Source organism: Macrobrachium nipponense, chromosome 2 (assembly GCF_015104395.2).
Source record: "Macrobrachium nipponense isolate FS-2020 chromosome 2, ASM1510439v2, whole genome shotgun sequence".
Taxonomy (NCBI): Eukaryota; Metazoa; Arthropoda; class Malacostraca; order Decapoda; family Palaemonidae; genus Macrobrachium; species Macrobrachium nipponense.
In genome coordinates, this window is record NC_087201.1 from 97,931,254 (window position 1) to 98,075,432 (window position 144,179).

Here is a 144,179-nt window from a genome sequence, read left to right on the forward strand (position 1 = left end):
AGTTTCTAAACAACAGTCGTAGGCCCGATGCTCACATTTAACCGAAGTTTAATTCATGATACAAAAAACAAAATCAAAACTTAACTAAAAGATACGTTTTGTACCTCACTCAACATATGTAATAGAAATGTGAAATACACGTGTCAGAACGATGTCACTTGTGGGTAAAAGTAAAGGATATACAAAATGTGCTGTTCATGGATATAATAGTTCAAATCGATATGATGCACACTAATCGCGGCAGAAGTCAAACGCGCACCCAAAGAAAACTTTAAAACATTTTATATGTTAAACTAAATAAATATCTTAAAGCATACTACAAATCATTCAACAGAAAGCTAATGCACATAATGAATGAAAGAATTGATCGGAAGGCATCATAAATAATAACGACGAATCGTCTGAATGAATGTACATGTCAATAGCCCACATCTATCCAGTCCATTGGTCACATTAGTACTTCAGTTGGTGAATCATGCATGAAGTTTTAGTGTAGAAAACTTATACAAAATAGTTGCTACATTATTGATAATGACCATCTGCAGTGCACCACACTCGCTGCACATACTGCAACATTTGCCTCTACTGTTACACTTACTGAATATAACACCCTTTCTGTTCAGTCCTCTTCCACATCATATATCAAGTGACTTTTAAATCTGCTTCTCATACTTTCTTATCTCTTCAGATTTATACTATTTATGCATGGCTCCCATTCCTTCCACAACCATATGATCATTAAACACTTGATCAATCTTTGAACCTTCACCTATAGACTTACTTTTTATTATATCTTATACATATTTTATTTTGTCATGCTCACCCTGTCTATTCTTACAGTATGTACAATAAAAAAAAAATAAAAAACATCACCTTAACCTCTTAATTTCATATATAGTCAAAGCCAACTTTTTCATTAGAGCTACTTGCACAGTACCTTCTCACCCTTGCTTCTCATACATTCTAAGACTGTTTCCAATCTCTTGTACACTGTTTCTCCTATTCTGTGACACCTCTATTCTCATCCTACCATTATCAGGTGTGTTAACTCTCAATTATTTACTCAACTAATCACTGCTCTTATAACAATCATCATGACATCTGGGTTTCTGTTTACCTCTCATAATTTTATTCTTGCAGATATTTACTTTCAACTTATTGCTCTTTCAAATACTTCCAAAATCACTAGAAACTACAATGGTTTCCTTCAATATTCCCAGTGATCAATTACCATCTGCAAGCTCAAATCTTATCATACTAAATTCATGACTTATTTTCTTACCCCATAACTTTGCACCTTCATCTAATTTTCTCACCAAATTATTCTATCAGTCCTTTAAAGATAATGAACTGCTTGAGACACACTTTTAACCCAAATAAGTCACTCTTCCACATAAACATTCTAACGCATGTGAACGAAACAGAATATAAAATTTAGGCCAAAGGCCAAGTGCTGTGACCTATGTCATTCAGTGCTGAAAGCAAAATTGAGAGTAAAAGGATACATAAGTGTAACAGGAAGAACATCTTCCAGATGCACTATGAAAAACTGCTATAAGAGGGTGGGAAGTAAGATGAAAGAAAGAATATGAATGGATAAACAGGAAGGGACACTCAAAGAACCTTGAGTACTGTAATGCCTACAGTGCACTGTGGATCTAATGCATGTGTTGCTTCCTTTTTGAAAAAACTTACTTGCATTTTAACCCTACTTCAAAATTTCTCACATAGCTCATAATAAACACCTGACATATACAACCCAATCCTTGACTAAATCTCTACTGCTCTTGGCCTGTCTAACCATTTAAGAGTCTACCATGCACCTATGTCTATAGCAAGTAACATTTGATAACTAAGATTCTTGGTTACATCAGCTGGAACCTTTCCTAAACATTCTATCCCGACACAAATCAACTATATTTTTCTATCTTGTGTACAATGTCTACACATTAAAAAAACCAAAGTTCATTCTTCTTTCTTTTGTTTTTTTTCAGTATAATTTCAAGGTATGGTACTACACCACAATACCCCTGGCTCTTTGGTGACTTTTACACCACACTGAGCTGTAACAACGTTATTTTCTGGCATTCCATCACAATGAAAATTGAGGTTATCATTGTCATTAGCTATGGCTCATTCATCATTCAGGGGTCTGCAGCATTTTACTAGGTGCTCTCCTTCCTTGATATATATTACATCTTGAAAGGCACACTAAGCAAAAAACATAAAATTTCAAATACGCACAGTAATCTCAATATGAGCAATGATACAAATTACATCCAAGTACAGAACACTGTACGTACTATAATTGACAAGTACCTAATAGGCCTACCGTAGATATTAACTTTTTTATTCAATCATTTATGTCACCTGTTGCAAATCATGTACTTATTTCTGTTTTCACTATCACAAATGTCATCCATTGAAATTGCTAAATTTTCTTTTATTTTACTGGTGTAGAGAAGGAAAAATAACTTCGGTACTTTGCTGTATGAATCTTCTGGACTATTGTATTAAATACCTTACAAAGTAAAAAAAAAAAAAAAAATTACACAGTTGTGTATGTATATGTGGCCAAGATGTGTCCAATTAAATGGCAGTCTACCTCTCTACCAGGGTGACAAGAGGCTTGCCTTTGTTGATCCTTTCGACTACTGTATTCATATCGCACCATTTCACCTGATTTCAGTGATGATTGACATACATAAGGAAGTGAGAAAACTATGTTATGCAGGGATTTCACTGAGAATATCAAAATTTTGCAATGAAGATGGAAAATGTATTCTGTTACTCAGGGAATTCACTGAGGAGGATATCAAAATTTTGCAGTGGAGATGGAAAATGTACTCTAAATTTGGTTGAATTTCACAAGGGAGACCTATTATATACTATGGGTATATTAAAACGATCCCGCAAGAAATGCATTGGGTTCTACCCCACAGCAGGGCCTCATGAATGACCTCATAAGGAGAACTTATTTTAGTTCTATGAAATGGGTAGATGGATGCTCCAACTCATTATTTATAGCGCTGGAGTCATATGACACTTAAATCCACAATTACAATATGATGGTAGTTTATTGTTTGTCTCACATATCCTGGATAGGTCCTTTACAAATATCATATTTAAGTGTGCATATCTACCTGTTAAATTGAGAATATTTTTTTTCATTTTTAGCTTGTTTGTGTGCTTGTGTATGTGGGCATAATATGTCATGTCAATAAATATGTGTATTATGATCAATTTTATTGTCTTTGTCCTGCCAAGTCCATATCTATTAAGATTATTAATATGATAATCATTATTATTCATAATGTATAATGAGCATAAATATAGTAGTATGTATTCATTTGGAAAATGCAAAAAGGCCAAAAATTGCCTAGCAAACTCACACCTAATTGAATGGTCATAATAAAATAAAACTAAAAGAAAATCAAAATAAACAAATGCTGTAAAGAAGTATAACAATCACTGTAGTGTATAATTAGCTATTAACAGAAATATGAAAGCAAAGGGTATATAAACATTCAAGGTAAATGAACATGTCTGAGAGCAACCTTAAGCAGCAACACTGTACAGCAAGAATGTTAAGGGCCATGATATAGACTTTGGCACAGGTCAAGACCTGAGGACAATGAATATGCACATTTAGTACAGTATGGTCATCATGTGTACAGCTGAATGTGACACGTAATATAGTTGCAACAAAGTCAAAACAAAGTGAAAGGATGTGACATTAAGCACTCCCCTGACAATTTTATTTTTAAATACAGGTAAATAAAAATAAATTCTGTATATTTCTAAGCTATCATTATTCCTAGAACTTTAAAGACATTCTCTTTCCATTGTCTCAATGTTTTTACCTGCAAAATTAGTTATTTACTGAAATATTTGTGGTCTACAATTTCAAAGACGGATAATTCTACGATTCCCAGTTACACGTCTTAAATTACTGGCACGAACCTAGTTCAGCTGATTTCAGTCACACAGTTTTTATTCGGCTTCCAAAGTAAGTTACCTCTGAATTTCCTTTATATAAATTATAATTTATCATTGAGCATCATCAAAACAAAATTGATACTTCATTAGATCATATAACATATTGTCCAGTGAAATACGTAATGGAGAAAGCCATGTGTGCTGCTTTATAAACAGATTATATTTTTTTTATTTTATCATCACAACATTACAGTATAAAAATTAAATCAAAATAAAACCATGATGAGTTTAGAAGAAATAATTCAAAAACTAAAGTGAAAACTTGTTGGCTTGTTAGGTTCAAGTTCATAGTTGGATATCTTAATGGCTTCAATAATTTAACAACTGAAATAAAGGAGAAAACAATTAATTTTTGCATACAAAACCAGATGTCCATCATTTTGAACTCTTTCTATAATAATAGAGACAGCCACAAATGGACGTGGTACCGGTGGAACTCAAGAGCATAAACTAAAAAATCAAAGATTGATTTAGCAATAACAAAAACAAAAATATGGTCAGAGATGTAAAAAGTATCCCCTCTGCCATTCGATTCAGATCACAGGCTCCTCTTAATTAAATTAAAGATGATGAAACCCACACCAATCAAAAGCCAAGTGAGAGAAAGATTTATTCTAGAGAATATGAGAGAGAAGGAATGCTTAGTTAGATATCAAAACAAAATAAGTAGAGCTAGACAAATGCAACAGGCGAGCAATGACCCAAATGAAAAATGGAGACACTTTGAAATGGCTGTAGTGGGTGCTGCTAATAATACAGTGCAGAAAAAAAAACGAGTTCGAGGTAGGAGGAAAAAACATAGTGTTTGGTAGACACCCTCACTAAAGTCTGCTGTTGCAAACAAAATGAAACTTTTCAGAAAATGAATGAAAACTTTGAACTTGAAAGATCACAATAACTATAACAAGCCTCAAGAGAAACTATAAGAATAAAAGCTCAAACAAAAAGAGAAACCTGGGAAAGAATAGAAGATCTGGGAAATGATCTCCAAGGTACCAGAAAACTTTATATATAGCACTGCCAAGAACTATAGAAAGGGAAGCCAACCACCCACTTATGTAATCAAAGACCCTATGGATGGGACAATTTTAGCCGAACCCCAAGAAATTGAATTAGGATGGAAACATCATTTTGAAACACTACTAAACAATGAAAACAATGACCTTGACGAGCATGTAGAATTTGATGTGGTTGGGGATGCAGAACCTGACATTACAACACTGGAAGTACAAAATGCCCTCAAGATGAGAAATTGTAAGGCCTTGGAGTGGATACAATACCTGCAGAGCTCCTTAAAAACACGGGGGAGATGGAGTCACCTGGCTACTAGAACTAATCAAGATACTCTGGAATGAACAAATACCACCTGAAGACTGGAGGAGAGATCTAATATGCCCAGTCTATAAAAAAGGTGACAAGACTTACTGCAGCAATTATAGAAGAATATCACTAATGTCACACACTTTTAAAGTATATGAAAGAATACTTGAAACAAGGTTGAAAGGATATGTTGAATGGCAAAATGGTTTTTGACCAGGAAGAGGGATAACTGATATGATTTTCTCCCTCAAGATGATATTTGAGAAGAGCTGGGAATGGAACAGGGACATATATTTTTATAGATCTAGAAAAAGCTTTTAATAGAGTACTAAGCATTAAAATATGGGATGCCCTAAAACTCTTACTATGGAATCCCTGAGAAACTTATAAGACCAATTTATAACACCTATCAAAATGTCAGATCCAGAGTAAGAACAAATCAAGAGAATGACTATTGGTTTGAAATTAAATCAGGAGTAAGACAAGGCAGCATCCTTTCTCCACTTCTTTTCATATTGTTCCTAGATAAATGTATGAGAGAACAAGGTGAGGACGAAGCTGAAGATATGATCATCAACCTTATGTATGCAATGACCATGCAATGATAGCCCCTGGCGCAGAATCTCTCCAAGAAAACGTCAACAACTGGAATGTGATCTTAACAGCTAATGGAATGCATATCAACAAGGATGAGACAGAGATCATGCACCTATCACGAACACCAGGCAACATAGATGTAGAATTAGGTCAGACACTGAAGCAGTATAATTTCAAATGCTTAGAAGTGGAGTTAAGTGACCAAAACGATTCGAAACTGGAAATAACTACCGGAATACATTAATTCAGTAACAATCTGTATCTGCTCTACCCACTAATGAAAGACAGAAATATACCTCGCAAAGTGAAAACCATAATATACCTCACTATTTTAAGACCAATATTGACTTATGGCCATGAATCATGGACATTAGCATCAAGAACTAGAGGCCAACTTCAAGCAGCTGAAATGAAAGCCCTAAGACTTATAAAAGGTGTAACAAGACTGGATAGGCTACAAAATGAAGACATTAGAAGAGAACTGGGAGTGGAGGGGATTTAAGATTTTGTGGAGAGAGGACAGTTTAGATGGTTTGGACATACCAAAATAATGGAGGAGGAGTGATATTCTAAAGGTTTTTGGAATGGACACCAGAAGGAAGGAGACAGGTAGGAAGACCAAAAATGAGATGGCTATAAAACATAGAGAGGAGTAGAAAGGAGAGGTTCCAGTTTAAGCGAGGTTGATGATATGAGGCTCTATGATCGCCGAGAATGGAGAGTTCCTGAAGCAGGACAGCTGACAGGCCTGGAGGTCTACCTGGTGTCTGGTGAGAAATTATGACTGCAAAACTCCCCAGGTACAACATAAATACTTTATGTTACTTCCAGCTACCTTATTGACAACTAAGATGTAAAGGTTAATTCATTTTATGTAATACATTTCACTTTATGGATTATGATAATCTATTTGATGGATACAGCACAGTTGTGTAATGATTCCCAAAACTACCCATGAATGCTTGTTTTCCAGTTTTTATTGTACAGTACAAGCAAACATTTGCTTTAGCACTATATCATGCTGCTTGGTCATCATCATCATCATTTATATATATTATTTACCTTTTTTTCTATTACAGATTTACAGGTAAAAAAAAAAGTTCTTTTTAATCTTCAATTTTGTTTATTATTAGCCTGAATCCCCATCTGGTCTAGGTCTACCTTTGATTTAGGGGACTTGTTGGTTCTTGTCCTACAACTTTTCTGGTTACCTGTTCCACTCTCACTTGACCTCTGAAATATTAATATCATTGTCTAGTTCATTAAATTTTTCTATACTGCGCCCAATAAAAGTTTTTTATGCTTTTCAGAGATATACATCACTTTCTTTTCTGCCTCATCCATATAACACACTGTTAGAACAACCTAACTGTATGTACTTGCTTAGTATATCATTAATCATGATCTTGCAAATTATGCAGTATGTACTCTGTACATCAACTTTATTTTAGCCAACTCAGCAGAAAAAGCTTAGTGGTCTGGTTTGATTACATGATAAAAATCCAACCAATCATTACAGGTTTGCTTAAAACTATTTGGCAGTGTAGGCAGTAATGCTTTACAGGGATAAAAGTTTCAAAAACAGAATTCCTTAAATGTCAAAATAAATGTAATTACAGACAGTTCCTGGTTATTGGGGGTTGGTTCCATTCCCAATGGCGTGACGATAATCAAAAATCGCCAATAATAGCACAGAGTCCAAGTTATCGGCACCAATAACAAAGGCTCAGCGTTGCTGATAAGCAGGGATCAACACTGAAAATTCAGTCATCATTCATCGCTAGACAAGCCCCATAAACTCAGATCACTGATAACCGAGGCCGCCAATAACCAGGGGCTGCTTGTATCACTGACATAATTTACTCCATTTCAAATCCCTGGGAAATTAAAACTAAATTAAATATTTCAACTCTTTTTACTGTAATAGTCTTTGTAAACACCACAGAAAACTGGAGACTGCTCTCAACTACTCAATGTTTTCTATGGAAAAACGACAACAGTCAAAGAAAAAGGAAACTGTATAAAAATAGACTCCATAACAAAAATGGGAATTTCTATAAGAAAAAACTTCATCCTTCTTCAAGAAGTGTTATTACTGTTATCTGACTCATATTTCCAGTATCAAAAGTCACATCAAATTTAAAGCTGAACATAATGCCATGTCTTGAGATCTTGAGTCTGTCTACTGGATATATTGCAATCGACAACAATGAGCAGTCAAATCCCTCTAAACTTAATAATGAAATCATTCTGTACTGCAATATAAAACAGAAAAACAGTGGACTTTGGTTTGTTAATCACTTTTGGTCACTAAATCATACTGTTTTTAATACTTAATATTCAATGGTGCATGGCAAGTCTAATGCATACATTCAATGCAGATATTCACTAACCAGGATATAATTTGAACTTAAATTATACATTTCTGAATAATTAAAAAATTTCTGATACCCTGAGAACACAAAGATTTCATATGTCTTCTGCATCATCAAACTGTCCTGTTTCCATTGCTTCACCATCATCATTTTCTAAATCTGCAAATGAAAATATTCTTTAATCAAAATGAAGATAAACTGTAAAGCATAGCAGGTTACGTAGAAAGGGCAAGAGGTAAGCTTGCCATAAATTAATTGTTTTAAACAAGTCAACTCTTGATTGTAAAGAACTTTGTTCAGAATTTAACAATACGTATCTTTATTTCACAACATCTGGTAGCCACTGAAAATATAAAAATCTCCACCCAACCACAAAACTCATAAATTTCTTAAGGGATACAAGAGTTATTTGCCCTCTTATTTTCCTCTTATCTCTACATGATATAGGTTCCAGTAGTTCATTATTTATGTAAGCTTCCTACCATTCATGTAAGGTGTACTTCATCTGCTGGACAATTATATTCCAATTCCATAAGTTATGCCTAGAAATATGACTTGCATAACAAGCGAACATCTGGTGTTGGTTCAGAGTTTACTATTGTAATAAGAGTAACAGGAATTATTCTCTTTAACTTATCTTACAGCAGTGTCTGTGGCTGTAAGATTTTCAACAGATTTATTCACTAGTATGAATGAAATAAGTAAAATGACAATTTGTCCAAAATTGCATTTTTCCTAACTATACAAACCTGAGGTCCTTTTACAATAGGAAGGTACTAGCGGCAGCTGGATAGGTCGTAGCTTTCGAACAAGGGTTCGGTAGTTAACTGCTTGTCCGACAGGCGCGCGCAGGCGCGCGACTGGTAGGTAAACAAATCACTTTTGCTTTTGGCCCAAGCAAAAACTGCAGAGTGAGGGGGTGGCATGAGGTGGGGCTATGTGTAAAAGGACCTCAGGTTTGTATAGTTAGGAAAAAATGCAATTTTGGACAAATTGTCATTTGTTCCGACACGGCATACAAACCTTCGGTCCTTTTACAATAGGAAGACTCACTTCTTGGTGGGGTGGAATCTGAGTCTTTTGTGAACAGACTGGTGTTCGCCCAACCTTGGAAAGCCTCCCTGGTCGTAAGAGCGAGGGAGGGATCCAAGCCTCTGTCCGATTGATCGGGGTGTGCACCGCAGGATCAATGGTCAGACCTCTGGACCAAGTACTAAGAGAGAGGCAAGCGTATCTCTTCGTACCAGCAAACAAGAACAAGTTCCTATTTGCAAGAGGCAACAACGTTATGGTTTTGTCTCTTGTTGGCATCCACTTCCCCCCCTTGTAGGAGGAAGTGGTGGATATTCGCTCCCATCCCTAGTGAAAGGGATAGGATGGGGCTCTGTCGAGTAGCTCACGGCAATCTCGTCCTTATCCAGCAAGGTGATGACCGTATCCCTCTACCCACGGTAGAGGGGTAGAAAAAGATAGGAAGAGAAGCCAGTCACTCTCTCATTCACTTATCTATTCTTACAGTCACAGGACTCGATGCTGTTCAGCCTGCTAGGGTCTGGGTTAGCTAGACAACGTGTTGAGCAGCCACCACGGGTCCTAAGGAAAACGAATCCAAGGACCTGTGGGCAATATCCAAAAGGTAGAAGGAGGTGCCAGTGGTCTGGTTGTACCAGACCCCTCCTTCAGTACCTGCGCCAAGGAGAAGTTCTTGTGTAACTCGAGGGAGTGTACTTCTAGGTCATCTTGGTGCTGACGAAGAGTCTTCAACACTCAGCCTGGGATGTCGAGTTTCTTCAGAAAGCGCGGTCGCGCTTTCACAGGACAAAGCAGCATCTCCTTCGCATCGAAGGCGGTGAAGTCCATTAGGGAGGGGATTGTGAAGGACTCTAACCGATCGTCAGGAACCGAAGGGTCAGAGTCTTCGCTACGAATTCGTACGAAATCGAGCGTCACGAATCCCATCCCCTGGATGCTTGACTTCGCAGTTAAAGTCATGCAATTACCTCAGAGGAAAAGAAGGGAATTGTCGATGACCTATCCTCTCTCGACTTCGGTGATGTCCTGTACCCATACTGTCTATCCGTCTGCAGCGAAGTTGTTGTTCTCGTAGTGGATAGGACACCGACACTCAATGGTGGGTGTCGATGGTATGGTACTGTGACAAGCCGTTAGGACGAAAAGAATTATGTTATGGAACAACCGAACTAAGTCCACAGCGAAGTTCGTAACAGACTTGGGCGCTCTGACAGCTGCCTACTGACTGCGTTCGGCAGGAGGCAAGTTGTCCAGCACCCGAGCAAGTCACGTGACCTTCGCCTTAACTAGGGTTATGCCAAGAGACTAAACAAATAATTTGTTCGTCACCGATGCCAGAAGGCAAGGTGATGACTCTCTTAAGGCATGTGCCCAACAGGCGAAAGTCAATTTGCCTTCTAGAGACCGAGGTCCTTGATGGCAAGTTATCTCATAGTATAGCTGATTCTCGGGTAAGGAGAAACAACACTATGTGACGTTGAAGACGAAGGTGTACATAAAATGCAACTACGTCTTCACAGCTGAACCGAGAGAAGGATTCTCAAGATTCCTGAACCTGTGCTACCAAGACTGAGAACGCTAAACCGCTATTGATTGCTGTCCGGTGGAGGATCGTAGTTGCAATAAAAGCGGAGCGCTTCGAGTAATGAAGACAGGGAACTACTGCCTGAAGAACTGCTTCTCATGGGGCTGAACATTTGGAAGTAGAGCTGTCAGGTCGGAGAGTAGGCGATGTCTTCTGCACATTCTGTTAATTCGGGGGGCGAGCAAGTGAAATTGCACACCTACGGAATACAAGATATTTTTGAAGACAAACTCAGATGTCTGCAAAAATCATTCGCATTATCGCAGTGCGATGCAGCGGTTGAACTAGTACAGACTTCTGTTACCGTGCGGTAAACAGAAAGATGAAAGAGTCCAAGAGATATCTCTGTTGAAAATTCTCGCAATGTCGCCGGCGATGAAATCGAGCGTCACAGCAGCAGACGGTCCTTCATTATTGCGAGAATCCCCGTTAATCAGAGACCTAAGTCCATGATTGTTGGGCAGAGATACGGTTCGGTAGTCAATCCAACCAGGGGAGAGAGAGACGTAACCGACCGTGTATCTCCAGACCTAGCTGATACTGAGCCGCTATCAGGCAGTTTCAATACGCAGTAGCTCTCGGTGACTCGTCATCCTGAGTTGCCAGGTAATCCATTATTCCACAAGGAATGCGTTCGGCTAGAACCATCGAGCATAAAAGAATACGCTCGAGCAATTATATTTAACCGAAACGGATTTCGGTAAATACAAAAGCTGAATTGGTGTTGTCATGACAATACCAAGTATCTAAAAATCGAAACTGATAACTGCTGGGAGGTTGCAGGCAAACCCCGAGTTTGCAGTTCAATTAGATACAATTCGTCTCGGTCACAAACCGTAGAGTTAACTACGGTATGCGCCTACCCCACGGACAATTCAACTGTTAAAGAATCATGTCGCGAGGGTAATATACGTAGTATATTTGTAGGTTCTGTACCACGACCTCCATCCTAAAATCTTTTCCCCTATAGGAATGAGAATAAGGATTGGAGATCGACCGCCTTCGTTCTCTAGTCAAGAGAGTGAAGGAGAAGTCTTTCCCAAAGGAAGCTTCAATGGTGAACAGAAATACCGGAAGACGATAGTTCAAGCCAAACTGGAAGTTCCCGTCCGTTCTCTCTATTCCAGGTTAAGCGCCTACTGTGATATACTCTTCTTTCAGCAGCAGTCTTCTTCCAAATGCTAGAAATTACAGGAATTCGAGCATAAGCGAGGTTCCCGATTATCGTGTAACAATTATCGGGGATTCTCGCTCACTCTGGACCGTGGTCTCGCCTAAGTGTTTGGAGATCGTAAAAAACTCGAACACTCTGAGTGCGCTAGAAATTCCGTAGACTTCTAAGCACTCTGCGAAACCCCCACCGAATCGTCAGACGATATCGGCTGGTGGTCCTCTCGATTCCCGTAGAAATCGAGAAAGGGGCAGGATCCCTCCTCAATGACCGGGGCGGGCTTACGTCAGGTAGGACCCGAAGGTCCCCCCGGTAGCGCAGCCCCTAACGTGGGATCTTACAGAGAAATCTCTGTAGGATCCCTCCCCTTTCCCTCGTAGCCGTAAGGAGAGAGGGAATGGGGGAGGAATTGGATACTGGCTCGCCTTCCCAGCGGATCTAGCAGTTGGAGAAGAAAAGGAGCAGCCATCGCCTTACGGCGATGGCCTCTCAGAGCCTGGGAAAACGTATCGTCAGGAGAACGCGTTTTCCGAGGAGGGTTACGAACTCATACTGTAGGTAAGTGTCTGCCGCCACTGTGAACGTCGTCTGGGTGGGGCTGATCGACACCTGACAGGAGAGAGCCGATACCGCTCCGACTCATTCCAGTCCTCGTCGAGGTCGAAACTCAGGAGGACCGAAGGGGTATTTAAATACGGTGTCCGAAGACACGTAGAAACGCCTCTGTCGCAGTAGAGGAGGTGAAGTAGCTTGTTCGACCGTCCAGAACTGAGAGAGCCTTCTTGTCCGGAGACGAGAGACTACCTGGTTCAACACAGTCGGCAAGCTCCGATCGCAGCAGACCCACCGTCGATTTGGGTTCCCTCTCGGGCCCCAAAACGACTCGAGCCGAGACGTGCTCTGCTGGTGGGAGCGGCGATCTTCCCCAATGAGTCATTGTGCTGACGAATCAGCGCCGTAACCTCGGCAAAGTTCCTCTGGATCTCGGAAGTCACAGCATCTTGCAGAGTGGGACCGTTAAGCCCTTCGAACAAGAGCATATTCCGAGAACCTTCCTCCTAAGAAGGGGGAACAGCGACAGCCCTCTCGGTCTTCCCCCATCCACTTGCGCATACGTCCTGGCCTCGGTCCAAGAACCGTGCCTGGCACGTAGGGCGTTGTGGTGGGATCATGAGGGGCGCACCCCCTCACGATCACTCCTCAATACCTCGCTCCTCCCGGTTTGTAACCCGAGGAGTTGAAGGTACGGGAGAGGCAGACTGACGCTCCCTCGTTGCTCGCTGGCAGAACCAGCAGGCTTGGAGGGCTGCAGGCGATCGTCAACCCGCGGTGGCGATCGAGCTGCAGGCCTGGTCGAACCGTCTCGCTGTGGAGAACGGCTGGACTGAGCACAGCGGCCCCGCTCTCGAGTGTCAGAAGAGCTGGTGCTGGTTGCCGTACCCGGTCGCTTTCTGTGAGGGCGACGGTCAGTCGACCTGCAGGCTCCACTGTCACAGTGAGACCGTGCTTGTCCTCACGGCACGTCACGTCGCTGGTTCAGCCGTGGCTGCAGCGGCGAACGGGAGGACCTCTTCCCAGCCTCAGTCCGTGGTCGGTCGTGGACCGTCACGTCCCTGGGTAGCCAGCTGTTCGCCGCGAGAGTGAGAGCTGGTCTGGTGAGAGTCGCCTGAGCGGCTGTCACCAGTCTTCCGCCCCGTGCCGTGAACCTGACGCTGAGCGGACTCAGAGGTCTGGTTCCTGGCTGCACGGTCGCTGGTAGGCGACCGTACACTCGGTACCTCCCGCGAACGAGAGGCCGAGACGGACCCTGATGCAGTGGCAGAACCACTGACACCAGGCGAGGAAGTACCGGTGTTAGCCGGTACCCCTCTGGTCCCCGTAGTCTTCTCCTTGCGGAAGAAGAGACGGGCCCCGCTCCCGAAGGAGCAGGAGGACCAGCGGAAGGAACCCTCCCGTCCCACCGAGGTGAGACGGGTCCCGAGAATCTCCCGAGGGAGACTTCTTAGGAGGGAGGAGGCAACCTTCTTCTTCCTCGGCTGTGAAGCCTTAGAAGTCGAAGGGGAAGAGGCGGCAGCCGACGACGATGAGAAGATGAAGACGACGACGCGACACACCTTCCTCCTCTTCTTCGTCAGCTTCCTCAGGACAGACGTAAGATCTGCTATCCAGGGCGGAGCCGGGGCTGCTGTAGCCGAAGCCACAGGGCCCGGACGCACCTGTACAGACAGACCAAAGTCTGGGGTAGTACCACCACGAACAGGGACGACATCAGCAGGTATGGGCATCTCAGGAACCAGCAGGCACAGCCAGCACAGCATCGGTAGGGACAGCCAGCGCAGCAACGGCAGGGACAGCCAGCGCAGCAACGACAGGGACAGCCAGCGCAGCAACTGCATGGACAGTCAGCCCAGAATCGGCAGGTACGGCAGGCAGCACCGGAAAACACAGGAAGTGGAGCAGCAGTCAGCAACATCCTGGTACCGGCGGCAGGTCCAGGGGGAGAGCTCTAGGCAGCGGAAGTGTGGTCGCTGCAGCGCGGCAACCACGAGCGGCGGCGGCACGCCCCCCTCTCGGTACGGCGAACGGCACTTCACAGCGGCTGTAGGCAAGACTGTTACCACGTGAGGCGAGTACACCAGGTGAGGAGGGACGTCGTCACCTGGTTGCGTGGTCACCACTCCATGGGTGACCGCAGTAGGCCCAGACATAGAACCGCAGCCCCTGGACACTAGCACGCCCTGCAAATGGAAGGACGCCCATACCTCAACCAAGGTCCACCCTCGTGGCAGTAGCACCTGCGGAAATAACAGTAGTACGATTAGTGGGGGGGAAGTCCCCTCGCGCGGGGGGGAGGGGGGCGAGCCCTCTCCGAACGAGTGGAAGACCCCTAATACAATTGTACATCGGGCACCGAGCGCCCTCCCCCGCGCTCGACGGATCGGGCGAGGAGAAGAACGCCGATAACCTCCCCCCCCCAGGGGAAGGGCCATCTGTGGGAGCTGAGCGGGGGGGGGGGGGGGGGGGGTGGGGGGGGGGGGGGGGGGGGGTTTTTCTCGTTCCCCCCCCCACCCCAGCAACATACCCATGTACCCAACAACAATATAAGAGCCCGAGAGCAATCGTGCCATCGGCCCGAATGCAAGGGCATAAGGATCAATTCCCTGACTGAGCGGAACTTGAACCAAATAAATATTGATGCAATCAAATCAATAAGGAACAAACATGAAAATGCATCTTGCATACGATTCACTTCACAATGAATAAGGGCTCGGATCGAGCGCATTTGCGCCCTAGGTACCGAGCGCAAGGGTGAAAGGATCAATTCCTTACCTTTATGGATCAAGGTTTCTGGAAACCTTGATCCATAATGAATTGATGCAATCAAAAATATATGAAAATGAAAAGACTACTGCGCTTGCGATTTCACTTCATACAAAAAAAAGGGGAAGGATCAATCCCCGGGAATCGCGGAAACATTGATCCCAGTAAACAATGCAATCTCAATAAAAAATGAAAATGAAAAAGAACTGCACTTGCAATTTCACTTCATTCAAAAATAAAAAGGGGGAAGGGTCAATTCCGGGTAAGCTCGGAACTGATCCAAAATGAGTATTGCTACAATCAAAATAATATATGAAAAATGAAAAAGAATACTGTACTTGCGATTCCACTTCCATACTAAATAAGTTTCCGTGCCGAGCGCATTCGTTCGGCAACGGCATACAGGTCAAAAAAATATAATGAAAAGAGCACTTACTTACGATTTCATCTACACATTTCCAAACCCAATATACGCTCTGAGCGAGTGCTCCCGCCCTCGGCACCGAGCATACGCAATAGAGGATCATCTTGGGAAAAATGAATTCCCGCACTTACGGCCCTCAGTCCCGGCACTCGGGTAATCGGTTTAATCGGAGGGCGTGGTGACACCAAGATCCTTTAATTCACAATTGAATTCAATGAAATGATTGTACTTACAATTCAGTTTCACTAGATAATTAGAAAAAGAAAAACACAATCATGCGAAAGCAAACGACGATGAAGCGGGCAGAGAGCGGATGATACACGTCCACACGCCAGCAGGCCGAAAGCAAAAGTGATTGTTTACCTACCAGTCGCGCGCGCGCGCCTGTCGGACAAGCAGTTAACTACCGAACCCCTTGTTCGAAAGCTTACGACCTATCCATCTGCCGCTAGTAACCTTCCTATTGTAAAAGGACCGAAGGTTTGTATGCCGTGTCGGAACAAATACAATTTAAGATGTTACTATAGAGTACAGGCAGTCCCCAGTTATCGGCTTTTTGGTTCTATGAAGCTTGTCCAATATTTTCATGACTGGGGTTTACCCACCGTAGGGTTTACAGCGCCGTTGTCTGATTATCGACGGCTTAGTCTAAGACCTGTGAGACCCTCATAAAATATAAACATAATGGACATGCATCTTTTCTTGGATCTTTTAAAAAATTATGTTTTATTTCACTGTATCCAATAATAGTATAAGTAGTCTCCCATTACGATTTGTATTAGAAAGTATACAAACAAAGTGATCAATGGTTTGGTTTGGAAAAATCAGCTGTGGGTGGAGGGAAGTTTATTTTGCCGTATTTAAATAAATTCAGAGCAATTTTCTTGCTTCTAGTTTAAAGTAAATAAATCTCTTGAAACCTCATTTATATGGGACAAGGTTATTTTTTGTTATATGAAGTGTTTACAAGTTGAAATATGACAAATACATTTTGTTGTTAACAAGATTTAGATGTTTTTTTTTTTCGTTAATAGATGGTGCCATTGTCAGTTTATCGGCAGCTTAGCCCAAGAGCCATGAGACCCTCATAAAATTCAAACATAATGAATACGTATGCATCTTTTCCTTGGATCTTTTAAAAAGTTATGCTTTACTTTACTGTATCCAGTAATTCTGTATGTAGTCTCATATTACTATTGTATACTATAAATACAAAGAAAGAGACCAACGGAGAAACAAATCCACATTTATGTGGATTTGTTTCTCCATTTGAAGAATCGTGCTACTATGAGGATTTTTAAATTAACCCTCTTACCCCGATTGAACGTATTAAACGTCGAGATAAATTGTCTCCCGGGTGCCGATTGGATGTTTTAAACGTAGACATAAAAAAAGTTTGTTTAAAAATTCGCGGAAAAATACTTATAGGCCTACCAGCCGAAAAATTTTGAATCACGCGCCTTGGGGGATGCTGGGAGCTCACAGATCAAGGCGTTGTTTTGTTTACAACGCTACGCAGGCGCGCAAGCACGAATTTCTTTCTTATCACACTAAAAAGTATCAGAGACACATCTCAGAAATTATTTTGTCACTTTGACATAATTTTGCACCATTTTAAATATATTCTAGTAATATTCAATCATTTACCTTCATTTTTGCAACAAATTGGAAGTCTCTAGCACAATATTTTGATATCTGGTGAATTTATAAAAAAAAAAAAAAAAAAAAAAAAAAAAAAAACAAAAAAATAAATAAATCCTTACGTTCGCCGGTAACTCTTCCGAAAAAATCATACGTGCAATTGTCGTAATGTTTGCACCATTTTAAAATGATATTGTTATGATACAATAAAGTTTCATACATACTTACCTGGCAGATATATACATAGCTAAGACTCCGTCGTCCCAGACAGAAATTCAATTTCGCGGCACACGCTGCAGGTAGGTCAGGTGATCTACCGTCCTGCCCTGGGTGGCAGGATTAGGAACCATTCCTGTTTTCTATCATATTTTTTCTCTTCCACCTGTCTCCTGCGGGGAGGCTGGGTGGGCCCTAATCGTATATATCTGCCAGGTAAGTATGTATGAAACTTTATTTGTATCATAACAATATCATTTTCATACAATCAACTTACCTGTCAGATATATACATAGCTGATTGGCACCTTCGGTGGAGGGTAAGAGACAGCTACTATATGGAATAGACAGGTAAACAACATATGTTGTAGGTATAAATAAAACCTTGGTTCCTACCTGATAGGTGGTAGACTTCGTGGGTGTTTGCCCAGTAGTCTGCATCACCTCAAGAAACTTTAGCGAGATATGTGATCTATGGCCAAGTTAGTTCTTGTGGGTCTCGCCGAAGGGGTCTTATCCACTTACTCGGCAGAGCCTGAAAGGACTTTGTCAATGGGTGCTGATCCACTTATATGACAATACACCTTATGAAGGAGCGCAACACCGATCCCGATCACCTGATCCTAAACACGAGGGTTCGCGCTCAAATTGGAAAGAGTTATCCCACACTCCTTTCAAAAACCCCAATAATTTCACTAAGTTAAAAAACTTTAACTCAAAGTTAAGGATCAGTGTCGGCTCCCTTATCCCAGTAACGTATCCGCAGAAAACGTATAAACCAAAAGAGAAGGATCTCTCGTAGGTTAACTTGACATCCTTTGTGTAATGAGAAGTCAACACAGAGTTGCCTCTACCGTACAACACAGCTAATATGTCTTATATGACATATTGTTATGTAAAGAACAAGAATTTGCAAAAGCGCGCACTTCCTGCGCTTTTAATTCTCAGCGTGTTTGAAGGAATCAAGTCACTAATGAAGTGCTTAGGAGATCTCCATGTTTCAAAGAAGACCAGGGCTTTCTTGAAATGGATACTCACCCGACTGAAGCCTGAAGCCTGGCAGGAACCTCGCGCCATGGGCTGGTGCGTTCGCTCATTGGTTGGCGCCTAGCGCTTGTTTCTTGGTACCTTTCGCTTGACTGGCGCCTCGCAATCTGGATGGACGCTTCCGCGTCTTATCTGGAGATTCGCGCCTAGAGCCTGGCTTGCGCCTGGCTGGCTGCTCGCAGCCTGGCTGGCGCCTCGCGCCTCGCCTGCTGGTCGCTTTGGCTGCGGCCTGGTTTCTGCCTGGCGCCTTGCGCCTGGGCTGGCGTCTAGCTCCCTGGTTGGAGTGGCGCCTTGGCGCCTGCCTGGAGCTTCGCGGCTGGCTGGCACCTCGCGGCTGGCTGGCACCACCCTCGCGCCTGGCTGGCGTCTCGCGCCAGGTTGGCGCTTTGTGCCTGCCTGGCGCCTCGCGCCTGGCTGGCGTTTCGCGCCAGGTTGGCGCTTTGTGCCTGCCTGGAGCTTCGCGCCTGGCTGGCGTCTCGCGCCCGGAGTGGCGCCTTGCGCCTGCCTGGAGCTTCGCCGCTGGCTGGTACCTCGCGCCTGCCTGGCGCCTCGCGCCTGGGTGGCTCCTCCCCACTTGCCGGAGCTTCGAGCTTGTAGAGTCTCGAGGATGTCTGGCAATGTCCACATCGGACACTCTTATCTGTCCCTATAGTTCGCATCCTAGCGCATCTGTGTCAGGTTGTAGGCCGGTCTTTCTCCTCATCAGACAATGACAGTGTTCTTGGGGCTGTCTGCAGGTTTCTTCTTCCTTACTGACTGTGTCAGAAGGTCTTGAGTCGCCTTCTCAGTTAATGAACGAGAAAATGTCCTTCACTACTGAGAAGGGAACAAAAAGTCAGACAAAGGCGAGTACAGAAGCGCTGCCCTCTGAGCGTTGGAGACCGCTTTGGTTAAAAAGACACTATATAAGTGTCTTTTTAAGAAGACCTGCTCCAAACAAAGAGGAGATCTCAACCGAGCCATCCTGATCCGCTTTGTCTATACAAGACAAAATACAGAAGGACTTCTGGTTCGAGTCCTTCAGAATCATGGGCTTTCTTGGACATCACCCCAAGGGACCAATCTAAGAAGTTGAAAACTTCCAATACATGAAAGAGTCCCTTGAGGAGATGGTCCAGTTCTGAAATGCCCCAAGTTATACGGGCAGAGTTCAAACCTTGTCTACGTGAAGCGTTCAACTAAGGTCGAAAAGTCCGCTTCTGACGTAGACGGAAGAGAAATACCCCTATTCTCTCCCGTCTGATATCAAATGCCTCTTTTACCAGCTAGTCTCGCTGGAGGCATGCAGAAGACCGTTCTAACTAACACCTTCTTCAAATGGCGGGCTTCATTCTAAGAAAAAACGAAGATTTCTTCGTCTTTGCACTCGAGAAAAGAGAGCGCGGAGAAGGAGGAGAGGCAGGAGTCAAGTCGTCTCCATACTCCTCTAGAAGCAAGGCTGTCAAAACATAGTTCGACAGTCCTTCTCTTCCTTGAAACTCCTCCTCCGAGTTTACTTCTAACTCGGGGTCTAGATGAGTCTCCGTTGCTAATTCGTACGTCTTTCCTCTGGAGGAGACAAACTCCTAAAAGGAGAGGGGCTAAGGGAATGATATTCCTTCCTCTTCCCCGCTTTAATAGTCCTGGAAGGCGCCAACAGCCCAGGCTTCTCTCCATAAATGGATGACCGCTTCCCGCTTGGATGACGCTCTAGTCAGCCAAGCGTCCTGGCTGGACGCCTCCCGTTTGTGTGGCTGCTGACGTCTGGATGACGCCTCGCGCCTGGAAGAGGGGCGCTTCGCTCTCAAAAGGCGTCCTAACTGCGCCAAAAATTTTGGTTGGAGCCTCGCGTCTAAAAGAACAGCTTTAAAATGACTATTTCATGTCTTGACGACGTCTACGTCTCTCTGCGTTACGTGTCTTCCGTAAGATTCTCCCCGATCTCGCTCTCGAAACCGCCAAGCCTCTGCGATATGTTTGGAAGCTTCACGTCTGCATGACGCCTCTCGCTTCGCAGGGGAGAGAGGACGAGACTTCTTTTGATTGGAAGCGCAACGTCCTTCCTACGAGGCGCTAACACTCACCACGAGGCCAGTTGCTCTTGTACTGGCAAGATAATCTTCCTTGAAGCTTTTCCCACGTCATCTTCAATCGGGGGCGAAGTAGGAAAAGGAAGCAGTCTATAGGAAGCCTGTTCGTCTTCTCACAAACTCTTCCCAATAAATGTTAAACATGTTAACAGTTATTATCGTCGATCGAGAAGGATCTCTTTGTTAACGCGAATAGGAGCGAAAAAAGAGATTCTCGATGCTCTATGCGATATGAGAGTGTCGTGGAAATGGCCTAAGTGATTAAATGGGTAACGAAATCAGGAACGAATCTTGCGTTACCGAGCTTGGTGTCCGAGAGTCTACTGGACTCCTAGGTTAATAACTCGCTAAAACGAGAAAATCTTGGATGGTGCTCTTGGCTCACTGCGCCAGGCTGGCGCTTCTGGAGCATTGCGCCAGGTTGGTACTTCTGGCGCGTTGCGCCAGACTGGCGCTTTCTTCTATTCTTTTGTGTTGGATGTGCCAGAACAGCTGTGCCTTTATGGTACCCACATCCTTTCACATGTTAATTCCGTTCTTAGTAGGAAAAAACTTTATATACGTATATAGGTTCATTCAGGGAAACAAGTTCTGTCCCAAAGAGAATGTTTCCCATCCGACTCATCCATCTTCTTCTGAGCAGGTACTCTAATAAGCTATGCTTTCGTAAGCCTGAGAGCATTACATAATATAATGTTCTGCTGCGATAGAATCCTTTAATAATGTTACCTACGGTAAACCGCATTGAAAGGTTGTACTATCTCTCTATTGAAAGCTTCTTAGCAAAAGGCATACAATATTTATTTATGTTAGCTTAATTATCCCTCATCCGAGGTTAAGACCGCGATTGTAGGGGAGAGATACGGAAGTTATTCCCTCCCGCAGGAGAGAGAGAGATTCGCCCGACCGCTCATGACTGACACCTACATGGTACTGACAGTAACTGGCATAGGCGTACTGCGTTGGTCTCAGGCTCTCAGCGAAAGCAGTCCCCGCTTACTCTTCCAGAGTTGCCAGCTACTCCAATTAATAAAGGAATTTAATAAAATTATTATCGAACTTCAGGAAGTTCTTATTAAAGCAATATTTAAGCGAAACAAGACTTCGATAAATCTAGAAGCTAAGTAGGTGTAGTCTTAACAATCCCTTTAAGCGTAGTCCTTCCTAGGAAAGACGTAGGAAGGATACTTGTAATTGAGTTGCCAGAAAAAGAAGTAACTACGGTATGTGTTTATGAATTGACCGTATCGTATTCTCATACAGCAGAAACTCTACTACCTTCTACTATCTTCGTTCTTTTCGTTAATAGAACGATAGAAAGAGTATATATATATATATATATATATATATATATATATATATATATATATATATATATATATATATATATATATACATATATATCCTTAAAGAACGAAGTTAATCAAGGAACTCTTTAAAATCTTCGTGATTTCTTCATAAATCGCGGAAGAGACAGAATTCCTGTTCATCACTAGGGTTTACGGAAGGAAGTAGATATTTTCTATCCACCATCATACCCAAACATCGATGAGATCTTATTAAGAAAAACTCCCAAAAGCTCTTGCCCTCCTCATCAAAACGAGGGAAGAGCATGGATGAAGGAGAGAGTCCGCATTGAGAGGAACTGCTAACAAAGGAGTCTTCTGAATAATGAAAAGGGGCTTCTCTTAGTATCAGAATCCTTCTGACAAAAGCAACGGCCGCCTGTGCGACATCTTGCACATTTGCCAGGGGAAAGTTGTTCAAGTTAAAAATTCAAAGAGGAGTCTCGCGACTGACCTCTCTCTCTAATCGAAGATTTTTGAAATCTTCTGACGCCTGGCGTCTGGATCCTTGCTCTAGCGCCTAGCGGCTGATAGTTTTTCCGCGCGCCTGGAATGTTCCGCACGCTAGAGAGACTCGCTCCTGGAACGTTCCGCTTGCGTGGAAGGTCCCGTGCGCCCTAATAGATCCGAGCGCCTCTAGTCTTGTTATACGAGCCTCTTGCCAGAAAAACGTTCAATGGAAGCATCCTTCTGATTGCCATTCTACTATAAGGCTCCTTAGTTAAGCCGCCTGTTTCTCTTTGAAGGCGCCTTGCGCCAAGAAAAAGTTCTGGAACCGGCTCTCACTCAGTTGCTGGAACGCGGCTCGCGTTTATCTGTATGAACGAGGCTCGCGCTAGTCTGATGGAACGCGGCTCGCGCTAGTCTGTTGGAACGCGGCTCGCTGCTGGCTGTTGGAACGTGGCTCGACGCTAGCTTGCTGGCTGGCTCTCAGCCTCTCGCTCAGTGAGTCAGTGTTCTTCTTAGAGAACGAGCCAGATCGTCCGAACTTCTAACATGTACATTCTTCGTCTTTTCGGATGTAAGATGAAGAAAACGGAAGAACAGACGCACTTTTTTAAAGGCTGCCTTTGCAATGGCTATCCCTGGCAGTCTGGGACGTATTACAGATCCCGCCGAGGGAAACGCCCGATCGGTTGGGGATTCTCCAGAACCTCCGTAAGGCTTTCGACTTTCCTTCTCCTCTGGGCTTGTGAGTTTGGAAGAGGTCTAGGCCTGAGAGCGAGACAGAGCCGATCGAACGAACACCCTCTACTAATTAGGACGCCTTTCCAATGGCGAACTTGGCAGTCTGGGACGATCTACAGATCCTGCCGAGGGGACGCCTGATCGGTGGGGATTCTCCATAACCTCCGTAAGGCTTTCGACTTTCCTTCTCCTCTGGGTATGTGAGCTTGGAAGAGGTCTAGGCCTGGGAGCGAAACAGAGCCGAACAGAACGCACCCTCCACTGCACTAACGTAAAATACTTCTTACCTTTCAATAGCTCGTATTTAGAGCTACCTTCCTTTGTCTTCAAATTGCAATATGAATTTGAAGATTCTGTGAAGTAAGAAGGAGATGAGGATACCACACTACTAGTAATGTTAATGCTCTAACTGCTCGTTAGTACGAGAGCTATATAAACTTCTAAAGGAAGCGTAACTATTCTTTCCTTACATCGTCAAGAAGGAAGTTAGCTCAATCAATTCTAACATTTACTACACGTTATTATGAATAAATATTAAAATTTTCCTTCTTGCAAACTATGTGATTGTCTACCGAAAAGTTCGGTAGTTACACGTAAACAATTCTTCGAAATTTCGAAGCAAAGTTATCAAAACAAATTAATATGCGTATGCCGAACCAAAGATCCAGTACTTCCCTGCAAAAGATAGCCCAGAAGATCGATGGCGATGAAATCCAAAAATCAAGTCAGGAGGAACTGCAAAAACGTTGTTTACATTCCAAGCGACAGAAAAAATATGATAGAAACAGGAATGGTTCCTAATCCTGCCACCAGGGCAGGACGGTAGATCACCTGACCTACCTGCAGCGTGTGCCGCGAAATTTGAATTTCTGTCGGGGACGACGGAGTCTTAGCTATGTATATATCTGACAGGTAGTTGATTGTATGAAATTAGCCGTTACATAAAGTTTTATATATGAAAATGTGCGCAATTTCATGTAGAATACAACAAAAAAATAATTGAAGGTTGTAGCTTTTCTCATTTTCGAAACATTTGCATATAAATCACGATAAATAGAAAAAAAAAACACGTTCGGTCAACTTTGACTCTACCGAAATGGTCAAAAAACGCAATTGTAAGCTAAAACTCTTACAGTCTAGTAATATTCAGTCATTTATCTTCATTTTGAAACAAATTTGAAGTCTTAGCACAATATTTAGATTTATGTTGAACTTTTAAAAAACTTTCCTTCCCTCAGCGCGTGGATTCTCCGCCGCAAATCTCCCGAAATGCGTACGTCGCATTCTTGGAATATTTGCTCCGTTTCATAGAGTTTTATATTTGAAAATGTGTGCAATTCCATGTAGAATACAACAAAAAATAATTGAAGGTTGTAGCTTTTCTCATTTTTGGAATATTTGCATATAAAAAAATATATATAAAAAATTAGACATTTGGTCAATTTTAACTCGTCCGAAATGGTTGAAAACTGCAATTGTAAGCTGAAACTCTTACAGTATAGCAATATTCAATCATTTATCTTCATTTTGAAACAAATTGGAAGTCTATAGCACAATATTTAGATTTGAAGGTGAATTTTTGCCCCCCAAAAAAAAAAAAAAAAAAAAAAAAAAATGTTTACGTCCGCGCGTTACAAATTCATGCATCATTTTGTGATAATATTTTCTCTGTGTTGCTTTGATCATTTTACAATGTGTTATATACCAAAATGATTGCAATTTAGTGTTCAATACAACAACAAAAAATTAACTCGTTAGCTTTAACCGTTTTGCTCACAGCGCGATTTGAATACAATTATATAGGAAATTTTGTTTTTGTGCTATCATATATCACATTATTTATATATGATAATGATATTTTTTTTCATTTCTGATGGTTGCATACTAAACTTCAGGCAATGACAAAAAAAGGAGCCAAAAATGAACTCTTAATCTTGAAAACTAAGCGCGCTGTGATTTTTTTAAACATATATTTTTTCCGTTTCGGCGCTCACTCCGAGACCCCCTCGGCATACGGGAGACAATTTTCATTATACCCCTTTGGCGTTTAAGGGTTAAACAGGCTAGTAGAGTGCCTTTAGAGGTCATGGTCAAATACAGGGTCAAAATAGGTGTATAGAATTGAACTTTACAGATAAACTATGATACCATAGTCATGAAAGTCATTAATGATTTTCTCTCTCTCTCTCTCTCTTAAAGCGAGCTTTCGTCTGGAGCTGCCAGACATCCTCGGGCTGGGAAGCTGAGGGTGAACTGATCTTGGTGTGGTGTCTGTCCTCGTTGTATCTGTGGGTGACAGCAGGGGGTCTGCCCCATGCTTGTCTCCTATTGGCTGGTGGCAGTGAGTCTTTGTTTTCATTGGTTGCCTGAGCCAGGTCTCAAGCCACTTTCTTCGAGCCGATGGTTGCGTTGCAGCATATCCTACAGCCGCCTGGACCTCCTGAGCGGCGCTGTAACGTTGATGGGCGGTGCGCTACACTGTGGGACGTCACGGCAAATTTGATTTCCATCGGCTGCAGGAGTACCTCGTTTGGGGGCGTTATCTTCCGTAGAGTTGTCATGATCAGTGGTGTCATTGTTGGTGGCAGCTCTTCTCATACTCGTAGGGAGAAGAAATTCTTCCTGCATCGTATTCAGTGTAAGTTTTATTTGCTGGATGAGGAGCGCCTCCAGCAGGCGCAACCAACGGGCGTCAGGGGCCTTCCCGATGATTTTCATGTTCTGTATGATGACATCCTGGGAGATGGCCTCCTGATGTTTGGTGCGGGCGTGATTCTTGATAGCCCCCTCTTGGGCGTGGCACGAGTCTCTTCGACAGTCGCTGGGAAGTCATACCTACGTAGGCGCCGCTGCATTCGCAGACTGGGCATGTATACTGGTACACTACATGCGTCTGCTTCAGGGGTTCTCGTACTTGTGGAGAAGGGTTATTTTTCATAATAAGGTTGCGCGTCCTCCGATTCTGGTAATATACGATTAAGTCAAGTATGAGAAGACCTGCCACCAACAATGACAACTCTACGGAAGACAACGGCCCCGAATGAGGTACTCCTGCAGCTGATGGAAATCAAATTAGCCGTGATGTCCCACAGCGTAGCGCAACGCCCATCAATGTTAGAGCGCCCCTCAGGAGGTCCAGGCGGCTGCAGGATATGCTGCAACGCAACCATCGGCTCGAAGAAAGTGGCTTGAGACCTGGCTCAGGCAAACAATGAAAACAAAGACTCACCGCCACCAGCCAATAGGAGACAAGCATGGGGCAGACCCCCCTGCTGTCACCCACAGATATAACGAGGACGGACACCGCACCAAGATCAGTCCACCCTCAGCTTCCCAGCCCGAGGATGTCTGGCAGCTCCAGACGAGAGAGAGAGAGAGAGATGAGAGAGAGAGAGAGAGAGATGAGAGGAGAGAGAGAGAGAGAGAGAGAGAGAGAGGAAATCGTTAATGACTTTCATGACTATGGTATCATAGTTCATCTGTAAAATTCAAATATATACACCTATTTTGACCCTGTATTTGACCATGACCTCTATAGGCGCTCTACTAGCCTGTTAAGTAGCACAGAAAAAGCCGCTATTCGCAAAACTAGAGAATCTCTACTAGTGTAACGCTGCTGAAGTAGCCATTACTTTTAATAAAGTATGCTTGAGAGAGGGTCTGCTTCCTAAGTTCAATAATAATAATAATAATGATAATGATAATAATAATAATAATAATAATAATAATAACAATAATAATAATAACAATAATAATGTGGAAGTTACTAACAGGTATCATCACCGAAAGGCTATACAACTACCTAGGATACAAACACCATCCCTCACCAACAGAAAGGCTGCAGAAGGAAGTGTAGAAGCACAAAAGACCAGCTCCTGATAGACAAAATGGTAATGAAGAACAGTAAGAGACGGAAAACCAACCTAAGCACGGCATGGATAGACTATAAGAAAGCCTTCGACATGGTACCACACACATGGCTAATAGAATGCCTGAAAATATATGGGGCAGAGGAAAAAACCATCAGCTTCCTCAAAAATACAATGCGCAACTGGAATACAATACCTACAAGCTCTAGAATAAGACTAGCAGAGGTTAATATCAGGAGAGGGATCTTCCAGGGCGACTCACTGTCCCCACTACTCTTCGTAGTAGCCATGATTCCCAAGACAAAAGTACTGCAGAAGACGGATGCTGGGTACCAACTCAAGAAAGGAGGCAACAGAATTAACCATCTGATGTTCATGGACGACATCAAGCTGTATGGTAAGAGCATCAAGGAAACAGATACCCTAACCCAGACTTCAAGGACTGTATCTGGAGACATCAGGATGGAGTTTGGAATAGAAAAATGTGCCTTAGTCAATATACAAAAGGGCAAAGTAACAAGGACCGAAGGGATAAAGCTACTAGATGGGAACAACATCAAACACATAGATGAGACAGGATACAAATACCTGGGAATAATGGAAGGAGAGGATATAAAACATCAAGAGATGAAGGACACGACCAGGAAAGAATATATGCAGAGACTCAAGGCGATACTCAAGTCAAAACTCAACGCTGGAAATATGATAAAAGCCATAAACACATGGACAGTGCCAGTAATCAGATACAGCGCAGAAATAGCGGAATGGACAAAGGCAGAACTTCACAGCATAAGACCAGAAAATGAGGAAACATATGACAATACACAAAGCACTACACCCAAGAGCAAATGCGGACAGACTATACATAACACGAAAGGAAGGAGGGAGGGACTACTAGGCATAGAGGACTGCGTCAACATCGAGAACAGAACGCTGGGGCAATATATGAAGACCAGTGAAGATGAGTGGCTCAAGAGTGCATGGGAAGAAGGACTGATAAAAGTAGATGAAGACCCAGAAATATACAGACAGGAGAAAGACAAGCAGAACAGAGGAATGGCATAACAAACCAATGCACGGACAATAAATGAGACAGACTAAAGAACTAGCTGGCGATGACATGTGGCAATGGCTACTGAGGGGAGAGCTCAAGAAGGAAACTGAAGGAATGATAACAGCGGCACAAGATCAGGTCCTAAGACCCAGGTATGTTCAAAGAACGATAGATGGAAATAACATCTCTCCCATATGTAGGAAGTGCAATACGAAAAATGAGACCATAAACCACATAGCAAGCACAGAACCAGTACAAAAAGAGGCATGATTCAGTAGCAAAAGCCCTCCACTGGAGCCTGTGCAAGAAACACCAGCTACCTTGCAGTAATAAGTGGTATGAACACCATCCTGAAGGAGTGATAGAAAACGATCCAGCAAAGATCCTCTGGGACTATGGTATCAGAACAGATAGGGTGATCCGTGCAAATAAACCAGACGTGACGTTGATTGAGAAAATCAAGAAGAAAGTATCACTCATTGATGTCGCAATACCATGGGACACCAGAGTTGAAGAGAAAGAAAGGGAAAAAATGGATAAGTATAAAGACCTGAAAATAGAAATAAGAAGGATATGGGATATGCCAGTGGGAATTGTACCCATAATTATAGGAACAGTAGGCACGATCCCAAGATCCCTGAAAAGGAATCTGGAAAAACTAGAGGCTGAAGTAGCTCCAGGACTCATGCAGAAGTGTGTGATCCTAGAAACGGCGCACATAGTAAGAAAAGTGATGGACTCCTAAGGAGGCAGGATGCAACCTGGAACCCCACACTAAATATACCACCCAGTCGAATTAGAGGATTGTGATAGAGCAAAAAAAAAAAAAACAAAAAAAAAAACAAAAAAAAAAAAAAATATATATATATATATATATATATAAATATATATATATATATATATATATATATATATATATAATATATAATATATATATATATATATATATATATATATATATATATATAATAATAATAATAATAATAATCCTCAGTTGAATAAAAATTCATATTATGTAGTATGAAATTCAACAAGTACCATAAGATTACGATTTTCATAGGGTATATTTGCTATTATGCCTAATCCCGGGATTTCCCTGGCTGGCGGTCACCGGCAAGTAGTTCACATGCCACTAAGTGTGCAAAGACATGCATTGAACATGATGGTCCACTGGCCACGGTGTGACTGCACCCATCTGCATCGATGGTGGTACCTCACACGTTATGCGGCAATGCAGGCCGCAGCGGTTATTATTAATAGGGGTTAGTTTTTTCAGACCTCTGAGTCTCAAGTAGACTCTTCTCGGGCTGGTTGGGGTCGCAGCGGTAATTTCACGCACAGGAAAGATGTGAACAACCACATAAGATACACAAGTTGATTGCTGTCTGTGTCACCGCAGCAAAACACAGTGTGAAAGGGCCCTAAGGTGTTGTTAACCAGTCTAGGGCACTGTAAGGCGGATTGCAGCGCCTGTAGACTTTCAAATTTCAGTTATCAGCAATTTTCAGTTACCGTCAAGCAACCAGGAACGGAACCCTGCTGGTAACCTGGACTACCTGTAATATCTAATAAGCTTTCTATATTATTTAAATAATCTATTTTGCATCTAGCTCCTTTGACTTCTATTACGTAAATGAATTATGAAATTTAGGCTATACTAAACATAAATCAAAGTAATAAAGACTTTCATCCATTCATATATATATATATATATATATATATATATATATATATATATATAGATATATATATATATAGATAGATAGATAGATAGATAGATATTAATAATTCAAGAAAGTTGTGTCAAAGTACAATTAAAAGGCATAATTTCAACTTACTACCTTCCATGTTGTCTTCATAAGTTCCTGACATATGGAAGCCATTTTGTCCAGGGTCACTTACAATGTAATCACCTTCATCATCATTTTCTTCACCTATTTCTGAAAGGGAAATCTATTATAAATTTGGTCTGTATGACAATAAAAACAAGAAAACTCTTTTAAAGAAAAAAAAAAAATTATTCTGATATTTACTTTTACTAATTACTGTGGAGATCAAACATGAATCCTAAATAGCATAATGATATTAAAATGATATTGTTATGATACAATAGAGTTTCATAAATACTTACCTGGCAGATATATACATAGCTATCGACTCCGTCGTCCCCGACAGAAATTCAAATTTCGCGGCACTCACTACAGGTAGGTCAGGTGATCTACCGCCCTGCTCTGGGTGGCAGGACTAGGAAACCATTCCCGTTTCTAATCAGATTCTCTCTTCACCTGTCTCCTGCGGGGAGGCTGGGTGGGTCTTCAATCGTATATATCTGCCAGGTAACTATGTATGAAACTTTATTGTATCATAACAATATCATTTTCATACATTCAACTTACCTGTCAGATATATACATAGCTGATTGACACCCTTTGGTGGAGGGCAAGAGACAGCTAACTACTGACTAGACAGGTAAACAACATATGTTGTAGGTATTTATAGACCTTGGTTCCTACCTTATCAGGTGGAAGACTTCGTGGCTACTGCCCAGGAGTCTGCTTCACCTCAAGAGCCTTAGCGAGATAGTGATCTGCGGCCAAGAGTTCTTGTGGGTCTGTCGATGGGGTATCATCCGCTTACTCGGCAGAGCCTAACTGGCATTTGTCAATGGGTGCTAATCCGCTTATATGACAACACGCCTTCTTTAAGGAGCACACAACCGATCCTGATCACCCGATCCTAACACCCGTGTTAGTTCTAAGATTGCCAAGAGTCATCCCTGAACTCTTAGCAAACAACCAAAAACTCGATAATCACACATACAAAAGTACAAAAAAAAAAAAATTTTTGTACCCCTCTAAAAGTCAGTTGCCACTCGATCTTCTAGTGAAGAGAAGTGAAGGTCGCCTGTGCGACATCTGACACTTCCATGCACAGGAAATTCAAGAACACATCCGACAAGAGGGTTACGTACACTTATTTAAGGATCGGTGCTCGCTCCATTACCCAGAACCGTCTGTGCTGACACAAACGGACCTAGAGAATAACATTTCTCATACGTAACGCGAACATCCTTTAAGTAATGAGATGCAAACACTGAGTTGCTTCTCCAATAAGTTGCATCCAAAATATTTTTAAGCGACATATTTCTTTGGAACGCAATAGACGTCGCGATTGCCCTTACTTCATGAGCTCTTACTCTTAATAGATTAAAAGAGTCATCTGGGCAGTTCTTATGAGCCTTGGTAATGACACTTCTAACAAAGAAGGCTAGGGCATTCTTAGACATTGGTCTCTTGGGGTCCTTTACTGAGCACCATAGACCGTGTTGCGAACCCCCCAACTGCTTCTTTCTGTCCAGATAGAATTTAAGTGCTCTAACTGGGCAAAGGGATCTTTCTGCCTCTCTGCCTACCAGACTAGTAAGTCCTTTTACCTCAAAGCTCCTGGGCCAGGGATTCGAAGGATTCTCATTCTTTGCAAGAAAGAGTCTGGAATGAACAAATCGCAGAGTCTCCCTTGAAGCCAACTCGTGACTCAAGGGCGTGCAACTCGCCGACTCTTTTTGCCGTAGCGAGAGACAGCAGAAATAAACACTTTCTAGTTATATCTCGAACGGAAGCCGTGTGTGGTGGTTCGAACTTTTCGGAGGACAGAAATTTCAGGACCACATCCAAGTTCCAGCTTGGAACTCTGGGTTCTACTGACTTTGATGTTTCAAAGGAATGAATGAGATCGTGTAAATCCTTATCATTTGTCAAATCTAATCCTCTGTTTCTGAATACTGCAGAAAGCATGCTCCTGTACCCCTTAATAGTCGGCACAGAGAGATGGGATTTTTCCCTCAGGAAAAGAAGGAAATCCGCAATTTCGGTCACAGAGGTATTGGAAGAGGACAGCTTCTTCGACCTGCACCAACTTCTGAAAACTTCCCACTTCGATTGGTACACTCGCCTAGTAGATGATCTGCGGGCTCTGGCAATTGCGCTTGCCGCCTTGCGAGAAAACCCTCTCGCTCTGACAAGTCTTTCGATAGTCGAAAGGCAGTCAGAGCAAGAGCGGGTAGGTTTTGATGGTACCTCTCAAAGTGGGGTTGTTTGAGCAGATCTATCCTGTTTGGAAGAGATCTGGGGAAGTCCACTGTCCACTCCATTACCTCTGTGAACCAAATTCGGGATAGCCAATATGGGGCTATCAGAGTCATTTTGGTTCCCTTCGAGGCCACGAACTTTCTGACTACTTCCCCCAGTATCTTGAATGGGGGATAAGCGTACACATCTAGCCCTGACCAATCCAGGAGAGAGGCGTCTATTGCATAAGCCCTGGGATCTTCTACTAGGGCGCAAAATGTGTCTATCCTTCTGGAGAGGAACGTGGCGAACAGATCTATTTGAGGCTTCCCCCAAAGATACCAAAGGCTCTGACAGACTTCCGAGTGGAGGGTCCATTCTGTAGGAAGGACCTGGAACCTCCTGCTCAGTCTGTCCGCTCTCACGTTCCTCTCTTCCCCTTTTTGGACAAATCTTGTTAGGAGAACTACATTCCTTTGATTCGCCCAAATCAGCAGATCTCTTGCTAGTTCGTATAGGGCGAGAGAGTGAGTTCCTCCTTGTTTTTTGACATAAGCCAGAGCGGTAGTATTGTCGGAGTTTATCTGTACCACTTTGTCTCTGACTATGTGCTCGAAGCTCTTTAGCGCAAGGTGAATTGCTAATAGCTCCTTGCAATTTATGTGCCATGACACCCGTTCTTCCGACCAGGTGCCTGACACTTCTTTGGATCCTAAGGTTGCACCCCAACCTGTCTCCGACGCGTCTGAGAACAATGTCAGGTTTGGGTTCCGTACCTCCAGGGATACTCCTTTGTTCTCTTCTAGGGGGTCAACCACCACCTTAATTGATCTTTTATTTCTGCTGAGGTTGGAAACGTGTTCGAGAGTTGTCCTGTCTTCCAACTCCAACTCCTTCTCAGGAAGAACTGAAGCGGACGCGGACGGAGATGCAGTCTTCCTAGAGGAAAGAACTGTTCGAGCAAGGAAAGGGTCCCCAGAAGGCTCAACCATTCCCTCGCTGAAGTGCGCTCTTTCTCTAAGAAGCTCGATACTGTGGTACAACCTTTCCTTATTCTCTCTTGAGAAGGAAATACTCGAAAACCCCGAGAATCCATCTGAATCCCCAGATAAACCATGTTCTGGCTGGGGACCATCTGAGATTTCTCGAGGTTTACGATCAATCCTAATGATTTCGTCAGTTCCAAAGTTGTTGACAGATCCTCAACACTGCTTTTTGAGACCTGGCCCTGATGAGCCAGTCGTCCAGGTATAGGGAGACGTTTATCCCTTTCATATGTAGGTGTCTTGACACATTTTTCATCAAGTCTGTGAAGACTTGGGGAGCCGTGGACAGGCCTAAACACAGGGCCCTGAACTGATAGATCCTTCCCTCGAACATGAAACGAAGGTACTTCCTCGACGATTGGTGAATCGGGATGTGGAAATATGCGTCTTGAAGGTCTAGGGACGCCATCCAATCTCCTTGACAGAGTGCTACAAGGACTGAAGCAGACGTTTCCATGCTGAACTTCTGTTGTTCTACGAATTTGTTCAGCGCACTTACATCCAGTACTGGTCTCCATCCCCCTGAAGCTTTCGCTACAAGAAACAAGCGATTGTAAAACCCCGGGGAGCTGTGATCCAGTACAGGCGGCCCGCGGCGAATCGGTTTTACGGCGGTCGTCAAAAATATTCATTAAAAAAATAAGGCATTTTAAAGGTATCTTTACGGCGCAAATTTCAGTTAACAGCGCCGCTAGCGCCGTTGCCTAACGAGTCCATACATTTGTAGAAATGCCGTTAGACCATAAAGGTTATGCAAATTATATTAACAAATTTTATGGAGAGTTATTACGTAGGTATTAGGGTAAAATATATGCCTCTGACGCTGTTCTATGCCGAAAATATCGAGTTACATAAGTGCAAATTTAGCTATGGATGTGTCGATTCATAAATGTTCATGCTTTTGTTTAAAATGTGTATGAAAATGTATTACGTGAAAGGCATTTTTATTTCTGTACAGAACTATGATACTAAGGCAGCTTTTGAAACTGCCCTTCACGTTATCAAATACGATATTTTTTCATGTTCTTTCTTGTAAGCCGCCGCCTGCCGCTCTTCCGAAAATATCGATTTAAAAAAAAGTGCAAATTAGCGATCGATGTGTCGATTTTATAAAATGTTTATGCTTTTATGTTTTTAAAAATGTGTATGAAAATGTATTACGAATAGGGTATTTTTCATTTCTGTGCAGAAATATAATAAACAGGCAGCTTTTGAAACTCCCCTTTAAGTTATCAACTACGTTGTGTTTTTTTTTTTCAAGTTCGTTCTTGTATGCCGCCGTCTGCCGCTCTTCCGAAAATATCGAGTTACATAAGTGCAAATTTAGCTATGGATGTGTCGATTCATAAATGTTCATGCTTTTGTTTAAAATGTGTATGAAAATGTATTACGTGAAAGGCATTTTTATTTCTGTACAGAACTATGATACTAAGGCAGCTTTTGAAACTGCCCTTCACGTTATCAAATACGATATTTTTTCATGTTCTTTCTTGTAAGCCGCCGCCTGCCGCTCTTCCGAAAATATAGATTTAAAAAAAGTGCAAATTAGCGATCGATGTGTCGATTTTATAAATGTTTATGCTTTTATGTTTAAAATGTGTATGAAAATGTATTACGAATAGGGTATTTTTATTTCTGTGCAGAAATATAATAAACAGGCAGCTTTTGAAACTCCCCTTCAAGTTATCAACTACGTTGTTTTTTTTCAAGTTCTCAACTACGTTGTTTTTTTTCAAGTTCGTTCTTGTATGCCGCCGTCTGCCGCTCTTTCGAAAATATCGAGTTACATAAGTGCAAATTTAGCTATGGATGTGTCGATTCATAAATGTTCATGCTTTTGTTTAAAATGTGTATGAAAATGTATTACGTGAAAGGCATTTTTATTTCTGTACAGAAATATGATACAAAGGCAGCTTTTGAAACTGCCCTTCACGTTATCAAATACGATATTTTTTCATGTTCTTTCTTGTAAGCCGCCGCCTGCCGCTCTTCCGAAAAATATAGATTAAAAAAAAAAAAAAAAAAAAAAAAAAAAAAAAACAAAAAAAAAAAAAAAAAAAAAAAAAAAAAAAAAAAAAGTGCAAATAGCGATCGATGTGTCAATTTTATAAATGTTTATGCTTTATGTTTAAAATGTGTATGAAAATGTATTACGAATAGGGTATTTTTTATTTCTGTGCTGAAATATGATAAACAGGCAGCTTTTGAAACTCCCCTTCAAGTTATTAACTACGTTGTTTTTTTTTTCAAGTTTGTTCTTGTATGCCGCCGTCTGCCGCTCTTCCGCAAATACCGAGATAAAAAAAAAAAAAAAAAAGAGTGCAAATTTAGCGATCGATGTGTCAATTTTTCAAATGTTTATGCTTTTATGTTTAAAATGTGTATGAAAATATATTACGTAAAGGTATTTTCATTTTTGTACAGAAATAAGATACAAATTAAGGCAGCCTTTGTAACCGCTCCACGTTGTTAGGGGATGGTTTTTCATGTTCGTTCTTGTCCGCCAGTTCTGAAAAATGCATTGTGTTATTTTATTAATTATGCATCTTTTCCATAAATCCTTTAAAAAGTTATACATTATTTCACTGTATCCAAGAATATTGTATGTATTCTCATATTATTGTATTTAAAAATACTACGGCAAACTTAAGCCCGTATTCCGCGGAGCGGCCAATGTTGTGGTTTGAAATCAGCTGATGAATACGAGTTTGTTTCACCATAACGCAATTCTGAGCGAATGCTCTTGCTTCTAGTTAGCATAAACGAATATCTATATACTTGACTTATATGAGACAAAGTTATTTTTCCTTATACAGCGTGTTTTTAGGTGGAAATATTTTATTGAATATGTCTCGTTGTGAATGTGAACTACTATTTTTTTCGTTAACAGATTACGTTGGCGGCATGTTTATTGCGTAAAAAATTACGTGATTCCGTTCGCAATAATCCTTATATCATCGTAATACGAACTTTACGTTATTTATCGTATATCGGCGTGAAACCAACAATAAAATGTGTTATTTCAAGCACAGTAGTTTTGATTAAAATTATTTTATCCCAATTTTATCTACAGTTGTGTGTGATGGCAGACGTTTACTGCAGTTTTATCCTTGTTGCCGATGTACGATAATAGTCATTAGCAGCTTGAACAGTTTTCTCAGCTTCAGTTATAACTAGGTTTAAATTTAACGGTATATTTCCCGGTTGATCTTTAATCTATATTGATCTCTGATCTATAGCGAATAAAGTTATTACATTTAGATATCTCAGTTCTATTCTATACATAACGCCATTTATAACAAATACGGCAATGTTGCACTGTAGTACGATGATCGAAATACAAGCCAAACAGATGTTATCCAGTTCGGTTGTACTTAGAAAAAAAAAAGTCGTTTCTCGTTCTGTTGTTCATGGCTGTACACGTTCACGCAACGAGTATAACGTTAAAACCACACTTTCATCATTCTCTTTTGCTGTTATTGAACTTATGTAACTAGAAGATGGATAAAGTTAGGCCATTGTAATTTGATCTCTCATAAAATCGGACTATCGTAAGACTAATGATCATAAACTGAACACTACAGCTACCTGTACACTGTATAAACTTTATTATATCTTTACATACTCTAGACACCCACATGTACTGTACAGTAAATTCTATAGTACTATACTGCATAAATATAATTTTACTTATTGCGCCGTTGTAGGATTATGGCGCCTTTGACTGGTCTAGAGTTTCGAAAGGTGTGCGGCGGCCGTAGGCTTTAAAATCGCTCAACGTCGAAAATCGCTTGGCGTCGGTGGCCAGGAACGGAACCCCTGCCGCTAACCGAGGGCCGACTGTACCAGTTCTATTGCTCTTTTGTCCCACATCTGCTCCACCATTTGACGAAGAGTATCCATCAGAACAGGGTCCCTGTATTTGGCGGACAGTTCCCTCGGTGATGTTATCAAGGGAGGGCTGTCCTTGAATGGGATATAATAACCCTTCTTGATGATCGACTTCGACCAAGGATCGGACCCTATGTCTTCCCAGGCTCCCGTAAAGAAAAGTAACCTAGCTCCTACAGGTGTCTGGAGGATAGTTTTCTCATTTTCCCTTCTTAAAGGGACGGAAGGAAGATCTTCCCCTTCTCTCTGTTGTCTTCCTTCTGGCGATAGATCTAGCCGGAGGGCCTCCTCGAAAGGGACGGCCTTAGTGAGAAAAGCACTGTGAACCGCCCTCTTCTTTAGTATTCCCGCACCAAAGAGGGAGCAGACTTCTGCCGATCCATCTTGAACAGCCTTATCAATACATGTGAGGATACTATGTAAGGCTTCGGGGCTTAGTCGTTCCTTTTCCTGGGACTTCTTAGCCAGAACCCCAAGGGACCAATCCCGGACGTTAAAAACTTCTAAAGTGTGGAAAAGTCCCTTGAGGAGGTGGTCCATCTCCGAAAAACCCCATGTTGCTCTGGCCGAATTTAAGGCGTGTCTCCTCGAGGAGTCTACGAGACTCGAGAAGTCTGACTCGGCTGAAACGGGCAGAGACAATCCCATATTCTCCCCCGTCTCATACCATATGCCTCTTCTACCCGTTAGTTTAGCAGGAGGCATACAAAAAACTGTCCTTCCTAACTCCTTTTTTGTCTTGATCCAGGAGTCAAGAGATTGTAGGGCCCTCTTCATGGAAATGGCAGGCTTCATTTTCAGGAAGGAGGAAGACTTGTGAGCTTTCGTACTTGAAAAGAGAGAGCGTGGAGAAGGAGGAGCAGCTGGAGTCAACAAATCTCCATACTCTTCTAAAAGGAGAGAAGAAAGAACTTTATAATTTGAAAGTCCTTCTTTATTAGTAATCTTGTCCTCCGAGACGTCCCCTAAGTTAATAGACTCGGAAGGAGAAGGCTCCCTTCTTTCGTCTGTCTCCTCCCTTGATCTCTTCCTTTCCGAAGAAGAAGCACTTCTAATAGGAGAGGGACTAAGAGTTACTCTCTCTCTACGCCTATCCTTAGGAGAGTCATGAATAATTTTAGATTGATGCCTGGAGGACTCCTGGCGGTTGTCAGGCTCTTCATGTAGAGAATGCGCCTGGCGCTTAGCAGGAGTATCTCGCTCAGAATACTCCTGGCGCCTGGGAGGAGTATCATGTTCGGAATACTCCTGGCGCCTGGCAGGCGCAACGCGCTTCGAATACTCCTGGCGCTTGATAGGCGCCTGGGAGGAGTATTAAGCTCAGAATACTCCTGGCGCCTGGGAGGAGTATCGAGATCGGAATACTCCTGGCGCCTGGCAGGCGTATCGCGTTCCGAATACTCCTGGCCCTTGAAAGGCGCATCTAGTACCGAATACTCCTGGAGCTTGGCAGGAGTATCGATCATGGTAGGCGCATTTCGCTTGGCAGGCGCATTGCGCTTAGCAGACGCTTCACTCCTATCAGGAGCTTCCTCTTCTCCAGCTGGATCTCGGCGCTTGGTTGGAGTTCTAGGTCTTGAACGATGTACAGGAAACTCAGGCTCTTTGCGCCTACTTGGCGCCTGGCTCCTAGCTGTCGCCAGGCGCTTGGCAGGAGTTACTTTCCTTTTCCACTTCTCGCCTGTCTAACGCTCCGCTCCCCCCAGAGATGGCCGCCTGTGCGACAACTCCCCTGGAAGGCTCGTTGCGCCTGACAGGAGATCGGTATTTGGATCTTTTAATCGGAAGCCTATCATCCTTCTTACGAGTAGGCTCCTTGGAAAGTACTCCTACCAAAGACGCTAATTGCTCCTGTATATTTAGCAAAATTTTCCTGGTCGAGGACTCGTTCGAATCAGGAGAGGGAGATCTGGAAGGCGCTCGAAGATCTCTTACAGTCCAAGGATCTAACTCCTTCCTAGCCTTCTTTATTACCGAAGCATATCTTCTTCAGAGAAGTGCTCGAGGCTAGAATTGAGTTCAGGTTCTTTCCAATTCCTTTTTCCTATAGCGGTCCCTGGCAGTCTGAGATGTAACAGATTCTGCCGAAGGGACGCCTGATCATTGGGGATTCTCCACAACCTCCGTAAGGCTTTCGACTTTCCTTCTCCTCTGGGCCAGGGAGCTTGGAAGCGGTCTAGACCTGGGAGCGTCGCAGAGACGACCAGACGCCCCCTCCACCAGACAGGGGACACTAAAATCACTTGAAAAACCACATTCACTTTTCTTACCTTCCAATGCTGCCATTTTTTCCTGCATTTTCTGAAGGGAAGCTCTGAGTTCCGGAATTTCCGAAGCAGAATCAGAGGGGTTAGCAACCTGTGAACGGGCTGAAACAAAATGCGAATAATTATCAGAAGAAGAAGCTACAGAACTAGATAGAAGTTCACGAGATTTCCTGCGGCTTTCGTAAACCGCCTTCCTCTCTCTATCATTCTCTGACTTCTTCAAGTAAGAAGTTAGATTCTTCCATTCTTGCGCACTCAATCTCTCGCACTCGTTACACGTGTTCTCAATTGAACACTCAACCATTCTACATCCACTGCATGTAGTGTGAGGATCTACCGAAGCTTTTGGAATCCTCACCTTACAGCCCTCATTCACACACACTCTGAAACTAACACTAAAGTCAGACATATTTAAGAAAATCCAAAGCCAAGTCCAAAAAACAATCCACGATAGCAAATGCCAAACAACGATCCAAGTACGTCACCAAAAATCAGTCGAAAGATGATCAAAAAGCGTTGAAAAAAGAATTCCAGTCAGGAGGTAGTAACAACAATGTTGACACTACCGGCGACAGAGAGAATCTGATTAGAAAACGGGAATGGTTCCTAGTCCTGCCACCCAGAGCAGGGCGGTAGATCACCTGACCTACCTGTAGCGAGTGCCGCGAAATTTGAATTTCTGTCGGGGACGACAGAGTCGATAGCTATGTATATATCTGACAGTAAGTTGAATGTATGAAAACATTGATTATACAGTTAATGCGATTCATTTTTATTCTCAAGAGTTGGCATAAAAATTCTCTTAAATGAAAGAAAAGCTGGAAAAAGTGAAAGATGGACACAGAATACTAAAAACAATTCAGAAAGACAGGAACATATGGAAGCCATATAGAAAGTGCAAAATACTGTAGCTTCAAAACATTTAAGGAGTTCTGCCACAGCACATAAAAAAATAGTATCCCACTTTAGCAGCCCACTCTGGTACTTCTTGCATCAGCTTTCCTTCTCCCTTGTGACTGTGGCCCATCCTCTTCTATCTGAACAGTCTCACTTACTGATCAACGGATATTACTTCTTTTATCCTCTTGTTGGGTTGGTTACTCTACCCACCACTCAATATTTCATACTATTTTGAGGACCATTTTCATATCCTATGTCAATGTCAAAACCAGTGGCTCTCAACCTTTATATGACCATGTCCCCTCTAAGAGTCGGTCCTTCCTTCCACGGCCCCCTTGCATATGTGAGTAAAATTCCCTCCCAAACTTGAAAAAAAAAAAGTAAAGGTGTTCCTTGACCATTTTTTGTGGCAGCGTTATTGTAAACACCAATCAGCGCCCGCCAAACAAACGTCTCATAGGCATAGGGCTGACCCAAGAATCTACCTTAGTGAACCAGCTATAGTGTAGTAGACTTGAGGAAAGTAACGTTATAAGGCGATACTTTTGCATTTTTTGGTAAACTTCTGAATATTAGTTCCTCACTTTTGTTAAGAGAATAACGAATATAATTAGATAATTTTGTATTCATTTTTCCCTAGGGCTCGCGCCTCCCCTGGAAATTGCTGACGCCCCCCAGGTTGAGAACCACTGCACTAAAGTCTATCCAACTTTATTTCTTGTGTGTTTTTTTAATATTTAAATTAGTAAATGAGTTTCAGATTGAGAAAAAGTAAGAGAGCACAGTGAACTGTAAAAAAATTAATAAACAAAATAAAATAAAAAAATAAAAATGAAAAAAAATCTACAGGGGCAAATGTTTCCTAGGTAATTCTCCTTTTAACTGACCACCCTAATGGCAATTTAGATTCAGTCTAAAATGCAAAGGTATTCAAGACTAACCATCCTCAGATTGTACATCTTCTGGATTAGGGTGAAGTGCCTGACAATCGCTGAGATTTTTGTACATGGGTTCTAATGCCATGTGATCTGCTGGTACAAATCTAATTTCAGTCATTCCAGCCTCATCTTCATCATCTGATTCTCTATCTTCGTCTTCTTCTGCAAGAAATTGAAATTCTATTAATGAAACCCAATCAAGACAATAAAAAAAGGGACAAATAACCAAATTTTGAAGTAATTCGTATTTTTCATAGGAATACAAACCAGACCCTTTTCTCAAAATCCCACCTCTACCACCCAACATAGTCTGGGAGGTTGAAAGAAAAGATGCTCAGGAATGGCAGGGAAGTGGGGGTTTCCCCCTACCCACCCATCTACTATTGGTTAACTACCTTCTTACCAAGTTTCAAAAACTGATTCCACTCATCCTGAGGAATACTCCTTCGTTAAAGGAGATGGTGTGTATTCCTCTATACAAAGATGTAGTCATTACTTTGCTTTATATATACTGCATAAAGCAGATAATTAATATATTGGGTCACATACAGTTTTAGAAAAAACTTGTGAAGTAACGTACAGTCAACCAATCCTCTAAAAAAAGATTATAACTGGCTATTCAGATACGTAGTTCAAATACCAAAGACCCCATCCAAAAAAATTCACAAGTGCTTAGTATTTTAATAGTTCAAACACCAAATGTGTACCCTAAACTATCATCTACACAAAATATAAATTTTCATAATAAAATTGGTTATTTGGATACTTACCTACTGTTAAAGTTAGCTATATCTCCCTGCCTATTAGGCAAGTCGGCATTCAAACTAAACATCAAAAAGCTGTCTGGATGACTGTCTAGTTTACCTGTTCTCCACCAGGTATGTTTAAAATGTTTTAGCTCTTGTCAGAAATCTCCTTGATAGCCCACTAAGTTGTGGGGAGGCTGGGTGGGTCTACTTCAACAGTATGCAAGTATCCAAATAATAAATCTTATTATGAAAAATTATATTTGTGATGAATCATACCTACTGTTAAAGTTAGCTGATTCCCACATTAGGAAGAGGACGGTGGGTAGTGCGGCTAGACATAAATCCACTCAGCTTTTCGTGCTAAAGGTTTCTTGCATGAAACCCAAAACATTCTCACCTGATCTGGAATCCTTGCTGGAGTTTACCACCACCAGAAGTTAGATTCCATTCAGGGAGCAAGGCTCTCATACATATGCAGCAAAGAACAGCCTTGTGGAGAAAACCGCTTTGATTCAGCCAGAATGAAACACAAGCGTTATGAGGGACCCCTGTGCCTGGGTCCAAAAGCCCTATAAAGTGACAATCACTTAAAATAAATACCTTTACGACATAAAAGTATACACTCCTATACAAAATTTGTACTTTCATGCTCCCCAAAATATTAAAATCCGGGATTTAAAAAGAGCCCAAAGAATTGCTCTTTTTTTGGTTCAGGAAAAGACTACCCACTACTAGTAGTGGATTAAGGGCTTTACTGTTTTCAAACACGATTCTGTATACTTAAGGTAGTGAGCGAGTAAAAACTGAATTGTACTGCACCACATCAATCCTATTCTGAAGTGACAAATTGACATAACACTAAATGAAGTTACAACTGCTGCTCACATTATGAATGTTTACATTCAATAAGGTAGAAGATATGGAGCTAGTTCTCCTATACTAGCCTATTCAATACATCACAGAGGACCTCGTGTTCCTTGACAAAGACATTATACATCACAGAGGACCTCGTGTTCCTTGACAAAGACATTATAAGTTTCTAAAAGACACAACACAAAAAGTTAGCTTTGTTTCTTCTGGGCTTAACCTTCAAAATACATTCTAGGTTTTCTAAAACCACAAAACAAAAAGTTAACTTTGCCTTCAAGCTTAACCATTAGCAAAGACTAAACTTTGAAGTGTTACCTGCAAATTTTTTAATTTCAGCTCCTGTGCAAGAGAAACTATAGCTATGTAATTACCTGGTAAGTTATTGTGTTGCCATTTCTCATTCAAATAACCAAGCAACTCAACTTTAGCAGGAAAACTTTCATCCAAAATTACATAATCTAATGCTTTAACATACCTTCTCGTGGTTCCATTTCTACATCTATCATTAGGTAGAGACAGGGGAAAGAAAAGCTTGCAGGATCCCGACTGACAGCATGAATAGCAATATGAGGATATTCCAATGACAATCCTGTATCATCTCCATCCTTAACCCATGTCACACGACTGTAATAAAAGTAAAGGGCTCAACATCATTAAAATTTTGGGAAATGTATTGTCAATCCTTGGCAACAATGAATATCAAGACATTTACACAAGCAATCAAACTAAACAGTGAATATCAAGTGATGCATAAATGAAACTGCAATCAATGTCATTAACATCCATTCAAAAATTACCTTAAAAATCTAGTAAACAAGATAAGTACAGACAAACAATATCACATCTACACTTACATCAATAAACAATTTAGAAATAATGTAATAAACACAAAATTTTATTTTTGGAAAATGTTAAGAATATAGAGTACAAAATATAAGGAACTTTCACAGAAATAATCATCTAGTATTTATATCAAAAGGGAGAAAAAGTGTTGCATCATGCCAAAGCATCATGAAGTGATAATCATGAAATAACCTAACAATGTTGTGATGAAAACTACCAGTGTTAGGTCTTATTCAATAAGATAATCTAAGGGATCAAATCAGATTATGCAATTGCTTGTGAAAATCTGGCTATGACAGCGCGATAAAGTCCAAACAATGATCAGTGGGGATATTTATTGGTTAACTGTATGTAAAACTTTGTAATATTATGCCTAAATTAATTTTCACTTTTATGGATACAGATGCATTTGTGAACCTCAACTCCAAGAGCAAATAGCATTTGATTCTTTCTGCCCACCCTATGTAATTAAATTGTACATGGAACATCAAATACTGGATGGAATTCCTAAACTGTTAAACAGCTTCTGGTAAGTCTAAGTTCTTTGTAGCATTCCTATATGAATTTTATTTTCCATTTGTTCTTTTGGCCCTTTCCACCAAACTGCCTATCATCCTAAAATGGATATTTTTGTGATAAAATAAGGTTTTACATAATACCAAGCAATTACATAGCTGAAAGCTTTGTACCTCAGCAGTCCAAAATTAAAATTTTCCGGTGGCACTGCCATCACTAGTGTAGGTGAACAGGACTCCCCCACTTTCGGGATTATCAGGTACAATAATGCAGAGCCTTCTAATTTGTTTGAGCCATCACATCCATCTGAGGGGAGAAGGGAGGGCTTTGATTATGTAACTGCTTGGTAGGTATTATGTAAAACTAAAATTTCATTTTTACGCAAGTGACTTACCAAGCAATTACACAGCTGATTCGACATTAGAAGGTGGGAGGGAATCATGGACTAAATAACCACATCAAAACATTATACAGTGGTACCTCGAGATATGAAAGGCTCAACTTATGAAAAACTCGAGATACGAAAGCCAATACGAAAAATTTAACGGCTCTACATACGAAAAGTTTTCAAGATACAAAAGTTTTCTGTAAAGTCCAAGATTCGCCCGAACCACCGATAACAATTTTGAAACTCGCACGCCGCCAACTTAGCAGACTCGCCACTATCCTCCTGCTCTCCCATTGGTTCCTGATGCTAGTCGTGGCCATGAGATCCTTCTCTCCTATTGGCCAGCGTCCCTCCCATCATGCATCTATGTACGTGGTGGCCTGCCTCCGCCACTCGGTACCAGCATTGTTATAGTACGCACACGGTATTAGTTTCGGGATCGTCAACTGTTTCTGAATCTACTAGTCAGAGTTGACATTGTGATGGTGTTTGTGTCATGTGTATTTTTAAAAAAAATTTCTCATATCTTTTCACAGAAAATGGAAAAAGAAGAGCACCTCTTGAGCTACAACATATATGATATGATTGACCAAGATCTCTCTTGTGGGATAAGTGACCAAGATCTCTCACATGGGATAAGTGATCAAGGTCTCTCTCATGAGATAACTGGAAACTTTGCAAGGTTGGTAGAATCTCCACTCCCTGCTGAACAGAGGGTGTTGACCAATCATTTACAACATGCATACCAGTATAATCAAGGCACTTCAGTTTATGTAGAAGGTCAGCAGCCGAACATTCAGTACCCAAATCAGTTGCAGAGAGAGCATTTGGTTGAACAGGGTTTTGATGGACACCAGGGCCAACAGTGTCATGAGGTGCAACAATTAGTAGATAATTATCAAGACGGGCAGCCGTTAATGAACACTACGCGTTTATAGAAAAAAAGACACCCCGAAAAGACTCACACAGGTCGTATGCTTGCGCAGTTCGATGATGTTTGCCCGAGTCGTTTCAGGAACATTGTGAAAAGTAGGCTGAAGCAATCTTCCTTGGATCGTTATTTTTTAAAGAGGCCTTTAGCATTAGCAGGAGTAAGCAAAAAGGAAGAACCAAGTGATAAAAAACAGAAAGTTGAAAGTGGTGATGGAAAGAAAAAAAAACTACGTAAAGTAAAAGCACAATATTTCGATTTATGGTGAATTTATGAAAAAACTTTTTCCTTACGTCCGCGCGGTAACTCTTCCGATAAATTTTTTCGTGCGATTGTCCTAATGTTTGCACCATTTTAAATTTGCCGTTACATAAAGTTTTATATATGGAAATGTGCGCAATTTCATGCAAAATACAACAAAAAACAACCCATGGTTGTAGCTTTTATCAGTTTTGAAATATTTTCATATAAATAACAATAAGTGATTCTACAGAAATGGTCGAAAAACGCAATTGTAAGCTAAAACTCTTATATTCTAGTAATATTCAATCATTTACCTTCATTTTGCAATGAATTGGAAGTCTCTAGCACAATATTTTGATTTATGGTAAATTTATGGAGAAAAAAAAAAAAAAAAAAACAAAAAAAAAAAAAAAAAAAAATCCTTACGTCCGCCCGGTAACTCTTCTGAAAAAATCAGAAATTTCTTCGTGCGATTGTCGAAATGTTTGCACCATTTAAAATTAGCTGTTACATAAAGTTTTATATATGAAAATGTGCACAATTTCATGTAGAATACAACAAAAAAATTATTGAAGGTTGAAGCTTTTCTCTTTTTCGAAATATTTCCATATAAATCACGATAAATAGAAAAAAAAAAACAGTTCGGTCAACTTTGACTGCCGAAAGTCGAAAAACGCAATTGTAAGATAAAACTTTTACAATCTAGTAATATACAGTCATTTATCTTCTTTTTGAAACAAATTCGAAGTGTCTAGCACAGTATTTAGATTTATGGTGAATTTTGAAAAAAAACTTTCTTTCCCTCCGCGGGCGATTCGCGGCCGCAAATCTCCGAAATGCGTACGTCACATTCTCGTAATATTTGCTCCTTTTCATATTAGGCATTTTATAGTTTCATATGTGAAAATGTGTGCAAATTCATGAATACAAAAAAAAATATTTGAAGGTTGTAGCTTTTCTCATTTTCGCAATATTTGCTATAAAAAAATATATATAAAAATTTTGACATTCGGTCAACTTCAACTCGTCCAAAATGGTCGAAAACTGCAATTCTAAGCTAAAACTCTTACAGTATCGTAATATTCAATCATTTTGAAACAAACTGGAAGTCTCTAGAACAATACAAATTTAGATTTATGGTGAATTTTTGACAAAAAAAATTTTTTACGTCCGCGCGTTACGAATTCATGCATCATTTTGTGATAATATTTTTCCTGTGTTGCTTTGATCGTTTTACAATGTGTTATAGTATATCAAAATGATCGCAATTTAGAGTACAATACAACGGAAAAAAGTAACTCGTTAGCTTTACCTGTTTTTCGCACAGCTTGATTTGAATACAATTATGTATGAATTTTTTTTGCTACCATATATCGCCTTATTTACATATGATAATGATATTTTTTTCATTTCTGATGGTTGCATACTAAACTTCAGGCAATGACAAAAAAAGGAGCCAAAAATGAACTCTTAATCTTGAAAACTTAGCGCGCTGTGATTTTTTGAAAAAATTATTTTTTCCACTTCCGCGCTCACTCCTAACCCGCCTCGGCATACGGGAGACGTTTTGGTTTTTAGGGCTTAGGCGTAAGAGGGTTAAGAGAAGGTACTATTCGTCTCGGTCACATACCAGAAGAATTAACTTATAGATATGCCCCTACTCCTCGGACGATGGAACTGATAACAGAAGCATGTCGCGAGAGAAATATACAGTCTGGTCCCGAATTATGCGATTTCCCTTTTATGCGGTCGTTAGTTCTCAAAAACAGCTTTTCTGTATCTGCAAAGCTATTCAAATTGCGAGTCATGCGCCGCAAATGTATCAAATCTATTATCTTTTCAAGTACGTATTTTAGATGTGGGGGGGGTTTGCTGGTATCTGAGAGAAGGGGTGGGGGATGCTTGGAGGAAAATAACTATTATTCCTCCAAGGGGGAATGCGAGAGAAAGATTTCTTGCTCAGCCATTAGCTAAGATGGAAGGCTCCGCCTCACGCATTTGTGACATCATAGCGCAGTGTGTAAGAATGATTGGTATCATCATCATCGCCATACGTATTATTCAGATCTGCAAGTGTATTCTGATCATCCACATCAAGCAGATTTTATTTATTTTTTTCTATTGTTGAAATAGGTTTTGATGAAAATGACTAGTAAAAGTAATTAACAGAGATGCAGATGTGTTAGAGAGAGAGAGAGAGAGAGAGAGAGAGAGAGAGAGAGAGAGAGAGAGAGAGAGAGAGAGAGAGAGAGAGAATCGTTCAATCTAAACTTTTCGAGACTGTCATTTCATGTTGAATTTTCAATTTTTATCATTTCTTTTAAAGAAATTGTAATTTCATATCAAATTTTGAATTTTTGAGAGAGAGAGAGAGAGAGAGAGAGAGAGAGAGAGAGAGAGAGAGAGAGAGAGAGAGAGAGAGAATCGTTCAATCTAAACTTTTCAAGAAACTGTCATTTCATGTTGAATTTTGAATTTTTATAGTTTCTTTACAAGAAATTGTAATTTCATATCAAATTTAGAATTTTCAACAGTTCTTTCTTTATCGTAGAATAAATCTATATGAAAACGAATACATAGTGAACGTGCCGCACAAAGAAACTCAGAAACTGAGATAGGCGCTCATAACGGAGTTTGTTAGGCCTAACGGGAGTGAAGACACGCATGACCCCTGTACCTGAAACGGTTCACAAAGCCTTCCTTCAGATGAAGAACTCTTCACAGAGAATGACATATACAGGAATTTGAAGGTTTTTTTGGCAGAGGATAGTTGAAGGAAATTCCATACAAAAGGTTTTTTAAAGGAAATATCTGTATTATACAGTACACTTGCACCCAATGGTGGAATTGTTTATGTGTGGGTTTTCACCATCCTATGTGTAATTTCAAACTTTTTCAATTCTCGTGTAATTGGGAACCGTACTGTACTATAGTAGTAGATTCACATCACCAGTGCATCTGATGTCTACGCTAGTCCCTTACGATGCTCCTGATTGGCTGTTGATAAGCCAATCATGGAGCTGGAAACTCAGTCTCTCGAGAGTTCACACAGGTAGGATGTATGTTCCACCTCTCCTGAGGGATAAGTCTTTCAAAAGCATCCCTCAGAAGAGGTGGAACATACATCCTGTCTATATGAACTCTCGGGAGACTGAGAGTTTCCAGCCCTGTCACTGGCTTATCAACAGCCAATCAGGAGCGTCGTAAGGGACTGGCCTAAACATCAAATGCACGGCTGATGTGATTCTACTATAGTATATTAGCAGGTTCCTAAAAATTGCACTCCAGCCAATTCTTCTTCATTCGACGGACAAGAATAAGGACTGGAAGCAGACCTCCTTCATTCTCTAACGAAGAGAGCGAAGGCGAAGTTGTCCCGAAGGGAGACTTCTACGGTGATAACAGGATACCAAAGACGATTAGTTCAAGCCAAACTGGTTGTTCCCAAAACAGTAGCATAGGAGAGACGTTCAAACCTCTTGGTGCTATCCATCCTGAACTGATTGACGTATGTTCAGTAAGCTCTTAAGGTTGAATAAAAAAACATAGCCTCTCAGGTTTGCACTCTGAGGAGTAGACTCCATGGAATTCCTCTTATTTCCTTGTTCATTCCAGTATAACCAGGAAGTACAGGAAAAAAGAGAGGAGGATTAACTGTTCTTGCCCGCTCTCATCTGAACTTGCAATGTTCTCACTCTGTTAAATGAAGCATTCATTTCCTACAACCATTTCGTTCGCACGAACACGAGCGAAAGTTGACCAGAGTTAAATGCAGTAAAAGCTGGAGAGAACTTGTCACGTCTTGCTACGCATGACTTCTCTGTGATCGAACCTCACCAAGAGGACTATACAGAGGACCTCCTCCTATCTCTTTCAGATGCCTTGTCCCGAGGAACAGCAACATCGATCTTGGCACCTGAAGAATAGCCATGCCTGGCTTTCACAGGTGGGTCCGAGCCACCAACGCGGCTCAGTCCCTTCTCTCACCCTGCTCCCTATCATGATGGAGAGAAGACTACCAATCACTGACTGTGGATGTATGGCCCCCCTTGGAGGTTGTACACTCACAAGAGGCCCGAACACGAGACCTGACACAGCCTCTGTTCAATGAGCAGCGCAGGAGAACGAACCTGGGTTCGAATTCCTGGGGCTCCTGAGACACTATATTTTGTAGATAGCGTCCAATTTCCGCTCCAGAAGGAGCAGTTGAGCCAAAGAGACAGCCAATTACTTCCTCCTCGACTTCTCCAAATTCTGTAAGACTTCTTCTATAGGATGAGGTACATTTACCAGCAGAAACAGTTAATAATCACAGGGCAGCAACTAACGCTTTGTCCAGTGACGAAACTCCAGGAGAGCAGCGGCAAATGAATACATATGACTTCTAGCAGGGGAACAATACACACACTTGAGGACCAATATCACAGCATGATACCAGTCACAGGTACAATTCAAAGGTTAGGATAGTCAACATGAAGAGATATCCAACCATCTACTACTGTAACCAACTATCACCACTGTCAGCCAGTAAAAGAAAGAAAATACCAAATTTGTAACTAATTTGTATTTTTCATAACTAACAAACCTGAGGTCTTAACATTAGGATTTACTGGCGCCAAGCTGGAAACCGGTAGAATTAAAATTAAACCTGGTGAGATCCCAGGGGAACATTGGCATCTATACCAGGTCAGGGGCGGCATGTATACCCAGAATGCCCACGGCTACCTGTGACCCACCAGTTATATTTCTAACCCAGTTTAGACTGCTAGAGGGGTGGTTCGAGGTGGGCCTTTACCTGTTAAGACCTCAGGTTTGTTAGTTATGAAAAATACAAATTAGTAACAAATTTGGTATTTGTTCATATACGGAACAAACCGTCGGTCTTAACATTAGGATAGACTTACTTATTGGAGGGAGGTAAGTCTCTACAACGGACTGGGAGTTTGCCACCTTATCCATTTCCGAATATATAGGGAAATTCTAAGAGAATGGACAATGAACCTAGAACCAAAGATATAAGCGAATCTATTGGTTTCCTCACTGGGTGTTGATACCATTCTATGGTTTACTCTTGTCCCTTGCAACTGGATCCACCTTCACCCCTCTCTTCCCTATTATCTAGAGGGGTGTGTTGCTACTGAAAAGTATATCATAACCTAAGATAGCTTCACAGTATGGCTGACCACCTCACCGGCATCTAGTCCGTTCCAGCACATGACGACTCTCCGCCATATTGCCCTAGTTAAAGGAGTTGAAAGAAAGTAGTAAAGAAAAAAGAAAGACCAGTCATCCCATTCATTCTACTTTCATACCTTCATCTTAGACTAGACGCAAACTGACCCGCCAGGGGTACTGGATGAGCTATATCACTTGTTGGGCTGCCACCACTGGACCCAAGGAAAAAGTGTCCAAGGATCTATGGGCAACGTCTTTCAAATAAAGAGAGGTGAAAGTTATTTGGCGTTTCCACACACCAGCTTTCAGAATTCTATCCACAGACATGTTCTTCTTAAACTAATGCAGAGAAGCACTCAAGCCCCTGATGTCCAGAGCTCTCGCTCCCACCTGGCTATCTGACCATCTGTCTTCTGCCATATAAGCATCTCTGATCGTCTCCCTTAGCCAAACGATATTGTATTCCTGGACACTTCCTTCTTGTTCCGTCCTGTACTTACAAACAACCTCCGGCACCCCGGCCTGAGGTGCCTTGTTCTTCTTAAGTACTCCCTTAGTGCCCTGACGGGGCACAGAAGCATCTCATCTTTGTCATTGTCTACAAAGTCTGCCAAGGAAGGTATGGTAAAGGAGTCGAATCTGCCGTCTACTATTGTTGGGTTTTGGGTCTTGGCCACGAATTCTGGGACAAACTCAAATACCATGACCTCCAACCTCTCGAGTGCTTTATGAGATATGACAGGCCATGTAGCTCCCCCACCCTTTTGGTTGAAGCCAGGGCCAATAAGAAGACTGTCTTCAGGTCAGGCTCCTATCCGTGGACTGCCTTAGGGTGGTTCATAGGGGGGTTTTGTCAGACTACTCAGTACCATGGTCAGATCCCAATCTGGGGCTTTTAGCTCCTTTGGTGGACATGACTGTTCAAAGCTCCTCATCAGCATGGCCAACTCCCATGAAGACGAAATGTCCACGGTCCTTTTCATTCGTAGCACTGAGGCTAAGCGCCGCCCTGTACCCCTTCACTGCAGATACAGACATATGCTTTTCGTTCTGAGATATATCAGAAAGTCTGCTAACTGCTGAATAGTGGTACCGAGTGGAGACAAGTTCCCTCTACGACACCAATCACAGTATGCTGACCACTTTCCTTAGTATACTGTCGCAGATGATTTTCTGATATTTCCTGCTATCTGAGTTGCTGCTTTCAGCGAAAACCCTCTCGCTCGGAGGAGATACTTGACAGTCTCCACCCATGAAGCGATAGGGACTTCACCGACTGGTGGTACCTCTCCATGTGCGGCTGACACAGTAGGTTGCTCCATGGGGTAACTCTCGGCACATCTATTAGGAGTTCCAGTAGGTCTGGAAACCACTCTGCCTTTGGCCATAACGGAGCTACCAGGGTCATCTTGAGGTTCTGAGACCGCATTACCCTGTTCAGAACCTGACGGATTAGACAAAATGGAGGAAATGCGTACACGTCCAGATTGTCCCAAGGGTGTTGTAGTGCATCTTCTGCTACTGCCTCTGCGTCTGGGACTACCGAACAATACACTTCCAACTTTTTGTTGTACCTGGTTGCGAATAGGTCTATGATCGGTCCTTCCCACAACATGAGCATCCTGTCCACTACCTGTTGGTGCAGGGACCACTCCGTTCCCAGAATCTGATCCCTGCGGCTCAACTTGTCGGCCACTATGTTTCTTTTTCCCGGAATATACCTGGCCCTGATGTCTACCAGGTTCTCTACAGCCCACTGATGAAATTGAACTGTCATCACATGTAACTGCCGAGAAACTAGGCCTCCTTGTTTGTTTATATAAGCTACTACTGTGGTGTTGTCTGACATCAATACCACTGAGTGTCCCTTTACTCTCTCCCTGAATTCCTGCAGAACTAGAAACGCTGCTTTTAACTCCAGCATGTTTATATGGAGTTCTCTGTGTCCTTGCAACTCCATTTTGCTGACACCATCAACTCCTCCATATAGGCTCCCCAGCCTTCTAGTGACGCATCCGAGAACAGCAAGAGGTCTGGAGAGGATTGTTGAAGGGGGACACCCACTGTCAGATTGTCGTCGTTCACCCACCACAGCAAGTCTTTCTTCACTTCTGCCGACAAGGGAATTTGCTCGTACGGGTGATCTACTATTGGTGCCAAAACTCCTCATCCTCCCATTGTAGGGACCGAAGGTGTAGCCTTCCTTGTGGTACTAGCTTCTCCAGGGAGGTTAGGATTCCCAGCACCACCTGCCACTGTCTTGCTGGCTGTGTTTGTTTTCCCAGAAAGGCATTCACCACTTGTTTGCATTTCTCTATTCTTTGGTCTGTCGGGAATACTTTGGCTTCTGTTGTGTCTATAACCATTCCCAGATATGTACTCTAAACGTTGACTTGGATCCAACTGCGACTTCTCCTGATTTATCACAATACTTATGCTGTGACAAAGCTGCAGGAGGGTTGCCCTGTCCCTGAGTAATTTCTCCCTGGACTTTGCTATCACCAGCCAATCGTCCAGATACCTTATTAGCCTGATCCCCTGAGCATGCGCCCACGTCGACACGAGAATGAACACTCTTGTAAAAACTTGAGGAGACGTTGTCAATCCGAAGCACAGGACCTTGAATTCGAAAGCTTTCCCTGCAAGACTGAAGCGCTTGAAGACTGACGGACTGGTATCTGAAAGTATGCGTCCTTTAGATCGACTGTCAGCATAAAGTCCCCGATCCTGACTGCTTGTAGAACCGTTTTTGGAGTTTCCATCTTGAAACTGGTTTTCCTTATAAACAGATTCAGAGTTGACAGGTCTATTACTGTCCTCCACTCCCCGTTGGCTTTGGGTACCAGGAAAATCCTGCTGTAGAAGCCTTTTGACGGACTGCATACTTGTTCCACAGCTCCTTTTTCCATCATCTTCTTCACTTCGTCCTGCAGAATAATGGCCTTCTGAGATTCGTGGGCATAAGCGACGTGGGGTAATGGCTGATCTGTCAGGGGCGGGGTTACCTCGAACGGGATCAAATACCCGATCCTGAGAACATCCACCACCCACTGCTCTGCCCCTAGTTCCTGCCACACCTTCCAGTGATTTGCCAGGCAAACAACCCCCCACTGGTGTGGCTGAGTGATGAGAGGCGCCCATCCTATCTTCTTGAGCCTCTCCCTCTTACTACTGCCCCTCCCTCTGTTGTTTCTATTGTGAAAGGGGGCCGATGAGTTAGCCTCTTTGGGGAAGAGGGTCTTGTGGCTCTATTAGGGATGTTATGTCTCACTGTCTTCTTCCGAGACATTTGCTGCTGTCTTCCCTCCAAAGGAGTAGCTTGACTGTTAGACGTTTTCCTAACTGCCTGCTGCACCAACCTATCGTTAGTGTCCATCCTTCTTCTATCTATCGCCTCTTCCAGTATGACCTCTGGCAACAGCAGTTGCGACTCCAAGATACCCCCATTCCTCATCGCTAACAGGGAATCCAAATCCACAGTGCGGCTTAGTCTAGCCAACGCTGCATCTCTCCTCATTAACAGGATATTTGCCCAAACATTGGCACTTACGTTTGTCAGGTACGCAATCCCCTTGGAACCTGACTAGTAATCTAATGAACAATGATTCATCCACTACTTTTCTTGTCACCTCCGAGGATGCAATCTTCGCCACTGCTGTTGACCAAAGATCTAACCAAGAAGCAGCCTGAAAGACAGAAGAAGCTGTTGCTTCTAACGTAGCAGCCTCTTGGTACGTCATCGAAGGGCACTCCATTTTAACCTGATCCAAGGTTAATCCAGGCCTTAATCTTACAACATTAGGGTTCACTTGTCTAGACAGCAAAGGGACCTTTGGTGTCGTATAATATTTCCTTTGCTTCATCATTGGAGGGGGAATAAATTTAAACGATCTATTAGATCTTAAGGAATTATCCTTTCCTGCAGTCTTTGCGTTTACGTGTTGCAAGACAGAATCCGCATGACTCGAACAAGGCAATTCATACGACACCTTGGTATCCCTTTTTAATCCAAATGCCATGTCAATTCCAGGCGGAAGCATACTGGCCGGTGTTTCTGTCTTCTCCAAAAGGTTATTGAATTGACAAATCAAATCAATCACCTCTGTATACGAGGCCAGAAACTCTTAGTTTTCTCCTTCCTCCGGCTCTAATGTACCATTCTCCGTCACAAGGGATACTGTCTCGCCCCATCTTCTGACAGACGGCCCGGAATTCCACGGCCGCGGTCTCTTTGATCTTTGCTGGCCGCCGTTGGCTCGATCCCAAATAGTCAGCAGGGGAACGAGAACGCCTCACTCTTTCTCTGCTCATGGATCTAGAGCGAGAATCTCGTCTAGATCTCCAAGATGAAGGCTCCCTTAAGACAGATATAACTTCGTCTCTATTAGTATTGGTATCGTTTACGAGCGTCGGAGAACTCAGCCTCAACCTCTCATCCAGACGGACACTGGCTTCCACGAACGTATCCGCCGAGGTTGCCAACTCCCTATTCTTCGTACTTTTAATAGGAGCCTTATCGTCCTTCGTACGTATTTTGAATGGCCTTACAGGCGAAACTGGGACCTGCATTCTATCCTCTGCTGCATCTTTCGCCGCCAACGTCGATTTTACCAGCGGTATCGTAGTTTTTGCGATCCGAACTGGCAACTCCGCATCGGCCGCTAGTCCGTCGCCTCTCGCTTGTTCGGATTCTTGCGAACGGCTTCGTCTGCTAACCTTGTGCTTACTAGCCACTGACTTCCCGACCTTCCTGCTGACTTGGATACGACAGTCTTGGTCTGAAGATGAAGAAAAATTGATTCTTCTCCTCTTAGCCCGAGGATCAGTCGCGAACTCCCGAATCCTCCTCCAACGCTTGACTGGCGCTCGCCGTGACGTTATCGGACTTAGCGATGGCGCCGAACTAGAGGAAGAAGACGAAAAAGGCGAATCACACTTTTTCTTTTTGTCTCTCTTATCCATTCTCTTCTCTATATCCTGTAATACTCCTCTCACATCCATGGGCACCGCCCTCCGAAATGAGAGGAGATCCCTCAAACACGACACCATACGTCCCCTCTTCTATCTTCGTCCGATAGCCAACAAAAGGGCAAAGGAGAAGAGGAAATACCAGAAGAAACTAAGGACAAACCTCCGAAGTTCCCCTTGGTAATTTCAAGTCGTCAACTTTTAACACAAAACAGAAAGGCAAACAACCATAAAAATTCAATAGTTCCAAGGTAAGAAAAAGGGTATTGGGTTATGGGATTTCAGGGGTAGTCCCTTCTCCCACTACTGAATGAGCTGCTACGAACGGCCCCAGAGTGTAGCAGTCTTCATACAGAGCTTGCACTTGCTTCAGGTAGTGAGACGCAAACACTGATTTGCTTCTCCAGAAGGTTGCGTCCAGGATATTTTGAAGGGATCTATTCTGTTTAAAGGCTACAGAGGTTGCTATGGCCCTAACCTCGTGTGTCCTGACTTTCAGTAGCCTGAGATCCACCTCATTACATTACGAATGTGCTTCCCTTATTAAATGCCTTATAAAAAAGGATAGCACATTCTTTGACATTTGCAGAGAGGGCTTTTTGACTGACCACCAAAGCGCCTCTGAATTGCCACGTAAATGTTTCGTTCTTTCCAGGTAATGCCTCAGAGCTCTTACCGGACACAGAACTCTCTCTACTTCCTCACCTGTGATATCCGACAGGTTCGGAATCTCGAATGCTTTGGGCCAGGGCTGAGAAGGGCGTTCGTTCTTAGCTAGAAATCCCAGCTGTAGAGAGCAGATAGCTTTGCCCTGTCTGAAACCTACAGCTTTGCTGAAGGCATGAATTTCACTGACTCTTTTCGCTGTAGCTAGACTAACTAGGAAAAGAGTTTTCATGGTGAGGTCCTTAAATGATGTCTCCTGTAAAGGCTCGAACCTATCACTTATGAGAAACTTCAGGGCTACATCCAGATTCCAAGTTGGCGAGGACTGTAGTCTCTCCTTAGTAGTCTCGAAGGATCTGAGAAGGTCTTGGAGATCTTTATTGTCAGACAAGTCCAAGTTCCTGTGTCTGCAGACCGCTGCTACCATGCTTCTGTATCCCTTAATGGTCGAGGTCGAAAAGTTACGACTCCTCTTAAGGTACAGAAGGAAGTCAGCTATATGGGTTACAGAGGTACTGGAAGAGGAAAACAGAGTTGTCCTTGCACAATCCTCTAAATGTCTCCCACTTGTATTGGTATACCTTAACGGTGGATGACCTCCTTGCTCTTGCGATCGCTCTAGCTGCCTCCTTCGAAAAAACCTCTAGCTCTTGTGAGTTTTTTGATAGTCTGAAGGCAGTTACTTGAAGAGCTTGGAGGTTTTGGTGATACCTTTCCAAGTGGGATTGTTTGAGTAGATCTGCTCTCAAAGGGAGACTTCTGGGGGTATCCACCATCCATTCCAGTACCTCTGTGAACCATTCTCTTGTCGTCCATACTGGTCTATCCGTCTGCAGCGAAGTGTCTAGCATTCTTCTATCCCATTGCAAAGAAGTTTCTTCTCGGTGGTAGTGGATAGGACAGCGACACTCCATGGTGGGTGTCAATGATATGGGTACTGGGACAATCTATTAGGACGAAGTAATGATTGATCTGGAACAACCGAACTAAGTCCACAGCTTAGATTGTAACTGACTCGAGCGCTCTGACAGCTGCCGACTGACTGCGTTCGGTAGTGAGGCAAGTTGTCCAAGCACCGGGCAAGTCACGTGACCTTCGCCTTTTAAAGGGTTATGGCGAGAGACCATACAAATTGTTTATTTGTTTGTCACCGATGCCGGACGGCGAGGTGATGATTCTCTTAAGGAATGTGCCTAACAGGCGAAAGTCAATTGCCTTCTAGAGACCAAGGCCCCTGATGGCAAGACATTCTCATAGTAGTTGAATCTCAGTTACGGAGAAACAACACTATGTTCCGTTGAAGACGAAGGTGGAAAGTGAATGCAACCTACGTCTTCACAGCCGAATCGAGAGAAGGAATCTCAAGATTCTGAACCTGTGCTTACAAAGGACTGAAAACGCTAACCGCTATTTCATTGTTGTCCGGTGAGGAGTTGTAGTTGCAATAAAAGCGGGGCGTTTTTCAGTAATGAAAAACACAGGGAGTACTGCTTCTCATGGGCTGATCATTTGGAAGTAGAGCTGGCAGGTCGGGGAGCAGGCGATGTCTTCCGTATACATCTGTTAATTTGGGGTGAACACTGAACAATTGCACACCTACGAATACGAGATATTTTGGAGACAAACTCAGATGTCTGAAGAAATCATTCCGCATTATCGCAATGCGATGCAGTGGGAGACTAGTACAGACTTCTGTTACCATGCGGTAAACAGAAAGATGAAAGAGTCCAAGATATATCTCTGCTGGAAATTCTTGCAATGTCCAAGGCGATGCAGTAGATGTCATTCATGTATGCGAGAATCCCCGTTAATCAGAGACCTAAGTCTGTGATTGTTGGGCAGACAATCACAGTAGTACGGTTCAGTAGTCAATCATTGTAGGGGAGAGAGATATAAAGCGACCGTGCATCTCGGAGAGCCAGCTGGTACTGGGCTGTCATCTGCAGTCCAATACACAGTTAGTTCTCGCTCATTCGTCAGCCTGAGTTGCCAGGTAATCCATTCCACGAAGGAATGCGTTCGGCTAGAATCATCGAGCGTTAAAAAAAAAATACGCTCGAGCAATTATATTTAAACGAAATGGATTTCGGTAAATACAATAGCTGAGGTGGTGTTGTCGTGACAATACCATAAGTATCTTAAAATCGAAACTGGTAACTCCTGGGAAGTTGCAGACAGTCCCGAGTTGCAGTTCAATTAGGAAACTAGTCGTCTCGGTCACAATCCATAGAATTAACTACGGTATGCGCCTACACCCCGGACAATTCAACTGCTTAACAGAATCATGTCGAGAGGGTAATATACGTATTAAATTTGTAGGTTTCTCTACAACGACTTCCATCCTAAATTCTTTTCCCTTCGAGGAATGAGAATAAGGATTGGAAATCGATACTCTTCGTTCTCTAGTCAAGAGAGTGAAGGAAACGTCTTCCCCGAAGTTGGAAAGCCTGGCTCCTACCGCTGTCTGAAGAAGTGTGCCGTCAGACCCTGCTTCGCCCCTGTCTGAAGCCTCTTTTCTTTGCACTCCTTCCCGTAGGTCTCGTGTTACTTCTACTGAGGGCTCTACCTCAAAAGGGCTGAGAAACTCGAGACACAGGAGCAGTTTCTTTGACCTTTTGAGTCACAAAACTTGCTGGCAGAACTTTCCTCGCTGCCTTCGTCATCAAGTCATGCGTGGCCTTTTGGGCTAAGGCAGAGGAGACTTCCTTCACCAACTCTTGCGGGAAAAGGTGTGCGGAAAGGGGAGCAAACATTAGTTCCGCTTTTTGAATGGGTGTGACCCTATTCGAAAGGAAAGAACACATTTGGGCCCTTTTCTTAAGGATTCCCGCAGAGAAAAGTGCCGCTAATTCGTTTGATCCATCTTGTAGAGCTTTGTCAATACATGACATGAGATGTACAAGCTCTTCTGTATCAGCGGACTTGAAGGATTTTATTTTCTTCCCAAAAGCTCCCAGAGTCCAGTCTAGGAAATTAAATGCTTCGAAGGCTCTGAAAATTCCTTTGAGGAGGTGGTCCATTTCAGAGGTAGACCAAAAAACCTTCGTTTTTCCCATGGCCGTCGTCCACAAGACTCGAGAAGTCCCCCTGGGAAGAGGCGGGAACTCCCAGACCGAGAGCTTCTCCAGTCTCATACCAGATACTAGACCTGGACGCTAATCTGGCCGGAGGAAATGAGAAAATGATATTGTTATGTTACAATAAAGTTTCATACATACTTACCTGGCAGATATATACATAGCTAAGACTCCGTCGTCCCCGACAGAAATTCAAATTTCGCGCCACTCGCTACAGGTAGGTCAGGTGATCTACCGGCCTGCCCTGGGTGGCAGGACTAGGAACCATCCCCGTTTTCTATCATATTTTCTCTCTTCCACCTGTCTCCTGCGGGGAGGCTGGGTGGGCCTTTAATTGTATATATCTGCCAGGTAAGTATGTATGAAACCTTTTGTTGTAAGCATAACAATCTCATTTTCATACAATCAACTTACCTGTCAGATATATACATAGCTGATTGGCACCCTTCGGTGGAGGGTAAGAGACAGCTTCTATATGGAATAGACAGGTAAACAACATATGTTGTAGGTATAAATAAAACCTTGGTTCCTACCTGATAGGTGGTAGACTTCGTGGGTGTTTGCCCAGTAGTCTGCATCACCTCAAGAAACTTTAGCGAGATATATGATCTATGGCCAAGAGTTCTTGTGGGTCTGCCGATGGGGTCTTACCCACTTACTCGGCAGAGCCTAAAAGGACTTTGTCAATGGGTGCTGATCCACTTATATGACAATACACCTTATGAAGGAGCACACAACCAATCCCGACCACCTGATCCTAACCATATGTTAGAACTACAGATTGTTAAGAGTTATCCCCGAACTCGTCACAACAATCGTAACTCAAAACCACTACGCACACATACATAATTTTCAAAAAAAAAATTATACTCAACTAATTGGATATGACAAGAATTCTCTTACTGAACAACATAGACGGCCGCCCGTGCTAGCCTAAGTCCTCTATTGTTCGAAGAGACTCGACCATATCCAAAAAGAAGAAAAGTATATACATTTTAAGGATTGGTGTCGGCTCCCGTACCCAGAATCGTATCCGCCGATACGAAAGGACCTAGAGAAAAACACTTCTCATATGTCACACGCACGTCTTTCAAGTAATGAGATGCAAATACTGAGTCGCATCTCCAAAATGTCGTATCTATTATGTTTTTAACGACATATTCTTATGAAACGAGAGAGACGTCGCTATAGCTCTCACTTCATGAGCTTTTACTCTCAACAGTTGTAACTGTTCGTCAGGACAGGCCTTATGAGTGTCTGTAATGACGTTTCTTACAACGAATGCCAGCGCATTCTTGGACATCAGTCTTGTGGGGTCTTTACCGCGCACCAAAGACCTTGTCTAGAGCCTCCCATTTGATGCTTTCTCTGAAGGTAGAACTTCAGAGCTCTAACAGGGCAGAGAGACCTCTCTGTTTCTCTGCCTACGAGACTCGACATGCCTTTGACTTCGAATGACTTAGGCCAGGGATTCGTAGGATTCTCGTTTTCCGCTAAAAACAGGGTCTTAAACGAGCAAATCGCTGAGTCTCCCTTGAATCCTACTTCATCCTGCAGAGCCTGCAATTCACTAATTCTCTTTGCCGTAGCTAAAGATAATAGGAATAGGCATTTTCGGGTAATGTCTCTAAACGATGCCCGATGAGGAGGTTCGAATCTTTCCGATGACAGATACTTTAGAACTACGTCTAGGTTCCAGTTCGGAGGTACTGGTTCCTTAGACTTTGAAGTCTCAAAAGACCTTATGAGATCGTGGAGATCTTCATTATCTGCCCGATCTAATCCTCTGTTCCTGAATACAGCCGAGAGCATACTTCTATATCCCTTTATTGTGGATACGGCTAGATGAGATTTTTCTCTCAGGAATAGCAGGAAATCCTCAAATTTCCGCTATAGAGGTAGTGGAGGAGGACAACTTCTTGGATCTACACCTCCTTCTAAATACCTCCCACTTCGATTGGTATACTTTCGTAGTGGAGGTTCTGCGTGCTCTCGCGATCGCGCTTGCTACTTCGCGAGAAAAGCCTCTCGCTCTGACAAGTCTTTCGATAGTCGAAAGGCAGTCAGAGCGAGAGCGGAGAGGTTTGATGGTACCTCTTGAAGTGCGGTTGTATGAGAAGATCCGTCCTTCCTGGTAGGGATCTTGGAAAGTCTACGATCCACTCTACCACCTCCGTGAACCATTCCTGGGCCGGCCAAAAGGGGGCTATTAACGTCATCCTCGTCTCCTTTGACGCCACAAACTTTTTCATTACTAACCCCAGGATTTTGAATGGGGGAAAAGCATAAACGTCTACTCGAGACCAATTTAGCAGGAAGGCATCTACCATAAGTGCTCTTGGATCTTCCACGACCGAGCAAAACACTGGGAGCCTTTTTTGAAATGAATGTTGCGAAGAACTCCACATGAGGAGTTCCCCACAGAGACCAGAGATCGAGACACACTTCCTCGTGTAGAGTCCATTCTGTATGAAGGACCTGGTTCCTACTGCTGAGCCTGTCCGCCCTCACATTCCTTACTCCCTGTACGAACCTTGTCATCAGGGAGATGTTCCTGTGAGACGTCCAAAGTAATAGGTCTCTCGTGAGCTCGTAAAGGAACGAGGAGTGCGTCCCTCCCTGTTTCCGAATGTAGGCAAGTGCGGTGGTGTTGGGCGTCAACTCGTCTCCGTACTCCTCAAGAAGAAGGGTAGTCAAACACTTCTAGTTAGACAGACCTTCTCTTCCACTATATTCGTCATCCGAGTTTTCCTCTAACTCGGGATTTAAAAGCGTCTCCGCTCTCCTTTCCGAACATTCTTCTTCTTGCGGAGACAAACTCCTAACAGGAGAGGGGCTAAGGAATGATAATCCTTCCTCTTCCGCTCTAATAGTCTTGGAAGGCGTCATAAGCTTCGGCTTCTCTAGAATTTTTTAGAAGACTCTTCATGCTTACATGACGCTTCTCGTTTGCCAAGCGTCATGGATGACGTCTTTTGCTGACGTCTCGATGACGCTTCGCGCTTGGAAGACGCTCCGCTCTCCAAAGGCGTCCTACTTGTGTCATAATATTGGACGGAGCGTCATGTCTATGCTCCGTTTCCAATGACGCTTCGCGTCTAAAAGACGTCTTACGTCTCTCTGGCGTTACGAAACTCTCGTAAGCACCTGTTCTCGCTCTCGCACTAGACGCTTCTGTAAGACGTTTAGCCGTTTCCCGTCTGTATGACGCTTGTCGTTGAACAGGTAAGAGAGGACGAGACTTCTTAATTGGAAGCGTCACGTCCTTCCGACGTTGCGCTAAAACTCCCACTCGAGATGACAGTTGCTCTTGAACTGCTATAATGATTTTTCTTGACGCTTCTCCCACGTCCAGTGCATGACGTCTTTCGTCATCACTCGGTGGGGAAGAAGGAAAAGGTACTTCCGCGTACACTTCAGGTGACGCTGACGCCCCCTTCGCTTTCTTGCTAGAAGCGTACTAGAGTCAATCTGAGAAACGCTTCTGGAACTAGAAATCCATGTCAGGCGTCATATGACGCTCCAGCGGTCTCGACAAGTTCGATTCCTTCCACCCTCGTTTAGGTGAGGGAGAGGGAGAGGACGAGAAACCCTCGCGAAGGACGCTTTTTCTATAGTGCCCTTGAGCCGCCTGCAACGAAGCAGAGCTAGCTGAAGGGACGTCTGACCGTTGGGGATTCCCCACAACCTCCTTAAGGCTTTCGACTTTCCTTCTCCTCTGAGCTCGTGAGCTTGGAAGAGGTCTAGGCCTGGGAGCGTCGCAGGAGCCTGGCACCTACTGGTGCTTGGAGGAGAAATTTTTCATTTTCCCTTTTTAAAGGGACGAAAGGCGGACCTACCTCTCTTCTCTGGAGCCTTCCTTCTTGCGGGAGGTCTGGAGATCGGACCACCTCGAAAGGGCTGCATAGAAGTGCTGGGTTCTTTCTTGTCAGAAACTAAAGCAGGTTTCTTCTTCCTAGCCGACTGCGTCAGAAGATCCTGCGTCGCCTTCTCAGTTAAAGAGTGAGCCACGTCCTTCACTATCTGAGAAGGGAACAAATAGCCAGACAGAGGTGCATACAGTAGAGCTGCCCTCTGAGCATGCGAGACTGCCTTTGTTAAGAAGGCGCCATACACCGTCCTTTTCTTTAAAAGACCTGCTCCAAATAATGAAGAGACTTCAAAAGATCCATCCTGTACCGCTTTGTCGATGCAAGACAAAATGCATAACAGGGCTTCAGGTTCGATTCCCTCTGAATCATGAGCTTTCTTGGACATCACCCCAAGGGACCAATCCAAGAAGTTGAAGACTTCCAATACATGGAAGAGTCCCTTGAGGAGATGATCCAGTTCTGAAATACTCCATGTAATTCGAGCAGAATTGAGACTTGGACGCCTTGAAGCGTCAACTAACGTCGAAAAAATCTGCCTCTGTTGTAGAAGGGAGAGCGATACCCATATCTCCCCCGTCTTGTACCATATGCCTCTTTTCCCAGCTAACCTTTGCTGGAGGCATGCAAAAATACTGTCCTGACTAAGTCTTTCTTCGACTTCATCCAGGAGTCTAAGCGTGTAAAGCCCGCTTCATCGAGATGGTGGGCTTCATCTTCAGAAAAGACGAGGGCTTCTTCGCCTTCGCACTAGAAAAGAGCGAGCGTGGAGAAGGAGGAGCAGCCGGAGTCAACTCGTCTCCGTATTCCTCAAGAAGCAGGGTAGTCAACACCTTATAGTTGGACAAGCCCTCTCTTCCATGATCGTCATCATCCGAGTTTTCCTCCAACTCGGGATATATCTGAGTTTCCGTTCTCCTTTCTGAACTTTCCTCTTCTGGAGGAGACAAACTCCTGATAGGAGAGGGGCTAAGGGAATGAAACTCTTTCCTTTTCCCGTTTTAATAGACTTGGAAGGCGTCACAACCTGCGGCTTCTCTTGCACTGTAGAAGGACGTCTTGTATGGACGCTTCCCGCTCTCCGAGCGTCATGTATGACGTCTCTTGTTGACGTCTTGATGACGCTTCGCGTCTGGAAGACGCTCCGCTCTCTAAGGGCGTCCTACTCGGCGTCACAATCTTGGATGGAGCGTCACGTCTCAGATTCGCTTGAAATGACGCTTCACTTCTAAAAGACGTCTTTCGTTTTTCTTGTCTTACAACACTCTCTCTTCGAGCAGGTGAGAGAGGACGAGACTTCTTAATTGGAAGCGTCACGTCCTTCCGACGGGCGCTAAAACAAAAATCCCACAACGAGATGACAGTTTGTTCCTGAACCGCCATAATTATCTCTCTTGACGCTTCTCCCACGTCTAGTGCATCATGACGCCTCTCGTCATCACTCGGGGAAGAAGCATGATGGGGTACTTCCTCATAAGCGTCAGGTGACGCTGACGCCACCTTCGCCTTCTTAATAGCAGACGGGGCGTCATCCGAGAAGCGCTCTGGGCTCGAATCAATGTCTTGCTTCATATGACGCTTCAGCGGTCTCGATAAGTTCGACTCCTTCCACCCTCGTTAGGTGAGGGAGAGGGAGAGGACGAGAAACACTCGCGAAGGACGCTTTTCCTATAGCGCCCTTGAGCTGGCTGCCATGAAGCAGAGCTAGCTGAAGGGACGTCTGACGTTGGGGATTCCCCACGACCTCCTTAAGGCTTTCGACTTTCCTTCTCCTCTGGGCATGGGAGCTTGGAAGAGGTCTAGGCCTGGGAGCGCCGCAGGGACGATCAAACGCCCCCTCCACAACACTGATAGGACTCACTTCACTAAAATGTTCACTATCACTAGCCTTACCTTTCGAGTCAGCCATCTTGGACTTCATGTCTCTAATAGTCGCTTTCAGATTGGCGATTTCCGATGCCGAATCCGAAAAGACACTCTGAGAATGAGATCTATAGGGGAGAATCTACAGTAGTAGGGTTAGAATTATCCGTGAAAGGCTCAATAGGCCTTGAACTCACACCTTTTAGTCGTCTAACTCTATCCCTCTCTAACTTCTTCAAATAAGAAGTCAAAGTCTTCCACTCTTCTGCATTCAAACCCTCGCATTCCTTACAAGTGTTAATAGCAGAACACTGAACCCCCCTACATTTACGGCATACAGTGTGAGGATCAACCGAAGCTTTCGGTATCCTCACCCTGCAGCCTACATTCACACACATTCTCACACTCACATTAGAATCAGACATACTGAGAAAAATCCAAAAGAGTTATTCCAAACACAGTCCACAGTAGCGAATGCCAAAACACGATCTAAATACGTCACCAAAAAGCCGAAAAAAAAACGTTGATCAAATGTTGAAAAATGAATCTAAGTCAGGAGGTAATAACAACAATGTTGATACCACCGGCGACAGAGAAAATATGATAGAAAACGGGGATGGTTCCTAGTCCTGCCACCCAGGGCAGGCCGGTAGATCACCTGACCTACCTGTAGCGAGTGGCGCGAAATTTGAATTTCTGTCGGGGACGACGGAGTCTTAGCTATGTATATATCTGACAGGTAAGTTGATTGTATGAAAACTGTCTTTCCTTGGTCTCTCTTAGTGTCCATCCAATCCTTCATTATTCTCAACGCTCTCTTGGAAGAGCGTGATAAAACCATCTTCGTAAAGTTGGACTTCTTAGATGCCTTCCCTAGCGTGAACTCTGAAGGTGGGGAACGAGGAGCAGCAGGAATAAAGTTTTCCGGAAACAGTTACGTGAAAGCTTTCATGAGCCTTTTTAAGTCCGACAAAGGATGCTGATCTTTCCGATCCTCTTCGTCGGAAAACTCTTCTATCGGATCAAAAGGAGAAGGGGGGAAAGTCATCATTCCCTTCTTCCGATCGTCCCATAACGGAAGTAGCGACGTCATGTTTCGTCCTGGGGCTCGTCAACAGGTACGCTCGAGGGGATGACCGCTTGGAAGCTAAAACCTCTCGCCTCCCTTCGTCTGTCGACTTTCCTTCTCACAGGGGTTGGTGAGCTTGGAAGAGGTCTAGGACTAGGAGCACGACAGATCCGAGCGGCTGCACCCTCCACCGCACTTGCACTAATTTTTGTATCACTTGTCACTTTTAGATCTCTTACATTAGACCATAATTTCTCCCTGTCTTCTGCAAGGGATTCTACCCATTGACCAAGGGCTTGAATGGCCGCCATCATGTCCTTTAATGTTGGAGGCATAAAGTAAACAAGGGAGCCGTTTTGTTTTGTTACTGAAGTGGGTGGCGTTCGAGCACATGCGAACGTAGGCTTCTAGATGTAATCCTTAGGCTAGTAGGCTACATATGTACAGTGATGCTCAAATCTCATGCGATATGACTCCATAGGATTTCGTTCAAAATTCACTTGCTAGCAACCTAGAGTGCTCCATATTTATCTACTATTTCAATGCGAAAACACGATTTTCAAGTACAATAGGGCCATAATATGTATCATAAGAGTGAAATCTGTCATATATTTAAAATTGTAAGAAAATGTCACGTGTAGCCAAATTTCAGAAAAACTTACGAAACCTTTTCAAAACTCTCGTTCACTCATTGCTGAAGCATTTGACCAAAACGAAGTCGCCATCAAACCTCAGTTCAAATGTTAAATAAATAAATAAATAAAAATCGAAATAAATTTTCGTAACATTAATAATGCTTCCAAAGCAAACATAAAATATGAAATAGTTCTATTTGATTGCTTTTACCCTCAACGCTGAAAAAATGAAAATATGTATATACGAAAGTAGAATGCGCCCACCTATAGCAACGTGTGAGGGAAGCATGTGTGAGTATCATTAGTGTCGGTGCAACAACAGCCACCTGGTATATAAGTAAGTCTACAATGAGTAGCGACCATCAAATTATCTTGAAAACATTTACTTTATATGTGTTAAAGGAATATTTGGATTTTCATACATAATTATTCGTTATCTTTCTTAAATATTTCAAAAATGATAGCATACTAGCTAATATTTGCCTATTTGTCAAAGCAAAGATATTATTCCTAGGCCTAGGTGTTAGATTGATTTACTTTACACTTAACATCCATATATCTATATTAACAATTTCTGGCCAGAAAGCAAATGAGGTTATCTACATTCTTGCACTTCAAGCCAACTTATGAAAGAAAAAATTATATATACACCAAAAGCAGGACTTTTCAGAAAATAAGATTGTAAACCAGTTGAAAAACAAGTGTTCCATACGTATGATATTTCGATTAATAGTCATCTTCACCATATAACCAAAATCATTAGCATCTTTTATTCTTCAAAGAACAAGTAATCTCTAAAAATAAAAACATTAGTAAAGATTACATCTCAGAAAGCTTAGATTATTTTTCTAGGCCTATAAATAATTTTGCAACATACAGGGAGCTTAAACACAGCCTGAAACTTCAACATTCAAAGAAAACTAGTAGTAATTCATATTCCTCAAAGAACAGGTAATCTCTACAAATAAATTAATTAGTAACAGATTACATCTCAGATGGCTTAAATTATTTTTTTAGGCCTATATAAAAATTTTTCCAACATACAGGCAGCTTAAACGCAGCCGAAAACTTCAACATTAAAATAAAACTTGTTTTAATTCATATTCCTACTTTGAAATTGTTGTTATGACTGTTAAGCTTATAAGGTCCACTGTCATAATGCTGCAGACGTGGTTATGTTGACCAGTCCGAGGAGCATGTTAAGTGTGCTTTAATTGCTGGCACCGCTAACCTTATCACACCGCACTTTGAACTAAGCAACGTAAAGATAAAAAAAATAAAAAATAGATTCAAATCACACAAATTAAGAAATATACCAATGCATAAAAGGGATCATATCTATTTAACCATAAGGAAAATAAGGCTAGCTGTGAATTCACAAACTTTTCGACATGAATGACATTACAAATATAAAAAGAAAAATAATAGCACTACTTGGCAACATCACGTTGAGTCTGAGAATATGGACGATACAAAAAGAATCATGTCGCATGAGATTTGAGCCCCACTGTACAGTATAGTATGTATACTACATATACGTATTTTTAAGGCTAATGTAAAATAACTTTGAAAATGTCTTGAATTTAGTTTAAGGTGATAGTTGAAGACATATTTGGTGCTTGAACTAAAGTAGGCAGTTATAAACATTGGAATAGTGGTCTTGGGTGGGTTAATTATTAAAGTAGGCAGTTTAAAGCAATTTTTGACGGGGGGTACCAGGATAACACGGGTATTTACTTATCACGGGGGTTCTGGGCCCTATCCCCCCACGATTATCGAGGTCCTACTGTAATTACAATCAAATAAGCACTGTGGAGTTTCAGTTGTGATGACAGTAAGGATACACTGATTACAAGTAAAAATGAATTTCAGTTCAAACCAAGACCCCAGGAATAAGAAGTTTCAGATTTTCACTAATATAGACAACAAAATGTTGTTTTATTGTGCTGATTACAACTGCAATCTTGAGTAAGATTAATAAACATTACATATATATGCTAACATTGTTCCAATGAGTGCTGAGAAGGCTGGGAAAGATGTTGGATCCTTGCTAGTTACAAATGGCACCTCAGTCGGTGGACGCCATATTGGATTTAAAAACTGCCTTGAAAACATATTTTACGAAGACCTCACATGCCTATTTTAGTTCATATGGCGCTTTCACATATCACATTATGTTGACGAAACTCCAATCTTATGAATGGTATGCTTAAAGATGTACTTGTATTCTTGTTTCATCAATTAAATATTGAGTGAATAAGGCAGATCCACCCGATGACGATGGATCCAAAGCGGTGTTTCCCCCATGAGAATTTATCTAAAAGGATCCATTTAGGTACTACTTTTATACAATTTGTAAAATAATTAGGTATTGGAATTAAAAAACATTACAATCAAAACTTTACTTGGAAATACTGATACACCTAAAAAATAGGCATATCATATACTATGATGCCCTCTAAATACAGTTATGACCTGGTATACAAGGTTATATCAAAATGAGATTCTGTATTTCACTTTCATGACTTGTGGTGCTCTAGGTCTGGTAAGGATTAAGCACTTTGAATTTGGTTAGGATGTATCCCATAAGCTAACCTTAACCTAAGATGCCGAGTCCTACCCTAGCCAATGAGGCTTTGCCTACCTTGGAACCCCCCATTGGATAACAATCATGTGCACAAATAAACTACCTATTCTGGGTAGATATGGGTAATACTAACTCTGCGTCGGGTAGTACTACTTCTTTGGAAATTTCAGCTTCCAATACCTAGTAATTGGGTTGCTTATTACAAATATGCCGTTATGTTTTGGGGGTTGACTGTAATTAGCTAACCCCCAGGGCCTGGTACTAACCACAGCAAGAAACAATTGATGCTCCAATTCCTAGTGGCTGTCGTTGTTGCAACGCCAGTAAGAATTAATACATCAATAAATCCTAGTGGCTGTCCTATTCGTGGGAATGTTCCTTGCTGTCCATGCAGAGGTGCTGCCTACCTAGAATTACCCTATTCTGCAGTACTTATCATTTGCCAACTTGCCACAATGAAGTAGCCTAGTCTAGACTAGACTTTTACCAGAGTTAATAGTAGCTATAGGTAGGTACCTACTAGGTACGGCACTGACTAGCTATAGTAGGCTAGGTAAGCTACTGGGCAATAGCAGAATGATGGGAACAGGTTCTTCTGACATAAACAAACCTAACCTTCCATAGAAAGTCATGTCCTGAGCTACCCAGACCTTACCTTCCTGACCTCCCTTAGGGCAGCGTTCCCTAACCTGGTCAGAGGGGCCTTTGCCCTCCCCACCCCCACCAACAAACATTAAACATAAAGAGACAATGAACTTAACCTGATTTCTGTTCAGAGATATTCCCATCATACTCCAGGACTACCACTCTCACTAAAACCGAACTAGCGTAGACTAGGTTACTTAGGTAGTACCTAGCGTACTAGGCCTACCTAGTTCCTAGTACTAGGTAGTAGGTATCTACATGATTACCCTATTGCTTGCAAACTGGTAGGCGAACTAGCCTAGGTACTTAGGTAGTACCGAGCCATAGAATTTGCAAAACTCTGCTTTATGTAACATATACTACCTACTTAGGTAGGTATTACACGGACCCCACAAACCATTTTCATGTGTAGCTGTTATGTCCCAACAAGTTTACCAACAGCGGGAAACTGCAAAGCTAAGCGAAGACAGTCTACCTTTCAGCAATGACGAGAGTTCCGTCTCCCAAGGGCCTCTGGTTCATGAACGCCTTCGTATTTTCCTGACGAAGACGAATACCTTCAGTAGCGGGTGGTAAATTGGGAAGCAACATCATCACCACTTGAAAGAAATAATGCCGATGAAAGGTTCGCAGGCAATTTCCCGCGTGGATACACGCTCGATACTCAAACGACGATCAGCGAGGTCTGGTGTCGCAGAAGTTAACTTAGAAGAGGAAATATTCATTATTAGTAGTAGTAGGGAATAGGAAGCACCCCACAGTTTCCATGGTGAATGTCTTGGCGATGTAACGGCCCGTGTTTTTCGTCTTTGAAGTCACTTTTGTCTCCGATTGTAAATTTTAAAAAAAATTTCAGATCAGGATAAAAGACTTTAAATGGATAAGCGATGACAATGATGTACTGGATTAGTTATGAGCTACTGCATCTCTTGCGGAACTAAGAAAAACTGAACACTCTCATATCTGCATAAAAAGGCTTTGCTGAGGAACAAGTATTTTTCAGTAAATCAGCCATCGAATTATCACGATGCTAACAGTTTGAATTAGTTACGTGCAAGTTTTCCCCTGATGATGCAGTTTTACCTGGTTTTCGACAACACTAGAAATAATATGCGAGAAAAAGCAACTTACTGAAAAATCTATAAACTGTAACTGATGAATGAAATAGGGCTCACTAAATGGGATAGTTGATAGCCGAAAAGAGGTTTTTCAAAAAATAAGAAAAAAAGCAAGCAAAAAAATGCAATCGAATTTTCTGCACAGAGTATGATGCTGCAGAAACTCTCTGCTACAGCCCATGAAACGCTCAGCTGCAGCCCATGAAACTTTCAGCCATGGCCTGTTGGCGGCCTGTGTTTTGGCACTTAGAGCAATGCCAATCGCACGATCAAGGCTGAATTTAACCTCAAATGAAAAAAAATAAAAAAAGCTACTGAGGCTAGAGGGTTGCAGTTTGATATGTCTGGGGAGATTGAACGGTGGATGATCACCATTCCACTTTGCAGCCCTCTAGCCTCTTTAATTTTTAAGATCCGAGGGCGGAACGGAAGGGAATGCTGAATACATACCCAAGTGAACACAATAATTTACCATTATAATTCATATTCAGATATTTTTTTAGAGGTATTTTTCTTCCTGATGAATTTATCATGTGCACTATAGTGTAAGGACAACGCTTTTTCCCTATTTTCATTGTATCCAATTATAAGGTCGCGTTGTTCTTAATTCCATCCGATAGAGCGTTCAGCGGCCTTTCCGCCGATGTATAACACATGCAATTCCATTATTTGTACGCCTTAATATCTCTAAATGTATGTTTGTAAGAAAACACAAATCTACTGTCTCAGAGTCATTTCTGTTCCCGGTGCCAGACTGTACTACTTATCCGTCCGCACCTGTCTATGTCAACCCAGTTTGTCTGTAAATAAATCAATACGGGCTGCTCTACGAGCAAGAGCCCGTGCTGGCACAAGGCCAGCTTAATCTTAAACAACTAAATAAATCATCAGTATCCCAGCGACCTGTCTTAATCTCTGGTCCTCACAATAGCTTATTCATAATAATTTTACTTCTTATCATAAAAATGTTTCGTCATAGTGTTTTAGCGAGATTTCCGTGCAGCACATAGTTTTCTTACTTGATTTTTGTCGATTTCTAGCGTATATTGTATTCTTACTCTGCTTGCCTTGCTATATTTCTGCGCATTGTATTTCTTCTCTTTGTCAACAACTTTAAATCTGCAAAATAGAGAGAAAAATTAAGATTTAATTGATTTGATTATTATTCAGTTTAAGAAGGTCATTTGTCTTGAGTTAACTCTTGCGAGACGCAGTTGAAGAATCATTAATCGTAGTATCTAAGGTTGACGTTTTCCTTCAGTTATAGCATTCCTACGAGGCATAAGTTTGTCATCAGTGAAACCATTCGAGTGTCCTAGTTACCAAGAGTCACTTAATTTTTCCTGTATTTTATCATTCAATAAATACCAAAATTAGATTAGGCCCAGGTCAAAGGCTCCTTAGGACTAGACTTATAGATTTTAGACGTACATGACAAGCACTGGGGGAACGTAGGCCATTCAGGGCTGAAACGAAAATTGACAATAAAAATGTTTGAAAGGTGTAACAAGAGGAAACCTCGCAGCTTGCACTATTAATCAATTGTTAGGAGCGGGTGGAAAGTCAGATGGAAGAGAAAATATGAACGGAGGTACAGTCAAAGGAATAAAAAGAGTTGCAGCTACTGGCAGAAGGGGCGCTGTAAAGAACCTTAAGAGATGCCTACGTTGCACCGCAAGGGGTGCACTGATGGCACTACCCCGCTACGGGGCGGTTCCTTAGGAGGAGAAATTAATAAAAAATTCGGAATTGGCAGGACTAATTTTTATTTGCTGACATTTTAAATTGTATGTTACACAAGGCAAACACTGTATTGTAAATAAAATATATGCAGTGTAGGTCAAAGGAACAAAATCCATTTCAATATTATTTCTCTGTTTTCGTATTCAATACGTTTGGAACTGAAGGAGAACACCAGCTTCCTGAGTGGCACTTTATTTCCCACATCCGTAATTGTTTACAACCGGAGACGAGTGCCAAAAATTTTGACCTTATCTGAATTCTTACTGTTATGAATTCTCTTGTATTTTGGATAAAACGCGAATTTCTAAGAGGGATTATGTGACCTAGGCTATCACATTATCATTGTTAAATAAAGGTCAGTTCACCTCTTAATATAACCTACATTTTCGTTTTTTGTGTCAGTGCTATTTTCCATAAAAACCGTATCCAACATATGCGTGTTTACTTTCCTTTTTTTTTCTCTCTCGATTTCTACCTTATTCCTTGCTGGTTTGCCCGAAAGTGTATAGCGTGCCTACAACTCATAAAAGCTTGAACATGACATATACGAAAATTGGGAATTCAGCCCTTTGTTTTTCAATGCCACACTCGATCAATTAGCAGCCAGCTGAACCGCGAAGATCGACACACTTTTATACTCATTCCTGATCGTATCACTTGATACCAGGCAGGTGTTAGCTGGTCATGAATCCTCGTTGCTATGGAGTTGGGAGTTCGCCTTCCCCCAAACACCGGGACAGAAATGACAAGGCCGACTGAAATACGGAAACTTTCATTAACGTACATAAACACTCACATGGAATGACTTGTTTATTCTGCATGCTTATTGACATAAATTTGTGCAAATGGCTTGCTTTCTTATATAGCCTACATACGTAATCATGCGTATGATAGCTCAATAATAGATATTAACATTTAAATATGCATACAGATTCTGTTTAATCCGCGATTCATTCGTAATGGTACAACGAAGAACGGAGTTCTCTATTTACTAATGTTAATCTGCTAGTTTATAATTAACGTTAGTAAATCTTACTTTGGTTTTACCCTAATTGCTATCGTTAATGTAGTCTATAGAAGATTGTGTTTAAGTCATTATCTCCTTTTCTTCAGAAGCTTATTGCAGCTCTTGGAGCCCTTTGAAAGGCCCTGTATTCCTGTAGATCTATTTTTCATACTATGTTTTCCAGATTTCAAAAACAAAGCTCGTTCAAGCAAAACCTTGAATTGTATTGTACAAAAACGTTTGCACACGACGCAATTAAGTTTTCATTCGCAGTTGTTAGCCCTTTTGGCCAATGAGTTGGCCGATAGGATTTTGGAGAAATCCTTTTCTATTCATAACCTAAAAACTAAGCCGACAGGACGTGTCGGGCTGTTAGCTCTAAAAGCCACCACAGGTCTTCCCTCACGCTCGAACTGTTCAGACACACCTGAATCTTATTGTGACCAACCCGCACAGTTTTATCTGCCTGTGCAGACGACCTGAGCATTCATTTCAATCAGTATGCCTGGGTCGAAACGACCTGCGCAGGCGCGCCTGAGCGTTAATAATGGGAGGCCACCAGTACTGCCGAGGTGCGGAATTTTCGGCTGCTATGCGGAATAAAAAGTCTACGGGGCAGCTATCCAAGTTTGTATTCCACATCTGCATTTTCAGCAGCAATTTCTTCATGGCGCATTCATGTAAATTTATCATATACAAATTGCAATATTTTTTACTTTTAAACAATTTCTCATTCAAATACAATATTATAAAAGAAAAGACTCTTAGCAGAATATGACGATGATATAATTAATGTACATCAATCTGTTAATATATTATAAAATTATTTCCTATATGATTTAATGAGTTATACACAGATACGTAAACGCTGTTATGCTTATTACAAACTTATCTGTAAATATAATTATCTGGGACAAATAAGAAAGGAAAAAATAATACTTCTCATATGTATATAGTATATATGTATATGTATATGTATGTATATATGTACAGTGCATGTACATAAATATATGTAAATCTAATGTATATAAATATGTATATATAGATATATATATGTATGAATGTATATATATGTGTGTATGAATATATATATATATATATATATATATATATATATATATATATATATATATATATATATCTAATAAAATGAGCCCATAAAAACACCAAAATATAGAGAGAAAAGTACTATATTTCAGAGACTGCTGTCTCCCTCTTCAGGTAGATGAATGAGAAAAGTTTACAGAAAAGGTGGTATTTATACAAAGAGGTCCATCCACAGGCAAGCCAATTTACGTCACCCCTGCTGATAATCTTCCTTTAATCTTCTTAAGTGTTGGTTGAATGAAAACCTTGTCGATCGTATCTGAAATCCATGCTCCTTTTGAGATGTTCATTACCTGCCTCTCTTTTATTAAGGCCGATTACATCATTTGACTCTTGTACCGGCAGTTGCTGCTATAAATTACACGTGACAAATTCCAGTTTATTCTATGGTTATGTTCATTTATATGGTTGAAAATAGCCGAGTTCTGTTGTCCATACCTAACTGACCGTTTGTGTTGTATTAGTCTCTGGGGAAGTGATTTACCTGTAAATCCGATGTAAGATTGGTCACAGTCCTGGCATGGGATTTCGTATACCCCAGTGTCCTTGGGAGATGTCTTTTGTCGGACGTTAATCAGGGATTTGGCTAAGGTGTTTGGGTAAGTAAATGCAAAAGGATTAGATTTTCCGAGGGTGTGGGTTACTCTCTTAATCGTGTCCAGGTGAGGAATTTTTATTTTATTGTTGGGTGTATCTCTGGTCTTGTCTTTAGGGGGTCGGTAGAAAATTACGTTTGCTTTGTGAATTGCTTTCTCAATTATATGGTCAGGATACTTTAAAGACGAAAGTTGCTTGCGAATTAGTTCAAATTCTTTTTCCAGGAATTCTGGCGAACAAATTCGTAAGGCTCTTAAGAACAGGTCGCTAGCTACACCTATCTTGATAGTAATGTCGTGATAGCTAAAGTAGTGAATGTATGAAAGAAGAGAACGTTGGTTTTCTGTATATGGTAAATTTGTATTCTGTCGTGTCTGATTATTAAAACATCAAGAAAAGGAATTTTGTTGTCTGGGGCAATTTTAATGAATTCCTCTCGAAATTAAACGCATTAGTGCCCAGCATCAAATTTAAAGTTAAATGGGAAACAGACAACAAAATTCCTTTTCTTGATGTTTTAATAATCAGAGACACGACAGAATACAAATTTACCATATACAGAAAACCAACGTTCTCACTTTCATACATTCTCTACTTTAGCTATCACGACATTACTATCAAGATAGGTGTACTGTAAGAGTGCTGCATATTGTATTGGAATACAACATTCTATAAAACTACTGTGATTCAAATTGTACAAAGAATTTCCAGTCACATAACATGGATTCCCTGGAAAATGACTTTGTGGTTAATCAAAGGTGTGTTTACTTTTGTTCTGTTACTGAATTGGGACTGAATTTAGATTCCAGGTGATTACTGGTCGCTGAACTGCATTCATTCAAAACAATTCTTATTATTTCTATGTTCTCAAATAATAAGCTAATTGTGAATTGCATATTTACATCCCATTTTTAATGTGTTACAAGGAGTCTCAAATATTTCCACGTTCAGAAAGCTACCTGCATATTATATTAAACAGATACGCAACGTCTTACTAAGGTTGCGTTCACACCAAACGCGTCGCGTCGAGTCGCGCTAATTCATCTAGTGTCATTTTCGCCTTAAATAGGAATAGGGATATTAGTGTTTTCTACTTTGTTCTCATATTGCATTTCAGTTTACGAACGCGAGTTATGTTCTAATAAAATTGTACTCCTTTATATCTTTTTTCACTTTTATGTAGGACAAAATGTAATATAATTAAATTTCAGTTCATCTTTTCTTTGTATCCATATGATATACATTTAACATCTAAAAACTTACCTATAGTTTTTGAAAATGTTTATGGTTGATTAGTTAATTATTATATTATATATTATATATATATATATAATATAGATATATATCTATTAAATCTTGATGTTTCGGCTAATTCGTTTAGAATTGTATCCTTTAATTATTATCCAGTAAAATTCAATAAAAATTAAACTTGCCTTAGAAAACTGGCCCTTTTTTCCCTAAGTTGCAATTGCCACCCTGTAGGTAGTATTGGTTTTGTTATAGACAAAAAGGTAAATAAAGGAAAATCCCCAAATTTATTTTAACAGATAAGATTAACAAAAAACCCATCCCGAGAGACGAGAGAGAGAGAGAGAGAGAGAGAGAGAGAGAGAGAGACGAGAGAGAGGGTGGCTGAGAGAGAAGAGGAGAGAGAGAGAAGATACGTACTGCAAAAAATCCCTGAGAGTGAGAGAGATTTCAGCAATTTATAGCACCAAGAGACAAGGGAGAGTTAAAAGAATGTTCAGAATATTTCCTGCTATATTTTGATAAATCGAAATATCTCTCGTCGTGGTATATAGAAAATCAACGAAAAATCGAGAGGGAGTGAGGGGAGTATGTCCAGTTATTGTTCGAAATACGGAGAGAAGTCTAACGCAGGAATAGTCCTCTTGTTTATTGTGGCTGCCTATTCACTGGTGAGGTTCTTCCTGACTACTGTTGATGGAGTTGAACAGCCCAAGGAGAAGGGACTGAAGGAGAGAATTGCGGCTTAGCAAGACACCATCCGGTGCCAGAGAGAACAGCGGGTGAACTTGGACAGGATAATTCTTCAGTTGCAACAGAGGCTCGACAACAATGAAGAGATTCAGAAGGTGGGCGGAAGGAAAGAACATACTCGTGTGATCCAGATCACTCAGGAGGTGTTGCAACAGCAGGCCTGGCAAGAAAGGGCCTACTCGCTCGAAGCTGACACGTTGTTCCTGAAGAGGGAGAACGACCAAGAAAAGAGGGAAAATCGGCAGCTGGAAGACAAGATCCTCAAGATCACAGATGAAAATCAGCAGCTGATGGAAGACAAAGGAAATTGGGGAGAGAAACGATGCCCTATGTGAGAGGATAAGGGAACTAACAGTGCGGTTGGCAGAGGCAAATAGCCAGGTTGAGAGGCAAGAGGAACTCGTATGACAAAAGGAGAAAGACCGGCAGTTAAAAAGCGAAGAAGCGGCGCGGATGGCGAGGCTCATCCAGGAACAAAAGGACGCGACCGAAAAGCGCGAATCCGGCAGGAAAGACGTCGAGGTCAGGTTCGAGCGCCTGCAAAAGGAAGTGGAAGACCTCAGGAAGGAAAAGTGTGGACTGCAGTGTGAAATTGAGGCTGCGAAACTCAAGAGGAAGGAGCTGACATGCCTTCTAGAGAAAGGAAATCTGGAGAGGAAGACCGGTGTCCAGGGCGAACGGAACGAAAAGCTGGAAGATGAGGTTGGACAGCTGCGAGGAGCGAAGGAGAAATTGGTTTACAACCTGAAGAACCTCCAGGGTAAAAACAGACGCCTGGAGAAAGACACATGGAAACTGAAGGAGCAGCTGTTCGTCTTCAAGGAATGGCAAGATCTCCAAGGAATGGCGCGATCTTCAAGGAATGGCGCTGGTCTCACAAAGATGGATGAGATGTGAAAAAATTTGAGGCCAATGTTTGCTGTATGGAAAGTTTAATGTTTATTGGTAATAAGTTTGCTTTGTTGAGTTGATCCTTGAAGGAAGTTGAAGTTGCAGGGAAATAAATATGCTGAAACGTTTTCTTAAGAGTTTTATTGATTCCTGAAAGGGAAAAGAAGATGGGAAGATTGAAGAAAGTGTGAGGAAAATGACAGGATTGGTGGAGAGCCAGGAGAAGAAGCATAGGATTCAGAGAGGCCCCAGGAGAACTGAAAGGATTCAAAAAAGCCCCAGAAGAACTATAAGGATTCAGAGAAGCCCCAGGAGAACTGAAAGGATTCAGAGAAGCCTCAGAACTGAAAGGATTCAGAGAAACCCCAAGAGAATTGGAAGGAGTCAGTGGCATATTCTGGTTCTAAGACTAAGCAAAGGTGTTGTCTATGATGGGACAGGCGGGCGAGGCCCGCCATGCGTCCCGGGAAGGGCGGGTGGGGCCCAACACGTGTCCCAGGACGGGCGGGCGGGGCTTGCCACGTGTCCAAGGATGGGCGGACGGGGCCCACCACGACTCCTGGGACGGGCGGGCGTGGCCCGCCAAGTGTTCCGGGACGGGCGGGCGAGGCCCGCGACGAGTCCCGGGATGGGCGGGCGGGGCCTGCCACGCATCCTGGGGTGGGTGGATGTGGCCCGCCATGCATCCGGGGATGGGCGGTCATGGCGCGCCACAGGTCCCGGGACATTTGAGATGGCCTTTGTCCAAAACGTAAGGGTAAAAAAGAGGAAATATGGGAAAATGGAGCGCTTCTGACTTACCTTAGATAATTGTTAAAGGGAATGCAAGGTCGCCATCGAAAACTCAGCGGATTAATCTAATTTACATTTATTTACAAGCAACATCGAGACGTACCTGTAGTCCTTAGTGGCTTGCACATGTATCGTGATGTCTGAGGAGGGCTCCAACCAGTGACAACGAAACAAAGGGGCTGACTTCAAGTCAGAGGCGAGCACATCTGCCCGATAACAGAAGCTGGCGTAGACTGAGGACGCATCAGGGCATTTCCAAGCGGCCTGGGATCACACACTGCCTACGGCATTGTCTGGAAAGATGCAAAAACACAGCCAGCAGATTTTTGGGAAAAGTGGTCTAAAGCTAGGAGTACCTAAAGCCCGCCAAGAAGCCTATATAACCCCTGCGACCTGCCCTTCTTACCGTACACACTAGGTCTAGTCGTTAACGGATTATTTTCACCCCAGACCGGACATGCCAATCTCCCCAATGTTTTAAAGGTGGGGGTAAAAATGGCTGCTCTTCAAGCAAATAACTAAAAATGAATGATACTGGGAAGATGAGGCGATCAAAAACCGTAATATTATATATATTAGTATATATATAGATATATATATATATATATATATTATATATATATCTATATATATATATATGAGAGATTTTTTAGATCCGCCACTGCCATACCATCTCAATCGTGACTCTCTTATCAGTTCTGTAATCTTTACTAAGCCTTCCCTTCGTCTTATTTCATCATTTTCCAATCTCTCAAACAGCAATACTCCCAAATCTACTCAGCATTCTCATCTCTGTTCTCTGAATCTTTACCTCCTCTTCTTCTTAGAGCCCATGTTTCTGCTCCATACATAACGCTGGTCTTATTACAGTGTTATATATCTTGACTTTTAGCTTGATTGGCATTTTCTTATCACATACTACTCTAGCTATCTTTCTCCACTTCCCCCATGCAGCTTTTATCCTACTGCCTTCCATAATGACACCTAAGGGTAATATTAAATAAAAGTATTTGAGTCTATATCAGACGATATTACAGAGTTTACGAAAGTAATATATATGAAAACACAAGTAACGGGTAAAGCACGGCTTACTAAATTGACGTAGTCATGATCAACCTCTCTTCCCGGTTTAGACAACAATTTCAGTTTTATTTCCCATTCTATTCTGTCTCGCAGTAGTATACAGGAGCGTTCATGTAACGATGTATATTTTGAGATGTGGAGCCTCACTACAGAACATTCTTCTTGAATACGAATCACTAAGATAGAATGCGAAGTTGGTCTAGTGCCTACCTTTCAGACCACATCAGTCCTTGCAAAGGTATTCAGATATTAAGAGAGAGAGAGAGAGAGAGAGAGAGAGAGAGAGAGAGAGAGAGAGAGAGAGAGAGAGAGAGAGAGAATAAAAGTATTTTTTTTTTGTTTCGTGGCATTTTTATATATATACTCGCAGATTGTGCTTCACCTGAGGATAAAGGGTTTCATTCTTTAACTACGATAATGGAATAAATAAATACAACAGTTACAAATGATCCTTGACAGGAGTAAATTATTATACATTTATATGATTCTGGATGACTTTTTTTATACGTATAGGTAAACCATAAGCTAAAAAAATCTGCACACAGGACATTTTTTCAAACAATTTCTAGTAGTCCGTGCGAATTGCATTTTCAAATAATACGAATTGCTCTACGCACTTTAGATTTATTTTACGAAGTGACACATATTTATTACGTCCCTCCAAACTATTATAATGCATTCACATCTGACGTGCTTTAGTTATGTCTTCAATGGATGACAGTGCTAAAGGGACGGCATGTCTGCTGTTCCTTACGAATTGCATTTCCAAATAATGCGAAGATTTCTAAGCACTTCGGATTTATTTTAACTAAATGATACATATTTATTACGTCCCCTCCAAACTATAATGCATTCACGTCTGATGGGACATCAGTCATGTCTTTTTTAATGAATGGATGACGTGCTAGAGGCACGGTGTGACGTCACCAGGGAAAGTGGAAACAAAACAAGATCCTCGAAAGTGCGGAATTTTCGTCAGCTATCCAAGTTTGTACGCCGATGCGGATTCCACATCTGCATTTTCAGCAGCAATTTCTTCATGGCGCATTCATGTAAATTTATCATATACAAATTGCAATAGTTTTTACTTTTAAACAAGTTCTCATTCAAATACAATATTATAAAAGACAAGACTCTTATCAGAATATGACGGTGATATGATTAATGTACATCAATCTGTTAACATATAGAACTATTTCCTATATGATTTAATGAGTTATATACTGATACATAAATGCTGTTATGCTTATTACAAACTTATCTGTAAATATATCTAGGATAAATAAGAATAGGAAAAAAAATAATACTTCATAGCACATCAAACTCTACGGAATCGCATCGCCATGTTTAACTTCCACTCGGGTGCGCACAAAAAAAAAGAAAAAACTGACAGAAAAGACGTAGAACTTCTGCTCTTCCTCTTAACCATATTGTGTTTATTGGTCAGCTTTTAGCAAATATTAGTATGAAAGAAGGAGAGGCATAAGAAGAACTGAAAAGATTCGGAATAAAATCAATTCAACTGATGCTACTATCCTTGACAACAGGACCAGTTTAAGAGGGTCTGCTCCTTTGAATAATAATATATATAGATAATACTTGAACATATGTAATTTAACAAATGTTTCTGCGGTGCATGCACCTACTGCTAGCAAGTTACTAAGCATAGTTGGCCATCTTGGAGAATAGGAGAATACGTTAGGAATAATTAATTAATCATTTTCCTCTTGACCTGATAGAATAATTCGTAGTAAGATATCAGTCCCGAAATATCAGAAACTAACAAAGCAAGAATTCTATTTCTTCTTTCTTTTCAAATGGCACCCTGTTCTTTAATGTTTAACTTGCCACGGAAAAAAAGTGAATCAACAAATAGCACCTTCGGCCACTGACTTTTAATCTTTTACTCTACCTCCATTTTTGCTTACATTCTTCCACCTTGCTGTCCAACCACTCCAGCGCTCTTTTTCCAATGCCTTTAAAGGCTGAGTGGCTGAAAGTGTCCCAGTGCTTGGCCCTAGAGCCGAATTTGCAGAGTTGTTGAATTTGCAAATTTGATCTAGAACCGAATTTGCAGAGTTGCTCCAGAGCCGAATTTGCAAAGTTGCTTTATAGCCGAATTTGCAGTTGCTCTAGAGCTGAATTTACAAAGTTGCTCTAGAGCCGAATTTGCAGAGTTGCTCTAGAGCCGAATTTACTCTAGGGCCGAATTTGCAATTTGCTCTAAAGCCGAATTTGCATATTTGCTCTAGAGCCGAATTTGCAAAGTTGCTCTTGAGCTGAATTCACAAAAATGCTCTAGAGCCGAATTTACAAATTAACTCTAGAACCGAATTTACAAAGTCGTTCTAGAGCCGAATTTGCAAATTTGCTCCAGAGCTAAATTTACATAGTTGCTCTACAGCCGAATTTGCAATTTGCTCTAAAGCCGAATTGGCATATTTGCGCTAGAGCCGAATTTACAAATTAACTCTAGTGCCGAATTTGCAATCCGCTCTAGGGCCGAATTTGAAAATTTGCTCTAAAGCCGAATTTACAAAGTTGTTCTAGAGCCGAATTTGTAAATTTGCTCTAAAGCCGAATTTGCAAAGTTGCTTTAGGGTCGAATATGCAATTTTGCTCTAGATCCGAATGTGCAAATTTGCTCCATGGCCAAATTTGTAAAGTTGCTCTAGAGCCGAATATACAAAGTTCCTCTAGAGTCGAATCTACAAATTTGCTCTAGAGGCGAATAAAGTTGTTCTAGAGGCAAATTTACAAATTCACTCTAGAGCCGAATTTGCAAATCGACAAAACTGTTCAAGCACCAATGGTTGTGACTTTCCGTTCCTTCGCTGTGCCTGAGTTGACATTCCTTTGAGAGAATCAATACTTTTATTGTGTACTTTTCTCTCTGAAAGCTTACAGTTTTACCCCCCATACTACATGAAGGTACGAGGATACCAGAGGGTAATATTTCTAAGTACCTTCTTAAGTAAAGTAAAAAAAATAAAATCAAGTAAAATAAAGTGAATGTAGAAAACAAATGCCGATAAATTATTATAATCTGGTCTGAACTACCGATCACTTAGCCTAAAAAGTTGCAAGTACAGCTGATTCGTTCTGAGACAAGAAAAATAATTTATTTTTTGAAGAAACTAAAGTTTCCCACGTATCTGGAAGAATTCTGGGCATAGCCATCTCAGTTAAATTGTAAAGAGAACCGCTATCACTCGATAATGTTAAGTATAATAACATTATCAAAGATATTATTTCAAGACAATTATGGTTAGCAAGTGTTTGAAGATCTACAGCAAAGCACTTCCATAAAAAATGTAACAAAAACGTTCAGAGAAGATTTTGATTTTAACCTTGAGGTTAAATATGTCGCCTGAATGAGCACTGGAATATTCCTCACAGAAAAAAGTTCTGATTTACGTGACAAATCCCTACTAGTCGGTACGAGAAAGGCCGTTTGTTTGAGAGTATCATGACAGTAGAGACAGAAAAGGGGGGTGCATGACATGCTAGTGATAAGGCGAGAAAACGAATTAGCGAAGCAAGAAAGGTAGAGCGGTATGTGAAAAACAAACTAGGAAGAGATCAGAATTGTTAATGGAATAAATAAAATGATTGTTGAGCTAATTCTCCTTTATGAAAGTGAAGTGTCGCTGTTGAATACAATTAAAAGAAAAAAGTCTATACTGTTAGGTTGAACTATTTGCATTGCATATACGTGAGAACTGGGGAAATAAGAAGAGGTAAAAAGGTTAAAGGAGGTGAAAGGTTGGATCTTAGCACTTTGAGATGGTTTGGTCAAGAGGAAATACTGGAAGATGGAAGGCCTGTGAAAAGATCAGCATAGCTCGAAAGTGTTGGGGGATGGAGGAGAGACAGACCCAGAAAGGGTTGGGTGGATGTTGAAAAGAGGTATGAGAAAGGAAGAACTTTGATATGCAAGAGGTACAGCGTGTGTAGAGGAGTTCGATGCACTGCTCATGAGCATTCGCTGTACATGTATACATTCATACTTAAACTAATTAAAAAATGGATGTGTTTAGTCTACTTAGCGCTTCAAAAAATGCTGCCGGGCATACTGAAAGCACCGCACATGGGCAGTACAGATTAATTGATAATGTCATATGTACCTTTCTATGGCAACTCGTATATTTACAGTATATGAAAGGTGGGGTTTGCACGACAAATCGATTAAAGACGAGAGTGTGTGAGAGAGAGAGAGAGAGAGAGAGAGAGTCCACCTAATCAGCCTAGCTGCGACTCTTACATGCTCATTCAGATCATGGGCGCCGAGGCGCAAGGTTACAATCGCACCGTTGTGTACGTCCGACGGAATCACAACGAACTTTTCCGACCAGCCGATTTCGATGTTTGTTTAATGGATTATTTTGGGATGAGGAATGGAAATGGAAGGTTAGACTGTACTCTGGAAAATAACATAGTTTACTTGCAACCACCAGCAGAGCGTTCTCCCTCTTCGCGTAGGAGAAGAAGAACGACCGAAAGCCAAAAAAGTGAAAGGGATTGTCAGTCGGAAGATCATGAATACAGCGGCTACAGATTTCAGGTAAAGTGAGAGAGAGAGAGAGAGAGAGAGAGAGAGAGAGAGAGAGAGAGAGAGAGAGAGACTCCCAAACACCTACAAAGTTTTGTTTGTAACCATAGTGTAAGGTTCAGCCTGATAGCTGATGGTTATTGCTCATGCATGACTATTGATTTAATAGTGTCAGTAAGTCATGATGGGTATACTAACTATAAAATGTTTTGCTTTTAGACTCGAAAGACCTCATTTCCTAGAAAGCCTCTGTCTAATGATTGGTCGTAATGTGAGTAGATTCGCAACCATCTATACGCATAACGCTAGTTTACTTATTATTTCCAATGTCATTCACAATTTCTATCGCCAGGACTAGAGTTAACAAAACCACGGAAATGCAGTCATATAAGGAACCACATATTTTGTAGACATAACAGAAAGGAAAAAGGTTAATCTAGTTCACGTCCAAACTGACGTGTGTGTTTTGGAACCATTACCGTGTGGAGTTCGTGCGCAATCAAGATCAGCCTAGCAACGAGCTACTGACCAAGGTCTTGCTACTGACAGTAAGGGAAGGGTCACCGAATCATTTTTCAGTTCTTTTTAGTGTAGTGTACAAGTTGGGCCTATTTTCAATTCCTAGATAATCGTGTATCATATCTGTTTTTCAATATATACTAAATATTTTATATATATATATATATATATATATATAATATATATATATATATATATATATATGATATATAGATATATATATATATGTATATATATATATATATATATATATATATATATATATTATATATATATATATATATTGACTTAATGATTTCGTAGTCTAGTAAATCAAATAAACACGCGTACGCACACACATTCAGCTATTTCTTTTTTTATTTGCCCAAACAGTACATGGGTTGTACCAGAACAGAAATCATGGCAGCTTTTTCATTAGCGTTTATTCTTTAGTCGTATAACTATTCACTTAATATTTACTATACAAAATCAATATATGGTCCACATAAAAAACGAATTAAGTCAAAACTGACTCACCATTTGATGATTTTCTAAAATGTATTTAGTACTCGCAGTACTCCAGTTTGTACTACTGCCAATTACGTAATTTCAAAACACTGCGTCTTGTGAAAACGAGTCATGGAACAAGTATTCCAAGGAAATTTCTTTTATTCGCCACGAATTCGTGCGGAAAGTGACACGCACGAATGTCACCTTGAACTAAAAATATCCCGCTACTGCTGCTTTCATGCTGCTTAGAACGTTTTAGCTGCGGTGGCACCGTCCCACCCCACCTGGTAGGTCTTTGTTACCATAGAAAAGTTATATAAAATGTTTGGTCCCACTGTATATGTGCATATGTATACACATACATGGAAATATTTTGTATGTGTGTGTTCCAGCCTTTGTACTCCGAAGGGGAATTTTTTAGTTGATAATAATTTCGTCCTCTCGTGGAATCGAACTAACGGAATGAGGAGAAATCAGGACTTCAGTGTTGGCAGAGTCGGTACCGTCACTGAAGTCCTGATTTCTCCTCTCTCCGCTGATTCAAATCCACGAGAGGACGAAATTATTATCAACTAAGAAATTCCCCTTCGGGATACATGTATGAAAATATATTAATTCCGAGGTAGAGCAAATTGGATATTAAATACATTTGTAGCTTAATACATGTATAAGAATCACGGTGACGTGATAAAATTTCATACACACACACACACACACACACACACACACACACACACACACACACACACATATATATATATATATAATATTCATAAAATATAATAATATCTATATATATATATATAATATATATATATATATATAGATATATATATTATATATATATTCTCAACAGGGCGTGGTTTTCCAATTCTGTAAGAAAGGTCACACACAAAGAAAACTTTCTTAGCAGTGGCAATGATTTAAATTTGATTACCAAATCTAGGGTGCGGTCTTGTTTAGTTTCATTTTAAAAGGCTAGAACACACACACACACACACACACACACACACACACAGAGAGAGAGAGAGAGAGAGAGAGAGAGAGAGAGAGAGAGAGAGAGAGAAGGTCCATAACACCTGATATATTTATTCCTCATCGACGGCCGACGAAAATTACGGTTATCAAGTGAAGGTGGTCACTTATGAACTATAGTTAGGTTTTAGGAGAAACAAAAGGCTGACTCTCAGCTTAGCTCTGCGAGCTCCCTACCGAGTGTGTATCGCCTAAATGTTATATTTATTCAGCCATCGGTTAAAACTGACGTGTATATAAAAGTATACGCTTTCCTTTATAGCCTAAAGATCATTTCCCGTAAACATGTGTCAAGAGGAAAACCTGAATGTTTATCATTATATGAATCTGACACGCTACAGCATTAACTGATAATGGGACTATACAGTAGATCTAAGTATCAAATGCATTTACAATATCACTTTGCAAAGAACGTCCCTTATCAAGTTAATCACAATCACTTTTTACATGTATTAAAACAATTCTAAGTAGATTTAAGTTGCCTTAATAATTAGACGGAGACCTAAAGCTGTCACTGTGTTATCGTCTGCAATCTAGGTAGCCATCAAGAGTCACCGCTCGATCGACTTTTACTGCTTCGTAAATTGGCGCGTAAACAACCATTCTTTGATGGTTCTTTATTAAGTCGTTATTATATGAAAACATTATAAATATGCAAATGACCTAGACTATAGGTCAGTGAATCAGAAAATTATATATTTGACCACAATAAATCCCTGAAAACAGTGTGTAGCTACTAACTATGCTGCAGAGTAAGTGCAGATACAATACAATACGGCAGCCCATTGCTTTTTCTCTCTCTCGTTTAATCATTACTATAGTGTGTTATTCTGTTACAGATAAATTAATCATTACTGCACAATATATTTCGAAATAATGAGACTCCGAGAACTGATGTAGTTGGAGAAATGAATTTTGCAGTTTGATCTACAAATATCTCGAATACAGGAAATCGTGTTATAAACAAACCGACGACAGAAAGGCATGCAGTCATTTCTTTCGGACGATATTTAGAGAGAGAATTGTTAACAAGGCGCACCATAAGAAGGTGATTTTGATTTATTTTGAATAACATTGTTCTTAAAAGGCCAAAACAATACCAAAAAAATCACTTGATGAATATATAGGCATAGACCTAACGTTTGCTTGGCAAGATACTTTTCCAACTTGTTACTATTCTAAAAGACCATTATTTTACTATGGCATAGTAATTCGATAGTTTTTACCAAAGCGAAATTATTTTCATCTTACCAAATACCTACTTTGACGGCCAGGTATATATAGCATAGGCTACCGAATTTCATTCTCTTGCTACTACCAATGTGGTTTCCGTGGTTCATGTGCGCAGTCCTGAAATACTCTCCCAAGTGTGACATTTACAAATTTCGTTGAGAAACCACGTTATCAAGGTGATTATGGGTACATAAATCTAAGTATGCACGTTTACACTGTAACAGTGATGGTATAGCAGTATCCTATAGGCCTACCTACAGCAAAGAATTCTTAGTAACTGATTAAATACAGCAGGTGTACTTATACATCACAGTAACTTGATTAAAAGACAAGACTTGTTGACACAACCAGTAGCCTATATGCCTATAGACCTACTTACTACTAAGCATCTTAAATAAAGAAAAAGTTCTCTTTTCTTTATATTATGTGGCGTGCACAGGATTAACGATATTCTGATTTCAAAATTGAAATCGCCACTGCACTTTTGTGCCACAACAATATGCTGGAAAGATAAGACATGTTAATAGAAATCACGTATCTACTGCTAACAAGAAGTTAACTGACCAGCACAAAACAATGGGTGGGCTAAATGAAATTCAATATGTTTTGCTTACCTGCGAAGTGTTATTCAATTTTCTCTTGAAGAGTTTCTGCCCCCATTTCCATAACTATAAGCAGCACAACTTACCATTACGATGATAATAATAAAAAAAATCGCAAGACACGTTAAGCGCCGTTTTTTAGACTTATTAATACCCGCGGTTCCGGGTGTATGAAGATGGCGCAAGGCTCTGACAGCTGCTGCAAGTACACCGTCTTGGTGGTAGAACGCCCAACTACGAAGTACCCGTGGTTAACCAGGGGGAATTCCCCCGAAGATTGGAATTTCAGAGTTTCGGAGGGTGGGGGACGGGTTTGGGGAATTCTGACCACATATTGGCAGAATTTCTAGGACCACAAAACGCAGTGTGCATCGGTCCGCACTACTGAAAGGTTACGTAAGGCTTTCTCTCCTTAGGCCTGTGTTTGTGTTAGTATTTTGTTGCATATTATTTGGAATGCACTTTTTGAGGTAGACAATTTTGGAAAGTCGGGTGGAAGAGGGGGAATGAGATTTAGACATATGGTGAAAGGGAGCATGGGCCAAAAAAGGTTGAGAACCACTGTGTAACTATACAGATAAAATCTCCAGTAAGTCTTAGCAAGGAGTAATTTCATTCAGGTGTATATTTCCCGATACTATTTTTACAGTTCATCTGTCAATTTGGACAATACATGGTTCCGTTTAGTAATTAATCTTTTTTATAGAATAAGTTTAATAGTTTTTCTACATTTGACTATTATTATCTTAATGATTGTGATAATATTTTGTTCGTGATATTTCATATTGAAAAATATGATAAAAAGAGTGATCAATATAATTACCATTATCAGCGATGATTAAATGACATTGTATTTTCCATTTCTGCAGGGATAGTATTATTGTTACTTAAGGGACTGAGGTTCAGAGGAGAAGAGAGAGTTACAGAAAACGGGCATGCATATACACAAACTGATAACATTGTCAGAAGATGTTTCAAAACATAGTTATAACTTCAGTATTTGAGTACATTTTAACTGCTTCTTATAAGTCAGTATTCATACTTATATGAGTATGCAAGTTAAAATTGTGCACGTAGTTACAAGATGTACAGTATCGTATTTGCCCCATCTGGTGGCGATTCGTTTTTGTTATTTATACATCACAGATTTTTTTTCAGTTTGTTTTCAAGTGACTTAGCTGTATTATCCTATTACTATATTTACAGTTTCATCTACAGGCTACTGGAATAGTTCAAAGTTGGTAATTGTTTCCACATTCAATTTCTAAACAAATATAGATTGGTTGTAATTATTTTGTCAACTTTCACTGTGAAGATTCTGCGTGGAATTACATGTTACTCAGCTCCTCTGTTTTCTCTGAAGCAAAAATTCAGAACGAATTTTGTCTTCCTTTTGTTTATTGAACCTATTAGATACAAACAATTCAGTTAAAGTTAGAAATTAAGCTAAGACAGACTTCGGCCTGCACGCACAAAATTGCACCATTAAATACAAGCAAGATTTTTCTAAGTACGTGAAATTGAAACAAAATCATCTCTTTTAATAAGAATTTGAAACCATGCGTTAGGAGTAATTTACAGACTGAATGAATAAACAGGAAATGTACGGTAAAGGAAGTTTCCAGATTAAATAACGAAAAAAGCTTAAATGAAGTATATAGATAGGAGAAGAGGTCTTTTCATTGCTATCTTTTCAGCATCCGAGCTTCTGCGTACCCCGCAAGATAACAAGCGCAGATCGGGAAGCGCTCCCGCCAGAAATCCGAGAGCGAGGAGTGGACGTCGGGGTGTCAGCTCTGATTGAATCCAAAGACGGTTATGTACTCATGACCAGAAGGGCGCTTCATATGAGGACCTTCCCTGGAGTCTGGGTACCCCCCGGAGGACACTGTGGTAAGCTGAAGGCGCTAGTAGGAAAAATAATACTAAAGCATTTTTGTTTTAGAGTACATATTGGATAGGCCGAACCATTTAGTATTAATAACACAATAGCCCACCTCACCTTATATTGATTAGGACATGAAATACAAGTTAGCAGAATTCACGAATTCTTTAAGCATTTACTGAAATACTTTCCAAGTAACGAAATCTGTAATACACCGCTATTGACGGAAAAGGCAAAGTTGCCAGAATTCCCAGAACTTTTCTAGCTGATCGATTGTTGGTCTTTATTTTCGTTCGTTGTTATGCAAACACTCGTACATCATTTCAATGAATCGCCGTGAAGCGTGAATATCGGGGTAATTTTAGAAGCTATGATATGCAGGTGCAGTTTGTCAACACTTGTTCGTAGTTTGCGAGTATACAATTCTAGTTTACGATGTGCTAAAAGCTAGTTTGATTAGGGCAAAGCATTTCATTCATGGTAAATTGATAATTTACCATGAATAATTGTGAATCACGTTCCAGACAGCATGAAATGAAAGGGAAATAAAACTAAGTTACACAAGCATCAGGCATATGCATCAAAACTGGTCGCATTTTATTGTGATATTACATCTATTTTTCAAATTTCTTGTGTAGTTTTATTTCTTACGTTTGGCAGCAAAAGTTCCATCGAGTAAGGACATTTATCGACTCCCTTTCGACCCCGAGTAATTCGTCGACCCTGGAGGTGATTTCATAATTACCTCGTGGTAAATGCATAACGTCGAAAATGATTGTGAAAGTGACTGCTGACGATGTCACGAGTTTAAGGTACTAAAGAATGTAACATTGATGAATTGCGGGACAATTGCAATACATTGCAACATCGAATTTGTATTTGGTATTAGCGGCCAAAAATACTACTTTATAGTTCAAGTACATTCAAAACTTTACCTCGTCAAAGCTAAAACTATATTAACACGGCGGCATCCACGAATAAAGTAAAACCCCATGTACACGGGTCAAGTTGAGAGGCAAGTCAAGTGAGCAAGTAGACTACTTCCCTTTTAAAGGCAAATAGCATAGGGCAACTGCTTGTACACACAAACCAAGCGACTCAGGCAACTAGCCTCTCAGTTTCTGCTGTGCATTTGGAGCTTGCACATAAGTTCTTTGTTTTACAATGGATCTTACGAAGACTGTCCTTTAAAACAGTGAGTAAAATAAAATTCCTGTATTCGGCACAACATCTGTCCTGCAACTAAGCTGGAATGAATAATGATAAAGGTTGTCACGTGCATGTTCACACAGGTCAAGTAGATAGCAAGTAGCTTGCCAGTGGTGAATGGAGGAGAAGCAACTTGCCTCAAATAGATCTCGTGTCTATTCACTTGACTTGCTCTTCAGCTTGACTGTCAACTTGCTTCTTACTTGACTTGAACAAAATATTGGTCAAGTGTAATGTTTACACACGTCAAGTCACTTGCACACTTGACTTGCCTCTCAACTTGACCCGTGTAAATGAGGCTCAAGTCCCAAGCAAGTACATTCCCCTGTATACAAAGTAATGTTATTGTTTACACTCACCTGCATCCTCTTTACCTCTATCAAAAAGAAGTTATGATTCTCCCGTCCCTATTCATTTGTAACATTTCCCTGATACATATTAAGCATGAAGGTCAGCCGCTACATCACAGTTTCGCGGGCGCACCGCAGCATCCCACTCGTTATCTTAATCAGCTCCTTGTGCCTTTCCTCTCTTCAACCTTTTAATTACTATTCGTACATCCTAACCATTCAAAAACAAACATTCACAAATTTAGTACACCACCAAATTCTACTTATCTATCATGCAAATTCACCAAATCTTAAAACCATGCAGTCTGTCAACATACATTTTTCCTCCATATGTATTCCTTCTTGAAAGGACTGGAGTCCGTAGACGTTATGGTTTCCAGCAAATATTTTTGCATGAAGCCGTTAGACCTATGTCCATTGCCACCCGTGGCTCCGATCCTGCTCATTGATATATATATATATATATATATATATATATATATATATATATATATATAACAATAATCTCAACATTGTTTTCAGCTCTGAATGACCTCATTGGTCCCAGATTTTAGCCTTTGGCCTAAATTCAATATTCTAATTCCAATCCCAGTTCATTCCCCCTTTTGATTGTTTCCAAAACACAGAAGATGGCGAGACTCTGGTCGAAGTGGCAGCCAGGGAACTCAGCGAAGAGACGGGGCTCGAACTCGAGACAGAAGAATACCGGCACTTCCGAATACTGGGCCTTTGGGAGTCCACGTATCCGCCGGTTCGCTACAGAGGTCTCCCCGTGAGGCACCACCTCGTTGTCTACCTCCATGGGAAGCTGGAGCGAACAGTGGACGCGCTGCAGAGTCAGTTGAGGGTAGGCTCCTGAAAACTGTTGGCCGAATTTCAGTACATTTATCATCTTGATCAGCTCTCTCATTTACTCTACTCGTGATTTGTTGTTTTTATTAGTTTCTGTAAAAGCAACAAAATTGAGATGGCTTTGGCTGTCTGTCCACCCTCAGAACTTAAAAACTACTGAGACTAGAGGGCTGCAAATTGGTAAGTTGATCATCCATTCTCCAATCATCAAACATACCAAACTGCAGCCCTCTAGCCTCAGAAGTTTTTATTTGATTTAAGGTACATCTGGCACCGCTGTAGGTGCCAATAATACAGGCCACCACCGGGCCGTGGCTGAAAATTTCATAAGCCGCGGATGAGTGTTTCATGGGCCATGGTTGAGAGTTCCATACAGCATTTATACGATGTACAGAAAACTCGATTGCGCCGAAGAAACTTCGGCGTATTTTTTACTTGTTCAGAGTCATTAGCAGAAATAATAATAATAATGTTTCCACTTTTAACAGCTGAACTATACTGAGGTCAACGCGAGTGCTTGGCTGACGGCGGAGATGGTTGCAGTTGTCGTGAAAGGGAGCGAAAGAAGAGCGGAAGAGATTATTCCTATAACGACCGTCGATGAAAACGGAGGTAGAGAGAGAGAGAGAGAGAGAGAGAGAGAGAGAGAGAGGTGGGCGGAGGGTAAAAGTACCATGGAACTGTAAAGGATGAAGAATGAAAATAAGCTGACAGGATATATTACAATAAAGACAACTTTTCTATAAAAAAGTTACAACAATGAAGTAATAAAAAAGAATAATGAAGTAATAAAAAAGAATAATTAATGACTGAACCTTGTCACTCGGCAAAGAAATTTATTTGTCGAATTCTGTCCCCAGAACACAGCGAAGGTCTCATGGACCCGAAGGCCCTGAGGAAGAAAATGCCGGAACCAGACAAAGAAGTCGAGAGGATCACGACTGGGACGAGGTCAGTTAGTACTACTATTTCAAGCATTGGTTGACTTTCGCTTTGATTAGAGTTTCAACCATCTTTGTTCTTTATCTTCCTATTCAAAGACTATAGTCTAAAACCGAGTCAGTTGTTGTGAGATGAATATCACAGAGAAAAAGTCTTGATTTTTGTTTAGAGTATTACTTATAGAAAAGACAAGGTGTACTTCAGTTGTTGAATTGTGGATAAACCTCTTTTGTGGAAAGCATACTTGATATCAGAAGATCCATCCAGCTCTATCTGTCTCATCCCCCTCTCTTCTTCCAACGCTTCCCAAATGTATCCTTTTTTCACCAACCTTTTATCCACCACTCTTCCTACGTGAGCAAGCTATCTCAAAACACTGATCCATGCTTTCACCTACGCTATTTTTACTTCTCTTTCCAACATATATACCCACTTCTCACCTCCCACTCACACTTAGCTTCCACAACGGAGAGTTGAGTCTACAATCCCTTCATACATTCTAGCCTTGGCGTCCATAGGTATTCCAAGTTTTCTGGCAGTCTTTTACCCACATCCTGCCACAATCCCTCTTCGTTTATACTGCCATTATCCGAAAATTTTACTCTTAATAATTGCATTTCCCGTTTATGAACTTTTTTTTTAGGCCTTAAACACTGCATTTTAGTAAAGTTTTACGTTTTAAAACTATCCGTAAAATTACCAAGGTATATTAAATACATTCTTAACCGTAGCATTGATACCTTGCATTCAGGTACGCCTTGAAGCTGTGGTTGGACGACCAAGAGTAAAGGAAAGCGAAAAATTGCAGTGCGAAGGACAAAGTGATTTACGAGTTGTTATTAAGGACGACGTATCGGAATCAGGAGTGGAAAAACGTTTCCATGTCAGGAAGAAATTTGTTTCTGGGTCGAAACGAAGAACTAAAAAATTGGGGTGAAAATAATCCGTGAAATTTTCATCTTGTTCAATGGATATTCTTGGCTATAAAGGGCAGAGGCCTTATAGCAAGACGTAATTCATTTCTGAGGAGTCATGTGAATATAATTATCTGTTTTTTTATTATGCTGGTTGCATTTGGATACTCCCTATTTCCCTAAGTGCCTTGCGAGACATAGTATCTATGTTTACGTTTATTGAGAGCAAAAACAGTTGCCACGCAATGCAACAGATGTACCTGAAAATATAAACCAGTCAAGGAATAATTATGGATGTCTTTTGAAGCCAGTCTTCATAACGTACCTCGATGTTAATGTTCCTTTAGAGCGTTCTTACTAAAAGCAAATGAGATATCGTATTAAGATGTCAGAATATCATTGGAAAATAATGATAATTTGAAATTTATTGAAGAAATAATGTAATTAAGGTTTGTCAGCCAAGATGGAGATCTATGAGAAAATCACAGAGGAAGTCTTGGCTATAATGAGACTTATCAGTTGAAGAGAATTATCCTAATGAATTATCAGTTTAATTTACATTTCTGTACCGAATAACTATAAAAACAATACCCATTGCTTAATTTTCACTGTAAGCATCATCTGAACTGTGTAACCTCTACAAATCTTTATAATCTTTCTATGATTTATGAATCTAGTAAAACAGAATTATGAACATAGTCTAGAACATTCTTTTTTAGCCCGGGACAGTTGTTTCATTGATATTCTATGACCACTCTAATCAAAACAACACTTTGCGAAATGTTTTTCGTATCATTAAGGAAACAGTGTAAATGAGAAAGAGTTAAAATATTTATTTTTTACTTTTTAATAAGCAACCCTCATAAATAGATTAGGGAGATAGCAATACAAATCTAAGAGAACTTACCCATCTACATCTCAGCATAAACTAGTAGTTACGCATAAGATAGAGCTGATATTCCATATCAAAACTTAATATAATGTAGGACATAATCTAAACCCATCAGATTTCTAAGTTCCCGACAATTCTGGCCAACACGACTTTACAAGTCAACATCCGACATACAGTAAGACGGCCAAAGGGGTTCGACCCTGTAGCCTCTGTCGAGGAGCCTGCAGCGGTGCTCCTCCAGCCTTGGCTCAGCTGCTGAGGTGCTGTTGGTGTGAGCAGCTGAACTCCACAGTTTCTCGGCCACCACGGAGGCGCGGGGCCACGTCCTCGGGATGAGGTTCGTGCCATCTACGTACTCTCCCCACATACAAGCTTCGCCTCCCATGACCAGACTCTTTTGATCTTCCGTACCTGCAGGAGATCACCTTGTTTACCGGAGTCGTGTCTTACGAATGACTTTTATGGATTTACCCTCAGAATTTTTGCTTTCATGTGGATAGAGATGAAAGGTAAAACTGGGTAAGTAATATTAATGAAAGTTCTTGTCTTCGTGATCAAACGATCTTTTTGGTTGTAATTAATTTTTGTATGAGAAAGGATAAGAAAATTCGAAATTGATCTTGTTTTGAGGAAAGTTGGCTCAATCAGAGGGCATATACTTGTGTAAATCTGTGCAATATCAAAAGTCTGGAGCTGCTAATTGTATATATAATGCCTTTCCATATCTGTGGAAATCACATGACATCATTGAAATCAATCATGTGTCAGCTAGACCGAGGAGGAAACCAACAGCCCCTTACCATCAAAATCTTGAGGATCACATTCGTAGTATTTTATCCAGTCTTGGCCGTAGCTGATGTCGTTCAGGTACCAGCAGGACGAGAGCACGGTCTTGTATCCCGCTTTGGTGACCTGCAAAACGAACATGTTTAGGCTCCTTAGAGGTTATACAAAATACGCGGGTCTCCAGTGCTATTTTCCTCTTGAATCACATTTCGTTTGGTGATTCCATCTTTACGACATAGTTGTAACACCCCACATCTATTTGTCACTCAAAAATACAAAATATTCAATCCTGTGGAAATTATCGTTAAATGAGAGAAAACGTCTACTCATATATCACTCATATGTAGTGAACGGGCAAAACAACCAGGGCTACACCGCAGCCTAACCAACCTCAACTTATAGTTCGTTTTTCCCTGCGTGTAACGCTAGGGGTGGATCTTTGGCCCTTGAACAAGGAACTTGTATCCCACGGATTTCGTCTATTCATCCGTAGTCATTGTTCACATTTTTTGTTTACCTATTGCTATTATTGTTATTGTTATTGCTATTACTGTTACTCTCTTGAGGAAAAGTTTTGACCCGCCATGTCGAAAGGCCATGAACCTACACAGCAAGTTCCAGAGGACAAAACGCCCATGTTCCGAAAAACACAGAGAAAGATGTAGAGGACTAAAACAATTAGAAAAATCCTATACATGGATAAGTCATAAGTGCGGAGGCCGTGGGGGGAGGGGTGGCTAGCGCCGCCAATGCACCTCACGTACACATTAGCTACCTAAGAGACTTTGCAATGTCCCTCCGGCCCTTAGCTGCAACCTCGTTCATTCATTTTCTGTACTTCCGTTCATATTCTCTTTCTTCCATCTCGCTTTCTAACCTCTCTAACAGTTGTTTCATAGTGGAGCTGTTAACTTTTGCTCCTGTTACACCTTCCAAGCTTTTTTACCGTTATTTTCCGGTTCAGCGCTGAATGATATAGTAGGTCCCATCGCTTGGCCTAAATTCTATATTCTACTCTACTCTATAAGTGTGGAGGGACGAAGGGAAAAAAATGCAACTGTTCGTAAGAAGAATCCAATACCTTTGTGAGCTCTTCCTTCCATCCCTCTGGAAGAGTTCTGCTCTTCCAGATGTGGATGATGGTGTCGTCAGCAACATCTACCCCGTTGTCGAAAACTTCTTGCCATACTAGGTATCTAAAAAGGTAGTGAATAATTTTAAAGACAAATGAGAAAAAAAAAAAAAAACAGAAAAAAAGCTTTGGAGTAAAACCTCTGTAGGAAAAAATAACAAGCATTTTTCTTTAGATAGTGACCCCCAAGGGTTTTAACCCGGTATGTACCCACCTTTGGGGAATGTCTAGTAAAAAAAAAAAAAAAAAAAAAAAAAACCGTTGGGCATGACCGTAAAAATCATAAAAATAATAACCCCCCAAAAATAGTGGTCCTAGATACCCGAACTTTGCTGGGGGTCACTATCTAGGAGGGATAAAAATAGAAGCTTTATTTACAGAAGAAAGAGCATGAAGTTATTCCAGTGACAAGAAAAGATAGGGTGAAATTTCACTGAAAGGGGAGAGAGAGAGAGAGAGAGAGACTGGGATATTATTAATGGCAAATATGCATGATTTCATCAAAGTTTTTGGAATTTTCATTAGTTTTAATGCCAGCAAAAACAAATGCGGACATAGAGTGGCCTGAAAGAGAGAAAGGAGAAGACTGACGCAATTTGAACTACGGAAGCCTCCCTCCCCCTCCAAAAAAAGCCATAATTTGAATCAATGACAACAACCAACAATAATTTGAATGGAAAAAGGACCAGAACAAGAACATGAAGACTATGGACAAATTGGAATGGCAGAAAGCACAACAAAGAAAAGTTAACAACAGAAGAAAGGAAAAAAGATTTTAGGTTAATGATCAATAACAAGAAAAATGACAGCAATTTTCAGTGAGAAAAGACCACCCAGTTTAAAAAAAGGGCTGAAAATTGTGTAAGTGATTATATATATATATATATATATATATATCTATATATATATTATATATATATATATATATATATATATATATATGTGTGTGTGTGTGTGTGTGTGTGTGTGTGTAGTGTGTGTGTGTGTGTATATATATAGATATATATATATATATATATGTATTATATATATATATAGATATATATATATATATATATATATATATATATATATATATATATATATATATATATTCAGCTAAGGACACAGGGTAAATAAAAGTAGAACCTACCAAGCGCTTTCGTATTATTCCACGAAAGCGTTTGGTACTACTTTCATTTTCCCTGTGGCCTTCGTTGACTATATTACCAAACGCTATTTAGTGACATATATGAATATATAAATATATAAACACACACACACACACACACACACAAACTGCTTACCCATTTTTCGTCGGTAAGTGAGAAACCAGTTCAATGAGTTTTGTAATGTAGACGCTTTCCAACTTCCTATAGTCTCCGGTGATATTCGTTTTCTCCATGAACTCTGTGACGTTCGGGTTGCTCTTCCTGCAACATTAGAGAAAATGTTTTTAAATGTTGAAGGGGCATACAAAATATCATCATGCAATAAGCGACTGTACGGAAGATTAGTAATGTGTTATGTTTATTTCATTTCAGTTAGTAGAGGTAGTTTGCATCAAGAACTTTCCTTGTTTTGTAAAAGGTAATTCGCAGGCTTGTTGTAATGCTGAAAGAAAGTCTAGAAGAACGACATTATTATTATTATTATTCAACACAAATTTGTAACGTAGAACCTAATAAGTAACCAATTTGCATAGTTTTCGCTGAATGAAATCTGCAGTGAAAGTAGTGCCATTGGTGCACCTTACGCGCAGTTCAATGTAGGCATTACTTATGGTTCTTAGCAGCGTTCCCTCGGTCCCTAGCTGCAACCACTTTCATTCCTTTTATTGTACCTCCGTTCATATTCTCTTCTATCATACTTTCCACCTTCTAAACATTGTTTCATAGTAAATCTGCGAAGTTTCCTCCTGTTACATTTGTAGAACTTCCTTGACTTCCAATTTCCTTTTCAGCGCTGCTGAATGACGTCATTGGTCCCAGCGCTTGGCCTTTGCCTCAAAATATATAATTCAGTTACAATTCCATTTCCACTTCAGATAAAAAGGAAAAACCGAAGGTTAGGATAACTGATAAATAGCGTTATATCTATATATATATATTATATATAATATATATATATATATATTATATTATATATAAATATATATATATATATATATATATATATTAATATATTCAGTTATAAATAACCATTTCAGACCAAAAATAGCGGTGTAGGGCTAATTAAAAAGCATTACATTCAATTCAATCTTAAACCTATGGGGGTCAGATATTAGTAATGCTGCCCTAAATACCATTAATGGGCAATGGGACAACGTTGCACTTCAAAAGGATGTGGATCTTAAGGCCCCCCTGCACTGAACGATTGTCGTTATCGAAACACCGCCCTCCCCCCGGGGCCCCCCCCTCCAACACACACACACACTCTATTCAGACAGTATGAACGATCTCAGTCTGAACAAAGATTTTATCTCGAGAAGACATGGCATCATCTCTAGAAGAGACGCGCGCGATAGCGTTATATCGGCAGACAAACCCATACATTGAACGATCTGTGTATGACAGCAACCTGGTCGTGACAGATTCCCGCCAAGATCGTTCAGACACGAAGCTCCGCCCATTTTTGCATTCAGACACGCCCATACAAAGTGTTTTTGCGAACGATACAGACAGTCGTTCAGACAATCGTTGTGTATGGGGGACTTTAGAGGGTCCATTAATAAGTGGAGATATTATCTGCATTCTATGAAAAAAAAAAAAGAAAATAAATCACATCAACCGTACATTTGATGTCTAGGCCAGTCCCTTACGACGCTCCTGATTGGCTGCTGATAAGCCAATCACAGGGCTGGAAACTCTCAGTCTCTCTCGAGAGTTTACATAGGCAGGATGTGTTCCACCTCTCCTAAAAGGCGTATCCCTCAGGAGAAGTGGAACATAGAACCTACCCATGTGAACTCTCGATAGAGTTTCCAGCCCTGTGATTGGCTTATTGACAGCCAATCAGGAGCGTCGTAAGGGACTGGCCTAGACATCAAATCCACTTTAGTACTACCTATAAAAATAGTTTGGTTCGCAGCCACATGCACATGGCCGTTAGGGTATCCTCTGAAGAGTAGGCACTTAATCTATCCTGCGATTTATCTTCATATTGTATGTTGTGCTGCGTATAATCGCAGAAATGGACGCAGGAGTTCTTCAAGAGAAAAGGTACACCATTTCAAAGGTAAGCAAATCATGCTGAACTTTTATCAGCCCTTAATTTTGTGCTACTCAGGTAAATGTTTGGTTAGCAATAGGTACAGTGGGGCTCAAATCTCATGCGACATGATTCTTTTTGTATCGTCCATATTCTCAGACTCAACGTGATGTTGCCAAGTAGTGCTATTTTTTTCTTTTCTTTTTTTATTTGTAATCTCGTTCATGTCGAAAAGTTTGCGAATTCACAGCTAGCCTTATTTTCCTTATGGTTAAATAGATATGATCCCTTTTATGCATTGGTATAATTCTTAATTTGTGTGATTTTAATTGATTTTTTAAATTTTTTTCATCTTTACGTGCTCATTCAAGTGTGGTGTGATAAGGTTAGCGGTGCCAGCAATGAAAGCACACTTAACATGCTCCTCGGACTGGTCCAACATAACCATGTTTGCAGCATTATGACAGTAGACCTAATAAGCTCAACAGTCATAACAACAATTTCAATGTAGGAATATGAATTAAAACAAGTTTTATTTGAATTTTGAAGATTTCGGCTGCGTTTAAGCTGCCTGTATGTTGGAAAATGTTTTATAGGTTTAAAAAAATAGTCTAAGCCATCTGAGATGTAATCAGTTACTAATGAATTTATTTGTAGAGATCACCTGTTCTTTGAGGAATATGAATTACAACCAGTTTTCTTTGAATGTTGAAGTTTCAGGCTGTGTTTAAGCTGCCTGTATGTTGCAAAATTATTTATAGGCCTAGAAAAATAATCTAAGCTTTCTGAGATGTATCTTTACTAATGTTTTTATTTGTAGAGATTACCTGTTCTTTGAGGAATAAAAGATGATGATGATTTTGGTTATATGGAGAAGATGGCTATTAATCGAAATATCATAAGTATTAATATCAAGGCATATGGAACACTTGTTTTTCAACTGGTTTACAATATTATTTCCTTAATTAAAAGTCCTTCCGCTCGCTTTTGATGTATAATTTATTCTTTCATAAGGTAACTTGAAGTGCAAGAATGTGTAGATAACCTCATTTGCTTTCTGGCCAGAAATTGTTAATATAGAGATGTGAATGTTAAATGTAAAGTAAAGAAAATCTAACCCACCTAGGCCTAGGAATAATATCTTGGCTTTGACAAATAGGCGAATATTTGCTAGTATGCTATCAGTTTTGAAATATTTAAGAAAGATAACAAATAATTATGTATGAAAATCTAAATATTCTTTTAACACAAAGTAAATGTTTTTAAGATAATTTAATGGTCGCTATTCATTGTAGACCTACTTATATACCAGGTGGTTGTTGTTGCACCGACACTGATACGTCACACATGCTCCCCTCACACGTTGATATCGGTAGGCGCATTCTACTTTTGTATATACATATTTACATTTTTCCAGCGTTGAGGGTAAAAGCAATCAAATAGGACTATTTCAAATTTTATGTTTGCTTTGGAAGCATATTAATGTTACGACAATTTTTTTCGTATTGTTTTTTTTTTATTTATTTAACATTTGAACTGAGGTTTGATGGCGACTTCGTTTTGGTCAAATGCTTCAGCAATGAGTGAACGAAGGTTTTGAAAATGTTTCGTAAGGGTTTTTCTGAAATTTGGCTACACGTGACATTTTCTTACAATTTTTAAATATATGACAGATTTCACTCTTATGAAACATATTATGGCCTTAGTGTATGCGATACTCGCGTTTTCGCATTGAAATAAAAGATAAATATGGAGCATGCTAGTTGCCAGTTAGTGAATTTTGAACGAAATCCTATGGAGTCATGTCGCATGAGATTTGAGCATCACTGTACGTGGTCTCTGTTAACATGCCTTATGTTTTCGGCAAATTATTGTGGCAGTTAAGTGCAGTGGCGATTTCAGTGTTGAAATAGTAACATCGCTAGTCAAATATATGCCACATAACATAAAGTAACAGATCTTGCCCATTATTGGATATTTGTAGGTTAGTAGGCCTAGGCAGCCCTAGTGAAACGAACCGTTGGAAAAAAAATCTGTTTTTCTCTTCAGAGCAAATATAGATTTTTTTGTATCTGCTGGTATAAGCTATGTTTCTCATCAAAAGATATGTCTCTTAGACTGGTAATAGCAGGGTAATGTCGTATGGTAGCCTAGGCTATATCTGTCATCAGAATACGCTTTTGGTAAAATGATACCTTATCTAAACCTTATTTTAAGTACAACCAAGTTTTGAATTTCATTATGGTAAAAGTTATCCAATCATTATGCCAAGCAAAAAAAAAAAAAAAAAAAAAAAAAAAAAAAAAAAAAATCGTTTAAGAATGTCAAAACAAGGAAAATAATATTGGCCTAGCAAACTCTAGGCGTATGCCTGTTTATTCGGTAGGTATTTTGAATTTTTCCCCTTCGTTCAAGAATAATTTTGTTCCAAATAAGTCAAAATTACTTTCTAGCGATATTCTTGACTTAATGTTTCTGACTAAGTATCGTTCCAAAGAAAAGACTTTGCTAGCCTTTTCGGTCGTCGGTTTTAGAAGACACTGACAAAATCGGAAAAAAAAAATCGTATTTTGCTAAATGTGACTTCAAAACTTCCGCTGAAAAATGCTCCCGGAAATACCTGAGTAACATACATGCTAAACAATATGCAGTTATTAAACGAATGTGCAACTGCCTTTATAGTGATGATACATCTTGATTGCCATTAAAAATGCCTATAGGTTGGTCTAGTGCTTAACTTAGCCAGTCGTTAACGTATAGCAGTGATGCAAGAGAGCAATAGTCCAGCGCGCGCGTGTGTAAAATTATTAATTAACCGTTGTCTAATGAAAAACATATCCTTATAATAATTATATGATGGGAAATAGAAAAACTGTGAAATATGCGTCAAAGTTTCTTCGGAGCAATCGAGTATTCTTTGCGTGCAATACTGTATGAGCCGCGGCCCATGAAACCTTTTGACAAGGCATGGTTGTGGCCTTTCCTACAGTGTTGCCAGACGCACGATCATTGCTAAATTTAATCTTAAATAAAATATAAATTACTGTGGCTAGGGGGCTACAGCTTGGCATGTTTGATGATTGGAGGGAGGATGATCAACATAATTTGCAGCCCTCTACCCTCAGTAGTTTTCAAGATATGAGGGCGGACAGAAAAAATGCGGACGGACGGAGCATTTGTTAAAAGAGCTCATGAGCCGCGGCTCGTACAGCATTATACCGAGACCACCGAAAGATAGTTTTATAGTTTCGGTGGCCTTGCTTATACGCTTTGCAGAAAAATCGATGGCATTTTTTTACTTGTTTTAAGATGTGAAATAATCTCACGGGAAAATTTACGTTCCCTTTTATGACCAGTTGAAAACGGACTCACCAGCAGTTAAAGTCTACCTCGTCCCCGCCGAGGTGGATGTAGTGGTCATGGAAACGATCGGTGACCTCGGTGAAGAGACTCCTCAGGAAATCGTAGTTCTCTTCCTTTGTCGGGTCAATTGGGCCGTAGGAGCCATCAGGCTTTCCGCCTCTGGAAAGGAACGCGGCAGATTTGGGAAGGAAGAAGGGAGTTATTAAATTCTACTCTCTCTCTCTCTCTCTCTCACATATATATATATATATATATATATATATATATATATATATTATATATATATATATATATATATATATAAATATATATATATATATACATATATATATATATAGATATATATATATATATATATATATATATATATATATATATATATATATATAAATAATTTTTGCCACGAAGGAAAAATGAAAGTTTATATACTTCGTGATCAAGTTATTCATATGTATGTATGTATGTATGTAGTATTTGGTATATATAATATGGATATGTATACATAATATATATGTAGTATATATATCTATATATATATATATATATATATATATATATATATATATATATATATATAGATAGATAGATAGATAGATAAAGCCATACTAATTCCTACATAGACCCACAAACATCAACTCACATACACATAAATATACAGAAAATATATAAAAAATTTATCTCTTACTCCTTCCCAACTTGTTTTTTGTTTGTGTTTATAAGGCACTAGAAAGGAAGAATGTTCTGATCTCAGCAAATCTCAAAGAATGAGTCTGCTAGCCTCTGCCCTTTTCAACTGACGGTCGTAGACCTGGATCAAACAACGGACCATGCAAATGCAAGTCCATTGCTCCACCACTGAGCAGTAGCAAGTGCGACAATTATATATTTTTTCAACGAAAACTTTTGCTTCAGAGTAAGTTTCCGTCTGGGGGTAGTGCCGTCATCGCACCGTAGGCATCATAAAATTAAGGTTCTTTGCAACGTACCTTCGGCCGCTAGCTACAACACTTTTGTTCCTTTTACTGCACCTCCTTTCATATTCTCTTTGTTCCATTTTACTTTACACCCCCTCCTAACAATTGACTAATTGTACAACCTCGAGGTTTTCCTCCTGTTACACCTTTCAAGCCTTTTACTGTCAATTTCCGTTTTAGTGCTGAATGACCTCATAGGTCCCAGTGCTTGGCCTTTGGCTTAAATTCTATATTCAAATCCACTGAGAGTGAGTTGCTCAACAGGGTGTTAACACCAGGTGGAATTAATTTTTATACCCAGGATAAGACCTACAACGTCCCACTTACCACCAGGAACATCATCCACTGCTTAATTTAAATATGCAGAATACAAACATATCTAGTATCATATAATGTTGTTAGGCAGACTTTAAAAAAATATCCTTCATCCATGTGGTATCATCCATAAGGTAAAACGTGGATCAGGTATTTTGAAAATTTCAAAACTAGAAACTTACTCGTAACAAGTTGTGAGGAGGCCTGGTTGTCCCAGACCCCATGCCATCGTGTGACCTAATAAGAGACAAATAAAAGATTGACATTAGTAAGAATAAGCCTGATGATACCCAGTAAGGTATCAGACTAAGAAAAGGACAAATGGATCTTGTGTATCACTTGTATGAGAATAACTATTTTCTACTTATATTTAATCCACATATATTACTAAAGTCGATTCACATAAGGTAGATTCTTGCGCCTACGAGACGTTTGTTTGGCCGCCTCCGATTGGCTGGTACCAGGAGGTAGGCCGCTCACTCAGTGTGTCATATTTTCGTTTGTAGCTGAGAAAACTAGCAATATGTTAATATTTCTTCAATTTTCTCACGTTTTGAAAAAGATAAGGAAAGTTTTGGTCATACCAAAGGATTCGATATTAAATGTACAACCAAATGATCTTTTCCTGAAATCAATAAGATAAAACACAAAGGAATTACAACGAGTAAAAGTGAAGAGAGAAACATTTCATTCTTTGTACCTGATTTTATTTATCATCGGATTTTGCATAATTTATGTGATCAAGAGAAAATAAAATCTTGTGTTTTTAAGCAATAAAATCACCCTGAATACGCTGGTGCTTTCAGATTTTAGATGCGTGTAATATGTAAAGAGAAAATGAAGAATATGTCTGAAAATGTTGCATCCATACTTGACTCAGCCTGAAAGGAAGTCAGTCTTTCTTAATTCTTTGTATTTTATTACTTCATTGAGATCATTATATATCACTCAAAAAAGTTTCTGATATCTCTTTCGTTTGAAAATATATTCATAAGATAAAATTAGAAACAATATTCAGAAACAACCTGACTAAAAGCTTAGGCTGAGTTGAAGAGTGCAAAGTCTGTCCACAGAGTTCAACTTCTTTGTTGGACTGAATTCCCCACGGCCCGTCTAGATCTGAGCTAACGATGCCAGATGCATCCATCTGATTATTATTATTTTTTTCGTTATCAGATATGTCCAGACATACTATTTAATATTGGATTGAAAATGTTTGGCAGTCATAATGGGAATTTTGTATATCTAAGTATGTAATGAGGCCGCCAAACAAACGTCTCGTAGGCACAAGAATCTATCTTTAATGAATCGACTATAGCTGACTAACCCGGCACTACCCAGGAAAACTTGGAGAGACAGATAAATTTTCCTGCACCTCCTTGTACTGGCTGTCCCTTTTTATCCAGGAATAGCTGTGCTGACTGTCCCTTTTATCCAGAAATTACTAGCTGACTGTCCTACTTAGCCAGGTATTACTGCAGTGACTGTCCAATGTATCCAGATATTACTGTGGTGATGGTCTCATTTATCCACGCATTACTGTGGTGACTGTCTCATTTGTCCAGGTATTATTGTGATGGCAGTCATTTTAACCCAGTAATTTCTGTACTGACAGTCATTATCCATATATTACTGTAGTGAGTGTCCTTTTTTATCCAGGTATTAATGTGGTTGCTGTCCCATTAATCCAGGTATTACAGTGGTGGCTGTCCAATTTATCCACTTATTATTGAGGTGCCTGTCCCATTTGATCAGGTATCACTGCAGGGACTGTCCCATTTATCCCACTCCAGTTATTACTGCTCAATCTAAACACACCCCCACTACATCTAAACACACCACCTGCTAAACCTAAAAACAACCCCATTAAACCTAAGGACACCACCTGCTAAACCTAAACACACCCCCACTGAACCTACACAACCCCCACTAAACCTAATCAAACTACCTGCTAAACCTAAACACACCACCTGCTAAACCTAAACACACCCTACTATACCTAAACACACCACCTGCTAAACCTAAACACACCCCCACTAAGCCTAATCACACCACTTCTTAACCTAATCACTCTATCTGCTAAACCTAAACACACCACCTGTGAAACCTATACACCCCCACTAAACCTAAACACACCCCTGCTAAACATATACACACCACCTGCTAAACCTAAACACACCCAACCAAACCTAAACACACCACCTGCTAAAACTAAACACACCTCCACTAAACCTAAACACACACCCTGCTAAACCTAATCATAGTACCTGTTAAAGCTAAACACACCACCTGCTAAACCTAAACACAACACCTGCTAAACCTAAACACACCCCACTAAACCTAAACACACACCTGCTAAACCTAATCATACTACCTGCTAAACCTAAACACACACCTGCTAAACCTAATCATACTACCTGCTAAACCTAAACACACCACCTGGTAAACCTAAACATATCACCTGCTAAACCTAAACAAACCCCACTAAATCTAAACTCACCACCTGCAACCCACCACCTTACCTAAAACAAACTCAACCACCAAACCACCCTGCAACCAACCACCTAACTAAAAAGACTAAACACACCAACCTGCAACACCACCTGCTAAAACCTAAACCACCACCTACCTTGCCTAAAGAACCTCAAACCCTAACCCACCCTGCAACCCTCCAACCTGCTAAACCTAAAAAAAAAAACAACTGCTACCCTGGCAACACCACCTGCCAAAACTAAAACTAAACACCCACCTGCAAACCCTGCAACCCCCTCCACCTAAAATAAAACTAAACACACCAACCTAGCAACACCACCTACTAAAACTAAACCAACCACCACCTTGCAACACCACCTGCTTAAAACTAAAACGTCCCACCACCTGCACCACCGCCTGCTAAAATTAAACTCACCCCCTTGGGCCAACCACCAACCTTCGTTAAAACTAAACTAACAAGAAACCACCCTGCAACCCACCACCTACTTAAACAACTAAACTCACCACGTGCAACACCACCGCTTTGCCCTAAAACTAAACTCCATCACCTTGGCCAACACCACCTACAAAGATAAACTAAGAAACTCACCACGTGCAAACACCACCTGCTGAAAACTAACACACCACCACCTGCAACACCAACCTGCTAAAACTAAACCCTCATCACCTGCAACCCACCACCTACTAAAACTAAACACACCAACCTCGCCAGCGCCACCTGCTAAAACTAAAACACACCACCTGCAACCACCACCTACTAAAACTAAACACACCACCTGCAACACCACCTACTAAAACTAAATCACAGGGCCACCTGCTAAAACTAACACTGATACCCTGAACAACTCACCCCTACTAAAACTAAACACACCACCTGCAACACCACCTACTAAAACTAAACACACCACCTGCAACACCACCTGCTAAAACTAAACTCACCACCTGCAACACCACCTACTAAAACTAAACTCCCACCCTGCCTCAACGCCACCTGCTAAAACTAAACTCACCGACCTTCAACTCCAACCCTATCTAAAACTAAACACACCACCTGCAACACCACCTACTAAAACTAAACACACCACCTGCAACACCACCTACTAAAACTAAACTCACCACCTGCAACACCACCTACTAAAACTAAACACACCACCTGCAACACCACCTACTAAAACTAAACTCATCGACCTGCAACCACCCACCTAAAAACTAAAACTAAACACACCACCTTGCAACACCACCTGCTTAAAACTAACCTCCTCACTCTGCAATTACCACCTACTAAAACTAAACCTTCACCACCTGCAAACCACCCTCCTGCTAAAACTCGAAAGCTCCACCGCCATGCAACAACCAACCTACTAAAACTAAACCAACTCCGACCATGCCAACCACCACCTACTAAAACTAAACAACTACCACCACCTGCAACACCACCTACCTAAAACTAAAACCACAACCACCTTGCAACACCCCACTGCTAAAAACTAAAACTCATCACCTGCAACACCACCCTGCTAAAACAACTAAAACACACCACCTGCAACAACCACCTACTCAAATCTAAAACACACCACCTGCAATCACCACCAACCTACTAAAACTAAACTAAACCACCACCCCCTGCAACCCACCTAACCCTTAAACTAAAACTAAACACCCATCCCGCCTAGCAACACCACCTACTAAACTAAACTCATCCCACCTGCAACCACCACCTACTGAAAACTAAATACCACCACCTGCAACCACCACCATTACGAAAACCTAAACACACCACCTGCCTCAAAACCACCTTACTCAAACTAAAACCCACACCAACCTGCAACACCCTCACCTAAAACTAAACTAAAGACACCCACCTGGCAACAACCACCTACTAAAACTAAACCCCACCACCACCTGCAAGCCACCACCCTGCTAAAAACTAAACTCACCACCTGCAAACACCACCCTTATTCTGAAAACCACCCTTAAACTAAAACTAACACACCGGGGCCAGCCAACACACCTACCTGCAACAACCCACCCCTGCTAAAACTAAACTCATCACCTGCAAAACACCACCTACTAAAACTGAACTGAAGGTTCCCCACCACCTGCAACCCACCTTACCTAAACTAAAACTAAAAACACCACCTGCTAAAACTAAACTCACCACCTGCAACACCACCTGCTAAAACTAAAACTCACCCCACCTGCTAACAACCACCTAACTAAAACTAAAACTCAACCACCTGCAAACACCACCTGCTTAAAAACTAAACTCACCGCCCGCCTGCCAACCCACCTGCTAAAACTAAACCCACCACCACCTTGCCCCAAACCTGACCTAAAAGCTAAAACTAAACAAACCCACCTGCAAGACACCACCTAAACTCAAAACTAAACCACCACCTGCAACCCACCACCTACTAAAACTAAACTCACCACCTTGCAACACCACCTAACTAAAACTTAAACACACCACCTGCAAACCAACCACCTACTAAAACTAAGACACCACCACCTGGCAACAAATTTGCCCCCTACTAAAACCTAAACACGCCAACCTTGCGACACCACCTACTAAACCTAAACAACACCAACCATGCAACACCACCTACTAAAACTAAACTCACCACCTGCAACACCACCTGCTAAAACTAAACACACCACCTGCAACACCACCTACTAAAACTAAACTCACCACCTGCAACACCACCTACTAAAACTAAACACACCACCTGCAACCCCCCTACCTAAAACCTAACTAAACCACCGTGCAACACCACCTCCTAAAACCCTAAACCACACCACCTGCAACCCACCTAACCTAAACTAAACTCAAAGTTCCTCAAGAACCCACCCTGCAACACCACCTACTAAAACTAAACACACCACCTGCAACACCACCTGCTAAAACTAAACACACCACCTGCAACACCACCTGCTAAAACTAAACTCACCACCTGCAACACCACCTACTAAAACTAAACTCACCACCTGCAACACCACCTACTAAAACTAAACACACCACCTGCAACACCACCTGCTAAAACTAAACTCACCCTCCTGCACACCACCACCTGCTAAAACTAAACCTCCACCACCTGCCAACACCACCTACTAAACTAAAACACACCACTCCAACCCACCTACAAAAGGTAAAGCCCCAAACATGCAAAACACCACCTACTAAAAACTAAACACAACCCACACAACACCCCTACCTAAAACTAAAACAACACACCACCTGCAACACCACCTACTAAAACTAAACACACCACCTGCAACACCACCTACTAAAACTAAACTCACCACCTGCAACACCACCTACTAAAACTAAACACAACCGCTACAACACACCCCTGCTCAAACAAACTCACCACTCACCAGCACACCACCCTTCTAAAACTAAACACAACCACCTGCAAACACCAACCTGCTAAAACTAAACTCCACCACCTCAACACCACCTGCTAAAACTAAACTCCCCACCTGCAACGCCCACCTACTAAACTAAACACACCACCATGCAACACCCACCACTAAAACTACACCACCCCCACATGCAAAAACCACCTCCTACTAAAACTAAAAACGCCAACCACTGCAACCCACCTACTAAAACTAAACACCCCACATGCAACCACCACCTACCTAAAACTAAACACCCACCTGCTAACACCAACCTCTAAAACTAAACACAACAACTGCAACACCACCTGCTAAACTAAACACCCACCTGCAACCCCCCTACTAAAACTAAAACCGCACAACCTGCACACCTGCTAAACCCTAAACCCAACCACCTGCAACACCCTCTAAACCTAAACTCACCAACCTCCTAAACCTAAACCTCACCACCTTCTAAACCACCTGCTAAAACCTAAACTCACCACCTGCAACCACCCCCTCCTGCCTAAACCAAACACAAGAAACCTGCACCCCCTGCTAACCCCTAAACAACAACCAACCCCTGCAAACAACCACCCTATTATTAAACCTAAAACTTCACCACCTGCAACACCACCTGCTAAACCTAAACAAACAACCTGCAACCACCTGGCTAAACCTTAAAACAACAAACCACCTGCAACAATACCTGCTAACCTAAACTCACCAACTGCAACCCACCTCCGCTAAACCTAAAACACACCACCCTGCAACCCACCGGTACCTAAACTTAACACACCAACCTGCTAAACTAAAATCCACCACCTGCAACACCACCTGCCTAAACCTAAACTCACCACCTGTAACCCACCTGCTAAACCTAGACTCCCCACCCCTTCAACACCACCTGCTAAACCTAAACACACCACCAACTGTGACTGTCCCTACTTCCCCTGCATTAAACCTAATCACACCACCTGCTAAACCTAATCATACTACCTGCTTAACCTAAACACACACCTGCTAAACCTAATCATACTACCTGCTTAACCTAAACACACACCTGCTAAACCTAAACACACCACCTACTAAACCTTAAAATATCCAAACATTAACCGGCAAACCTCCAAACCCCTAAACAAACACCCACCAGCAACACCACCCTGCTAAACTAAACACACCACCTGCAACACCAACCTGCTAAACCTAAACTACACCTCAATCACCTCTACTAAACACACCCACCTAAATAATCCTAAAACACACCAACCTGCAAACCTAAAACACCACCTACTAAACCTAAACACACCACCTACTAAACCTAAACATATCACATGCTAAACCTAAACAAACTCCACTAAACCTAAACACACCACCAGCAACACCACCTGCTAAACCTAAACACACCACCTGCAAACACCACTGCCAAACCAAAACTACACCTGCAACACCACCTGCTAAAACCCAAACCCAAAACACATACTGAACACCACCTGCTAAACCTAAATCACCACTGCAACACCATCCAAAGCTAAACCCAAAACAAACTTACCTGCAACACCACCCTACTAAACCTAAACACAACCAACCCGCAAACACCACCTGCTAAACCTAAACACACCACTACTAAACCAACAACCAAACCCGCAAACACCACCTGCTAAACCTAAACACACCACCTACTAATCCTAAACACACCACCTGCAACACCACAAAACAAAAACTAAAACACACCACCTGCAACACCACCTGCAAAACCTAAACACACCACCTGCAACTCCACCTGCTAAAACTAAACACACCACCTGCTAAAACCCTAAACACACCACCTGCAACACCACCAACTAAAACTAAACACACCACCTGCAACACCACCTGCTAAACCTAAACACACCACCTGCAACACCACCTGCTAAACCCTAAACACACACCTGCTAAAACCGAAACACACCCAACGCAACACACTGCTAAACCTAAAACACACCACCTGCAACACACCTGCTTAAACCTAAAACACCACCTGCAAACACCACAGCTAAAAACTAAACACACCACTTCAACATAAACCTGCAAACCTAAACACACACCTGCAACACACCTGCTAAACCTAAACACACCACCGCAACACCACCAGCTAACCTAAAACACACCTGCACTCACCTGCTAAACTACACACCACCTGCAACACCACCTGCTAAACCTAAACACACCACCTGCAACACCACCTGCTAAACCTAAACACACCACCTGCAACATCACCTGCTAAACCTAAACACACCACCTGCAACACATACTAAAACTAAAACACTCCACCTGCAAACATCCACTCTGCCTAAAACACAACCACCTGCAACATCACCTGCTAAACTAAACACACCACCTGCAACACCACTACTAATCCTAAACACACAACCTGCAATTACACCTACTAAAAAACTAAAACACACCACCTGCAACACCACTGCTAAACCTAAACACACCACTCAACACCCCGCTGCTAAAACCTAAACACACCACCTGCTAACCAAAACACACCACCTGCAACACCCACCTGCTAAAACTAAACACACCTTGCTAAACTAACACCACCTGCTAAACCTAAACACACCACCTGCAACACCACCTGCTAAACCTAAACACACACCTGCAACACCACCTGCTAACACCACACCACCCCTGCTAAACCTAAACACCCACCTTGCCCAAAACCCACCTCTGCTAAACCTAAACACACCACCTGCTAAACCTAAACACACCACCTGCAACACCACTGCTACACAAAACCACCACCAAACCCTAAAAACTACCTTAAAACACCAAAACCAAACCGCAAAACCAACCTGCAAACCTAAACACACACCTGCTAATTAAACCTAAACACACCACCTGCAAAACACAACACCTGCCTAAACCTAAACACACCACCTACTAAACAAAACACCACCAAACCTGCAAACCACCTGCTTAAACCTAAACACACCCCATACTAAAACCTAAACACACCAACCTGCAAACACCACCGGCTAAACCTAACACACTACAAACCTAAACACACCAACCCTGCAAAACCAAAACCACCTGCTAAACCTAAACAAAACACCTGCAACACCACCTATAAAACCTAAACCACTCCACCTGCAAACATCCACCATGCTAAACCTAAACACACCACCTGCAAACATCAACCTGCCTAAACATAACCACCACCTCCGCAATACAACCATCCTGCTAAAAGCCTAAAAACACACCAACCTGCAATACCACCTACCCCCCCTAAAAACTAAACACACACCTGCAACACCACCTGCAAAACCTAAACCACCACCCCTGCAACCCACCACCTGCTAAAACCTAAACACACCACCTGCTAAACCTAAACAAACCCCACCACCTGCAACACCCCACCTGCTTAAAACCTAAAACACCCACCACCTTGCTAAACCTAAAAACCAACCACCTGCTCTAAAACTAAAAACACAACCACCTGCAACACCCACCTGGCTAAACATAAACACACCACCTGCAACACCACCTGCTAAACCTAAACACACACCCTGCTCTAAAACCTTAAACACACGCTAACCTGCCAACACCACCTGCTAACCTAAACCCACCACCTGCTAAACTAAAACACCAACCACCTGCAAACCACCACTGCTAAACCAAACCACCCACCACCTTACTAAACCTAAAACACACCAAACCTGCAAAACACCAACCTGCTAAACCTAAACACACACCTGCCTAAAACCTAAACACACCACCTGGCAACCACCACCTTGCTAAACCTAAACACCACCACTGCTAAACCTAAACACACCAAACTGAAACCACCACCTGCTAAACCTAAACACACCACCTACTAAACCTAAACACACCAACCTGCCAAACACAACTGTAAACCTAAAACACCCCACCTAAACTAAAACCTAAAACCACCACCAACCTGCAACACCACTGCAAACCTAAAAAACCACACCACTACTATCCTAAACACACAACCTGCAAACACCACCCCCTGCAAAACCTAAACACAACCACCTGCAATCCACCTGCCTTAAAACTAAACCACACCCACCTGCAAACACCACCAAACTAAAACTAAACACACCCACCTGCAACACCACCTGCTTAAACCTAAACACACCACCTGCAACTCAAACCTTGCTAAAACCCCTAAACCACCACCACCTGGCAAACACCACCTTGCTAAACCTAAAACCCCAACCACCTGCAAACCCACCACCTGCTAAACCTAAAAGACACCACCTGCTAAACCTTAAAACACACCACCCGCAACACCACCTGCTAAAACCTAAACACACACCTGCTCAAACCCCTGCTAAAACTAACCACCACCTGCCAACACCACCTGCTAAAAACCTAAACACACCACCTTCAACATCAAACCTGCAAACCTAAACACCAACCACCTGCAAACACCTGCCTAAACCTAAAACACCACCGCATTAACCATAAACTAAAAATAAACAGACCACCCTGCCAACCCCACTGCTCTAAAACCTAACAACCACCTGCAACCACCACCTGCTAAACTTAAACACCACCACCTGCTAAACCTAAAACACACCACTGCCCAACCTTCCACCTGCCTAAACCTAAACACACCACCTGCAACCCAACCACCTGATAAACCTAAGACAACCACCTGCACAATCAAATGCTAAAACCTAAACAAAAAAAAAAAAACAACCAAAAAAAAAAAAACCTGAAAACTAAACCTAAAAACACACCTGAAAACAACACCACTGTCCTAAACCTAAAACACCACCTACTAAACCCTAAAACACAACCAACCTGCAACTCAACCTGCCTAAACCTAAAACACCACCTGCTTAACCTAAACCACCACCACTCAGGCAACCCACCACTGCTAAACCTAAACACACCACCTACCTAAACCCTGTCCACCCGCCTGCCAACCACCACCTGCTAAAACCTAAACACACCACCTGCTTAAAATCCTTAAACACCCCCTCAACCTGCAAACCACCAACCTGCAAACTTCAAACACACCACCGGCAACCTCCACCTGCGAAAAACTAAACCACCACACCTGCTAAAACCTAAACACACCACCTGCTCAAAACCACCAACTAAAAACCAAACACCACCACCTGCAACACCACCGCTAAACTAAACACACACCTGCTAAAAAACCTAAACACACCCCACCATGAACAACCCACCTGCCTAAACCTAAACCACAACACCTGCAACACCACCTGCTAAACCATAACCACCACACTGCTTAACAACCTAAACACCCACCACCTGCAACACCACCTGCTCTAAACCTAAACACTACCACCTGCAACACCAATTTGCTAAACCTAAACACCAACCACCTGCAACACCAACCTGCTAAACATAATAACACCCAACAACTTCAACATCACCTGGCTCAAACCTAAAAAACCCAACCACACTGCAATAATCCCACTGCTAAACCTAAAAACACCCACCCCTGCAAACACCTACCTGCCTAAATCCTAAAACACAGACCACTTGCACACCACCTACTAAAAACTAAACACTCCAACCTTCAACATCACCTGCTAAACCTAAACACACCACCTGCAAACATCAACCTGCTAAACTTAAACAACACCACCTGCAACCCACCGAGTACTAAAAAACTAAACACTCCACCTGCAAACATCACCTGTTAAACCTAAAAACCTCAAACAACCTGCAAAACCAACTGCTAAACCGAACCACCACACCTGCAAGACAAAACCCTGCTAACCTAAACACACCACCCTGCTAAACCTAAACACACACCTGCAACACCACATGCTAAACCTAAAACCACCACTGCTAACCCTAAACCACACCACTGCACCCACCTGCTAAACCTAAACACAACCAACCTGCAACAAGCCACCTGCTAAACCTAAACCACACCACCTGCAAACCCCAGCTAAAACCTAAACCCCACCCCTTCAACCTCACCTGCTAAACCTAAACCACCTCCACTGCAACACACCTAAACCTAAAAACTAAACATCCACCTGCAACATACCTGCTAATACCTAAACACACCACCTGCCAACACCACCGCTAAAGCCTTAAAAAACACCACCTGCAAACACCACCATACTTAAAAATAAAACACTCCACCTGAAACATCAAACCTGCCTAAACCTAAACCCCCACACCACCTGCAAACACCACCTACTAAAATCCTAAAACACTCCACCTGCAACCTGACCTACCTGCTAAACACTCCACCTGCAAAATCAAACCTGCTAAACAAAACCACCGCCTGCAAACATCAATCCACCTGCTAAAACCTAAACACACACCCTGCTGCAACCACCCCTACTAAAATACTAAAACACTTCCACCTGCAACCATCAACCTGCTAAACCTAAACCACCACCACCTGCAAACACCACCTACTAATCCTAAACACTCGACCTGCAACATCACCTGCTAAGCCTAAACACACCTAAACCTACTAAACACACCACCTGCAACATCACCTGCTAAACCTAAACACACCACCTGCAACACAACTGCTAAACCTAAACACACCACCTGCAACACCACCTGCTAAACCTAGTCACCACCACCCTCTAAACTAAACAACACACCTGCAACCTAGACCCAAAACCTCAACCACCTGCACCACCTGCTACTAAACACACCACTGCAACACCACCTCTAAACCTAAACACCACCACCATGCTAAACCTACACAACTAAACCTAAACACACACCTGCACCCACCTGCTACTAAAGCAACACCACCTGCTAAACCTAAACACACCACCTGCAACACCACCTGCTAAACTAAACCACACACCTGCAACACCACCTGCTAAACCTAAACACACCACCTGCAACACCACCTGCTAAACCTAAACACACCACCTGCAACACCACCTGCAACACCACCTGCTAAACCTAAACACACCACCTTGCATAAACAGACCACCGCTAAACCTAAACACACCTCAACCACACCTGCTAAAACCTAAACACACCACCCTGCAACACCACCTGCTAAACCTAGACACACCATCTGCAAACACACTGCAATAAACCTGTAAACACAACCAACCTTGCAACACCTGCTAAACTAAACACACCACCATGCACACCTACCTCTCTCCCCTAAACACACCACCTGCAACACCACCTGCTAAACCTAAACACACCACCTGCTAAACCTAAACACACCACCTGCTAAACCTAAACACACCACCTGCAACACCACCTGCTAAACCTAAACACACCACCTGCAACACACCTGCTAAACCTAAACACACCACCTGCAACACCACCTGCTAAACCTAAACACACCACCTGCTAAACCTAAACACACCACCTCAACATGCTAAACCTAAACACACCACCTGCAACACACCTGCTAAACCTCACACCACCTGCACTCCACCTGCTAACCACACACACCTCGAAACACCACCTGCTAAACCTAAACACACCACCTGCAACACCACCTGCTAAACCTAAACACACCACCTGCAACACCACCTGCTAAACCTAAACACACCAACTGAAACTAACCTAACACACCTGAACACCACCTGCTAAACTAAAACACACATGTAACCTAAACCACACCACCTGCAACACCACCTGCTAAACCTAAAAGACACCCCCACCTGCAAAACACCATGCTAAACTAAAACACACCATCTGCAACCTAACCTGCTCTAAACCTAAAACACCACCACCTGCAACACACTACAATCATTAAAACACCCACCTGAACATCACCTGACCTAACCTAAACACACCACCTGCAACACCACCTACATAAACACACCACCTGCCAACACCACTACTAACCTAAAACACACCACTGCTAAAACCTAAACACACCACATGCAACACCACCTGCTAAAAACTAAACACACACCTGCAACACCACTACCTAAAACCTAAACAAACCACCTGCTAAAACCTAAACTCACCACCTGCCAACACCACTTGCTAAAACTAAACCACACCAACTGCTAAACCTAAAACTCGCCACCTGCAACACCACCTCTAAACCTAAAAACACCACCTGCTAAACTAAAACACACCAACCTGCTAAACTAAAACACACCACCCTGCAAACACCAACCTACTAAAACCTAAACAAAAAACACCGGCTTAAACCTAAAACACAACCACCTGCAAACACCACCTGCAAACCTAAACTCACCACCTGCAAACACCACCTTCTAAAACTAAAACCACACCCTGCTAAACCTAAAACCTCAACCACCTCAAACCAAACCAACTGCTTAAACCTAAACCAAAACCAACCACCTGCAAACACCACCTTGCTAAACCTAAACACACCACCTGCCAACACCACCTAAACCTAAATAAACTCACCACCTGGCAAAAACCACCACCTACTAAACCTAAACTCACCACCTGCAACAACCCACCTACTAAACCTAAAACAAAACACCACCTGCAAACCCACCTACTAAACCTAAACACACCACCGCAACACCTACCTGCTAAACCTAACACACACCTGCAACACCACCGCTAAACCTAAACACACACCTTCAACATCACCTGCTAAACTACACACACCACTGCAACACCACCTCTAAACCTAACTCACCACCTGCAACCCCCACCTACTAACCTAAACAACACCACTTCAACCCACCTACTAAACCTAAACACAACACTGCAACCCCACCTACTAAACTAACACAACCACCTGCAAAACACACCTCTAACCTAAACAACACCTGCTAAACCTAAACACTACTACAACACCCCCTGCAACACCACCTGCTAAACCTAAACTCACCACCTGCAACACCACACACTGCTAAACTAAACCACCACCTGCTAAACCTAAACTCACCACCTGCAACACACCTTGCTAAACCTAAACACACCACCTGCAACACCAACCTGCTAAACCTAAACACACCACTGCAACATCACCTCTAAACCTAAACACACACCTGCAACACCACCTACCTAACTAAAACTCACCACCTCACACCACCTACTAACTAAACACGCCACCTGCAACACACCTACTAAACTAACACACCACCTGCAACACCACCTACGTAACCTAAACACACCTAACCTGCAAACACCACCTCCTAAATCTAATCACTACCACCTGTAAACCTAGAACACACCACCTCAACACCACCTTCTAAACTAAACACACCTCACCTGCAACACCAACCTACTAACCTAGAACAACCACTGCTTAAAACCTAAACACACCACCTGCAACACCCTGCTAAACCTAAACTCCCACCTGCAACACCACCTACTAAAACTAAACACACCAAAACCTGCACACCAACTAATACAAACCTAAACTCACCACCTGCACACCACCTGCCTAAACTAAACTCACCACCTGCACACCACCTGCTAAAAACCTAAACAACCGCACCTGCAACACCACCTACGAAACCTAAAAACCTCACCACTGCAACACCAACCTTACTAACACCTAAAACTCACCAACCACCTGCAAACACCACCTACTAAAACCTAACCCACCACCACCACCTGCAACACACCACCTACAAGCCTAAAAACACCACCTGCACCACATACTAAACCTAAAACACCTACCACTGCTAAACCTAAAACCACACCACCTGCCAAACACCACCTAAACCTAAACCTAAAACACCACCACCTTGCAAAACACCACCTACTAAACCCTTAAACACACCACCACCTGCTAAACACCTAAAACCACACCACCTGCAAACACCACCTGCTAAACCTAAACACACCACCTGCAAACACCAACCATACTAAACCTAAAAACAAACCACCATGCTAAACCTAAACACACACCTGCAACCACCACGTGCTAAACCTAAACCTCAACCACCTGCAACAACCACCTAACTTAAAAACTAAACACACCACCTGCAACACAACCTATAAACTAAACACACCACCTGCAAACCACCACCTGCTAAAACCTAACACACCACGCAACACCACCTACCTAAAACCTTAACCACACCACCTGTAAAACCTAAAACACACCTAAACCTGCAACACCACCATCAACTAAAACCTAAACACACCAACCTGCTAAAAACCTAAAACCCCACACCACTGCAACACACCTGCTAAACCTAAAACTCACACCCCTGCAACCACCACCTATAAAAACTTAAACACACCACCTGCAACACCACTCTAAACCTAAAATCACACCTGCAACACACTAAACCTTAAACCTAAACTCACCAAACTGCAACACCACCTACTAAAACTAAACACACCACCTGCAACACCACCTACTAAACCTAAACACACCACCTGCAACACCACCTACTAAACCTAAACACACCACCTGCAACACCACCTGCTAAACCTAAACACACCACCTGCAACACCACCTGCTAAACCTAAACACACCACCTGCAACACCACCTACTAAAACCTAAACACACCACCTGCAAACACAACTGCAAACTAAACCACACACCTGCAACACCACATCACTAAACCTAAACCACCACCGGCTTAAACTAAACACACCACTTGCAACACCACATGCTAAACCTAAACACACCCACTGCTAAACCTAAACAACACCACCTGCAACACCACCTCTGACTAAAAACCTAAACACAACCACCTGCTAAACCTAAACACACCACCTGCAACACCACCTGCTAAACCTAAACACACCACCTGCAACACCACCTGCTAAACCTAAACACACCACCTGCAACATCACCTGCTAAACCTAAACACACCACAACTAAACACACCACCTGCAACACCACCTGCTAAACCTAAACACACCACCTGCTTAACCTAGACACACCACCGCCACACCATGCTAAACCGGTACCACCAAACTACTGCAAACAACACCACCAGCTAAACCTAAAAGACACCACCACTGCAACACCACCCTGCTAAACCTAAAACACCACCAAACCTGACACCACCTGCTAACCTAAACACACCACCGCAACACCAAATGCAAACCCTACCAAACCAAACCACTGCAACCAAATAAACCTGTAAACAAACACCACCAAACCTGTGCAACATAAACCTGTAAACCTACACCACCTGCAAACCACACCTGCTAACCTTAAAACCACACCACCTGCTACCTAGAACACCACAAACCTGCACACCAACCTGCTAAACCTAAACACACTAAGCCGTAAACCAACACACCTGCTTAAACTAAAGAACACAACACCTAAACGCAACACCACCTGCTAAAACTAAGCACACCACCTGCAACACCACCAGCTAAACCTAAATACACCTCCAGTTAAACCTAAATACACCACCTGCTAAACCTAAAGAACCCCACTAAACTTAAACACACCACCTGCTATATCTAAACACACCCCTGTTAAACTTGAACTCACCACCTACTAAACCAAATCACTCCCCATTAACCTAAACACACCACCTGCTAAACCTAAATACTTCCCCAGTAAATCTTAACACACCCTCCGCTAAACCTAACCACACCACTTGCTAAGCCTAAAGAACTCCACTGAACATAAACACACCACCTGCCAAATCTAAACACACCCCACCTAAACCTGAACACACCCCCACTACCCACTAAGCCTAAACACACCACCTGCTAAACATAAACATACCGCCTGTTAAAGCTAAACACACCATGTGCTGAACCTAAACACACCCCAATTAAACCTAAACACACGCCCACTAAACCTAAGCACAAACCTTGATATAGAATTGTTAATCACAGGAAAGAAAATAATTATCAATAATATATTTCTATGGTATCGAGTTCATGAAATGAGGTATTGAAACCGTAGAGTTTATCTGCCACATAACTTACAAAGGGAAAGGGAAGGGCAAGGAGAAGGGGGTACGTGTTTGAAACCTACCGTATTCTCTAAGTTAGGTCAAATGATGGCCGCTTGCCAAATATTGAGTAGATTGGTTAAGCGGTTTGGATTTCTATAGCGCACTAATATACAAACATACAAACATTTCCTTTTATTTATAAGTGTAATTGCATAATTCCGCCGTCATGCAACTGAACAAATAGTTGAACTCGCAAAAATACAGGGCATTAAATGTATAATTAAGTATCCGCACATTTATTACTTGTGCACAATCATTATTATCACAGAATGGTTAGTTGATATCTTTATGATAATCATTTTAATTTTTACCTGGTGTATCGAATTCTGGCAGAACTCTTATTCCTCTCAGCCGTGCGTATTCCACAACGTCAGATATATTTTCTTTGGTGTAAATGTGTATGGGTGAGAATGAGCCCTCCTTACTAAAAACAAAAAAAGAGAAAAACCGAGACTGAGGAAATGTAATCTAAACGTAGAGAGTAATGAGGATTCAATTTTTCGTACTGGTATCCAATTTAACTATTAATCAAAATGTAGGTATACATTGAAAGAAAAATTGCAGAGAAAGTTAGTTACAAAAAAATATGATTGTGATTGACAAATCTTAACCGATATCTTTTTAACGCTGAGGTTTCTCTCTGGTTAAATCGTCTATTTAAAATAACTTTAAAAAACAAGGCAATAAATCATGATCTAGGTTTGGAAAATGGTAAATGCCACGCACTAAACGCCCTCACCTGAGGTCAGGGAAGACCGCACTTTCGTAAGGGAAGCTCTGGTCATCTACCAAATGCCAGTGGAACACGTTGAACTTGTTCGTGGCCATCAGATCCAGATTTTCCAGAATCTTCCCTACTGGCAAATAATGGCGGGCAGTGTCCAGCATGAAGCCTCTGTCATAGAAGAAGAAGCAGAAAAGTGTATTGTATTCTGACGGAAAGGAGCAAAGGACAACGCGGAACATTCAGATGAAATCCTGAGAACTCTGAAGCGTTCAAGTAAAAGTGCTGTCATGAAGAAAGTCAGAAGTTCCAGTATGTTGGGAATGAACTGATGTGGTTTCCAGTGAAGCTTCTCTGTTAGAGGAAGATGAAAAGGTGAAAAAAAAAAGGTCAAATGAAAAACTGTAGATGAAATTGTGATAAGCAGAGAATGTTGCGAAAAAATCGATAGTGTTAGAAAACAAAGTACAGTTTTACTAAGGATTAAACGTTTGGGAATAAATCAGTGAGCCGAATTGGGATGTATTTATAATTTTTACAATTATATTACTTTTGGTCATCACTTTTTAATAGCTCTGCCATTTTCGTTATTACACAACCAGATATATTAACTAATGACAATGATATGAAAGGATATTTTAATAGCTCTGCCTTATTCGTTATTCCAGAACCCTATATAGTTAATGACAATGATATGAAAGAAAGTTTTAATAGTTCGACCTTATTCATTATTCAAGAACCACATGTATTAGATAATGATAATGATATGCAAGGACGTTTTAATAGTTTTGCCTTTTTCGTTATTCCAGAGCCAAATATATTTCAGCAAACGCATGCAGCCACACCTGAATGTAGCAAAGGTTGACGATGTATGAGTAATCAGGACTGGATATGAATTTTACCATGGCTATTTTTATTACTCTGTTACTATACTATTTTTCTATTTATTGAACAACTCATTTTACTTGTAATGTGAACTATTATTTGTATATCATTAACATATTGTCTACAGTAGTGTTTAGAAAATATAAGCATTGGCATACCAATAGCTTGACTGTTCACGTCCGTCGTTACAAGACAAAGAGGCTTCATTCGCAGAAACTGTAAACACTCATTGTGTGTTACAAAACAATTATTCATAAAACATAAGGCTTAAAGGTGTATGTGAATAAAACAGAGGTTTTGGTGAGCAGTAGAGAAGATAGAGACAGAATAGTAATACAAGAAAGAAGAGGCTTGATTATAAAACAGGCGGAAAAGTTTTAATACTTAGGATCTACTTTAAGTTAAGAGGGAGGATGTGAGGCTGAAGTTGACAGTAGGATAAAAGCTGTATGGGCAAAGTGGAGAGAGATGTAACTGGAGTAGTAAGTGATAAGAAAAAGTCAGGTAAGCTAAAAGTCAAGATATATAGCACAGTGATAAGACCTGTGTTAATGTATGGATCGAAAACATGAGCTCTAAGAAGAAAAAAGGAAATAAAGCTTGAGAGAACAGAGATGAGAATGCTGAAGTGGATTATGGGGATAGTGCTGCTTGAGAGATAGGAAAATGATGGAAAAAGAAGAAGGGCAGGCTTAGTAAAGATTACAGAGGTGATAACAGAGTCACGATTGAGATGGTATGGGCTTGTGTTGAGGATGGATGACGAAGAGGGAGTGAAGAGGACTTGGGAAGAACCTGTTAGAGGAAGAAGTTCGAGAGGGAAACAGAGAATTAGTGAAGCAAAGGAAGATATGGAGGGAAGAGGTTTGGTGGAGGATGATGCTTTTGATAGAAGGCAGTGGAGAAGGCGCATCAGGCAACCAACCCATTAATGTAGGGATAACGGTGGGAAAGAAGAACTGTGGGGGGTAAAGGGATATTCTGTACCAGGAAATTGAACTGTTCATGACTGTCGTATTATGGGAAAGTAGAAGATGGCAAAGGTTCTGCTATAGAAAATTTTCGTACCCTTTCTTGAATGTTTCTATTACTATGTTGGGCTTAGGCGTTTGTTTGATCTTTTTTCTTTTTTTTTCCGTTTTCATTAACAGTCGAAGAGATCACGAGGTCTCGATGAAAGGAAACTCTGCTGAAAACGTAATTGTATTGTAATATTTAAGTTGTCAATGAAAATTATATTGACGCATGTTAAACTTAATTGAATGGAGGATGCGGATTGGTTGACTGACTTTTGTGAACAGGCCTGGCCTGAATAGGGGGAAAATTATACTGGAAACTTAAACGTTGAAGAAGAATAAATAACATTGGGGTAAGTTAGAGCAAACCATAATTAAATGTTGGATGCGCATTGGTAGACTGGTTTCAGTGAAGAGACCTGGCTTCAATTGACTGGAAACTTATACAGTTATGGGGTGATACGTAGGATCTTGCCCTTTTGAATAGTGACTGATGAGAGATACAAGAAGACTGACGAACATCGCTTATAAAAAGAAAGGAGTCCAAATCACCGTGTTGTCAAGAATCCACGTACGCATATGCGTCATCCTACCTGAAATTGAATCTGGGAAAGTCGTGGATCTGCGTTGATTTCACCCTGTATTCCGATCCGTCGGGTACAAGAAGCTGCGAGAAGGACTCCAGACCTCTCAGGATGCCCCACACGCTCTGAGCTATGATGGTCCCAGATGCAGGTTGATCAGGGCTGTCGATCTGTCACAAGGAGATATTGTATAAATGAAACCTTTCGCTTACTTCAGGAGTAAGCCTACAAACTACTACTACTATGTTGTTGTTGTTGTTGTTGGGGCGGGGTGGGTGGGGGGCTAGGAAAGCCCTATGGAAAAGTCTAAAAAGGTCTGAAAAAGGTGTTTCGCATTGAGTTAAACATACAGGAATTGTAGGATAGGATATTTGGGATTTATTTATTGGAATGAGAATGTAAAGAATAGGCAATGTGCATGTTAAACAGTACAGAACAATTATTTCTAATAAAATATATACGTATTTATTTCAATTTTCGTTGGTGAAACAACGGTCTACTTGACGGTAGATTTCTGCTCGCGCCATGAGTAAGCTGGAGGTCGTATCACTTTTTTTTTTTATAATCAAAACAAACGTTCCGTAAAAAGTTTCAATAAAAGGAAGAGATATTTGACGATGGTTTCATAAGAGAAATGTTAGGTCTAAATGAATAAAATTGGAGGGAGGGGCTGTTGAAGGCTTGGACCACCTTTTTGACCTCCCAGTTTTGATCGGTTTTCAGTGGATATGAGGCGACCTTTTTCCGACGATCTTAACTTTAAATAGAGGAATTAAAACCCCACTGAACGGATTTGGAAGAATTCAAAATTCTCCCCCCCCCCCACCCCCCGCCCCTTTCCCACAACGAAGAAAAAAGAACTAGAAATAAAAGCAGATTATGGATATTTCATTGAAATCAAAATAACGTTTTACTTTTTTTTTCATTCTGTGATGCATAATCATGTAATATAGTTCTAAATTATGACTGATTGTATTTGTGTCGCAAACCTTGATCTCATATTGCTCATCCATATCCTGGTGAGGATATTCCTCGCAAGGGTTCATGAGGTTGACGCTGACGGTATCCAGGTAACCGCGGAGATCCTGGCCTCTTCTCCAGCTGCTTTCAGGATTCTGCCGGAAAAGAAAATGAAAGCCTGACAGGTTTTCCTCATTATACCTAACGCAGGTGAAGAGCATTCATGTATTAACTCTGTTTCAACTACGATAAAAGTGACAATAGTTTCTCGTCTACTCTCTTAGCATTATAATGAATTACGTCGTGTTTTTCCTAATTATCCAGGAAAATGGGCAGCGTTACTAGAAGACCTGATTTTACTTGGAATGACAGAAGAATGTCAATATTTCAGATTTCAGTCGTACTTTGTAGGATGTAGAACGGAACATGATTCCAATGTATCTTTCGAGCGCCTCCTGCAGGATGTCGCAGTCCTTCCCCGTGACGCTGAATCTAAAAAATAAATAAATAACAATGTAACTTAATAGAAAATTCAGGTCATCATTACCTTAAATTTAGCTCATTTAATTACACCGTAAAATTCTAATAAAATCTCGTCTGAATACTGGGGATGGTTAAAAATCCTTATAGAGAGAGAGGGACAAGAACTCTTACTTGAAGGTGCTTGGTCTGACAAGCATGTAAGTCTCTTCTTGCTGCATCATCTGAGGGCGTGGCCATACGTCCCCCTCAGTAGGTTCCACATAAGGAAAGCCTCCGGCGGAGAGGTTCACCGCCATAGAAAGCGTCACGAGCAGCACTAACATCCAGGAAGAAAGTAGATAGCAGAAAAGTTTATATTTCCGTCTAATTAGTCTCAGTTTCTTTAATATACAAAATCGACGCGATTTTGGATCAGTGTTTACGTAATTCCTCGTTTTATCAGTTTTAAAGGCGAATTATTCAACGTGAGATACATGTGAAACAGAGCATCCACTAGCAAAATGAAAGCTTAAGGGCTAAGTGCCAAAGCATCTAGATGCGTCATATCGCACGTAGTATGTCCGGAAGGTTTGTGTACAGCGTACGATACAAGTAGCAATCGGCAGTCTTGAGTGATGTTTGCCAAGGATTCTCCCGCTTGTCCATTATTGTGAATTAAAAGTAAAATGGGGTTCAACTTTTTAATCGTTCACTTTTTCATTGAAAGGAAACCGATCTTTATTGCCACTGGTACTGCAATCTTTATTTCCATGAATATTTATAGATAATGGCTAGTAATCCCAACTCTTATTGTCACTGGTTTGTTTATTGTTCACAGGAATACCAAAATACCATACCAACATCATTCAAATATTTGTTTACAAAGTCTCCCAGAGTGGCGAGGGAAATAGACGCCATCAGCATCGTTTTACTGCCCTGACTTGTATCTAGGGCGCGTTCATTACGTCGTAAATCTCACACTTATCTATTTGAAACATCGACTGCGAAAACTTCCACCTGTCCCGAAGGTGGGAGGATAACGGCGGCGATTTCAGGTGACGCTGACACGTGGAACCCTCAACATGCAAACAACACAAGATAGGCTTATTCGCTCATATTTAAAATGGAATTGTTTGTTCCCCATTTCATTTCTTTTAAAAATAAAATAGAAAGTGCTTCCTAGAGGTATTCTGAGATAAATGTCAGGGTGATACACAATATCACAGCGATATTTAGACTAAATCTTAGGTGAAAAAGATTCGACATGACTTTCAATATCAGATCAAAATATGACTTGGCCATTCGTCTCGTGAACGTGTACCCAAAACGAAGGTCAACATGGTCTCTAGTCCAGCGGAATCCAATAAAGAGATACTCTCAAGAAGGGAATGAGTCAAGATTCTTGTTCAGAAATATTCTTCAGAAGCGAATATGCACGAAGGAATAACACGCTGGCAAAAGGATTTTGTCATTTTGTGTTCATTAAAAGAGGTCACAGTAGTTGTATGATTACCAGTGTATCAAATGTACTGGTGAATCTCTTGCTTGTGCTCATTAATAGTACCGTTCTGACCAGTTTAGTTTTATAGCAGAGGGCGCAGTAGGGCAACACGGAAGAAATGTGAAGACTTGATATACTAGGTATATGAAAGGAACTATCGTTTCAGAAGTTTAACGGCAGTACTTCGGTCAAGTCCATAGATAGATACCTTATGATAATTGATCGAGCTGTCAGGTAAGTATAGCCTACTCATAGAACAAGTTCAACCAGAGATTGTTTAACCTTTTGGTACTAGGATTACTAGGGTGGACAGGCTCGAATTCTCTCATCCCGAGGGCGCGAAACAAGTACAGATGTACCTGTTACTCATTATGGGGGATGGCGTGAGGGATAAGTTATAGATATGAGGGTTTGCCTTATCAGATAATGGCTGTTCTTCGTGGGAGTTTGTCTAATCCCTCTCATTCTTCGTCAAAACCTGACTTTCTAAAAAAAGATCATCATCTATATATATATATATATATATATATATATATATATATAATATATATATATATATATATATATTATCGCTGCTTCTTTTTAAACCGTACTTATGCATTCTGACCAAACGTCACCTTTCGACATTTAAAAGCTAAGGTACAGAATGTCTTACTATAAATTTATCCCAAGGGATTGTGTAACTAAGATCTTGAAAATGAATTCAGAGTGAACCTCTTAAACTGTCATAGGATAAATTGGAACTCTCTCCTTTTACGAATTCAAAAATTAAATCTTTTTCCAAGATGAAATCAGAAGTAAACGAAGAAAACTGTGATATTCGCGTAAACCAAATCTCACCAACAGTTCTCTTGCTGTATCTTCGACGCGGATCACATTCGTGTTGACAGAACATCAAAAATGAATCATGATAATCATATGTTTACTTTAATTTGTTTATGGCCACGGGAGGAATCACGTAACGTCATGCATGTTTTATATTCAGGAATTTTCTCTCCTAAACGGTTTTATGGACGGGAATCAACAAAGTTCATTTTAATGTGACAGTAGAGCGTTGTGCGCTTTTATCTTATCTGTGACTGTTATTGAAGATATATATGTAAATACGTATAATTGTTATGCTTATATTAGATACGTCCGTGCATAAATGTTAAAACATATAACTACACGCTTGCGCACTTAGGGAATCATATACGCTTATACGTTTACACATACATTCATATATGTATGTATGTAAATACATATGAGAGAGAGAGAGAGATAAAGAAAAAGTTAGCAGTAGTTTTTTATGGTATACAAAGATAACAACTGATTAATTTGAGTTTGTGTGTGTGGTTTTTTTATTACAAAAACCTAGGTAAGCAATTGTTGGCAATAACACATGGAATAAGGAAATATACCTGTAAACTAAAGTTGACAGATTTATGAAAGGTATACAATTAATAGTAATAATAACAACATGATGTTTTTATGTTTTCTCTAGGAGAAACGTAACTCTAAAGAGGCGGACGACATAGTGCTGAAGATAAATAATGATTATAGTGGTGGTGGTGGATATACTAACACAACTAGTGATAATGATGAAATAAAGTAATAATTGAAATAGGTGTCAGTCAAAAACAAACACACTGCATACCTCTGCAGGTTGAGTTTTTGCAGTTTAAGATAATAGAAGCTGTCAGTTTGAAAAATTGTCTTAAACAAATAAAATAACGCCGCTAACTTTGGACTGTACAGATTGTTTTTCAAAAAGAGAACACCACCAACCTTTCCACGTCATTTTGCTGGCTGACGAAACTTGCTTGTTCCTTTACTCAACACACGGCAATGCCTTTCTTCCGTTATGCCCTCTATTTATTTGTTTTGATAACGCGAGGTCTGTTGCTATGTGGCTCAAGGCGATAATCATGCCGGTGATAAGGACGATAACTGCTGAACTTTTCTCAGTCAGACTTGAAGATTCGTTTATGGTGGTCTTCCTAAATTTCGAAGGACATTCACACAGAAATATTTTTTTAGGATGATGTTACCTGGGTGAGTGAAGTCACCGGGGAAGATGATGTAGTAACAAACAGGTTTGTTTGAAGTAATTCAGTATAGAATTCACGAAACAGTAGGGGTTCGCAATTAAAATATGTACGATTCGGGTGTGAATAAATTTGTCAAAGGTTTTAGATTTTAATGTTTATATATGCGTTTTCGATAACCCAAAGGAACTAAATTTTCATTTTTCAAAATATAATTATGATTTCTTTGAAAATGCGAAGGATAACTTGTATATATATGTGTATTTATACCACACACACACACACACACACACACACACACATATATATATATATATATATATATATATAATTTTATAACATATGTATATATGTATGTAAGTATGTATGATATCATATATATATATATATATATATATATATATATATATATATATATTATATTTATAAATATATTCACGTTTTCCTAAGACTTTTCAAAGAAAGCTCATAATCATATGTTGACGAATGCAAATTTAGAAAAAGCAGAGGTCTATGACTTGAGAGAATATTTAAGTCTTTTTTTCTAAGAGGACATTTGCTGGCACTTGCAATATTCCATTTCATACGCCACTCATATAACCTTCTCAAGGCGATTTGTGGAGTCGGGTAGGCTCTGAGAACAGTACTTTATACCATCAACTTGCACAAGATAAAGTGATCAATAATAATATCTTTATTATTGGCGAAACAAATCCACAGTTATGTGTACGTATTTAAAGATAAATTTGTACAGACAGCTTTCGGGAAACTGACTGAAAAGGGGAATTGAACAGTTTTCTGTAAGATTTCTGTATAGATTTATTTTTAAATGTATGTACGCATACATAACTGTGGATTTGTTTCTTTATTTCAAGACTCATGCTATTATTGTGATTATTTTTATTATTATTATCATTCTAGTGGATATGACATTCACCTCTCCAACTTGGGACATGTTCCATTAGATCTCTGGACTTTAGTTGATTTTAGTTGTTGATCTAAGTAGTGATTTATGTATCTGGTAGGTAGTAGGCCGTACTGGGTAACAACTAAATGACATGCCACGAACCGGAAGGATAGGAGCCTTCTCGCTTCACACTCACTAAGGAGCAAAGCCCCTCGATGGAAGTATTGTTAAGATTACTATGGAAGACATCAAGTTGGAGCCGAAGAGACCAGAGCTCAGAGTAAGGTAAAAGAAGAAGACATCGAATTTCCTTGGCAAATTTATTGGCACATATACCTTGCTCAGGAGTGATCTGTGGACTTGTACTTCACATGAAGTTGAAGTTTGATTACTTTCTAGAATCAAACTCACTTTCACCGTAGGGCCTAAGGCAGCACATCACTCTTTACATGTAGGGCGCGGCATGGGTCGGTTAAAGAATTGGTTCTCTATTTCTTTTTCGTATAATTCACAGTAGTATAAAAAATAATGGCACAAATGCATAGCTTCGTTTCAATCAAAGAGTTGGTTACGTAAAGACATTATGTTCAGATAAGACAGGCCTTAGTGGAGCGTCTCGCTGGTTAAGTCAGTTGTTTGTGAAACAGACTGTAGGGCATGAATTGAACTGTCAAATAACTAAAACATTTCTAAGAATTCCTGTGACAGCTGCTTTATTCGTTGCTACATGAAGAGCTGTTTATGAGGTCTATGACAAGGGATTCTGTTTATCCTTCAGAATAATGGACACAGCTTCGGGCCACGAATTGGTGTAAAGCAGTCTCCCAAACTTTTTCAGGCTAGCGCCCCCTTGGCTTCCAGATGGTTTACTAGCACCCCCTTCCCACCGATAAACACAGGTGAGCATTTTTTTTGCTCCAGATTGAAAGCAACCGTATTAAAAATAAACATGTATTTCCCAAATAATACTTAATTTAATAACAGAGCTATGCATTCGCTTATATAATTCCAATGTCACTTTTATTATCTATAAACTGCACACTTAGGCTTAGTGTTTATGACATATTTTTTGTCATTCAGATTTTGTAATAAGAAAAAGCAATCTATTTATTGCTTAAAATGAAATGCTGTTAGTAGCACCCTGTCGCCCCCTAACCCCCAAATTTAGAAGCCACTGCGCCTCAGTGGCGTGGTTGGTATGGTGTTGGCGTCCCACCTCGGTGGCCGCGAGTTCGATTCTCGGCCATTCCATTGAGGAGTGAGAGATGTGAATTTCTGGTGATAGAAGTTCACTCTCGACGTGGTTCGGAAGTCCCGTAAAGACGTTGGTCCCGTTGCTGAATAACCACTGGTTCCATGCAACGTAAAAACACCATACAAACAAACACTGCTGCCAAGTCACCACTGAAGCAGTACCTACCAGGGAGACGTCCAACACAACCGAGTCCATCCAGTAGCGTCTGTCACAAGAACAGCAAACTGGGACGACAAGAAAAAGCAAAACTGTCAGATTTGGACAATGTTTTGGGTGACGGAACAGCGACACTAACTGGATTCCTAATAATGAAACTTGGTCATTATCCTCATGAAAGAGCATTGTTTTAGTCTCACTTATCAAAGGGAACATTGAATGAAAGCAGTCTCTTTTTAGGCTACAAAGATATGTGGCCTCAATGTGAAATGACGCCTGAGGGGAAATGAAAATTTTCTAAACAGAGATGTTATTTCCTGTCCTTACAACCTTTGCTGCTCTTAAAATGTTTGATGCAAGCTTTAGTTGTCAAATAAGAAGCAGCGCTTCGTCAAGGGCGAGGAAATCGAAACAAAAGTCATATATTTGTTAATGACGGTCGTATTATCAAAAGTCAAATGTTCTGGTCACAGTTTAATGGAAGTAGCAAAAAAAAAAAAAAAAAAAAAAAAAAGCTTCAAAATTGTCGCCACTAAAAATCGTCACCACTTGACTGTTGTTCCTTTCTTTCAAATGCCAGGTCAAGTCGAAGGTTTGTGAAACAGAATACAGAAGATGAACAGTCAAACAGCTAGAACATCTGTTTGAACTCCGGTGACAACTGCTCTATTCGTTGCTAAATGGAGAACCATAACCGCAACGCAACATCTTGGGAACTAAACTTCATCTTCTGTCGATGAACGTAAATTTAAGCGGTCTGGAGGGTCCATAGGCGAGTCTGTTCACCGACTGAATATCTTCGTGTTTATAATCGACGTCGAACTCACTCAGGATCTGTTTTGAATGAGAAGAAGAAAAAAAAGAAGCGTTAGAGATGGTGGGTGTTCTCCTCAGGATCTGTTCAGAATGGGAAGAAGAGGCTGACCAACAAATATGCACATGATCTGCGAGAAATGAAAAAAAAAGTGTGGTCAGAAGCAGTTTAGAATTTGAAGGCTGGGAGAACAGTTGGAAGACATTTTAAAATGAAACTGGTCTGGTAAGCTTTAAACAATGTTTATCTTTTGCTTGTAGAACGACGGAACAAATTCCGGAGATGTAAACAAACCTAACCTTTCGTAGAATGCCAGGTTCTGACCTAACCAGAATTTTTTATGTACATTATCCAGATCACGGAGTCATCTAATCTCTTGATTCCTGTAGGGCTGGGCCTAAGTATTTGTTGTAAGCCAAGGATTGAAATTGGGGTCAGGTTATGTTAAGGAATGAGAATAGTGGGACATACCACTTGCTGGTTTTAGAAACGACGAAGTGTGTCATGGGATAAGGTCATGATGTCGCTGAGTTGTCTCTGGTGTAATTTGTAATTAAAAGATGGCGTCTTTACTTAAACCACTCGACAAATGTTTTTATGATAAGCAGTCCTTGTTAAGCGCTCCAGTGAATAAGACTTATTTCATAAAACAGAACTGAAGCTGGTGAACTAATGGAATCATTAATACGGAAGTCTAAAAAATAAATACACAAATAAAAAAATAAGAAAGCATCACTGACTGACGAGCTCCGAAATTAGAGGAATGGTGAAGAATCGATCTCTTACTCGAACTATCAAACAGATGACTTCCTGATAAGCGATCCTCCTTCCGATACACATCCGGGGCCCGAAGGAGAAAGGCAAGAACGCGAAGTGATGTCTGGGCGCCAAGGGCGAACCCCTCAGGAACCTTTCCGGCAGGAATTCGGAAGCCCTAGGGAATATGCGCTCTTGGCAGTTCACCAGCATCGTTGGCATCACCACCTGCCACTGAGAGAGAGAAAGAGAAAATAATGTGGGAAAGGTAGGAAACTCTCGATTGCACTGATGTGTACGGGACAGTTACAACCCTAACCGCCAGAGGTATGATGATCTTCTGCAATTTCTGTGGAAGTCAGTTGCATTGTCCGCAAAGACTATCTTCTTATCAAGGCTTTGAATCAGTCTACACTTCTTTTTCTCCTCTGGCAAGCTTCTCAGGAATAAGGAAAAATAATTTAGCGTCAGTATTTAGAGGAAATTCTCTTAATCAGTGTCATAATTCCGATTTCCTTGAGCTAATAAATGACTCCATTGATAATGATAATACGTTTCTTGTATTCTTAATTATGAGATACTTTATCGCTGTAAAAGGTTATATCATTCCTCTTATTCTTTGTATACTCTTCTGATTTTCATTCATAAACATTCCTGGCTAAATGTCTTTGGTTATGCATTTTGATCTTATCAAACATTAGGCTATGTCAAAAACATTGAGGTTGCATTTGTCGTACTTTTAAAGAATAAATTAACATAAATATTGATAAAAAGTAAACATTTTGTAACTTTGGACAAACCTAACTTGTATTAATTAATTTACATCTTTGCACAAGCACGCATATATCTTAGGATGGTATATATATATATATATATATATATATATATATATATATATATATATTATATATTATACATATTATATATACATATATTATATACATGTATATTACATACACACAACAGACACACACACACACACACACACACACACCACACACACACATATATATATATATATATATATAATATGCTATATATATTAATATATAATATATAATGATATGATATCATATATATATAATATCTATATATATATATATATATATATATATATATATTATATATATATATATATATATATAGTATATATATATATATATATATATATATATATATATATAATATATTATAATGTATATCTGTGATTAACCCCGCAACAGTTTCTCAAGCAATACTGTTTTAAGTGCTCCAACTAAAACTGCTTACAAGGGCTATAAATTACTCATTCTTCGTCTTTAAGACTGACGGCCTCTAAACTATAAAATTGTCTCCCTCGTTGCATTTCAACCAACATTGTTTAAGCAGCTAATATACTCATTTAAAAGTAAGATGAATAAGTTCTTGGATATCCTGCCAATGGAGCCAAAATGGAATAGTATACAGGGCATTTCAGTGACTCCAACATAAGGCACCATTCTAATTCGACCTGTCACACCATATCTAATCCCAAAGTCAGTCTGAAGCATCATCGCTTTCAGTAACCGCTATAAATGGTGCCACAGAATGGAAGACTTCGAGGTTGGAATTCCTCACCTCAAGAGGTGTGCCACTTTAATATAGGTAATTTTAAATGTAATTCTTCATCTCTCTCTTTCTCTGTTTATCCTGTCCGATCTCGGACGAGGTAAGAAAGTAGAATAGAGTAGAATTTAGACCAAAAGCCATGCACTGGGACCTAGGAAATCATTCAGCGATGAAATTGACAGTAAAAAGGTTTGAAAGATGTAACAGGGGGAAAACCTTGCAGTTACACTATGAGTCAATTGTTAGGAGAGGGTGCGAAGTAAGATGGATGAAAGAGAATATGAACGGAGGTACGGTAAAAGGAATGAAAGGGGTTACGTTACAGTTAGGAACCTTAGGCCCTGTCCACACTAGCAGGCACTGCCCGACGGGCAAACACTGTTCCCATAACCCGTTCCACTATTCTGACCGACCGAGTTTGGAGCCAGAATGTTGCGATTGTCTGGTAACACTCCTTCAGAAGCAAGAGAAATTTAAACAAGTGGATGTTCCCGACTGGCATGCCCGCTAGTGTGAACAAGCCATAAGGGACGTTGCGAAGAACTTTAATGCCTACAGCGCCTTGCATGAGGTGCACTGATGGCACAACCCCTAGTAAACTTACGTATAGTGCGCCGCTGTTAAGTCACAGCTAGGGTGGATAGAGAAGGAGAAAATACAGGGAGGAAACTAAAGGCCGCCACTAACGATCAATTATGTCTGCACAGTCGGCCTGTGCAGGTAAAACCGAACCCACTAACGTTCAGTTGTTATACCAATGAAGGTAAAACTGAACATGACTGGGTTCAGTCTGGCCTGCACAGAGGCATAACTGCGCAGGTAAACTATCATTAGTGGCGGCCTTTAAAATGTTTATCATCATATTATATTAAGAAAAGAAAGCCCTTGATGTCGTCATTCTCATGCGTTCGTGATCCAGATGATATAGAAATACATTTTCTTGAAAGGCAAGAAATTCCAACCTCCATAATCAGGATACCAATAAGTGCTAATGGACTAAGTAAATAAGACTTTCCATTTCGATTAATACGAAGGTTATTTCCATCAGTCAAAGAACGTCAACACTAGTAACACAAAGAATTTCCAAATAAAGAACAGAAGGAAAACAAAAGAAAAAAGTGCCCTTACCCCTTTTGGAATGAGGTATCCACTTAATACCGTGTCCTGTGTCAGCCGTCTGGTAATTCCAACATTGACAGGCATCACCCTGAAGAAAGAAGAAGAACATTTGTCTTCTGGTTTAGTTACTGTCTCACCCTCGATACACATTCAGTTAAGGAGACAAGTGTTGAGTGCTAAAACAACCAAACTTTAAAATGACCGCTTCACAAGTCAATGTTTAGGAACAAAATAAAGAATGATCTTTCTACATTAATTTTGAAATCACTTTCCACACACGTGCGTCCTCTGGGAAATTAACTTATGCTTTCATCACTTAGCTTATTATCGTATAAACAATGGCAACGAAGAATACTGCCCAACAAAATGAATGGAAAATACATATATGTGCATATCCTTTTTTGCGTCAAACTAACTGAGCAAAGACAACAGCGAACCTTAGAGTCTCCCGAAAAACAGCTTTGGCATATGTGAGCGAACCCAGCTGCTGCGGAGTGAGGCGTTGCGGATCTGGGACGAAGGTCTGGATTTCCTCCCGAAGTCGTTTCTGCTCTTCTGGATTGCGAGCCAGTAAGTACAGCATGTTGGCAACGGTGTGCGAAGTCTGAAAGACATTACAGGTGAGCAGCGAATGAATGTTGTCTGTCACGACGCTACCTGGTCGTGGAAGTGCTAATATTTCACCGTGGAGATGTAGCGGCAATACAAGGCATAAGTGCTTGCAACAGCACCAACAGAAATTGAAGTGAAGTGTGAGCGATGATAGCTGTGTAGAAGTAAAAGATTAATTTTGAAAATATCAATTTTACCATGGACTCAGATGATACATTAGAGTGCAGTGCGGCACATTACCTTACCAAGATGTACAGTTCGGTAGCTAATAAGGGTAAAACTAAGACAGCTACATTTCATCATATCACCAACGTCCCTAGCTAATTAACCATAATTAACCATGTTAGTGCCTGTAGCGATAAATGACAACTAACCGTGTCGATACCCGTGGCTAACATATCCAACAAGAAAGTCAAAACATCCTCTCTACCCAAACCGGGTAATCCCAGCAGCGTCTCCAGCAGAGTGCTCGTTTCTGGTGCTTTGTTTTTCGAACTGGTGCTGTGATAAGGACAGGCGGCGGAATCGGACGAAGCAGTGAATGAAGACGATGCTTTGCTATTTCCTTCATCTACCGCTTGCTCTGACAAAGCGAGGCGAGCTTGGACGAGTTCTTGCGTGCCCCGTATGGCTTCCAGCGCAACCCTGGAAGAAGTAATATTATAATACTGGACCTGAGCGTGCTTTCACTCCAGTGCCATGGATCATATAAAACCTAGTTTCACTGGGATTGAATAATATAAGGAGTATCATGGAAAAACAGCAATTGTATTTTCAGGCATCAAAAAAATAGTCACTGATGTATTCTTTGCAGTTATGATTTTTTTCAATTCAATCTTTACTTGGTGACTTATTCCCGGGGAAAATTCGGCAAACTCTCAGCCTGTGAAGTGTGCAAATCACGGGTAGAGCTAGAGGATGGAGCCATGCTTTAAGACCATGTTATTCTACTAATTTGAAAACAAAATTGAAAAATTGTTAATAAGGAAAAAAAATGTAACAGATATATTACGACCTACAATCCTCAAGGTAGATAAATTACATGGTCCGCAAAAATAAGTAATGTAAAATAGCATTACTTTATGCAAATGAAGAAATGAAAGAAATTTGTGATGAATAATTTTTGTTCCCAGCTCCTAGAATGGATATCCTTGATACGACCATGTTCTGTAACGTCATCATAAGACGACAGCAAACCACCTAGTTAATACCGTATTCCTTTCAGTATAAACATTTTGATGCCAAACCCACTCTGTAAAAATGTCGTGGGCTTCTTGAAGCTTCTTGATGGAGGAGGTAGGAAAGTATTGCCATAATTTGACGTTTTCCGTCTCGTGCAGCGCCTCCAGCAGTTGCTCCACCAGACAGATTAATCGCGAAGAACTCGGAGACTCCTTTTCTTGGTTTGGGTCAAGAATTCCAAGTCTTCTCTCAAGGGCAATGGTGCCCAGAGCTAAAAGATAGAGATGCATGTTACGTCTTTGTGTGTGTTGTGTGTGTGTGTGTGAATGAGGTTATTTGAGGAATTCACTTTAAAACGAGGATGTTGACTAATATGTACTGCCCATCCAATTTACCTTGCACGTGCCCGTAAAGATTACAAGGATTATTGACAGAATATGAAAAAAGAAAGCGATGTGTAGTACTTGGAAAAATGATCAAATGTTTGCATGGCAATGACCTAGTATTTCTGAGTTTATCGCTGCATTTCTTTATAAAGAGTTTTAATCTTCAATTCAAATCAGCTGAGGAAACTTCATTAAAAAGAGTGTGAACTCTGACATCTTACATTCGAGAGCCCATTTATACATTTCTCTCTTGAAGGTTCCAGGGACCTCGTTGTTTCCGTCTCGAATAGAACGTATCCTGGAACATGAACGTGTTGCATTAGAAATCGTTTCATATCAAACATTGCGCAGTGAAATTGAACATATCACATCTTGTCTCAAATTTGTATATAACTCAGAATTGTAGATCTTAGCTTGATATATATCAAGGTGGAAATTGACATGCACCGTACTTCCGATAATATCTGCCTCCTCTCAAAAATTATAATTGTTTACAAAAGGACAGATTTATACATACATATATTGTCTGAGATAGTATGTTAAGTCAATTTAACTCCCCCCCCACCCCCCCCTTCTCTCTCTCTCTCTCTCTGAAAAGAATCTGTGCGTATATGAATATTATATATGATATATTATATATAATATATATATATTTATATATATATATATAGATATATATATATATATCTATATATATATATATTATATATCGATATATATAAACACAAATTCTTTCCAGAGAGAGAGACCGAGAGAGAGAGAGGAGGAGAGAAGTTTAATTGGCTTAACATACTGTCTCAGACAATCTTCAATTCATTAAAAAAAAAAATTAAACCTAGCTATTATGGTAATAAAATCAAAATATAATTTCTCATCTGCTTGCCGAGATTAAGCTCCGGTGCTTGCTCGGAGAGGTTTCATCAAATAGGAACCATTTCAGATTGTCAGTCACTTTCAACATTTAGTTTTAGCAATCAGTAACAACTTTCAGCCTGGGTGACTGGAATTCACTGGTTCCTTCAAGCATACAGACATTCTCTTCTCCATCACAGGTTGATACAGAATAGAATAGAATACATGATTTAGGCCAAAGACCAAGCGCTGGGACCTATGGGGGTTTCAGAGCTTAAACGGAAATTGACAGTAAGAAGGTTTGAAAGGCGCAACAGGAGGAAACCGTCGTATTATGAATCAATTGTTAGGAAAGGGTGCAAGTTAAGATGGAAGAAAGAGAATATGAATGGAGGTACAGTAAAAGAATGGAAGGAGTTGAAGGTAGGGACCGAATGTACACTGCAGATAACCTTAAGTAATGCCTACAGTGCATCGCATGAGGTGCATTGATGGCATTACCCACCTCTAAGGCCTTGACCACACTAGCGGGGACTGCCCGACGGGCAAACACTGTTCCCATAAGCCGTTCCACTATACTGACCGACCAAGTATGGAGCCAGAATGTTGCGACTGTCTGGTAACACTGCTCCAGAGCGAGAGAAAATATAAACGGCTGGAAGTGCCCGATGGGCATGCCCACTAGTGTGGACAGGCCTTAAGGGGACAGCTTGATGCAGCTTCTGGTATACTGTAATTTAATTATGAATCGTCGTAGGTGTCTTAGACAAACAATTTCCAACACGCTTAAGTTCTCTTTACACATGCCATGACTCATTCTGCAGGATTTGCCCCCAAAAATGAATGGTAATGACCCTCAAGCAAAGGGTGCCCAGAATTTCGACAAGTGTTCACACATATGCAAGGTGTCTCTCTCCGAATGATTTTATGTGATTGGAGGAAATTTCTCCCCTAAATAAGTGCCATCATAAGAACTTTAGGTGGTATAGACATTCTTGAAATCAGTATGTAAAATCAGGCCTTTACCGCATAAATTTTTGTTGTTAAAAATTGTAACAAGAGTTAATCAAGACAAAACTGCATTATATACATCCACTGATTGATTTATATGGGCATTATTTGTCACCCTGCATCCATACATACATTTTTATAGTTTTATATATATATTATATATATATAGATATATATACTATATATATATATATGTGTGTGGTGTGTGTGTTGTGTGCGTGTGTGTGGTGTGGTGTGTGTGTGTGTGTGGGTGTGTGTGTGTGTGTATTTGTGTGTGTGTAATTAAGCGAATACCACAGGAAAATGATAGGCAGAAATCCAAGCGCATTCGTCTTTACTGAGACATTGTCAAGGAACGCATGAAATACAGTGGGAAAGAAAGTTGTCAGGTAAACAACAAGATCAAGAATACCAGATGGTTAATTGTCAAAAGGGTAAACATAGAGATAATCCAGGATTATCGGATATCACACGGTCACAAACCTAAACATAGATTTAATCCTAACAGAAACTACAACGCATCGTATAGTCCAAAACATGTAAAAACTGAATATATTAATTTTGTTGCTTATATTTATCTACAACTTTTTTAATTATGAAGGCATCAAGGCATCAACCAAGACTTAAATTTAGATTCAATGATATTCCTTGTAACTGTGTCATTACATGGGATTAAGGCTCTTGTTTGACTCCAATTAATAGGATTATCTAAATCTCTCATATGTACGTATGGATAATGCATTCGATATTTGCCCAGTTCTCACAGAATATTGGTGCTGTTGGAGACGTTGTGAAAGAGATTTACCGGTTTGTCCATGATAGACTTTATCACACTTTTTCAAGGAAATTCATATATGCAGCCTGGAAGATCTTTAGGAGAATTTTTTATCACTAAACTCTTGACATTATTATTACTGAAAACAACATTTATGTTAAAAAGCTTTAAAATTCTAGGAATTTCTAAAAACCTTTCATCATATGGTAATCTTAGGATGTTATGCTTAAAATTCAAGTTACTCATTAGTTAAATAAAATTTTTTCTGGCTCTTTTCCATGCCACATCTACAAAAGTCCTTGGGTATTTAAGTTTCAATGTAATATCATAAATAGTTTTATTCACAGCGTCAATAAACTGCGGACTACAGACACATAAAGCACTTAGGAACATCCCAGAAAAAACAGAGAATTTAACATTTTGATGGTGATTGGAGTAGTAATGAACATTTTTTCTAGCTCTTTTCCATGCCACATCTACAAATGTCCTTGGGTATTTAAGTTTCAAGACAATAGTTGTATCTCAGCGGCAATAAACTGCGGGCAGCTAGCAGTTTATTGACGCTGAGATTAAAACTATTTATGATATTGCCTTGAAACTTAAATTCCCAAACACTTTTGAAGATGTGACATGGAAAAGAGCTGGGAAAACATTTTATTTAACTAATGAGAAACTTGAATTTAGTAAGCATAACATTCTAAAATTACCCTATGATGAAAGGTTTTTAGAAATTCCTGGAATTTTAAAGGTTTTTAAAATAAATGTTGTTTTCAGTAATATTAATGCCAAGAGCTTAGTAATAAAAAATTCTCCTAAAGATCTTCCAGGCTGCTTAT

General features: G+C 40.9%; 5 protein-coding genes across 13 annotated transcripts in view; 2 read left to right on the top strand and 3 right to left on the bottom strand.

The window, feature by feature from the left end:
* Window positions 1-7,123: 7,123 nt before the first annotated feature.
* LOC135220829 (methylosome subunit pICln-like) lies at window positions 7,124-71,180 on the bottom strand. Of its 4 annotated transcripts, none has more exons than XM_064258378.1 (5): window positions 70,932-71,180; window positions 43,457-43,605; window positions 41,366-41,524; window positions 30,095-30,193; window positions 7,124-7,149 (listed from the first exon to the last, which is right to left on the bottom strand). In XM_064258378.1, the coding sequence occupies exons 1-5, from the start codon at window positions 71,048-71,050 to the stop codon at window positions 7,139-7,141; spliced, it is 537 nt and encodes a 178-aa protein (XP_064114448.1). In that variant the 5' UTR covers window positions 71,051-71,180; the 3' UTR covers window positions 7,124-7,138. The 4 variants fall into 4 exon arrangements, with proteins under 4 accessions (XP_064114448.1, XP_064114447.1, XP_064114446.1 ...); XM_064258377.1 differs by having other exon boundaries at window positions 30,092-30,193; XM_064258376.1 differs by lacking the exon at window positions 7,124-7,149 and adding an exon at window positions 7,813-8,450.
* A 13,415-nt stretch (window positions 71,181-84,595) lies between these two features.
* On the top strand, window positions 84,596-96,124 carry LOC135220832 (nucleoside diphosphate-linked moiety X motif 17-like). The gene is made up of 6 exons (XM_064258381.1): window positions 84,596-85,358; window positions 90,922-91,117; window positions 93,295-93,515; window positions 94,009-94,132; window positions 94,381-94,471; window positions 95,214-96,124. The coding sequence occupies exons 1-6, from the start codon at window positions 85,059-85,061 to the stop codon at window positions 95,248-95,250; spliced, it is 969 nt and encodes a 322-aa protein (XP_064114451.1). The 5' UTR covers window positions 84,596-85,058; the 3' UTR covers window positions 95,251-96,124.
* Window positions 96,125-96,199: 75 nt separating this feature from the next.
* Window positions 96,200-131,825, bottom strand: LOC135220831 (beta-hexosaminidase subunit alpha-like). Its single transcript, XM_064258380.1, has 13 exons — window positions 131,672-131,825; window positions 128,596-128,740; window positions 128,346-128,433; window positions 127,971-128,096; window positions 126,991-127,151; window positions 124,512-124,667; window positions 124,084-124,196; window positions 106,210-106,264; window positions 104,748-104,897; window positions 99,473-99,598; window positions 98,136-98,250; window positions 97,069-97,180; window positions 96,200-96,679 (listed from the first exon to the last, which is right to left on the bottom strand). Exons 1-13 carry the CDS (start codon window positions 131,682-131,684, stop codon window positions 96,420-96,422), a joined length of 1,620 nt encoding a protein of 539 aa, XP_064114450.1. The 5' UTR covers window positions 131,685-131,825; the 3' UTR covers window positions 96,200-96,419.
* The window catches only part of LOC135220833 (uncharacterized), a 115,814-nt gene continuing 72,691 nt past the window's right edge, over window positions 101,057-144,179 (top strand). For all 6 annotated transcript variants that reach the window (XM_064258385.1, XM_064258384.1, XM_064258382.1 and 3 more), the window contains exon 1: window positions 101,057-101,402. The gene's annotated coding sequence lies outside the window, so the exon portion shown is untranslated. The remainder of the gene's footprint in view (window positions 101,403-144,179) is intronic.
* LOC135220830 (cytochrome P450 CYP12A2-like) overlaps window positions 133,145-144,179 on the bottom strand; it is a 26,772-nt gene continuing 15,737 nt past the window's right edge. Inside the window, exons 5-11 of the mRNA XM_064258379.1 lie at window positions 140,927-141,003; window positions 140,389-140,590; window positions 139,512-139,782; window positions 138,963-139,129; window positions 138,535-138,613; window positions 135,850-136,053; window positions 133,145-135,083 (exon numbers count right to left, since the gene is read on the bottom strand). Coding sequence (XP_064114449.1) covers window positions 134,973-135,083; window positions 135,850-136,053; window positions 138,535-138,613; window positions 138,963-139,129; window positions 139,512-139,782; window positions 140,389-140,590; window positions 140,927-141,003 — 1,111 coding nt within the window. The 3' untranslated portion in view covers window positions 133,145-134,972. The remainder of the gene's footprint in view (window positions 135,084-135,849; window positions 136,054-138,534; window positions 138,614-138,962; window positions 139,130-139,511; window positions 139,783-140,388; window positions 140,591-140,926; window positions 141,004-144,179) is intronic.

What these genes read in the sequence shown, in the direction of transcription:
- LOC135220831 (XM_064258380.1), bottom strand. An exon ending in TTTCCCAGATTCAATTTCAG is followed by an intron (nt 124,668 to 126,990) that starts GTAGGATGACGC and finishes CTTCTATGACAG; the next exon opens with AGGCTTCATGCTGGACACTG. An exon ending in TGATCCTCAAGATTTTGATG is followed by an intron (nt 96,680 to 97,068) that starts GTAAGGGGCTGT and finishes GATCTCCTGCAG; the next exon opens with GTACGGAAGATCAAAAGAGT.
- LOC135220832 (XM_064258381.1), top strand. Translation starts at nt 85,059, where the DNA reads ATGCTCATTCAGATCATGGGCGCCGAGGCGCAAGGTTACAATCGCACC. An exon ending in GACCGTCGATGAAAACGGAG is followed by an intron (nt 94,133 to 94,380) that starts GTAGAGAGAGAG and finishes TTCTGTCCCCAG; the next exon opens with AACACAGCGAAGGTCTCATG. An exon ending in AGGATCACGACTGGGACGAG is followed by an intron (nt 94,472 to 95,213) that starts GTCAGTTAGTAC and finishes CCTTGCATTCAG; the next exon opens with GTACGCCTTGAAGCTGTGGT.
- LOC135220829 (XM_064258375.1), bottom strand. Translation starts at nt 71,050, where the DNA reads ATGATGTTGCTTCCCAATTTACCACCCGCTACTGAAGGTATTCGTCTT. An exon ending in ACTCTCGTCATTGCTGAAAG is followed by an intron (nt 43,606 to 70,931) that starts GTAGACTGTCTT and finishes CTTTTATTACAG; the next exon opens with TCGTGTGACATGGGTTAAGG. An exon ending in AGAAATGGAACCACGAGAAG is followed by an intron (nt 41,525 to 43,456) that starts GTATGTTAAAGC and finishes AATTTCTTGCAG; the next exon opens with AAGAAGACGAAGATAGAGAA.